This window comes from Oncorhynchus keta, chromosome 1 (assembly GCF_023373465.1).
Source record: "Oncorhynchus keta strain PuntledgeMale-10-30-2019 chromosome 1, Oket_V2, whole genome shotgun sequence".
In the NCBI taxonomy this organism is placed as follows: domain Eukaryota; kingdom Metazoa; phylum Chordata; class Actinopteri; order Salmoniformes; family Salmonidae; genus Oncorhynchus; species Oncorhynchus keta.
This window is the reverse complement of record NC_068421.1, coordinates 87,311,595-87,446,076: the sequence shown is the minus strand read 5'-3', so window position 1 is coordinate 87,446,076 and position 134,482 is coordinate 87,311,595. Positions and strand designations below refer to the sequence as shown.

The window sequence follows — 134,482 nt, the reverse complement described above, 5'->3', positions numbered from 1 at the left end:
GGACGCTCCGGCAGTGGCGCCGGACAGGCGGGAGCACCTGCAGGGAGGAGACTGAGAGAGACAGCCTGGTGCGTGGGCTGCCACAGAAACCACCAGGCTGGGGAGACCTTCAGGAGGCTTGGTGTTAGGAGGAGCCTGAAAGACCGGGCTGTGGGGAGCACTGGAGCTCTGGTGCGCAACCTTGGCACCACTTCCCCAGGCTGGACAACTACTCTAGCCCGGACCCTCCAGAGTGCAGGCACAGGTTGAACCGGGCTGTGGGTAAGCACGGGAGATCTAGTGCTTACTACACGCACCTCTCCCCTAGGCTCCACTCTCTCACAGTTGCCCGGCACGCAGGCAGAGGACGCAGTGCACCCTCCCAGCGCCCGGAGACACAGCACGCAGAGCCGGAGCAGGATAACCTGGACCAAGACTGCGTACCGGCGACCAGACCCGCTGAGCAGGCACCATACGCTCTGGCTCAATGCCCACACTCGCATGGCACTTTCGGGGGCTGCCCTATAGCGCACCGGGCTATGGACACGCACTGGCGACACTGTGCGCTTAACCGCATAACACGGTGCCTGACCAGTAATGCGCTGCTTATCATAAGCACGAGGAGTGAGCTCAGGTCTGCTACCTGGCTTAGTACTACACCTCGTGTGCCCCCAAATTTTTTGGGGCTGCCTCTCGTACCTGTCGCACTGCCGTGCTGGCTTCGCCAACCTCATTCTCCTGTAACCTTCCTTGCATTGCTCCATCGAATCCCAGGCGGGCTCCGGCACTCTCCCTGGGTCGACCGCCCACCTATCTATCTCCTCCCAAGTTGTGTAGTCCAGATTCTGCTCTGATGCTGGCCGCTGTTGTTGCTGCTGCTGCTGCTGCTGCTGCTGCTGCTGTCGTCGCTGTCCTTTACCACGCCGCTTGTTCCGATTTGGGTGGGTGATTCTGTAATGAATTTCCTCCTCTTCTTCCAAAGAGAGAGGCGAAAACGGATCAGAGGACCAATACGCGGCGTGGTAATTGTCCATGGTTCTTTTTAATGTGTAAAGGTACACATGAACAACTGACTACAAAAAAACAAGAAATGTGAAAACTCAAAACAGTCCTATCTGGTGCAAAGACAGAGACAGGAACAATCACCCACAAACACACAGTGAAACCCAGGCTACCTAAGTATGATTCTCAATCAGAGACAACTAATGACACCTGCCTCTGATTGAGAACCATACTAGGCCGAAACATAGAAATTCCCTAAACCTAGAAAAACAAACAGACTGCCCACCCAACTCATGCCCTGACCATACTAACTAAATACAAAACACAGGAAATAAAGGTCAGAACGTGACATTAGTCTTGGCTACTTTGAGGGATAGGTGTTACGGCAGATGAGTGAGGAGGTGTGGAGTCAGGCGCAGAGAGCAAAAGATGTAGGAAAAAACACGCTTTAATGTCCCGGATAAATAACATGAACAAAAGTAGGAAAACAAATGATCAGAAATATAAACGGACAGCGTGAAACCCAAAATACAAACAAAATACACTCAAACAAAGAACAGACGAACAAGCCCGCACGAAACAGAAGCGGGCTGAACAAACTATATATAACCCTACCCTAACAACCAAACAAGAAACAGGTGATACCAATCAGACAAAACCAAAGGGACACAGAACAACGGATCGGTGATAGCTAGTAGACCGGCGACGACGACCGCCGAGCGCCACCCGAATAAGAAGGGGAGTCACCTTCGGTAATATTCGTGATAATAGGTTGTTATTCTGGCACCACCCGGCAAGGTCTCTGACCTCCTCACTGTAGGCTGTCTCGTCGTTGTCTGTTATCAGGCCTACCACTGTTGTGTTGTGTGCAAACGTAATGATGGTGTTGGAGTCGTGCCTGGCCATGCAGTCGTGGGTGAACAGGGAGTACAGGAGGGGACTGAGCACCCACCCCTGGGGAGCTCCAGTGTTGAGGATCAGCGTGGCAGATGTGTTGCTACCTACCCTCACCACCTGGGGGCGGCCTGTCAGGAAGTCCAGGATCCAGTTGCAGAGGGAGGTGTTTAGTCCCAGGATCCTTCGCTTAGTGATGAACTTTGAGGGTACTATGGTGTTGAATGCTGAGCTGTAGTCAATGAATAGCATTCTCACGTAAGTTTTCCTTTTGTCCAGGTGGGAAAGGGCAGTGTGGAGTGCAATAGAGATTGCATCATCTGTGGATTTGTTTGGGTGGTATGCAAATTGGAGTGGGTCTAGGGTTTCTGGGATAATGTTGTTGATGTGAGCCATGACCAACCTTTCAAAGCACTTCATGGCTACGGACGTGAGTGCTACGGGTCTGTAGTCATTTAGGCAGGTTGCCTTTGTGTTCTTGGGCACAGGGACTATGGTGGTCTGTTTGAAACATGTTGGTATTACAGACTCAATCAGCGACTTGTTGAAAATGTTAGTGAAGACACCTGCCAGTTGGTCAGCACATGCCCGGAGCACACTTCCTGGTAAGCCGTCTGGCCCCGCAGCCTTGTTTATGTTGACCTGTTTAGAGGTCTTACTCACGTCGGCTACGAGAGCGTGATCACACAGTCGTCCGGAACAGCTGATGCTCACATGCATGCCTCAGTGTTGCTTGCCTCGATGCGAGCATAGAAGTGATGTTGCTCGTCTGGTAGGCTCGTGTCGATGGGCAGCTTGGAGCAGTGCTTCCCTTTGTAGTCCGTAATCGTTTGCGAGCCCTGCCACATAAGACGAGTGTCGGAGTCGGTGTAGTATGATTCAAATTTAGCCCTGTATTGACGCTTTGCCTGTTTGATGGTTCGTCGCAGGGCATAGCAGGATTTCTTGTAAGCGTCCGGGTTAGATTCCTTCACCTTGAAAGCTGCAGCTCTACCCTTTAGCTCAGTGCGAATGTTGCCTGTAATCCATGGCTTCTGGTTGGAGGTGTACGTAAATGTGTCTTTGCACAACTTTGCACAGCCATTGAAGAGAAGTGGGACAACATTCCACAGGCCACCATCAACAGCCTGATCAACTTTATGTGAAGGAGATGTGTTGCTCTGCATGAGGCAAATGGTGTCCACATCAGATACTGGCTGGTTTTCTGGTCCACGCCCCTACCTTTTTAAAGGTATCTGTGACTATGACCAACTGATGCATATCTGTATTCCCAGTCATGTGAAATCCATAGGTTCGGTCTATTGAATTTATTTAAATTGACTGATTTCCATATATGAACTGTAAAATCTTGGAAATTGTTGCATGTTGCGTTTACATTTTAGTTCAGTTTAGTAGGCATTAATTAGTGGGCATTTTAAGTATGCTACCATGTTGTTGTCATGTTGTGTTGCTACCATGCTGTGTTGTCATGTGATGCTGCCATGCTATGTTGTTGTCTTAGGTCTCTCTTTATGTAGTGTTGTGTTGTCTCTCTTGTTGTGATGTGTGTTTTGTCCTATATTTTTATTGAATTGATTTTTATTTTTAATCCCAGGCCCCGTCCCCGAAGGAGGCTATCATTGTAAAATAATAATTTGTTCTTAACTGGCTTGCCTATTTAAATAAAGGTTACATTTTTTTTAAAGTAGTCTAAAAAAGTCTCTCCACTGTAGGAAATATACTGTAAGAAGACACATCTGATCTCCGCCATGGACATTCCCAGCTTCCCAGCTTCCTGGCCTGTAAACATAAACATGTACAACTACCCCCTGGTCTTCAAAGCCCACGCACCCACTATATCAATACTTTTCATAGTTTGGTAAACAAGGGAATATCTCCATTCCTGCTCTACCTTAAGTTTAGAGCAGACTTTCGCACAAACCAACCCACACACCATAGTCAAAGGGTCAGCATGAATTAGGCCTACGTTAGCCTAACGTGTCCACAGTACAGAGGCTCAGAAGCAGAGGCGTTTTCGCATAGCATTCACAGGGGCACCCTCAGACTTTTACTGGGGGAAACAATTTGAATGTTTGCTTTTTATTTGTAATACTACTAGCTCCTTAGCAATTGTATGAAATTGGCTTAAGCTAGCCCAGATAGGTTCCCAATCTCCCAACCTCATTACTAGCTACCAAGGTATCAATTTCAGGCTATCAATCAAGTTAGAATAGCTAGCTAAATTTCTTAGCTAGCATGCCTGCTGGCAAGGTTGGCAAGCAATAGCTAAATGGACTGAATAAGACTCAAGTTCCTCTCAATCTTTTACTCATATTTTAGCAGAGATGCAGAGAAGCATATTTTGTTTATTTTAAAAAATAACCTCTAGTCAGTAGGATACTGACAGCTCAAGAGGTATGCCTAGATATGCAGACAAATTTATATATATATTTTTTTTACATATAATTAAGCATAATAATTATGGCTCTAGTTTCCTGGAAATACCTGTTTCAGGTGTTAAAAAAATTATCCAACTTACGGATGGGGGCATAGAATCCCTCTGGATCACCCCCACCAGACACTCCACATGTACTTTGGAGCCCTCAGATTTTGGGGCTGCATGACGCCCCTGCTCAGAAACCAGCATTGGTGAGAGTCAACAACTTGAAAATGTTTATGCAGAAGTACCAAATAACATCATCACTAATTTGTCTTAGTAAACACATCTGGGCAGGATGGCGTCAGAAAGTCCAGATTGGAATGCTACAAAGAGGCACTTTCCATGGCAATGGAAGAAGTGTGAAAGTGGAAAAGGGAGAGTGGAATACTACTTATTGCTTGTGTGGCTTCCATGCGGACTTCCATGTTGTCTGAGCATGAGTAGTCTTGGGAGACGGACGGATTCCAAATTGTCGTTTACAAGACGCGATTAAAAAGCTCATGGACTTTCATCAAATTCTCTCATAAAATGAGGAACTCCTAATGTTTATGTAATGTCACTTTTTAAGATGTCAATAAGGAAGAGGAGAAAGTGGAATGCTTCTCGGCTTGTGTGAGAAAAATAATGATATTCTAAAAACTGCTTATATTACTAAGCCATCCGACTGTTTAACAACCATCACCAGATAATGCACACAAACTGTTTTTGTATAGTTGTTTGAGCTTAAAACTTACATTTAGTGAATTTTGTAAGGGAAAATATTTATTTTGAGAATTTTCCAAATACTTTCAGTATAAATTTCCCTGTCGTCTCTATGCCTGTGTCTGGTGCAAAGGATCCCAATTCCAAACTCTCCCATTAAGTATTTTTTTAATAAAAACTGGCAGTAATGGATATTAACTGAAAAATGATATTATGTAGTATCTTGCTTCTCTCAAAACTGTGATTCCTAAAAGATGTGTCTGGAGATTTGGTGAACTTTTTGTCTAAAATGAATCAAGAATGAGCAGGGTCAGGTTTACCATAAGGACCATTTCTTCGTGTCCTCATTACATGTAGTGCAACAAGGCCACTTATGGTCTGTAGAGTAGCAACAGCGTAAATGAGGGGAGGCAATGAAAATAGTCTGGGTAGCCATTTGATTAGCTGTTCAGGAGTCTTATGGCTGGTGGATAGAAGCTGTTAACTTTTTAGGGCTAGGGGGCAGTATTCGGAAATTCGGATGAATGATGTGCCCAAAGTAAACTGCCTGTTACTCAGGACCAGAAGCTAGGATATGCATATAGTTGGTAGTATTGGATAGAAAACACTCTGAAGTTTCTAAAACTGTTAGAATAATGTCTGTGAGTATAACAGAACTGATGTGGCAGGCGGAAACCCGAGGACAATCCAGAGGAGAAAACCCGAGGAGAATACCTCCCAGATTGCAGTTCCTATGGCTTCCACTAGTCAACTGTCTTTAGAAAGGGTTTCAGGCTTGTTTTTTTTTAAATGACATAGTTATTGTAGTTTTTCAAGGTGGCTCTCATTTGGACTGTAGTCTTGTGGCGCGCGTGGATGAGGGTGTGGATGAGGGCGTGGATGAGGGCGCGCACTTTGTTATTTATCTCCGGTATTGAACATACTGCATTTCGTCTTAAATTGTATTGTTTATTTACATATTAGGGTACCTGAGGATTGATTAGAAACATTGACTTATTATTGACTTGTTTGCATGAAATGTATTGGTAACTTTTGGGATTCCTTTGTATGAATGTTGAACGAGTGGAACGGGTGGATTACTGAATCAAATGCGCCAAATAAACTGACTTTTTTGGTATATAAAGAAGCAGAAGGGCAGAAGCTCTGGACAGAGGGGCAGGGGCTCGGGACAGAGGGACAGGGGCTCTGGCGCCTCTGGGCTGAGGGGCTCTGGCGCCTCTGGGCTGAGGGGCTCTGGCGCCTCTGGGCTGAGGGGCTCCGGCAGCGGCGCCGGACAGGCGGGAGGCTCCGGCAGCGGCGCCGGACAGGCGGGACGCTCCGGCAGTGGCGCCGGACAGGCGGGAGCACCTGCAGGGAGGAGACTGAGAGACAGCCTGGTGCGTGGGGCTGCCACAGAAACCACCAGGCTGGGGAGACCTTCAGGAGGCTTGGTGTTAGGAGGAGCCTGAAAGACCGGGCTGTGGGGGAGCACTGGAGCTCTGGTGCGCAACCTTGGCACCACTTCCCCAGGCTGGACAACTACTCTAGCCCGGACCCTCCAGAGTGCAGGCACAGGTTGAACCGGGCTGTGGGTAAGCACGGGAGATCTAGTGCTTACTACACGCACCTCTCCCCTAGGCTCCACTCTCACAGTTGCCCGGCACGCAGGCAGAGGACGCAGTGCACCCTCCCAGCGCCCCGGAGACACAGCACGCAGAGCCGGAGCAGGATAACCTGGACCAAGACTGCGTACCGGCGACCAGACCCGCTGAGCAGGCACCATACGCTCTGGCTCAATGCCCACACTCGCATGGCACTTTCGGGGGGCTGCCCTATAGCGCACCGGGCTATGGACACGCACTGGCGACACTGTGCGCTTAACCGCATAACACGGTGCCTGACCAGTAATGCGCTGCTTATCATAAGCACGAGGAGTGAGCTCAGGTCTGCTACCTGGCTTAGTACTACACCTCGTGTGCCCCCCCCCAAATTTTTTTTGGGGCTGCCTCTCGTACCTGTCGCACTGCCGTGCTGGCTTCGCCAACCTCATTCTCCTGTAACCTTCCTTGCATTGCTCCATCGAATCCCAGGCGGGCTCCGGCACTCTCCCTGGGTCGACCGCCCACCTATCTATCTCCTCCCAAGTTGTGTAGTCCAGATTCTGCTCTGATGCTGGCCGCTGTTGTTGCTGCTGCTGCTGCTGCTGCTGCTGCTGCTGTCGTCGCTGTCCTTTACCACGCCGCTTGTTCCGATTTGGGTGGGTGATTCTGTAATGAATTTCCTCCTCTTCTTCCAAAGAGGAGAGGCGAAACGGATCAGAGGACCAATACGCGGCGTGGTAATTGTCCATGGTTCTTTTTAATGTGTAAAGGTACACATGAACAACTGACTACAAAAAAACAAGAAATGTGAAAACTCAAAACAGTCCTATCTGGTGCAAAGACAGAGACAGGAACAATCACCCACAAACACACAGTGAAACCCAGGCTACCTAAGTATGATTCTCAATCAGAGACAACTAATGACACCTGCCTCTGATTGAGAACCATACTAGGCCGAAACATAGAAATTCCCTAAACCTAGAAAAACAAACAGACTGCCCACCCAACTCATGCCCTGACCATACTAACTAAATACAAAACACAGGAAATAAAGGTCAGAACGTGACATTAGTCTTGGCTACTTTGAGGGATAGGTGTTACGGCAGATGAGTGAGGAGGTGTGGAGTCAGGCGCAGAGAGCAAAAGATGTAGGAAAAAACACGCTTTAATGTCCCGGATAAATAACATGAACAAAAGTAGGAAAACAAATGATCAGAAATATAAACGGACAGCGTGAAACCCAAAATACAAACAAAATACACTCAAACAAAGAACAGACGAACAAGCCCGCACGAAACAGAAGCGGGCTGAACAAACTATATATAACCCTACCCTAACAACCAAACAAGAAACAGGTGATACCAATCAGACAAAACCAAAGGGACACAGAACAACGGATCGGTGATAGCTAGTAGACCGGCGACGACGACCGCCGAGCGCCACCCGAATAAGAAGGGAGTCACCTTCGGTAATATTCGTGATAATAGGTTGTTATTCTGGCACCACCCGGCAAGGTCTCTGACCTCCTCACTGTAGGCTGTCTCGTCGTTGTCTGTTATCAGGCCTACCACTGTTGTGTTGTGTGCAAACGTAATGATGGTGTTGGAGTCGTGCCTGGCCATGCAGTCGTGGGTGAACAGGGAGTACAGGAGGGGACTGAGCACCCACCCCTGGGGAGCTCCAGTGTTGAGGATCAGCGTGGCAGATGTGTTGCTACCTACCCTCACCACCTGGGGGCGGCCTGTCAGGAAGTCCAGGATCCAGTTGCAGAGGGAGGTGTTTAGTCCCAGGATCCTTCGCTTAGTGATGAACTTTGAGGGTACTATGGTGTTGAATGCTGAGCTGTAGTCAATGAATAGCATTCTCACGTAAGTTTTCCTTTTGTCCAGGTGGGAAAGGGCAGTGTGGAGTGCAATAGAGATTGCATCATCTGTGGATTTGTTTGGGTGGTATGCAAATTGGAGTGGGTCTAGGGTTTCTGGGATAATGTTGTTGATGTGAGCCATGACCAACCTTTCAAAGCACTTCATGGCTACGGACGTGAGTGCTACGGGTCTGTAGTCATTTAGGCAGGTTGCCTTTGTGTTCTTGGGCACAGGGACTATGGTGGTCTGTTTGAAACATGTTGGTATTACAGACTCAATCAGCGACTTGTTGAAAATGTTAGTGAAGACACCTGCCAGTTGGTCAGCACATGCCCGGAGCACACTTCCTGGTAAGCCGTCTGGCCCCGCAGCCTTGTTTATGTTGACCTGTTTAGAGGTCTTACTCACGTCGGCTACGGAGAGCGTGATCACACAGTCGTCCGGAACAGCTGATGCTCACATGCATGCCTCAGTGTTGCTTGCCTCGATGCGAGCATAGAAGTGATGTTGCTCGTCTGGTAGGCTCGTGTCGATGGGCAGCTTGGAGCAGTGCTTCCCTTTGTAGTCCGTAATCGTTTGCGAGCCCTGCCACATAAGACGAGTGTCGGAGTCGGTGTAGTATGATTCAAATTTAGCCCTGTATTGACGCTTTGCCTGTTTGATGGTTCGTCGCAGGGCATAGCAGGATTTCTTGTAAGCGTCCGGGTTAGATTCCTTCACCTTGAAAGCTGCAGCTCTACCCTTTAGCTCAGTGCGAATGTTGCCTGTAATCCATGGCTTCTGGTTGGAGGTGTACGTAAATGTGTCTTTGCACAACTTTGCACAGCCATTGAAGAGAAGTGGGACAACATTCCACAGGCCACCATCAACAGCCTGATCAACTTTATGTGAAGGAGATGTGTTGCTCTGCATGAGGCAAATGGTGTCCACATCAGATACTGGCTGGTTTTCTGGTCCACGCCCCTACCTTTTTTAAAGGTATCTGTGACTATGACCAACTGATGCATATCTGTATTCCCAGTCATGTGAAATCCATAGGTTCGGGTCTATTGAATTTATTTAAATTGACTGATTTCCATATATGAACTGTAAAATCTTGGAAATTGTTGCATGTTGCGTTTACATTTTAGTTCAGTTTAGTAGGCATTAATTAGTGGGCATTTTAAGTATGCTACCATGTTGTTGTCATGTTGTGTTGCTACCATGCTGTGTTGTCATGTGATGCTGCCATGCTATGTTGTTGTCTTAGGTCTCTCTTTATGTAGTGTTGTGTTGTCTCTCTTGTTGTGATGTGTGTTTTGTCCTATATTTTTATTGAATTGATTTTTATTTTTAATCCCAGGCCCCGTCCCCGAAGGAGGCTATCATTGTAAAATAATAATTTGTTCTTAACTGGCTTGCCTATTTAAATAAAGGTTACATTTTTTTTAAAGTAGTCTAAAAAAGTCTCTCCACTGTAGGAAATATACTGTAAGAAGACACATCTGATCTCCGCCATGGACATTCCCAGCTTCCCAGCTTCCTGGCCTGTAAACATAAACATGTACAACTACCCCCTGGTCTTCAAAGCCCACGCACCCACTATATCAATACTTTTCATAGTTTGGTAAACAAGGGAATATCTCCATTCCTGCTCTACCTTAAGTTTAGAGCAGACTTTCGCACAAACCAACCCACACACCATAGTCAAAGGGTCAGCATGAATTAGGCCTACGTTAGCCTAACGTGTCCACAGTACAGAGGCTCAGAAGCAGAGGCGTTTTCGCATAGCATTCACAGGGGCACCCTCAGACTTTTACTGGGGGAAACAATTTGAATGTTTGCTTTTTATTTGTAATACTACTAGCTCCTTAGCAATTGTATGAAATTGGCTTAAGCTAGCCCAGATAGGTTCCCAATCTCCCAACCTCATTACTAGCTACCAAGGTATCAATTTCAGGCTATCAATCAAGTTAGAATAGCTAGCTAAATTTCTTAGCTAGCATGCCTGCTGGCAAGGTTGGCAAGCAATAGCTAAATGGACTGAATAAGACTCAAGTTCCTCTCAATCTTTTACTCATATTTTAGCAGAGATGCAGAGAAGCATATTTTGTTTATTTTAAAAAATAACCTCTAGTCAGTAGGATACTGACAGCTCAAGAGGTATGCCTAGATATGCAGACAAATTTATATATATATTTTTTTTTTACATATAATTAAGCATAATAATTATGGCTCTAGTTTCCTGGAAATACCTGTTTCAGGTGTTAAAAAAATTATCCAACTTACGGATGGGGGGCATAGAATCCCTCTGGATCACCCCCCACCAGACACTCCACATGTACTTTGGAGCCCCTCAGATTTTGGGGCTGCATGACGCCCCTGCTCAGAAACCAGCATTGGTGAGAGTCAACAACTTGAAAATGTTTATGCAGAAGTACCAAATAACATCATCACTAATTTGTCTTAGTAAACACATCTGGGCAGGATGGCGTCAGAAAGTCCAGATTGGAATGCTACAAAGAGGCACTTTCCATGGCAATGGAAGAAGTGTGAAAGTGGAAAAGGGGAGAGTGGAATACTACTTATTGCTTGTGTGGCTTCCATGCGGACTTCCATGTTGTCTGAGCATGAGTAGTCTTGGGAGACGGACGGATTCCAAATTGTCGTTTACAAGACGCGATTAAAAGCTCATGGACTTTCATCAAATTCTCTCATAAAATGAGGAACTCCTAATGTTTATGTAATGTCACTTTTTAAGATGTCAATAAGGAAGAGGAGAAAGTGGAATGCTTCTCGGCTTGTGTGAGAAAAATAATGATATTCTAAAAACTGCTTATATTACTAAGCCATCCGACTGTTTAACAACCATCACCAGATAATGCACACAAACTGTTTTTGTATAGTTGTTTGAGCTTAAAACTTACATTTAGTGAATTTTGTAAGGGAAAATATTTATTTTGAGAATTTTCCAAATACTTTCAGTATAAATTTCCCTGTCGTCTCTATGCCTGTGTCTGGTGCAAAGGATCCCAATTCCAAACTCTCCCATTAAGTATTTTTTTTTAATAAAAACTGGCAGTAATGGATATTAACTGAAAAATGATATTATGTAGTATCTTGCTTCTCTCAAAACTGTGATTCCTAAAAGATGTGTCTGGAGATTTGGTGAACTTTTTGTCTAAAATGAATCAAGAATGAGCAGGGTCAGGTTTACCATAAGGACCATTTCTTCGTGTCCTCATTACATGTAGTGCAACAAGGCCACTTATGGTCTGTAGAGTAGCAACAGCGTAAATGAGGGGAGGCAATGAAAATAGTCTGGGTAGCCATTTGATTAGCTGTTCAGGAGTCTTATGGCTGGTGGATAGAAGCTGTTAACTTTTTAGGGCTAGGGGCAGTATTCGGAAATTCGGATGAATGATGTGCCCAAAGTAAACTGCCTGTTACTCAGGACCAGAAGCTAGGATATGCATATAGTTGGTAGTATTGGATAGAAAACACTTTGAAGTTTCTAAAACTGTTAGAATAATGTCTGTGAGTATAACAGAACTGATGTGGCAGGCGGAAACCCGAGGACAATCCAGAGGAGAAAACCCGAGGAGAATACCTCCCAGATTGCAGTTCCTATGGCTTCCACTAGTCAACTGTCTTTAGAAAGGGTTTCAGGCTTGATTTTTTTTTAAATGACATAGTTATTGTAGTTTTTCAAGGTGGCTCTCATTTGGACTGTAGTCTTGTGGCGCGCGTGGATGAGGGTGTGGATGAGGGCGTGGATGAGGGCGCGCACTTTGTTATTTATCTCCGGTATTGAACATACTGCATTTCGTCTTAAATTGTATTGTTTATTTACATATTAGGGTACCTGAGGATTGATTAGAAACATTGACTTATTATTGACTTGTTTGCATGAAATGTATTGGTAACTTTTGGGATTCCTTTGTATGAATGTTGAACGAGTGGAACGGGTGGATTACTGAATCAAATGCGCCAAATAAACTGACTTTTTTGGTATATAAAGAAGGACTTTATCGAACAAAACAACCATTTGTTGTGTAGCTGGGACCCTTGGGATTGCAAACAGAGGAAGATCTTCGTTTATTTTATCGCTATTTCTGACTTTTGTGACACCTCTGCTGGTTTGGAAAATGTTTTTAATGATTTTGTGTGTGGGGCACAGTCCTCAGATAATCGCATAGTATGCTTTCGCCGTAAAGCCTTTTTGAAATCTGACAATGTGGTTGGATTAACAAGACGTTAACCTTTTAAACGATGTAAAACACTTGTATGTTCATGAATGTTTACTATTATTATTTTTGTATTTTGAATTTCTCGCTCTGCAATTTCACCGGATGTTGTGGAGGTGGGATGCTAGCGCCCCACCTATCCCAAGCCTTTTGGACATAGACTTGGCACTCCGGTACCGCTTGCCATATGGTAGCAGAGAGGACAGTATATGACTAGGGTGGCTGGAATCTTTGACCATTTTTAGGGCCTTCCTCTGACACCATCTGGTATCGAAGTCCTGAATGGCAGGAAGCTTGGCCCCAAATATTAACCATGTATGCTGTCTATATTGCTTGTAATTGATATAAGTCAACATCTAAGTATTAAAACAATGAATGCTCAAGATTTGGCGGGAGACAGCTCACCGCATTCCGGAGAGCTGAGTGCATTCTGGAGACCTGAGTGCATTCTGGAGACCTGAGTGCATTCTGGAGAGAGATAAGCCAATATCTTCACAACGCACCCCATCTCTTTCTTCTTGTCTCAACATTTCAAATTATATTCAAGACACATTATCTTCAAACATATTTTAGATGCTTTTCACTGACAACTGCATCTCAATAATCAGCAAGGCCTATTGCCAAGTGCACTGTCCAAATTGCGGGCTTCCCAAATAGGCATGTAAGCCTTCACACTTGTGATTTGAAACAATCCACAGCTTTCAAAGATGCGTATGATCCTCTGTGGATAAGTAATGCTCTCTGCTGAATGATTGTTTTTATTTCTGTATAGACAGACGTAATTAGGCCAATATACTTTTAGCAATTTATTTAAATTGGCACCTATCAACTACGATCTAATGTTGTGAACACGGATAACAAATAACATATGTTGAGATCATTCTGGTGTCTCCACTGTGTGTACAGATCTGTTACATTTTCTGACATCATTATGACCGTCGCAAGATAGCTCATTATGACATCATGTATGAGAGAATTCCAATGACTGGCTCCGTGTAAATGGCAATGATCCCCTGCTGGACTTTCCTCCAACTATCCCCATGATGCTCTCTCTCTGTGTGCAATCAAAGAATAAACAACGTTGATGAATATGGAACCACACTATGAGTGAGTAGAGTAACCGGTTTTATTCAGCTTTATTCAGAAGTAACCTACAGTAGGTTACACTACCATGTAATTGCTGAGTCAGAGCTGTTTCCTATCTGCTTGCTCTACCCAAACATGAATCAGTTGGCTCTGTTATTGAGCTGTGGTCCCAGTTACGTGCTGAATTCAGACACCAGTTATACTACGGGTAGCTGCATTGTGTAGAACCTGAGCCAATCACAGTGTAGGACAGCCCAGCAGCACTGCCAAATACTTTTCCTCAATTAGCCTGAGCCAGTCCAGCAGCACAGCCAAATATTGTTCCCCATGAAATGTGCTCCCCAGAGCAGTCCAATATAGATACATTATAGACCAAGAACTCTATATCAAAACCACACTTCCAGTCACAGAGAAGGAACACTACTAAGGGAAATCTAGCCAAAATATAACATTTTGTTTTTCTTTGTCATTTCCTGCTGTTTTTGTGGCTTAAATTTGATCAGAACTGAGCAATGATTGCATAGCGATTGAAAGGGAACAGCTTAAATTGGGGCTTGGACCAGGCCTGATGCCACAAGGCAAGTACACCAGCACCTCTCTAAGGTAGGGATTGTGTATCCCTCTGGCCTCTGAAGCCTGGTCCCTGAGACAAACAAGTTGTGCACCTTTGATAAATATTAAATACACTTTTATTTGCCACATGTTTCGTAAACAACAGGTGTAGAGTAGACTAACAGTGAAATGCTTAAACAACAGGTGTAGAGTAGACTAACAGTGAAATGCTTAAACAACAGGTGTAGAGTAGACTAACAGTGAAATGCTTAAACAACAGGTGTAGAGTAGACTAACAGTGAAATGCTTAAACAACAGGTGTAGAGTAGACTAACAGTGAAATGCTTAAACAACAGGTGTAGAGTAGACTAACAGTGAAATGCTTAAACAACAGGTGTAGAGTAGAGTAACAGTGAAATGCTTAAACAACAGGTGTAGAGTAGAGTAACAGTGAAATGCTTAAACAACAGGTGTAGAGTAGACTAACAGTGAAATGCTTAAACAACAGGTGTAGAGTAGACTAACAGTGAAATGCTTAAACAACAGGTGTAGACTAAGGGTGAAATGCTTTACTTTATGGGTTATTTTTGTTGGTTCTTTTCCAACAATGCAGAATTAAAGATACAACACATCTAAATAGAAATAGTGACAAGAGGAATAAATCACAGTGAATAAGGAATAACAATAACAAGTAGACAATAACATGGCTATATACAGGGAGTAGACAATAACATGGCTATATACAGGAAGTAGAAAATAACATGGCTATATACAGGAAATAGACAATAACATGGCTATATATAGGGAGTAGACAATAACATGGCTATATACAGGAAGTAGACAATAACATGGCTATATACAGGAGGTAGAAAATAACATGGCTATATACAGGAAGTAGAAAATAACGTGGTAGAAAATAACATGGCTATATACAGGAAGTAGAAAATAACATGGTAGAAAATAACATGGCTATATACAGGAAGTAGAAAATAACATGGCTATATACAGGAAGTAGAAAATAACATGGCTATATACAGGGAGTAGAAAATAACATGGCTATATACAGGAAGTAGAAAATAACATGGCTATATACAGGAAGTAGAAAATAACATGGCTATATACAGGGAGTAGAAAATAACATGGCTATATACAGGGAGTAGAAAATAACATGGCTATATACAGGGAGTAGAAAATAACATGGCTATATACAGGAAGTAGAAAATAACATGGCTATATACAGGGAGTAGAAAATAACATGGCTATATACAGGGAGTAGAAAATAACATGGCTATATACAGGGAGTAGACAATAACATGGCTATATACAGAGAGTAGACAATAACATGGCTATATACAGGGATTAGACAATAACATGACTATATACAGGGAGTAGACAATAACATGGCTATATACAGGGAGTAGACAATAACATGGCTATATACAGGAAGTAGACAATAACATGACTATATACAGGGAGTAGACAATAACATGGCTATATACAGGGAGTAGACAATAACATGACTATATACAGGAAGGAGACAATAACATGGCTATATACAGGAAGTAGACAATAACATGGCTATATACAGGGAGTAGAAAATAACATGACTATATACAGGGAGTAGAAAATAACATGGTAGAAAATAACATGGCTATATACAGGAAGTAGAAAATAACATGGTAGAAAATAACATGGCTATATACAGGAAGTAGAAAATAACATGGTAGACAATAACATGACTATATACAGGGAGTAGGCAATAACATGGCTATATACAGGGAGTAGACAATAACATGACTATATACAGGGAGTAGACAATAACATGGCTATATGCAGGAAGTAGACAATAACATGACTATATACAGGAAGTAGACAATAACATGACTATATACAGGAAGTAGAAAATAACATGACTATATACAGGGAGTAGACAATAACATGGCTATATACAGGGAGTAGAAAATAACATGGCTATATACAGGGAGTAGAAAATAACATGGCTATATACAGGAAGTAGAAAATAACATGGCTATATACAGGAAGTAGACAATAACATGACTATATACAGGAAGGAGACAATAACATGGCTATATACAGGGAGTAGACAATAACATGGCTATATACAGGAAGTAGACAATAACATGACTATATACAGGGAGTAGACAATAACATGGCTATATACAGGGAGTAGACAATAACATGGCTATATACAGGGAGTAGACAATAACATGGCTATATACAGGGAGTAGACAATAACATGGCTATATACAGGAAGTAGACAATAACATGGCTATATACAGGGAGTAGACAATAACATGGCTATATACAGGGAGTAGACAATAACATGGCTATATACAGGAAGTAGACAATAACATGGCTATATACAGGGAGTAGAAAATAACATGGTAGAAAATAACATGGCTATATACAGGAAGTAGAAAATAACATGGTAGAAAATAACATGGCTATATACAGGAAGTAGAAAATAACATGGTAGACAATAACATGACTATATACAGGGAGTAGGCAATAACATGGCTATATACAGGGAGTAGACAATAACATGACTATATACAGGGAGTAGACAATAACATGGCTATATACAGGAAGTAGACAATAACATGACTATATACAGGAAGTAGACAATAACATGACTATATACAGGAAGTAGACAATAACATGACTATATACAGGGAGTAGACAATAACATGGCTATATACAGGGAGTAGAAAATAACATGGCTATATACAGGGAGTAGAAAATAACATGGCTATATACAGGAAGTAGAAAATAACATGGCTATATACAGGAAGTAGACAATAACATGCCTATATACAGGGAGTAGACAATAACATGGCTATATACAGGGAGTAGAAAATAACATGGCTATATACAGGGAGTAGAAAATAACATGGCTATATACAGGAAGGAGACAATAACATGGCTATATACAGGGAGTAGACAATAACATGGCTATATACAGGAAGTAGACAATAACATGGCTATATACAGGGAGTAGAAAATAACATGACTATATACAGGGAGTAGAAAATAACATGGTAGAAAATAACATGGCTATATACAGGAAGTAGAAAATACCATGGTAGAAAATAACATGGCTATATACAGGGAGTAGACAATAACATGACTATATACAGGGAGTAGACAATAACATGGCTATATACAGGGAGTAGACAATAACATGGCTATATACAGGGAGTAGACAATAATATGGCTATATACAGGGAGTAGACAATAACATGGCTATATACAGGAAGTAGACAATAACATGGCTATATACAGGGAGTAGACAATAACATGGCTATATACAGGGAGTGACAATAACATGGCTATATACAGGAAGTAGACAATAACATGGCTATATACAGGGAGTAGACAATAACATGGCTATATACAGGAAGTAGACAATAACATGGCTATATACAGGGAGTAGACAATAACATGACTATATACAGGAAGTACTAGTACTAGTAGATGTACTAGTGATCACACTCGACACGGTGGACCTACCTTAAGTATACATTCCACAGTTGCAGTAGAATGCACTTGTTAATCTTTTGGGGTTTCGTGATAAGTAATGCAATGTGGTTGTTTTTTATGCTTCTATGGTTAGGAAAATATTAGACTTTATTCATGGTGAGAATAAATTTGTTGGCAGTAATGACTGAACATGTGTACAAATCATAGAAAATGTAGCTATGGGGATATTGCATTGACATGTTTTGTTATCTTAATTAATAATACACAAAGTTAACAATGAAATATGTTAGGCGTACAGTGTTAGGCTATTTATAGCCCCTTTCAAAGTCTAGCTGACTGACTGATATCCCAGGCCTACTCTAACCTCTATAAGAGGCTCTTCAACTGTTACTGCACTTAGGACGGACAACCCAATCATTCCTTTCTGTTTCCTTGTTTGGACTTCTCTGTCACTAAGACATTCGTCTTCCAGGAGGAGTCTAAGTATAGGCCTTGAATGTGCTCATGATGTGTGTATGATAGAAGACTGTTTGAGCACCTGACTTTGAAGCAACCTGTTTGCTTTATGACAATCAAGCAGATGAATTATTGATTGATTGAGAAATTTGTTGGCTTTTCATTACACAATCTGACCTATTTACAAAGTAGGAATACTGGGTAGTCTGAAAGGACAGGCTTCCAGAACTACTTACATGTAGGAGCTCTAGTGAGTAAGATTTCCAATGTCTTTATTATTATTTGGTCAAGTTAACATGAAACCGGAAACTTCCTGTATGTTTATTTCTGGGGGAATTTTCTCCATTGTCACAAGTTGAATATAGTTTGTTCCTCTTCCTTGTCATATGTTCAACCCTCTTTCAACCCTCTTTCTGGTGATTTTTCTGCATCCTCTTACTTCATTCTGTGACCAACTCCAGTGGACTACGTGGTGTCCAGGTATTATTGGAATGGTGAACTTATGGGATGGCTTGTCATCTTATTTCCATGGCAATTTCCAACCATCCACTAGTGGGAACGCGGGTACCTTGTACCATCTAGTAAATCTGCAATCTATGGCTCCGAATATCGCAGGTTCAATCTCAGTGCTAGGCACTAGTTTTCTGTTTTACCCTAAACTTCAACCTTAGCCCTAATATTAACCAGTCACAATGAAAATCTAAATTTAATCCTAATGCCTAAACTTAACCAAAAATATCAGAATTAATTCATACTGTTAACCGTAGAGGTGAGTTACAGTTTTACATTTCCACAGTTTGACTGAGAGCTAACAGACGGCACCACACTCCGTAACCAACAGACGGCAACACACTCCGTAACCAACAGACGGCAACACACTCCGTAACCAACAGACGGCAACACACTCCGTAACCAACAGACGGCAACACACTCCGTAACCAACAGACGGCAACACACTCCGTAACCAACAGACGGCAACACACTCCGTAAACCAACAGACGACAACACACTCCGTAACCAACAGACGGCAACACACTCCGTAACCAACAGGCGGCAACACACTCCGTAAACCAACAGACGACAACACACTCCGTAACCAACAGGCGGCACCACACTCTGTTGCCTACGACAACTCTCTCTCCATTTGCCATAGTGCTTGCTTCTCTATGATGGTTGAGAGATGGTTGTCTCTGATGGTTGAGAGATGGTTGTGTCTCTCAGATGGTTGAGAGATGGTTGTGTCTCTCTGATAGTTGAGAGATGGTTGTCTCTCTCTGATAGTTGAGAGATGGTTGTCTCTGATGGTTGAGAGATGGTTGTGTCTCTCTGATGGTTGAGAGATGGTTGTGTCTCTGATAGTTGAGAGATGGTTGTCTCTCTCTGATAGTTGAGAGATGGTTGTCTCTCTCTGATAGTTGAGAGATGGTTGTCTCTGATGGTTGAGAGATGGTTGTGTCTCTCTGATAGTTGAGAGATGGTTGTGTCTCTCTGATAGTTGAGAGATGGTTGTCTCTCTCTGATAGTTGAGAGATGGTTGTCTCTGATGGTTGAGAGATGGTTGTGTCTCTCTGATAGTTGAGAGATGGTTGTGTCTCTCTGATAGTTGAGAGATGGTTTTTGTTTCTGATGGTTGTCTCTTTCTGATGTTTGAGATATGGTTGTTGATGTGGTTATTTAACTAGGTAAGTCAGGTAGGAACAAATTCTTATTTACAATGATGGCATAGGAACAGTGGGTTAACTGCCTTGTTCAGGAGCAGAACGACAGATTTTTACCTCGTCAGCTCGGGGATTCAATCCAGCAACCTTTCAGTTACTGTCCCAACGCTCTAACCACTGAGCTATCTGCTGTCCGAAAAAAAATTAAGGTCACTAATTAGTAATCTTCTTTTAGCTGTTGATGACTTTGCAAATGCTACAGTGCCTTCAGAAAGTATTCATACCCTTTGACTTATTCCATGTTTTGTTGTGTTACAGCCTGAATTGAAAATGCATTAAAAATAATTAAAAAACACACCTGTTTACACAGCGATATATGTCTGTATGTAACGGTTCTCTTGTGGTGAAGGAGAGTCGGACCAAAATGCAGCGTGTAGATTGCGATCCATGTTTATTCAACTAACGTAACACGAATCTAAATACAAACACTACAAAACAATAAACGTAACGAAAACCAAAACAGCATAATACTGGTGCACATACACACAGAACAAGGACATCAAGACACTAGTGGGAACCACTAAATATGGTTCCCAATCAGAGACAACGATAAACACCTGCCTCTGATTTAGAACCACTTCAGACAGCCATAGACTTAACTAGAAAACACACAGCACCGCTGTTGCTGCCTTTGTTGCTTCTCCTGCGGCTCCTGCCTGTTACCACGCTGCTTGGTCCGGGTGTGGTGGGTGATTCTGTAACGGTTTGTGGTGAAGGAGAGTCGGACCAAAATGCAGCGTGTAGATTCCGATCCATGTTTATTCAACTAACGTAACACGAATCTAAATACAAACACTACAAAACCATAAACGTAACGAAAACCGAAACAGCCTAATACTGGTGCACATACACACAGAACAAGGACATCAAGACACTAAGGACAATCACCCACGAAACACACAAAGAATATGGCTGCCTAAATATGGTTCCCAATCAGAGACAACGATAAACACCTGCCTCTGATTGAGAACCACTTCAGACAGCCATAGATTTAACTAGAATACCCCACTAAGCTACAATCCCAATACATACACACCACATACAAAAACCCATGTCACACCCTGGCCTGACCAAATAAATGAAGATAAACACAAAATACTTTGACCAGGGCGTGACACTGTATCAGCTTCGCACATCTGGATTTGGATTTTCTGAAACCCAACTGTAAGATGGGGATCACGGTGAACAGCAATGTAGAAAATGTATTGAAATTAAATACACTGCTCAAAAAATAAAGGGAATGCTAAAATAACACATCCTAGATCTGAATGAATGAAATATTCTTATTAAATACTTTTTTCTTTACATAGTTGAATGTGCTGACAACAAAATCACACAAAAATTATTAATGGAAATCAAATTTATCAACCCATGGAGGTCTGGATTTGGAGTCACACTCAAAATTAAAGTGAAAACCACACTACAGGCTGATCCAACTTTGATGTAATGTCCTTAAAACAAGTCAAAATGAGGCTCAGTAGTGTGTGTGGCCTCCACGTGCCTGTATGACCTCCCTACAACGCCTGGGCATGCTCCTGATGAGGTGGCGGATGGTCTCCTGAGGGATCTCCTCCCAAACCTGGACTAAAGCATCCGCCAACTCCTGGACAGTTTGTGGTGCAATGTGGCGTTGGTGGATGGAGCGAGACATGATGTCCCAGATGTGCTCAATTGGATTCAGGTTTGGGGAACGGGTGGGCCAGTCCATAGCATCAATCAATGCCTTCCTCTTGCAGGAACTGCTGACACACTCCAGCCACATGAGCATATGGTCTCACAAGGGGTCTGAGGATCTCATCTCATATATAATATAATAATATAATATAATATAATAATATAATAATCTCGGTACCTAATGGCAGTCAGGCTCCTTCTGGCGAGCACATGGAGGGCTGTGCGGCCCCCCAAAGAAATGCCACCCCACACCATGACTGACCCACCGCCAAACCGGTCATGCTGGAGTATGTTGCAGGCAGCAGAACGTTCTCCATGGCGTCTCCAGACTCTGTCACATCTGTCACATGTGCTCAGTGTGAACCTGCTTTCATCTGTGAAGAGCACAGGGCGCCAGTGGCAAATTTGCCAATCTTTGTGTTCACTGGCAAATGCCAAACGTCCTGCACGGTGTTGGGCTGTAAGCACAACCCCCACCTGTGGACGTCGGGCCCTCATACCACCCTCATGGAGTCTGTTTCTGACCGTTTGAGCAGACACATGCACATGTGTGGCCTGCTGGAGGTCATTTTGCAGGGCTCTGGCAGTGCTCCTCCTGCTCCTCCTTGCACAAAGGCGGAGGTAGCGGTCCTGCTGGTGGGTTGTTGCCCTCCTACGGCCTCCTCCACGTCTCCGGATGTACTGGCCTGTCTCCTGGTAGCGCCTCCCATGCTCTGGACACTACGCTGACAGACACAGCAAACCTTCTTGCCATAGCTCGCATTGATGTGTCATGCTGGATGAGCTGCACTACCTGAGCCACTTGTGTGGGTTGTAGACTCCATCTCATGCTACCACTAGAGTGAAAGCACCGGCAGCATTCAAAAGTGACCAAAACATCAGCCAGGAAGCATAGGAACTGAGAAGTGGTCTGTGGTCACCACCTGCAGAACCACTCCTTTATTGGGGGTGTCTTGCTAATTGCCTATAATTTCAACCTGTTGTCTATTCCATTTGCACAACAGCATGTGAAATGTATTGTCAATCAGTGTTGCTTCCTAAGTGGACAGTTTGATTTCACAGAAGTGTGATTGACTTGGAGTTACATTGTGTTGTTTAAGTGTTCCCTTTATTTTTTTGAGCAGTGTACATAAATATCTAATTTAAATAAGTATTCACACCCCTTTGCCATACATGTCACTCCAAATTGGGGCGGCAGGGTAGCCTAGTGGTTAGAGCGTTGGACTAGTAACCGCAAGGTTGTGATTTCAAACCCCCAAGCTGACAAGGTACAAATCTGTCGTTCTGCCCCTGAACTGTTCCCAGGCTGTCATTGAAAATAAGAATGTGTTCTTAACTGACTTGCCTGGTTAAATAAAGGTAAAAAATAAAAAAAATCTAATCAAATAAACAAAATTGGGCTCAGGTGCATCCAATTTCCTTTGATCATTTTTTGGCCTGAACACTATGTCTGAAGAAAACCAGCCCCAGCTCGTCACTCGTCTAACACCATCCCTATTGCGAAGCATGGTGAAGGCAGCATCATGCTATGGGGATGCTTTTCAGTGTCAAGGAATGGGAGACTGGTAAGGATAGAGGGAACAATGAATGAAGCCAAATACAGGAAAATCCTTGATGAGAACCTGCTTCAAAGTGCAATTGACCTTATACTGGGACGAAGATTTACATTCCAACAGGACTATGACCCCATCCCATTGAACATTTGTGGGAAGACTTGAAGATTGCTGTTCACCACCACTACCAATCCAACTTAACAGAGCTTTAGAAAATCTGCAAGGAAGAATGGGAGAAAATCCCCAAATCCAGATGTGCAAAGCTGATACAGACATATATCGTTGACAAAGGTGCTTAACTAAATGAGGTATTTCTGTATTTCATTTTCGATACATTACCAAACATTTACTAAAAACATGTCATTATGGGGTATTGTGTGTAGATGGGTGAGAAAAAAATATTTATTTAATCAGTTTTGAATTCAGGCCGTAACAACAAATTGTGGAATAAGTCAAGGGGTATGAGTACTTTCTGACGGCACTGTATGTAATCTTAAATAGCGTCATTCATAATATATTAATGATAGAGTGTGGTCACATTTAATTTTCCCAGTTAAACCTTCCCTTTGGAATGAAGATAGCAGCAGCATGTCTATTTCATGTTATGTGGGATTGCTAAACGATCAACGACCAGGTTAAAATCCTGGATGGGAGACCAAAGGGAAAGGGGGATACCTAGTCAGTTGTACAACTGAATGCATTCAACTGAAATGTGTCTTCCGCATTTAACCCAACCCCTCTGAATCAGAGAGGTGAGGGGGGCTGCCTTAATCAACATCCACGTCTTCCGCATTTAACCCAACCCCTCTGAATCAGAGAGGTGAGGGGGGCTGCCTTAATCAACATCCACGTCTTCCTCATTTAACCCAACTCCTCTGAATCAGAGAGGTGAGGGGGGCTGCTTTAATCAACATCCATGTCTTCCTCATTTAACCCAACTCCTCTGAATCAGAGAGGTGAGGGGGCTGCCTTAATCAACATCCACGTCTTCCTCATTTAACCCAACTCCTCTGAATCAGAGAGGTGAGGGGGGCCTTAATCAACATCCACGCATTTAACCCAACCCCTCTGAATCAGGTGAGGGGGCTGCCATCCATGTCTTCCTCATTTAACCCAACCCTCTGAATCAGAGAGGTGAGGGGGGTCTTCCTCATTTAACCCAACCCCTCTGAATCAGAGAGGTGCTGCCTAATAATCAACATCCACGTCTTCCTCTAACCCAAGGTGAGGGGGCTGCCTTAATCCATCCTAACCCAACTCCTCTGAATCAGTCTTCCTCATTTAACCCAACTCCTCTGAATCAGAGAGGTGAGGGGGCTGCCTTAATCAACATCCACGTCTTCCTCATTTAACCCTGAACTCCTCTGAATCAGAGAGGTGAGGGGGCTGCCTTAATCAACATCCACATCTTCCTCATTTAACCCCCCCTGAATCAGAGAGGTGAGGGTGCTGCCTTAATCAACATCCAACCCAACAACCCTCTGAATCAGAGAGGTGAGGGGTGCTGCCTTAATCAACATCCACATCTTCCTCATTTAACCCAACCCCTCTGAATCAGAGAGGTGAGGGGGCTGCCTTAATCAACATCCACGTCTTCCTCATTTAACCCAACCCTCTGAATCAGAGAGGTGAGGGGGCTGCCTTAATCAACATCCACGTCTTCCTCATTTAACCCAACCCCTCTGAATCAGAGAGGTGAGGGGGCTGCCTTAATCAACATCCACGTCTTCCTCATTTCCGACATCATCCACGTCTTCCTCATTTAACCCAACCCCTCTTAAGGGTGCTGCCCCAACATTTCCTCTGAATCAGGTGAGCCTTAATCAACATCCACGTCTTCCTCATTTAACCCAACCCCTCTGAATCAGGAGAGGGGGCTGCCTTAATCAACATCCACGTCTTCCCTCATTTAACATCTGAATCACGCCTTAATCAACATCCACGTCTTCCTCATTTAACCCAACCCCTCTGAATCAGAGAGGTGAGGGGTGCTGCCTTAATCAACATCCACATCTTCCTCATTTAACCCAACCCCTCTGAATCAGAGAGGTGAGGGGGCTGCCTTAATCAACATCCACATCTTCCTCATTTAACCCAACCCCTCTGAATCAGAGAGGTGAGGGGTGCTGCCTTAATCAACAGGCCTTAATCAACATCCACATCTTCCGCATTTAACCCAACCCCTCTGAATCAGGCTGACGTCTTCCGCATTTAACCCAACCCCTCTGAATCAGAGAGGTGAGGGGGGCTGTCTTAATCAACATCCACGTCTTCCTCATTTAACCCAACCCCTCTGAATCAGAGAGGTGAGGGGGGCTGCCTTAATCAACATCCACGTCTTCCTCATTTAACCCAACTCCTCTGAATCAGAGAGGTGAGAGGTGCTGCCTTAATCGACATCCACGTCTTCCTCGACATCCACGTCTTCCTCATTTAACCCAACCCCTCTGAATCAGAGAGGTGCGGAGAGGCTGCCTTAAATCGACATCCACCTCTTCGGCATCCGGGGAACAGAGTAGATGTAGATAAATCAATTCTCTAATAGGAAGTGCTGCCCAGCCAATAGTTTTTTTTCTGATAGTGGATTTAACATTGAAGATCTGATGTAGTTTTAAAGGTACAAATTAAACAAGGTTTTTCTATGTTGAAATTTGGTTACCATGACAACAAAATCCTGTGGTCTAAATGTTATCCCGTTGATGACTTTTTTCCAATCCAATGTATTTTCCACGTAGATTCCATGTCACAATACATTGATAAATGACCTTGAAACAACTTTGATTCAACCAAACAACATTCATGACATTAAAGTATGTGAAGATACTTCATATCCCCCCGAACATACATACAGTATGTGAAGATACTCTCATATGAACATTACAGTATGTGAAGATACTCTCATATCCCCCGACATACATACAGTATGTGAAGATACTCTCATATCCCCCGACATACATACAGTATGTGAAGATATGAACATACATACAGTATGTGAAGATACTCTCATATCCCCCGAACCCCAGTAACATACATACATACAGTATGTGAAGATACTCATATCCCCCGACATACATACAGTATGTGAAGATACTCTCATATCCCCGACATACATACAGTATGTGAAGATACTCTCATATCCCCCGACATACATACAGTATGTGAAGATACTCTCATATCCCCCGAACATACATACAGTATGTGAAGTATGAACATACATACAGTATGTGAAGATACTCTCATATCCCCCGAACATACATACAGTATGTGAAGATACTCTCATAGAACATACATACAGTATGTGAAGATACTCTCATATCCCCCGACATACATACAGTATGTGAAGATACTCTCATATCCCCATACAGTATGTGAAGATACTCTCATATCCCCGAACATACATACAGTATGTGAAGATACTCTCATATCCCCGAACATACATACAGTATGTGAAGATACAGTATGTGAAGATACTCTCATATCCCCGAACATACATACAGTATGTGAAGATACTCTCATATCCCCCGAACATACATACAGTATGTGAAGATACTCTCATATCCCCGAACATACATACAGTATGTGAAGATACTCTCATATCCCCGACATACATACAGTATGTGAAGATACTCTCATATCCCCCGACATACATACAGTATGTGAAGATACTCTCATATCCCCCGACATACATACAGTATGTGAAGATACTACTCATATCCCCCGACATACATACAGTATGTGAAGATACTCTCATATCCCCCGACATACATACAGTATGTGAAGTATACAGTGAAGATACTCTCATATCCCCCGACATACATACAGTATGTGAAGATACTCTCATATCCCCGAACATACATACAGTATGTGAAGATACTCTCATATACATACATACAGTATGTGAAGATATCATATCCCCCGACATACATACAGTATGTGAAGATACTCTCATATCCCCCGAACATACATACAGTATGTGAAGATACTCTCATATCCCCCCGACATACATACAGTATGTGAAGATACTCTCATATCCCCCGACATACATACAGTATGTGAAGATACTCTCATATCCCCCGACATACATACAGTATGTGAAGATACTACATCAGTATGTGAAGATCCCCCGACATACATACAGTATGTGAAGATACTCTCATATCCCCGACATACATACAGTATGTGAAGATACTCTCATATCCCCGACATACATACAGTATGTGAAGATACTCTCATATCCCCGAACATACATACAGTATGTGAAGATACTCTCATATCCCCCGACATACATACAGTATGTGAAGATACTCTCATATCCCCCGACATACATACAGTATGTGAAGATACTCTCATATCCCCCGAACATACATACAGTATGTGAAGATACTCTCATATCCCCCGACATACATACAGTATGTGAAGATACTCTCATATCCCCCGACATACATACAGTATGTGAAGATATCCCCGACATACATACAGTATGTGAAGATACTCTCCCCCGACATACATACAGTATGTGAAGATACTCTCATATCCCCGAACATACATACAGTATGTGAAGATACTCTCATATCCCCCGACATACATACAGTATGTGAAGATACTCTCATATCCCCCGACATACATACAGTATGTGAAGATACTCTCATATCCCCCGACATACATACAGTATGTGAAGATACTCTCATATCCCCCGACATACATACAGTATGTGAAGATACTCTCATAGAACATACATACAGTATGTGAAGATACTCTCATATCCCCCGACATACATACAGTATGTGAAGACAGTATGTGAAGATACTCATATACATACATACAGTATGTGAAGATCCCCCGACATACATACAGTATGTGAAGATACTCTCATATCCCCCGACATACATACAGTATGTGAAGATACTCATATCCCCCCATACATACAGTATGTGAAGATACTCATATCCCCCGACATACATACAGTATGTGAAGATACTCATATCCCCGACATACATACAGTATGTGAAGATACTCTCATATCCCCGACATACATACAGTATGTGAAGATACTCTCATATCCCCGACATACATCAGTATATCCCATATCCCCGACATACATACAGTATGTGAAGATACTCTCATATCCCCCGACATACATACAGTATGTGAAGATACTCTCATATCCCCGAACATACATACAGTATGTGAAGATACTCTCATATCCCCCGAACATACATACAGTATGTGAAGATACTCTCATATCCCCCCGACATACATACAGTATGTGAAGATACTCTCATATCCCCGACATACATACAGTATGTGAAGATACTCTCATATCCCCCGACATACATACCTCATATCCCCCGACACATACAGTATGTGAAGATACTCTCATATCCCCCGAACATACATACAGTATGTGAAGATACTCTCATATCCCCCGACATACATACAGTATGTGAAGATACTCTCATATCCCCCGACATACATACAGTATGTGAAGATACTCTCATATACATACAGTATGTGAAGATACTCTCATATCCCCCGACATACATACAGTATGTGAAGATACTCTCATATCCCCGACATACATACAGTATGTGAAGATACTCTCATATCCCCCGACATACATACAGTATGTGAAGATACTCATATCCCCGACATACATACAGTATGTGAAGATACTCTCATATCCCCCCCCAGTATGTGAAGATACATACATACAGTATGTGAAGATACTCTCATATCCCCCGACATACATACAGTATGTGAAGATACTCTCATATCCCCCGACATACATACAGTATGAAGAAGATACATACATACAGTATGAAGATCTCATATCCCCGAACATACATACAGTATGTGAAGATACTCTCATATCCCCCGACATACATACAGTATGTGAAGATACTCTCATATCCCCCGACATACATACAGTATGTGAAGATACTCTCATATCCCCCGACATACATACAGTATGTGAAGATACTCTCATATCCCCCGACATACATACAGTATGTGAAGATACTCTCATATCCCCCGACATACATACAGTATGTGAAGATACTCTCATATCCCCCGACATACATACAGTATGTGAAGATACTCTCATATCCCCCGACATACATACAGTATGTGAAGATACTCTCATATCCCCCGACATACATACAGTATGTGAAGATACTCTCATATCCCCCGACATACATACAGTATGTGAAGATACTCTCATATCCCCCAACATACATACAGTATGTGAAGATACTCTCATATCCCCCGACATACATACAGTATGTGAAGATACTCTCATATCCCCACATACATACAGTATGTGAAGATACTCTCATATCCCCCGAACATACATACAGTATGTGAAGATACTCTCATACATACATACAGTATGTGAAGATACTCTCATATCCCCCGACATACATACAGTATGTGAAGATACTCTCATATCCCCCGAACATACATACAGTATGTGAAGATACTCTCATATCCCCCGACATACATACAGTATGTGAAGATACTCTCATAGAACATACATACAGTATGTGAAGATACTCTCATATCCCCGACATACATACAGTATGTGAAGATACTCTCATATCCCCCGACATACATACAGTATGTGAAGATACTCTCATATCCCCAACATACATACAGTATGTGAAGATACTCTCATATGACATACATACAGTATGTGAAGATACTCTCATATCCCATACATACAGTATGTGAAGATACTCTCATATCCCCGAACATACATACAGTATGTGAAGATACATAGACATACATACAGTATGTGAAGATACTCTCATATCCCCCGACATACATACAGTATGTGAAGATACTCTCATATCCCCCGACATACATACAGTATGTGAAGATACTCTCATATCCCCCGACATACATACAGTATGTGAAGATACTCTCATATCCCCCGACATACATACAGTATGTGAAGATACTCTCATAGAACATACATCTCATATCCCCCGACATACATACAGTATGTGAAGATACTCTCATATCCCCCAACATACATACAGTATGTGAAGATACTCTCATATCCCCCAACATACATACAGTATGTGAAGATACATACAGTATGTGAAGATCATATCCCCCGACATACATACAGTATGTGAAGATACTCTCATATCCCCCGACATACATACAGTATGTGAAGATACTCTCATATCCCCCGACATACATACAGTATGTGAAGATACTCTCATAGAACATACATACAGTATGTGAAGATACTCTCATATCCCCCGACATACATACAGTATGTGAAGATACTCTCATATCCCCCGACATACATACATAGATACAGTATGTGAAGATACTCTCATATCCCCGACATACATACAGTATGTGAAGATACATAGACATACATACAGTATGTGAAGATACTCTCATATCCCCCGACATACATACAGTATGTGAAGATACTCTCATATCCCCCGACATACATACAGTATGTGAAGATACTCTCATATCCCCCGACATACATACAGTATGTGAAGATACTCTCATATCCCCGAACATACATACAGTATGTGAAGATACTCTCATATCCCCGACATACATACAGTATGTGAAGATACTCTCATATCCCCGAACATACATACAGTATGTGAAGATACTCTCATATCCCCCGAACATACATACAGTATATGAAGATACTCTCATATCCCCCGACATACATACAGTATGTGAAGATACTCTCATATCCCCCGACATACATACAGTATGTGAAGATACTCTCATATCCCCCGACATACATACATTCACACATCTAACCACAACATACGGCACAAAAAGCTGTCATTTTAACAATGAACAAAACTGATTTGTCAGCCAGAAACTGTCACCATATCATGTGTGTTTTGCTGGTGCGTTTATGTTTTGCATCATTAACATTTATGCCAATCAGCAGTGCCATCTCCCTGCAAGGGCGTTGTGTGTGCGTGTGCAGGCCATCATTGTAGAAGTCTATGGTGGAGGTGTCCAGTTCCCGGGGCTGCTTCAGGAAGCTACCCACCTCTAGTGGACCAGCACATTACACTTTCCCCAGTGCACGGTATCTGCGGAGGCGGATGTGAAGAGTGGTTGGAGGGAAAACACACAGGTCTATCTCCCTGATACTCTCCCGCACCACCGCTCACGACCCACTCACTCATGCTCATTACACACACACAATGGAAGATGTGTTCCCCCACTCGCTCCTCACGGAGCTCATAGACTGGGCCACATAGGCCCTTTGCAGCAGCCTCACCCCCAGGCCACTCAGAAAGGGGAACACTAATAATTTTGCACGCGCAATCCGGTCATTTTCCTGCCGTGATGGGCCAAGTGAAATGACATATGATAGATCATCCTACGCCCAGCTCTTTGAAGTTTAGGAGGACTATAGATTATGAGTGGGACAGCTTTAGGATGGGATGACAACTGATGTACATGACTCATTCAATCTGATTTGTCTTTGTCTTTGTCTTTGTCTTTGTCTTTGTCTTTGTCTTTGTCTTTGTCTTTGTCTTTGTCTTTGTCTTTGTTTAATCACTGCATTAATCACTGTATTAATCACTGCATTAATCACTGCATTAATCACTGTATTTATCTTCAGCACACGCGTACGCGTACACACACACACACACACACACAAAGGATTAATACAGTGATTAATACAGTTATTAATACAGTGATTAATGCAGTGATTAATGCAGTGATCAATGCAGTGATTAATACAGTTATTAATACAGTTATTAATACAGTTATTAATGCAGTGATTAATGCAGTGATTAATGCAGTGATTAATGCAGTTGTCAAGCCTGTCTTCGGAATAAGTGGACCAAAGCGCAGCGTGGAAAGTGTTCATGATTTTATTTATCAAAGAAACACTCGAACAAAGTAACAAAACAAAAGCGAACAGTTCTGTCAGGTAACAGAGACTAAAGAGAAAATAACTACTGTCACGCCTTGGTCGTAGTGTTTTGTGTTTTCGTTATATATTTGTTCAGGCCAGGGTGAGACATGGGTTTATTGTGTTGTCATATTTGGGTTTTTGTAGGCATTGGGATTGTGGCTGATTAGGGGTTTGTGTAGCATAGGTTTGGCTGCCTGAGGCGGTTCTCAATCAGAGTCAGGTGATTCTCGTTGTCTCTGATTGGGAACCATATTTAGGTAGCCGCGGTTTCACTTTGTATTTCGTGGGTGATTGTTCCTGTCTCTGTGTAGTGTTCACCAGATAGGCTGTATTAGGTTTTCACGTTTCGTTTGTTGTTTTTGTATTTATAAGTTATTTCATGTATCGTCATTTTGTTTAATTAAAGACTTGAGTAACCACCTCGCTGCATTTCGGTCCGACTCTCTTTCGACAAACGAAGAACGCCATTACAGAATCACCCACCACACAAGGACCGAGTGGCGTGGTTACAGGCAACGACAGCAGGAGCAGCGAAGGGAGGACGTTATGGACAGCAGAAGTATGGAGTATACGAAGTGGGATGAAATAGACAGGTGGGCAGTCGACCCAGAGAGAGTGGCGGAGCCCGCCTGGGATTCGCTGGAGCAGTGCGAAAAGGGCTATAGGAGAATGGAGTCGAAGAGAAAGACACGGCGGCGCAGAAAGAAACCCGACAGTCAGCCCCAAAAATGTATTAGGGGAGGGCTCAGGGAGAGAGTGGTAGAGTCAGGAGTCAGACCTGAGCCTCTCCCTGTTAATCGTGAGGAGCAGCGATCAAAGGACTTCTGGACTTGGGAGGAGATATTAGACGGAAAAGGACCCTGGGCTCAGCCTGGAGAATATCGCCATCCCAAGGAAGAACTGGAGGCGGAAAAAAGCGGAGAGGCGCTGGTATGAGGAGGCAGCACGGCGACGCGGATGGAAGCCTGAGAGTCAGCCCCAAAAATGTATTGGGGGGGGCTTACAGGGAATATGGCTATGCCAGGTAGGAGACCTGCACAAACTCCCTGTGCTTACCGGGGGGCTAGAGAGACCGGGCAGGCACCGTGTTATGCTATGGAGTGCACGGTGTTTCCAGTGCGGGTGCATAGCCCGGTGCGGTTCATACCAGCCCTTTGTATTGGCCGGGCTAGAGTGGGCATCGAGCCAGGTAAGGATGGGCAGGCTCGGTGCTCAAGAGCTCCAGTGCGCCTGCACGGTACGGTCTATCCAGAGCCACCTCCACACACCAGTCCTCCGGTAGCAGCTCCCCGCACCAGGCTTCCTGTGCGTGTCCTCGGCCCTGTATCACCAGTTCCAGCACCACGCATCAGGCCTTCAGTGCGCCTCGCCTGTTCAGCACAGCCAGAGCCTTCCTTCCCTCCTGCGCTGTCGGAGTCTCCCGCCTGTTCAGCGCTATCAGAGCCTTTCTCCTCTCCAGCGCTGCTGGAGTCTCCCGCCTGTTCAGCGCTTCTAGAGCCTTCCTCCTCTACAGCGCTGCCGGAGCCGCCTGCCTGTTCGGAGCAGCCTGAGCTGTCAGTCTGCATGAAGCAGCCTGAGCTGTCAGTCTGCATGAAGCAGCCAGAGCTGTCAGTCTGCATGAAGCAGCCAGAGCTGTCAGTCTGTATGAAGCAGCCAGAGCTGTCAGTCTGCAAGGAGCTGCCAGTCTGCAAGGAGCTGCCAGTCTGCAAGGAGCTGCCAGTCTGCAAGGAGCTGCCAGTCTGCAAGGTGCTGCCAGCCTGCAGGGAGCAACCAGAGCTGTCAGTCTGCATGATGCAGCCAGAGCTGCCAGTCTGCATGGAGCAGCCAGAGCTGTCAGTCTGCATAGAGCAGCTAGATCCGCCAGTCAGCCATGATCTTCTAGATCTGCCAGTCAACCAGATTCTTCCAGATCTGCAAGTCAACCAGTCTCTTCCAGATCTGCCAGTCAACCAGAATCTTCCAGATCCGCCAGCCAGCCAGGATCTACCGGAGCCTACTACCTGCCTGAGCTTCATCTCAGTACTGGGCTTCCTCTCAGTACTGGGCTTCCTCTCAGTACCGGGCTTTCTCTCAGTACTGGGCTTTCTCTCAGTCCCGGGCTTCCCCTCAGTCCCGGGCTTCCCCTCAGTTCTGGGCTTCCCCTCAAATGATGATTTGAGAGAAATGAGCTGCCCCTCTTTTATTTCAGCCATGAGAACATTTGTTTATACTTTTGTTCCACCAGTTTTATAATTTCCCGAGCTTCCCCTCAGTCCCGAGCTGCCTCAGTCCCGAGCTGCCCCTCAGTCCCGAGCTGCCCCTCAGTCACGAGCTGCCCCTCAGTTCAGTGGGGTTCTGGGTGAGGACTATTAGGCCATGGTCGGCGGCGAGGGTGGATTATCCCAGGACGCGAAGGGGAGGAACTATGACATTTATGGAGTGGGGTCCACGTCCCGAGCCGGAACCGCCACCATGGACAGACGCCCACCCGGACCCTCCCTATGGTTGTGAGGTGCGTCCGGGAGTCCGCACCTTAGGGGTGGGGGGGTTCTGTCACGCCTTGGTCATAGTGTTTTGTGTTTTCGTTATATATTTGTTCAGGCCAGGGTGTGACATGGGTTTATTGTGTTGTCATATTGGGGTTTTTGTAGGCATTGGGATTGTGGCTGATTAGGGGTGTGTGTAGCATAGGTTTGGCTGCCTGAGGCGGTTCTCAATCAGAGTCAGGTGATTCTCGTTGTCTCTGATTGGGAACCATATTTAGGTAGCCGGGGTTTCACTGTGTATTTCGTGGGTGATTGTTCCTGTCTCTGTGTAGTGTTCACCAGATAGGCTGTATTAGGTTTTCACGTTCCGTTTGTTGTTTTTGTATTTATAAGTTATTTCATGTATCGTCATTTTGTTTCATTAAAGACATGAGTAACCACCACGCTGCATTTCGGTCCGACTCTCTTTCGACTAAAAACGAAGAACGCTGCATGGATGATTGTCTCTACACAGTAAGATGTAGTGGCCCTTGCGTCCTGAGAAACCGAAACACTTTCCAGTGGGATTTAATGTATTTACTTTGTCTGCGGGCTTTGATCCATTGTAATGAAGATGCTTGAACAGAGTCTCTCTCCCTTCTCCCACACTCTCTGTAGTTGTCTGGAGCGTACTGTGCCGTTTTCCCAGCTTCGTGGGTAGGACATGTGGAAACACATGGGTTAGAAACAAAAGAGTTAGAATTGGGTTTAGGGTTGTCACGCCTACGCCCGCTCGCACTAACCACCGGCCCTGGCAACCATTATTATACACACCTGCACCCCATCATTATGCACACCTGGACCTAATCAGCACCTTGATTACATTCCCTTTATTTAGCCCTCAGTAGCCTCAGTCATCAGACAGTTTTGTTTTACGTTCTCTTGTTTTGTTCATCTGCATTTATTCATGATTAAAATCTCCTTCTGCACCCACTTCCTGACTCCTGACATATACATAACAAGGGATAGGGTTCGTTTTAGGGTTAGGAGCTAATCTCAGGTTTAGGGTTAGGATATGGGTTAGGTTAAGGGGAAATTGGATTTTGAATGTGTGTCCCCACAATGTTAGTTGTACAAGACTGTGTGTGTGTGTGTGTGTGTGTGTGTGTGTGTGTGTGTGTGTGTGTGTGTGTGTGTGTGTGTGTGTGTGTGTGTGTGTGTGTGTGTGTGTGTGTGTGTGTGTGTGTGTGTGTGTGTGTGTGTGTGTGTGTGTGTGTGTGTGTGTGTGTCCCAATGTAAGATAAACTTCTGCAGCAGATATGGAGGACAAAAATGGAGAGATAATTGCTTGACACATTGAAAATAATTTACCAAAAAACAAGCAAACTGGAATGCTATTTGTCACTAAACAGAGATTACACCGTATAGTGTACACCACAGGAGGTTGGTGGTACCTTAATTGGGGAGGACGGGCTCGTTGTAATGGCTGGAGTGGAATAGTGTCAAATACATCAAACACATGTTTTGATGCCATTCCATTTGCTCCACTCCAGCCATTATTATGTGCTGTCCTCCTCTCACCAGCCTCCACTGCAGTACACAGTGCACAGTGCCCTCTTAAAGAACAATACTTGAGTCAGCAGAGAATATCACAGTAATGCAGCAAGAGGACTGAATCTGAATAGGGCTGCAGGGTCATTACGTAAATGTGGAAAGATGAGGGAGTCATGTTTGTATTTCATTAGATGGTGTTTTATTAAAACAATAAGAAGTCAGCTCAAGTATTTTAACAAAACACTAAGAAAATACTTTAAGGGTTACAGTATCATAGTACAATGACCTGTACCTATTAGCTTTAGGTACAGTATTTTACCTGCTATATTTTCGCTTGCACCGAGGAGCAAACAGTTAGGTGGAATGTAACATTGTAACATGCAGTTAGGGTGGAACGTAACGTATCAGGCTGTAAACTAAATGTGTTAAATTCAAGTATCAGTTTTAAAACAAAGTCAACTTACATACATAAACAATATTGCCAGTGCTATTTTCTGAGGTCAATAACAGAACATAATTTATTAAAGCTGTAATCCTTAATGGTGAAACAGCCACGTCCATTCATAATATTACAACAACAAAGACATTAATGCAAACAACAAACCCTTTTTTCCCCCCACGGACATCCCTGCACACGTGATAGAACAGCCCCTTATGTACAATGCTGGTGCAGCCCAATATGTACCATGCTGCTGCAGTCCAATATGTACCATGCTGATCTGGACCAAAAATCCTGACAATGTGGCAGCCAATGGCGCTGTTCCCCCCCGTGCTGCGGATTCCATCTTTAAATGAGCTCTTAGAATAAATACAACTAAAAGGATTGGTTTTCATTGAACTTACAAAAGTCATGTCAAAACAATCAGAGGCAGAAGAAAACATTTCTCAATAAAGATTCCAGGATGCAATAAATTAAATAAATATTCAAATAAATAAATAAAAAGTTACATTTAAAATACATTTAAAAGTTTAATTCCAGAAACTATTTCAGCTGATGTCTTATCAGAGCTCAGTGGTCCTTTCTTTCAGAAGTACTGTGGGATTGACATCGTTGCTCCCCGACTGTGCTGTACTGGAATTGATGGTATTGGATCTATTGTCTTCTACGTCGGGCACATGAAAGGACGCCACAGGGCACGGGCCCTTGACGTTGCTGCACACTAGCCTCTGCAAGGACGCGGTGTTGATGATGTCAAAGCCAACTCTCCCGCCAAAGGTGCTGGGCTTCCAGTACTCTGGTGAACAAATGGGGTTTCCCATCAGGCCTTTCAGGGAGTAGGGGGCACCCATCTCCACCATGGTCTCCCCAAAGATGGCATTGGTTCTGGGCTTCTCCACCAGCAGACCTGGGTAGAGCTCCACAGCATCCACATGCCCATACATCTCCTCCAGCTCTGCAGCCATCTCCTTTTCTCCTGGGAAACACACAGAGAGGGAAATGTTCTGTTAGTTACTCAACCTGGCTTCTATAGGAAATGTTACGTTACTCTACTCAACCTGGCTTCTAAAGGAAATGTTATGTTAGTTACTCTACTCAACCTGGCTTCTAAAGGAAATGTTACGTTAGTTACTCTACTCAACCTGGCTTCTAAAGGAAATGTTACGTTAGTTACTCTACTCAACCTGGCTTCTAAAGGAAATGTTACATTACTCTACTCAACCTGGCTTCTAAAGGAAATGTTACGTTACTCTACTCAACCTGGCTTCTAAAGGAAATGTTACGTTACTCTACTCAACCTGGCTTCTAAAGGAAATGTTACGTTAGTTACTCTACTCAATCTGGCTTCTAAAGGAAATGTTACATTACTCTACTCAACCTGGCTTCTAAAGGAAATGTTACGTTAGTTACTCTACTCAACCTGGCTTCTAAAGGAAATGTTACGTTAGTTACTCTACTCAACCTGGCTTCTAAAGGAAATGTTACGTTAGTTACTCTACTCAACCTGGCTTCTAAAGGAAATGTTACGTTACTCTACTCAACCTGGCTTCTAAAGGAAATGTTACGTTAGTTACTCTACTCAACCTGGCTTCTAAAGGAAATGTTACGTTAGTTACTCTACTCAACCTGGCTTCTAAAGGAAATGTTACGTTACTCTACTCAACCTGGCTTCTAAAGGAAATGTTACGTTACTCTACTCAACCTGGCTTCTAAAGGAAATGTTACGTTAGTTACTCTACTCAACCTGGCTTCTAAAGGAAATGTTACGTTACTCTACTCAACCTGGCTTCTAAAGGAAATGTTACGTTACTCTACTCAACCTGGCTTCTAAAGGAAATGTTACGTTAGTTACTCTACTCAACCTGGCTTCTAAAGGAAATGTTACGTTACTCTACTCAACCTGGCTTCTAAAGGAAATGTTACGTTACTCTACTCAACCTGGCTTCTAAAGGAAATGTTACGTTACTCTACTCAACCTGGCTTCTAAAGGAAATGTTACGTTACTCTACTCAACCTGGCTTCTAAAGGAAATGTTACGTTACTCTACTCAACCTGGCTTCTAAAGGAAATGTTACGTTACTCTACTCAACCTGGCTTCTAAAGGAAATGTTACTTTACTCTACTCAACCTGGCTTCTAAAGGAAATGTTACGTTAGTTACTCTACTCAACCTGGCTTCTAAAGGAAATGTTACGTTACTCTACTCAACCTGGCTTCTGAGGGAAATGTTACGTTACTCTACTCAACCTGGCTTCTGAGGGAAATGTTACGTTACTCTACTCAACCTGGCTTCTAAAGGAAATGTTACGTTACTCTACTCAACCTGGCTTCTAAAGGAAATGTTACGTTAGTTACTCAACCTGGCTTCTAAAGGAAATGTTACGTTACTCTACTCAACCTGGCTTCTAAAGGAAATGTTACGTTAGTTACTCTACTCAACCTGGCTTCTAAAGGAAATGTTACGTTACTCTACTCAACCTGGCTTCTGAGGGAAATGTTACGTTACTCTACTCAACCTGGCTTCTAAAGGAAATGTTACGTTAGTTACTCAACCTGGCTTCTAAAGGAAATGTTACGTTACTCTACTCAACCTGGCTTCTAAAGGAAATGTTACGTTAGTTACTCAACCTGGCTTCTAAAGGAAATGTTACGTTACTCTACTCAACCTGGCTTCTAAAGGAAATGTTACGTTACTCTACTCAACCTGGCTTCTGAGGGAAATGTTACATTACTCTACTCAACCTGGCTTCTAAAGGAAATGTTACGTTAGTTACTCAACCTGGCTTCTAAAGGAAATGTTACGTTACTCTACTCAACCTGGCTTCTAAAGGAAATGTTACGTTACTCTACTCAACCTGGCTTCTAAAGGAAATGTTACGTTACTCTACTCAACCTGGCTTCTGAGGGAAATGTTACATTACTCTACTCAACCTGGCTTCTGAGGGAAATGTTACGTTACTCTACTCAACCTGGCTTCTGAGGGAAATGTTACATTACTCTACTCAGTTTGAGAGCTGTTTCACAAGGATTTAGAGAGTACATTTGACAGTCTGGATGCAATACAATATACATGGAAACAGATTAAATCTAAAAGTCCTCCAAACATCTCGCTTTTTTACACTGTATCTCTCACACACACAGAAACCCTTCTGGTTAATTCTCACACTTTAAATCTTCCTCTTTCTGTGAGGCAGTGCAGAGCCTGTCAACTCCCCAAACACTCCTCTGTTTAGACCTGACTCTCTGCCATCACTAACCTCTTTCTGGAACGAAAGTGCACATCTGTTTGTCCCACTGTAAGTTTACTCCAATATAGAACTTACCTCCACAGGATCTACTATATCTGCCCAGGCCAGTTTTATTACTATTTCAAAAAGTTTTAAAAAATGTCACATTTAAAATGCAAATTTGAACTATGATATTATATCAGTAGCAACTAGAGGCACCTTTAGTTATTAGAGTTATTTAGTACCAGTCTTAACTGGTTTTAATGATTTCCTGTCCAAACAGGATAGTAGGATGTTACACCTTCTACTTTTAAATGGGAATTACACTAATTCATCACTACATAATAATCTAACTCAATCTCAATGTTTACAGGGTGATCAGTGTTTATGTTATAGCTGTGATGCTAATGGTGGTTCTCTCACCTGTGAGGTCTTCGAAGGAGGTGTATGGCTTCATGGAAAAGCGTTTCCTGTAGGCGTTGAGGGACTGGTAGCGCATCTGTCTACTGTTCTCTATGGACTTCAGAGCCACCATCATCACTGCAGGGGGGACGTTACGACCTCCAGCAACCTGAGGACGGACGAGGGAGAGGAAGTAAGTCGACCAGCCTCAAACAACAATGAGTTTCTCTTTATTTTGAATGACTGACATTCCCTCAGGGTAAACACTGAGGTACAATAGTTGGATTAAGTTTGCTTAAAACACAATAACATGCAAATTCATCCACCCATACTTCAGACACCTTAAGTGGCCACTCAGAGCCCACAACTTAAATCCCACACAGAGAGTCTCTCACCCGTCCAGCGATCTGCTTGGTAAAGGACGCCACCAGGTTGGAGATGCCGTGTGTGGTGACCACGGAGGTGTTGAAGACAAACTGGGGGTAGGAGTAGACCTGCTCCTGTATGTGGAAGGCATCAGGCATCAGTGGGTGCCAGTGGTACAGGGTGTTGAACTCTGACGAGATGCGGTTCTGATACTGGAAACGCTCTTTGAAGAGAAGCTCCGGGTCGAACTTCAGCTTGAAGTTGTAGCCACTCAGGTGCTGCACGTAGTCCTCAATCACAATCTTGATGGTCTCACCTATAAGAAGGAGCAAGGGGAGGGACAATTAGTTAGTCTTTTGTTTCGTTATACTATTTATTTCTTCACCTAGTCTTTTACAAGATAGAGCAGTTAGAAGTTATTAAAAACCTCCATAAAGTCCATTTTAAAATAATGTCTCAGTGTTATTAATTCTCACCTACCCCTATTTGTATGGTACCACTGAACTGCCGACTCATCTGGCATATTAACAATGTGACCGACCGACAACTTTAGGTAGCAGCCATTAACACTTAACTATAGAGAAGTTGATGTGAAGGAGAATACCACTCCCTGTGATCAGACCCATCTTGAGGAAATGGGGTCATACTGCGGTTCATTAGCTCGCAATTTAGTCAAATATTGGATCTAGATGTCTCTATTTTAGAAACAAAGAACAGCTGTTTGCAAATTCAGCTAACCTACAGTATTTGATGGGAACAAGTTACAATACACAATGTTAATCCAGATACTATGTAAGATCTGACCACATGAGTATAACCACATCATATAATAATGAGCAGCAAGTCCTACACCTCTTTTTTCCACATGCTGCCCGCTTAGACAACTCACCAATGAGAATGAGGCGTGATGTCTGGAAGAGCCTATCATCATCCCAGTCCGGATGGACCTCCTTCAGGACATCACAGACGCGGTTGTGTTCCCTCAGCCAGATAGTAGCGTACATCATGAGACCAGGCACCAGGCCGAACGCCTCATGGCCCACAGCGAAGCGGTGAGACTCAGGAACATGGGGAGGGTAGTGCATATCAGCCCCAACCTCTTTCACTGTAGGTGGGTACACCTCTCCATCCAGCACCTAGAGAGAGAAAAGGTGAGAGAAGAGACTGTCAGCTGGAGCTGTGACAAACAGTATAAGTTCAGTGATGTTCAAGGTGGTTTATGGTTGACCAGATCTGTTCAGTACCTGAAACTTCAGCTTGCCATCCTTGAAGAGCCGCAGTTTATGTTGCCTCTCAAGGTTTTCCCCGTAGATGTGACCAAGGTCCACCTGGAACACAAGCATCCAAATCAGTCACATAGGCCTATATACATACGTCTTCTTTCAGTTAACTCCACCTCTCTGGGTGAAACCATGTTGTATTGTTCAGTGCATGTCTGCTGTGTGCTGTGCTGTGTAGTTATATATACATGTATATAGTCTACCCACCCCGTGGCCCTTGGCTTTAGTAAATGCCGGCCCCATCTTCTGGTCAGATTTGAAGAACTGGTGGGTGAAGTGTTGGGCGAAAAAAGCAAACATCAGGCTGGAACCCTGGGGGTCGGGGATAAATGTCCTCCTGATCAGGAGCTTCTCAGCCAGCAGCTTAGCATCAGGTAGCTCTATCTTACCTGCATGGGGGAAATACAATATTTCTGTCAATTTAGAGACACTTTCAATTTGAGCTTATACTTGGAATGAATTACTAATCATTACAATCAATCAATGGCTAAATTATAGTTTGATTGTTTTTCTTTATATGTCTTTCAAATGAACATTTTGCATGGAAACAACCTGATCTTATGTCCACCAAACCAAAAGCAAGCCTCTGTAAGGTAACAGTATCAAAAAGGTGTTGCCCGATATCCGCCATTGCAAAATCTCTGTGTTGAAATCAGTGAAACATCCTTTCTCATTACAATTAGTATGCTACAATCACTGTATGGGAATGCCACAAGAATGACAGTGTCGCTCAGTGAGTATGAATTTGTGCTGTGATTTTGCCTCATAGAAAACCTCAGTGAAGCAGCCAACTCTACGCTACAAGGACTGTCGGGCATGTGCATGATGTAATGGAGGTTAGCCAAGTTTTTTTTTTTATCTGAGAGAACAGGTTTGGAGAGAGAGAGAGAGATTACCTACGACTCCCATAGGGGTTGGGCAATCCTTGGGCAGAGGAGGGAGGGTTCGTGTGTAGTAGGACAGGTTGGAGTAGGCTTCCCAGCTTTTATAATTATAGTCCGCATTGAAGGTCGGTGGACTGTCGATCAGATGAGAGCGGGCTTGAGAGAGAGAGAACAAAATGGATTAATATGAACTCAAAATAAACAGGGATAACTTTATATGTTATTGTAACCCTAATTATCAAATAGTTTTGACAATGCAAAACTTCACATCAATAGTTTTGACATTGTCAAATGGCAAGAGAGAAACGCTAATGAAGACTATGACATTATTGAACTCAACTCACATGTCAGAACATATCTCATGATAGCATCCCTGAGGAATGAAATGCTATTGATGATGTTCCAGACCCCCTTGTAGTTGGTGAGGAGGTAATGCACTGTGTTTGGGGTAGGCTTCAGAGACACTTTAATCCACGTGAAAAATTCAGCTGTCAAATCCAAATGAAAGCATATTAATTAAGTGTCTAGAGAGAAAAGATTGAGTTGTTTTTATGTTGATTTTTATACAGCTATCGGTATATATATATATATATATATATTGGTATATATATATTGGATGTACGTTACGTTGTGTGCAGTTGTGGCCATAGAATCCAGTGCGTGTGCAGTCGCACTCATAGTCTTCTGAGCCCATGGCAGTACACACTCCGCGGTTCAGGCATGGCTGTGAACAGCAAGGGTTGCCTGCATAGACACATTTTTGGTTAGGTTAGACTGAGTGTAATAAATTATGATCACAAAAACATGTCATTATCTGATCATTTCTATGTACATATAGACCTTCATACTGTATCAAATCATTCACATAGATAGGCCTATATATCCAAATATAGCCTAGGCTATCAAATCCAAAATATTATGTTTTTTATATAGCATAAAAAGAAACTCATAATGATTCGATAGCTGATTGAAAAATGGTTAGAAAGGTCAATAAACTGTTTATACACATTTTGTTACTAACACGTTGCGCATATGATATGTTCAAACGAACACATGTAAACTGCATCAAAGTTTAATAACTTATATCGCATCATGTTCTTACCTCCTTCGCAGACAAATATTATGCCCAGAGGCAGAAATAGAAGCGCAGTTATGATTCTGTTCATTCCAATGTTTTTTTATCGACAGCGCAACTCTGGTTTTTGTCTTCCGTTTGAAGTATCCAACTCTGAGGTTGTGAATGAACCTGTGTGCTGCGAGGACACGTTTTATAATACTTGATGTGGGCGTGAGTTTGACATACCGAGCTATGGGCTCAACTTCTGGTCTTTATCGATAGATTACGATTTAGAATTGACCAGTGGAAATATTTGTAATGGGGATTTAGCACCAATGTTGGTAATAATAAACCATCTCAGTCAAACGAATATTAATTCAGCTATAGGAAATAATCAGCAATTACTCACAATAATTCATAGACCTAATGATGGGGAAGAGTGGGGTAAATTGAGACAAAGAGGTAAACTGAGCTAAGAGGGTAAATTAAGATAACCTCGATTCTAGGAAAACATACCCAAAATTAATAATTTGACCAAATATGTAAGAAAAGGTTATGATGTCATAGATTATGTGAAGGAAGAAAACCACATAGAAAAAGTTGTAAACTAGTTAGGTCCAAAAAACAAGTCAAATTAATTGATTGTGTTAGAGGTTTTCTTATGCTTGTTTCTACACCAAAATAGATAATTTTAAGATTGTTCTATACATCATTTGGGGTCTCTTTATATGAGGTCCTAAACCTAGTATGAAAGTTCATCCTTGTCGCTGTGTGGGCTAATCAAAATGTTAGCCTTAGGGAAAGTTGAGCCAATGGCCTTGGGGTAAATTGAGCCAAAGGTTGACCCAATTGAAATGTTTTCATCACAAGCATAATGCAAGGCATTATAGCTGGGATATGAGGGAACAACAAGGTCTGGCCTATGTGAAGAGGGTTATAAAAACAACTAAGTAATAGTCTATACCCGCTAGATGTGCCAACAGACCACTGTAATGTTTACATTCATTCTGATGATTTCCAAGGATACACAACATCCTGAAAGATATAGAGATATATTTGTTAGAAAGAATACTATATTTCTCTTGGCAAGGTAATGCTGAATTTAAATTGAAAAAGCTCAACTTACCTCACTCTCCCCTACATGGAATGATAGTAAAGGACTATTTGATTTAATTGATTTCCTATTGATTTACACATTTTTTGCTATTGAGATTATAGAATAAATATATATATCACAGTAATGTGACTGCTGAATTCCGCCCAATTAATGTTATGTAATTGTTTTATGTATTAGGTTGCTCATGTTAATCTTACTTTCAATGTCTGAATCTCAATTGTAATAATTTTATTTGTCAACGAATAATGGCCACGTTTAATTTATAGGCTCCTCATATTGTCAGACTTTTCAAGTCAATCTTGGTATGGGTGCTTGGGGGGAAATGTAATTCACACTTTGTAGGCCTAATTTCGGCCACAGACTCTAAATACTATTTTGCAGACCACCTGCCAACATCTACATCACAACATCAACTTCACAACATCAACTAGCAAATAACCAGTAAACAACCAGTCTTTGCGCGACCTCGCGTGGAGATATTTTACTTGCAGTGATCATACAAGTGGGTTGGTATCAGAGAGTCTACGGAAACTGTATTACCGTTCTCTTAGCAGCAGGAAATTATGATGGCAGAACCAACGCTGTGTTGCAACCACAGCATTGCAATCACGTTGGAAAAATGTATGCATAATTTAGGTACTTTTATTGTTAATATTTATTTATTTATTTATACCAGCAGTTCTCTTGAAAGAATACACAAATACGGGTATGTTGAAAGCTATTGTGTCTATTTGAAGAAATACACTTTTAATTACACATTCATATATGTTGTTGGAATTACTCAAAAGTCTGTAGAATTGAAATCTGGTCTCTTGTGCTGGGTAATTGTTTTAACACGGAGTGCTGGTGACTCCTTAAAGGCGGGCTTCCCAGCCAAAACAGTGTGATAGATAGAGTTCGTGCATGTATTATAATGACATTTTGGGCCGTTTTTGTTCGTTTAGGAATTCGGCGAGTTTTTTGTTGTTGTTGGCTATTCGGCATGTAGAATTCTGCAAAAAATATAACCAGTCCACAACGTAAAACACCAAATAATGTATGCAGGCCATGTCACGACTTCTACCGAAGTCGAAGCCTCTCCTTGTTCGGGCGGTACTCGGCGCTTGACGTCACCGGTCTTCTAGCCATCATTGATCCATTTTTCATTTTCCATTTGTCTTGTTGTACTACACACCTGGTTTCAAACCCATTCATTACCTGTTGTGTATTTAATCCCCTGTTTCCCCTCATGTCCTTGTCAGAGATGGTTTATTGTTCAGATTTCGTGTTGTTGTATTGGTGCATGACGGGTCCTCGTACCCACTTTGTTTTATTATTTCATAGTTTTGGAGTTGTGTTGTTTTCATTAAACAACTCAATTTCATTAAGTTTGATTCTCCTGCTCCTGACTTCACCGCCACCTATACACACGACTCTGACAGGCCAATACTGGCTAATTATCAAAATCCAGAAAAGAGCTGTTAAAATCTACAACCACCTAAAAGGAAGTGTTTACCTTCCATAACAAAACCAAACACCTACAGAGATTTGAACCCGGAGAAGAGGCTCTGTACACAAACAGACTCCACAGAGCCCCAGGACAGTAACACAATTAGACCCAACCAATTCATGACAAAACAAAAAGAGAATTCCTTGACACATTGGAAATAATTAACAAAAAGAGCAAACTAGAATGCTATTTGGCCCTAAACAGAGAGTACATAGTGGCAGAATACCTGACCACTGTAACTGACCCAAACTTTAGGAAAGCTTTGACTATGTACAGACTCAGCGAGCATTTGCTATTGATATTGATAAATGCCACCGTAGGCAGACCTGGCTCTCAAGAGAAGACAGGCTATGTGCTCACTGCCCACAAAATGAGGTGGAAACTGAACTGCACTTCCCAACCTCCTGCCAGATGTATGACCATATTAGAGACACATATGTCCCTCAGATTACACAGATACACAAAGATTTTGGAAACAAATCCAATGTTGATAAAATCCCATATCTACTGGGTGAAATACCACAGTGTGCCATCACAGCAGCAAGATCTGACCTGTTGACACAAGAAAAAGGCAACCAGTGAAGAACAAACAACGTTGTAAATACAACCCATATTTATTTATTTATTTTCCCTTTTGTACTTTAACTATTTGCACATAATATGACATTGGTAATGTCTTTATTATTTTGGAACTTTTGTGAGTTTAATCTTTTCTGTAAATTTTTATTGTTTATTTCACTTTTCTTTATTATTTAGTTCACTTGCTTTGGCAATGTTAACATTGCTTTGGCAATTGAAGGGCTTTATTAAATTGAGTCGAAACAGCAGGTCCTGGACAAATCAAATCAAATTGTATTTGTCACATACACATGGTTAGCAGATGTTAATGCGAGTGTAGCGAAATGCTTGTGCTTCTAGTTCCGACAATACAGTAATAACCAACACAAGGTAGCACGTCATGTTAAATATGTCAAGGTTCCAGAGCTGCATGCAGAACAGGAGAAATTGATTGGCAGTGGTTAGAAGAGACACTACTGAGTAGACTAGTGTCAAGCCCACTTTTGCCTCAGCCTGAAGAATAGATATTTTACAACTCAATATTGTGAACATACCAACAATCTATTTGATTAATATCGGTCTTAAACAAAATGTAACCATATTTTTCATACATATTTGAAATTGTTTTCATTAATTCTTATCTCCCTCACTAGCTTTAAGCACCAACTGTCAGAGCAGCTCACAGATTACTGCACCTGTACATAGCCCACCTATAATTTAGCCCAAACAACTACCTCTTTCCCTACTGTATTTAATTTATTTATTTTGCTCCTTTGCACCCCATTATTTTTATGTCTACTTTCCACATTCTTCCATTGCAAATCTACCATTCCAGTGTTTTACTTGCTATATTGTATTTACTTTGCCACCATGGCCTTTTTTTTGCCTTTACCTCCCTTATCTCACCTAATTTGCTCACATCGTATATAGACTTGTTTATACTGTATTATTGACTGTATGTTTGTTTTACTCCATGTGTAACTCTGTGTCGTTGTATGTGTCGAACTGCTTTGCTTTGTCTTGGCCAGGTCGCAATTGTAAATGAAAACTTGTTCTCAACTTGCCTACCTGGTTAAATAAAGGTGAAATAAATAAATAAAAATTCCTTCTTGCATTTACTTCTAAGCACAATAAAAAAGACATTGACTAAAATGTAATATATTTGGAATGAGTCATCGACATTGCAATGTTTTGAAATGCGGACTTTTAATCTGAAGGTTTTTGCTATTAACATACAAAGTCACGATATCGTTTGTGCTGCTGGCAGAACCAAGCTGGAAGTAGGGTTGTACTTGTAGAAATGATTGCGTACATACGTCGCATACCAAAAGTTCACATTTCAAATGTTTTTAATCGTATGTACGGGATAGACATGGTATACACCGTCCAACAAAATGCTTACTTGCAGGTTCCCTCTGCACAATGCAACAATAATAAAATATAATAATACGAAGATAAAGTAAATGGCTCAGTAGAAAATAAATTGAAACATCCGCAGGTTGCATCATACTTCTCTCAGGGATTTTCTCAAGTCTTCCAACTCTCATGGGCAGCCTTTGAGGTCAGATAAGTAGCGAACAATGTCTCTGATACAACCCATGCGGCAAATTTCAGTTTTCAATTAGTCTCCCCATAAATTCTGACTTCCTAAATTACCAAAGCTAAACTTGAGTTCCGCTACGAGGTGTGTACGTTTTTCGAGGGGCGGTGTTTAGCACCTCCTCCGGCTCATCCGATACCGTATACAGTGGAGCCATACTTCAGGCGTCGATGACATATTTCCTAGGATTTATGCGCTGATATTGTTCTCAAGGTAGGTGGACACATAACTGTCATTCCTCGGTGTTGCATGTTTGTTACAATACAAACACGTAAAGCCTGTTCTGTATGTTGCTGTTGCCTATTTAACTTTGGACACTGCGCTTTTCGAGATTGCTATGCGCGGTGGTGTCGAGTCAGTGTATTAACTTGATGTTTCCGTAAGCGGCAAGTCAACGGAAGTACATCGCCTTATTAGACCACTATAGAATTCGATTATTATTCGATCCGAACTGGAAATATATTATTCTAATTTTAAAATGATTGTGTTAACTTCAACAAGAATAGACTAGCCTAAATCAACAAGTAAGACATTTTAGTTTTAAAACGTTTTTAAACACTTTCACATGTTAAACTCTCATTTGAAAGATATTATGCAACTCATCATCAACTTATCAATTCCACTGAAGATATTCGGCAAATGTAGGTTATTAATATGGATTGGTTTTTGCTTGCTGTGTTTTGATTGGTTTTGATTGGTTTTCATTGCTGTGTTTTGCCATGTAAAATGCCATGTAAAATGTTATTACTTTCACTTCGCTTTTGTTATTCCATTCATTTGATGCAGTCAGCGTGTCCAGCCATGGTCTATGAGCAGAGGATACCTTTTTGTATAGTAACAACACTAGTGTAACAACATGGCACTTAATTAAGCCTGTTGATTACAGGTATGGCTAAGTCCATGGTCTTGCGTTTAGGAACATCACAATTCAGTCATTGAATTGACTTTTGAATGAATAACCATTATTGTAATTTAATTCTAATTTAATGAGGAGACCAGATAGATAGTTAAGCACATTGGCACAGCTTTCTTGTACCAAAATAACAATAAGCCCACTCAGTGGTCAGGCCAAGCTGTCTGTGTTCCTGTCCAATCCACTCAGCTCTTATTGCTTTGTTGATGGATCGTTCAGAAATGTGGAATACATGCAGGTCACCACGTCACAGCCCAAATAGGCTCATTCAGAACTTGAACCATCCATTCAAACTACGTGACCAGCACTGCGAACACACAACCACACTACGTGCATGAACTCTTCACAGAAATGCTACGCTTTGTTGAACAACTGTGGGGAGCCTTGGAGCCACACTGGGCTTGTGGTCTACTGTAATACACACACACACACACAACACATATACACACACACACAAATTATTAGGCTGCGGTAGCATCTCTCACTTCGCTGAGTCACATAGGCCTCTATCTCTCTCACACACACGCACGCACGCACACACACACACACACACACACACACACACACACACACACACACACACACACACACACACACACACACACACACACACACACACACACACACACACACACACACACACACACACACACACAGGCCTATCTCAGTCTTGTGGCTTCAGTACATCCCCTCTCCCTGGTCCTACACTCACTACAGTAGCTGATAACCAGTTATTTCAGTAGCTGATAACCAGTTATTTCAAGTTATTAGTATTTTATATCATCACTGTTTCAAACTGTTTCACTCACCAGCAACGTGTCACTAGACTTGGACAGTATACAACTGTCAAGCAAAGCTATTGTTTCACTAACTGCCACAAGTTACCATGTGTCATATCTGTCTTTCCACACCATCCCTTTACATATTGATGCTCTGTGTGTCCCCAGTCTGTAGATTCTACCCAGTGTTCCTGGAGGATCTGCTTAAGTTCAAGGACACATTTGGAGACTGGACAGAGACTCTCCTCCTACAGTAGCTGACACCAACTCTCCCACCAGCCAACCATGTCTTCCATAGACCCCTACCAGTACATTATTGTAAGTCCACACATGTCTGGTTACATTCAAATTCTTAGGTATTTACTATACTGCATGTTTTGCATACATTTACTTGGTATTTTGGTAGTGTAACAAACATCTTCTTACAACTTCACCTTAAGTCCAGTGAGTCATGTGCTCCAGTAATAAGAAGGAACCTACTACTCTAGATAAGACTATCTTTGGCCACATAGTGTTTCTGATAAAGCAGTATTACTTCAGTAGAAAACCTTATATTTGTTCCATCTCTATCTATCAACATTAGATTAGTGGGCAGCTCTGTTCTCACTACAGTTCTCATCTCACTCGTTTTTATTTGATTTATTTTACCTTTATTTAACCAGGTAGGCTAGTTGAGAACACCTTTATTTAACCAGGTAGGCCAGTTGAGAACACCTTTATTTAACCAGGTAGGCTAGTTGAGAACACCTTTATTTAACCAGGTAGGCTAGTTGAGAACACCTTTATTTAACCAGGTAGGCTAGTTGAGAACACCTTTATTTAACCAGGTAGGCTAGTTGAGAACACCTTTATTTAACCAGGTAGGCTAGTTGAGAACACCTTTATTTAACCAGGTAGGCCAGTTGAGAACACCTTTATTTAACCAGGTAGGCTAGTTGAGAACACCTTTATTTAACCAGGTAGGCTAGTTGAGAACACCTTTATTTAACCAGGTAGGCTAGTTGAGAACACCTTTATTTAACCAGGTAGGCTAGTTGAGAACACCTTTATTTAACCAGGTAGGCTAGTTGAGAACACCTTTATTTAACCAGGTAGGCTAGTTGAGAACACCTTTATTTAACCAGGTAGGCTAGTTGAGAACACCTTTATTTAACCAGGTAGGCTAGTTGAGAACACCTTTATTTAACCAGGTAGGCTAGTTGAGAACACCTTTATTTAACCAGGTAGGCTAGTTGAGAACACCTTTATTTAACCAGGTAGGCTAGTTGAGAACACCTTTATTTAACCAGGTAGGCTAGTTGAGAACACCTTTATTTAACCAGGTAGGCTAGTTGAGAACACCTTTATTTAACCAGGTAGGCTAGTTGAGAACACCTTTATTTAACCAGGTAGGCTAGTTGAGAACACCTTTATTTAACCAGGTAGGCTAGTTGAGAACACCTTTATTTCACCAGGTAGGCTAGTTGAGAACACCTTTATTTAACCAGGTAGGCTAGTTGAGAACACCTTTATTTAACCAGGTAGGCTAGTTGAGAACACCTTTATTTAACCAGGTAGGCTAGTTGAGAACACCTTTATTTAACCAGGTAGGCTAGTTGAGAACACCTTTATTTAACCAGGTAGGCTAGTTGAGAACACCTTTATTTAACCAGGTAGGCTAGTTGAGAACACCTTTATTTAACCAGGTAGGCTAGTTGAGAACACCTTTATTTAACCAGGTAGGCTAGTTGAGAACACCTTTATTTAACCAGGTAGGCTAGTTGAGAACACCTTTATTTAACCAGGTAGGCTAGTTGAGAACACCTTTATTTAACCAGGTAGGCTAGTTGAGAACACCTTTATTTAACCAGGTAGGCTAGTTGAGAACACCTTTATTTAACCAGGTAGGCTAGTTGAGAACACCTTTATTTAACCAGGTAGGCTAGTTGAGAACACCTTTATTTAACCAGGTAGGCTAGTTGAGAACACCTTTATTTAACCAGGTAGGCTAGTTGAGAACACCTTTATTTAACCAGGTAGGCTAGTTGAGAACACCTTTATTTAACCAGGTAGGCTAGTTGAGAACACCTTTATTTAACCAGGTAGGCTAGTTGAGAACACCTTTATTTAACCAGGTAGGCTAGTTGAGAACACCTTTATTTAACCAGGTAGGCTAGTTGAGAACACCTTTATTTAACCAGGTAGGCTAGTTGAGAACACCTTTATTTAACCAGGTAGGCTAGTTGAGAACACCTTTATTTCACCAGGTAGGCTAGTTGAGAACACCTTTATTTAACCAGGTAGGCTAGTTGAGAACACCTTTATTTAACCAGGTAGGCTAGTTGAGAACACCTTTATTTAACCAGGTAGGCTAGTTGAGAACACCTTTATTTAACCAGGTAGGCTAGTTGAGAACACCTTTATTTAACCAGGTAGGCTAGTTGAGAACACCTTTATTTAACCAGGTAGGCTAGTTGAGAACACCTTTATTTAACCAGGTAGGCTAGTTGAGAACACCTTTATTTAACCAGGTAGGCTAGTTGAGAACACCTTTATTTAACCAGGTAGGCTAGTTGAGAACACCTTTATTTAACCAGGTAGGCTAGTTGAGAACACCTTTATTTAACCAGGTAGGCTAGTTGAGAACACCTTTATTTAACCAGGTAGGCTAGTTGAGAACACCTTTATTTAACCAGGTAGGCTAGTTGAGAACACCTTTATTTAACCAGGTAGGCTTATTTAGGTTGAGAACACCTTTATTTAACCAGGTAGGCTAGTTGAGAACACCTTTATTTAACCAGGTAGGCTAGTTGAGAACACCTTTATTTAACCAGGTAGGCTAGTTGAGAACACCTTTATTTAACCAGGTAGGCTAGTTGAGAACACCTTTATTTAACCAGGTAGGCTAGTTGAGAACACCTTTATTTCACCAGGTAGGCTAGTTGAGAACACCTTTATTTAACCAGGTAGGCTAGTTGAGAACACCTTTATTTAACCAGGTAGGCTAGTTGAGAACACCTTTATTTAACCAGGTAGGCTAGTTGAGAACACCTTTATTTAACCAGGTAGGCTAGTTGAGAACACCTTTATTTAACCAGGTAGGCTAGTTGAGAACACCTTTATTTAACCAGGTAGGCTAGTTGAGAACAAGTTCTCATTCACAACTGCGACCTGGCCAAGATAAAGCATAGCAGTGTGAACAGACAACAACACAGAGTTACACATGGAGTAAACAATAAACAAGTCAATAGCACAGAACACTGGAGTGATAAATGATCAGATAGTCATGTACAGGTAGAGATACTGGTGTGCAAAAGAGCAGAAAAGTAAATAAATATAAACAGTATGGGGATGAGGTAGGTAGATTGGATGGGCTATTTACCGATGGACTATTATGTACAGCTGCAGCGATCGGTTAGCTGCTCAGATAGCAGATGTTTAAAGTTGGTGAGGGAGATAAAAGTCTCCAACTTCAACGATTTTTGCAATTCGTTCCAGTAGTTGGTAACAGAGAACTGGAAGGAAAGGCGGCCAAATGAGGTGTTGGCTTTAGGGATGATCAGTGAGATACACCTGCTGGAGCGCGTGCTACGGGTGGGTGTTGCCATCGTGACCAGTGAACTGAGATAAGGCGGAGCTTTACCTAGCATGGACTTGTAGATGACCTGGGACCAGTGGGTCTGGCGACAAATATGTAGCGAGGGCCAGCCATCTAGAGCATACAGGTCGCAGTGGTGGGTGGTATAAGGTGTTTTAGTAACAATACGGATGGCACTGTGATAAACTGCATCCAGTTTGCTGAGTAGAGTATTGGAAGCTATTTTGTAGATGACATCACCAAAGTCAAGCATCGGTAGGATAGTCAGTTTTACTAGGGTATGTTTGGCGGCGTGAGTGAAGGAGGCTTTGTTGCGAAATAGAAAGCCGACTCTAGATTTGATTTTAGATTGGAGATGTTTGATATGAGTCTGGAAGGATTGTTTACAGTCTAGCCAGACATCTAGGTACTTATAGATGTCCACATATTCTGGGTCGGAACCATCCAGGGTGGTGATGCTAGTCGGGCGTGCTGGTGCAGTCAGCGAACGGTTGAAAAGCATGCATTTGGTTTTACTAGCGTTTAAGAGCAGCTGGAGGCCACGGAAGGAGAGTTGTATGGCATTGAAGCTCGTTTGGAGGTTAGATAGCACAGTGTCCAAGGAGTTCCTGAGTGGTGCAGCAGTCTAAGGCACTGCATCTCAGTGCTTGAGGCATCACTACAGACACCCTGGTTCGAATCCAGACAGTATCACAACCGGCCGTGATTGGGTGTCCCGTAGGGCGACGCACAATTGGCCCAGCGTTGTCTGGGTTTGGCCGCTGTAGGCCATCATTGTAAATTAGTGTTTGTTCTCAATTTACTTGCCAAGTTAAATATATATATATTTTAAACACTACAGCTCTCTTCTCACTACAGCTCTCTTCTCACTACGGCTCCCTTCTCACTACGGCTCCCTTCTCACAACAGCTGTCTTCTCACTACAGATGTCTTCTCACTACAGCTGTCTTTTCACTACAGCTGTCTTCTCACTACAGCTGTCTTCTCACTACAGCTGTCTTCTCACTACAGCTCTCTTCTCACTACAGCTCTCTTCTCACTACAGCTGTCTTCTCACTACAGCTGTCTTCTCACTACAGCTGTCTTCTCACTCCAGCTGTCTTCTCACTACAGCTCTCTTCTCACTACAGCTCTCTTCTCACTACAGCTCTGCTCTCACTACAGCTCTCTTCTCACTCCAGCTGTCTTCTCACTACAGCTCTCTTCTCACTACAGCTGTCTTCTCACTACAGCTGTCTTCTCACTACAGCTCTCTTCTCACTACAGCTGTCTTCTCACTAAAGCTGTCTTCTCACTACAACTGTCTTCTCACTACAGCTGTCTTCTCACTACAGCTCTCTTCTCACTACAGCTCTGCTCTCACTACAGCTCCCTTCTCACTACAGCTGTCTTCTCACTACAGCTCTCTTCTCACTACAGCTCTGCTCTCACTACAGCTGTCTTCTCACTACAGCTGTCTTCTCACTACAGCTCTCTTCTCACTACAGCTCTCTCTCACTACAGCTCTCTTCTCACTACGGCTCTCTTCTCACTACAGCTGTCTTCTCACTACAGCTGTCTTCTCACTAAAGCAGCTCACTACAACTGTCTTCTCACTACAGCTCTCTCTCACTACAGCTGTCTTCTCACTACAGCTGTCTTCTCACTACAGCTCTCTTCTCACTACAGCTTCTCACTACAGCTGTCTTCTCACTACAGCTGTCTTCTCACTACAGCTGTCTTCTCACTACAACTGTCTTCTCACTACAGCTGTCTTCTCACTACAGCTCTCTTCTCACTACAGCTCTGCTCTCACTACAGCTCCCTTTTCACTACAGCTGTCTTCTCACTACAGCTCTCTTCTCACTACAGCTCTGCTCTCACTACAGCTGTCTTCTCACTACAGCTGTCTTCTCACTACAGCTCTGCTCTCACTACAGCTCTCTTCTCACTACAGCTGTCTTCTCACTCCAGCTGTCTTCTCACTACAGCTGTCTTCTCACTACAGCTCTCTTCTCACTACAGCTGTCTTCTCACTACAGCTCTCTTCTCACTACAGCTGTCTTCTCACTACAGTTTTCTTCTCACTACAGCTCTCTTCTCATTACAGATGTCTTCTCAGTACAGCTCTCAGGGCTAGGGGTAGGCCTAGTGTTCATCATGATAGGATAAAGAAGGTGTAGGGTGGCCCAGCCCCCGAAGTGACTCAGATCAACTGTATGCAAGGATTTCCTTTCTGTTGTCTTAGGAATTCAACATTCTATGTGTTATCTCACCAACCCCATCTTGTCACACTTCTGGGTAGCAGAGGTTCAGTTGTCTTTACATCATGTAGGTTTGACATCTGATTGGAAGTTAACTCAACAGTTAACTCAACATGGTATTGGTCAACAACTCAGATTCTTTATCTACACATAATCAGATGTTATAAAGGGTCTTAGATTAATTGCCTCTTTCTCTTTTTGTTGCTGACCTGCATTGGTTAGATACCTACACCGTTTCTTTCTCTCTCCACCCCAGGGTCTCTTGGGGCATGGCCTTTCGGGTCATGACTTCTCTCTCCACCCCAGGGTCTCTCAGGGCATGACCTTTCAGGTCATGACTTCTCTCTCCACCCCAGGGTCTCTTGGGGCATGGCCTTTCGGGTCATGACTTCTCTCTCCACCCCAGGGTCTCTCAGGGCATGGCCTTTCAGGTCATGACTTCTCTCTCCACCCCAGGGTCTTTTGGGGCATGGCCTTTCAGGTCATGACTTCTCTCTCCACCCAAGGGTCTCTTGGGGCATGGCCTTTCAGGTCATGACTTCTCTCTCCACCCCAGGGTCTCTTGGGGCATGGCCTTTCGGGTCATGACTTCTCTCTCCACCCCAGGGTCTCTCGGGGCATGGCCTTTCAGGTCATGACTTCTCTCTCCACCCAAGGGACTCTTGGGGCATGGCCTTTCAGGTCATGACTTCTCTCTCCACCCCAGGGTCTCTTGGGGCATGGCCTTTCGGGTCATGACTTCTCTCTCCACCCCAGGGACTCTTGGGGAATGGCCTTTCAGGTCATGACTTCTCTCTCCACCCCAGGGTCTCTTGGGGCATGGCCTTTCGGGTCATGACTTCTCTCTCCACCCCAGGGACTCTTGGGGAATGGCCTTTCAGGTCATGACTTTTCTCTCACTCTCCCTCTCTGATCATGCTTAGAGTAATGTCTTGTAATGCTTGTTAATGATTTGTAACTTAAGTTTATTCCTTGTATAATGCATCTTTCATTTGAAAAAGTAATTGAATAGACTATTTAGAATTCCATTCTCAGACATTTCTTGATTGCCTATTACTGTAACTCAACTGAATCAAATCAAATGTTATTTGTCACATGAGCAGAATAAAACAGGTGTAGACCTTACTGTGAAATGCTTACTTACAAGCCCTTAACCAACAATGCAGTTTTAAGATAAACAAGAGACAAGAAAATATTTACGAAATAAACTCAAGTTTTAAAAAAGTTACACAATATAATAACAGTAACGAGGCTATGACTGGGGTTGCTGGAGTGTTTGACAATTTTTCGTGGCCTTTCTCTGACACCGCCTAGTATAGAGGTCCTGGTTGGCAGTGATGTACTGGGCTGCACACACTACCCTCTGTAGCACCTTATGGTCAGATGCCGAGCAGTTGTCATACCAGGCAGTGATGCAACCAGTCAGGATGCTCTCGATGGTGCAGCTGTAGAACTTTTGGAGGATCTGGGAACCCATGCCAAATCTTTTCTGTCTCCTGAGGGGGAATAGTCTCTTGCATATTTTAATTATCTTTAAGGAGTCAATTAAACATTTGAATAGGCTAATTGCATAGTCTTATTCTTATCACGGGTCGCATGTGAGGTAAATATAATATACACATATCAAATATTACCCCACTACAAATGTGCCCGGGTAAATAACAATATGGGGATGAGGTAGTCGGGTGTGCTATTTACAGATTGGCTGTGTACAGGTACTGTGAAAGAAAATCAGATCCCGTACTCCTACTATGGGGCAGACAACTGTAGTTTTGTTGCTTCCTTTTTGTTTTTAGGTCATTTGTAAACAGAAGGTATGATGATGTCATTTTGTCTTATCACCATTCCCCTTGAAGTGAACCTGCAGATCTGCTAGTCTCCACTACAGCATAGCAGTGATGAATGAGGCTTCGCAGCAGGCATAGACTTTCAATAGGAACTGAGCAGCCAACGGGGCTACAGTGGAATATCTCCATGTCAAGACAACAGGCCTCTTGCTCTTTTGCACCCCAGTATCTCTACTTGCACATCATCATCTGCACATCTATCTCTCCAGTGTTAATGCTAAATTGTAATTATTTCACCTCTATGGCCTATTTATTGCCTTTCCTCCTTACTCTTCTACATTTGCTCACACTGTATGTAGATCTTTCTATTTTTCTTTTCTTTTGTGTTATTTGGCTGTACGTTTGTTTATGTGTAACTCTATGTTGTTGTTTTTTGTCGCACTGCGTTGCTTTATCTTGGCCAGGTCACAGTTGTAAATGAGAACTTGTTCTCAACTTGCCTACCTGGTTAAATAAAGGTAAAAAAAACAATGTACCTAAGTAGTTCTATGTTGGAGTTCAAGTGTGATAGATTTGTGTTTGTGTGAGGAGTGTGTCCTGGCTCACAGACTCTCTGTTATGTGTTGTGTTGTGTTTCTGTGCAGGTGGAGCAGCAGTTCTCTCACAAGTTCAGAGTGACGGTGGTGCGAGCTGAGAATGTCACCAAGGGAGCACTGGGTGACCTGTGTGAGTCTGACAACACCTGTTATTCTACATGCTCTTAGTTCACATGTTAACGATCACAAATTCGCCAACATAAAAACACACCACAGAGAGTTGTCATTTCTGTAAAAACTAAGATTTTATGTTGTGTCATGAAATGTAATGCCGCCAAGTAATAGCAATATTATTAAAGTCATAACACTATAGTGTCACCTATTTGTTGCTATGCATGTTTCTATCACATTAATATGTTTGCTTGTATGTAAATCAAATCAATCAAATGTAATGTTATTTATCCCATGCTTGGTAAACAACAGGTGTAAACTATCACTGAAATGCGCACTTATGGGCTCTTCCCAACAATGCAGAGAAAACTAACTATACAAGGAATAAATATGTAATGAGTAATTATAACTTGCCTATAGACCGTTGCTCACGAGTGGCACAGCAGTCTGAGGCACTGCATCTCAGTCCAAGAGGTGTCACTACAGTCCCTGGTTCAAATCCAGGCTGTATCACATCTAGCCGTGATTGGGAGTCCCATAGGGTGGTGCACAAATAAAGGTTAAATAAAAAAGAAATATATATGGGGAACCAGTACTGAGTTGATGTGCAGCAGTACGAGGTAATTGAGGTAGAGATGTAAATTTAGGTAGAGATAAAGTGACTAGGCAACAGGACAGTAGCAGCAGTGTATGTGATGAGTCAAAAGAGGGTCAATGTAGATAGTCCGGGTAGCTTTTAGTAAACTATTTAACTAATTGTTTAGCAGTCTTAGAAGTTGGTCAGGGTCCTGTTGGCTCCAGACTGTACCAATGTAGTAGCAGAGAGAACAGTCTATGACTTGGGTGGCTGTAGTCTTTGACAATTTTTAGGCCCTTCCTCTGACACCGCCTGGTATAAAGGTCCTGGATAGCAGGGAGCTTGGCCCCGGGGCTGTACTGGGCCGTACACACTACCCTCTGTAGCGTCTTGCGGTCAGATGCCAAACAGTTGCCATACCAAGGGGTGATGCAGCCAGTCAAGAGGCTCTCAAGGGTGCAGCTGAAGAACTTTTTGAGGATCTGAGGGTCCATGCCAAATCAAATCACAAGAAGCATTGTCGTGCCCTCTTCATGACTGTGTTTGTGTGTGTGGACCATGACAATTCCTTAGTGATGTGGACACTGGGAAACTTGAAGCTCTCGACCTGTCCACTACAGCCCTGTCTATGTGGATGGGGGCGTTCTCGGTCCTTTGTTTCCTGTAGTTCATTTCTCATGTACTGTATGTACTGTAACACATACATTTGTGTGTTTGTGTCTGCAGTGGACACTCCTGACCCCTATGTGGAGCTGTTCATCCCAACTTCCCCCGAGAGCAGGAAACGAACGCGCCACATAGACAATGACATCAACCCTGAATGGAACGAAACCTTTGGCTTCATACTAGACCCAAACCAGGAGAACTTTCTAGAGGTGAACAAAAAGTCTAATAAAATCAAAACAGTCAAATGTAACTCATTTTATGTCAGGCCCAGTCCACTACAGTACAATGGTTACCTGAAGCTTGTCTGTTGGTGCTTTACTATTCAATCAGATAACGTTAATGGATGCCAATTACGTGATGGATGAGAAACTTGGGACTGCGTCGTACAACATCTCCAAAATGTTGAAAACTGGTCAGACGGAGATGGTGCCTTTTCTTATCGGCAAAGTAAGCTCTCTCTTTATATATACTGTATATATATACAGTGCCTTGCGAAAGTATTCGGCCCCCTTGAACTTTGCGACCTTTTGCCACATTTCAGGCTTCAAACATAAAGATATAAAACTGTATTTTTTGTGAAGAATCAACAACAAGTGGGACACAATCATGAAGCTAAATGGCATATACATATACATATACATTTATTGGATATTTCAAACTTTTTTAACAAATCAAAAACTGAAAAATTGGGCGTGCAAAATTATTCAGCCCCTTAATACTTTCAGTGCAGCAACCTTTGCTCCGATTGTGAGGCTGAAGATCAATGTTGACCTAAATGACTAATGATGATAAATACAATCCAGAGACTGAATTTTTTCCCATTCCTTCTGCAAAACAGTGATAGTCTCAGAGGTCCGTTGGATGGAGAGCATCATGAAGAACAGAACACACCAGTTCTTTCCACAGATACTGTTGTGAAGAACTTTGACTTGGCCATTCTAACAAAAAGATATTTTATTTTTGAACCATTCCATTGTAGATTTTGCTTTATGTTTTGGATCATTGTCTTGTTCAGAAGACAAATCTCCAATCCCAGTCTCAGGTCTTTCAGACTCCATCAGGTTTTCTTCCAGAATGGTCCAAGTATTTGGCTCCATCCATCTTCCCATCAACTTTAAGATCTTCCCTGAGGTGGAAGAAAAGTCCAGGACAACAACCATGATGCTGCCACCACCATGCCTTGACAGTGGGGATGGTGTGTTCAAGGTGATGAGCTGTTTGCTTAAAGATATCCAAAAAAGTGTTTTGCATTGTTGCCAAAAAGTTCAATTTTGGTTTCATCTGACCAAACATGTTCTTCCACATGTTTGGTGTGTCTCCAAAGGTGGCTTTTGGCAAACTTTAAACAACACTTTTTATGGATATTTTAAGAAATGGCTTTCTTCTGCCACTCTTCCATAAAGGCCAGTCAAACATTTGTGCAGCATCGACTGATTGTTGTCCTATGGACAGAGTCTCCCACCTCAGCTGGGAAGATGCAGTTCATCCAGGGAAGATGGATGCGCCTACTGGCTGCATTCTGATCAGTCTTTCCTTGTATGAGTCTGCAAAAGTTTGAGGGACTGGGTCTTGGAGATTTGCCTCCATACTCCTTCCATTTCAAAACATTGCAAAGTCTACAATGGGATGTTTAAAAATGGGAAATCAGGTGTTAGAATCCAAGTCCGGCTTTAAATCTTCACAACAGTATCTGTGGAAAGAACTGAACACTGCTGTTCTTCATGATGCTCTCCTCCTTTTAACCCTCTGAGACTATCACAGCTGTTTTACATTTAGGAGGACATTAATTAAACATTTGTATTTATCATCATTAGTCATTTAAACATTGGATCATTCAGAGATCCTCAGCTGAACTTCTGCAGAAAGTTTGCTGCACAAAGTATTAAAAGGGGCTGAATAATTTTGCACGCCCAATTTTTCAGTTTTTGATTTGTTAAAAAGTTTGAAATATCCACTTATAATAAATGTGCCATTTAGCCGCTTTTCATGATTGTGTCCCACTTGTTGTTGATTCTTCACAAAAATATACAGTTTTATATCTTTATGTTTGAAGCCTGAAATGTGGCAAAAGGTCGCAAAGTTCAAGGGGGCCGAATACTTTCGCAAGGCACTGTATATATATCTGTAGTAACTACATTAACCTACAGCGGAAAGTGTGTCTGAAATACATTCGCTCTCACCAGACTGTAGTTGTCTGTTGAGTGATGACTTATCCATGAGAGTTTTTCCTCTCTTATCATCTTCTTTTTCTTCCTGAATATCCCTGTCTTTTCTTTGTTTCCCTCTTTCTATTCACTCCTCCCTCTTCATTACTGTAGCCCACCCACCTGCATCTCTCCCCCTTCTCTCCTCCTCTCATCCCTCCTCCTTCTGCTTGTGGATGTTGTATTCTATCCCAGGGTGTTTTGCAGTTGACATATTAATCCATTTTTTCTATTCTACAATAACCACAGCATCGTTGTGTTGTTTTTACAGGCAACCAATGTGTATTTAGAGATGGCTCTGGAGGTCTGGTAGGTACATTTTCATTATTTCTCCATTCCTCTCCTCGTGTCTGTCTGTCAGGAAGCCTGTCTGGTTTACAGATGCTATCTTAAACACTGTGGCTTCTCTGGTTCACCTGAAGGCCTCTCTCTCTCTCAAATTCAAATTGCTTTTTTGGCATCTATCTCTCTCTCCATGTACAAAAATAAGCACACAGCCAGATAATAACCCTTAAAATTGTAGCACTGGGTGGAACAGTACTTTAGACTCAGCAAAACACAAGAATTCACGTCAAGCTATTTAACCCACACCAGAGTGATAAGTACATTTCTTTCTACTTTTAAAGACTGTAGCTGTTTTCAGTAAACACATGGCTTAGATTTACTGTACTGTTGCATCACAAAGGGCTTTTGCTTCAGATGACGGAGAGGATATGTTTGGCATGTTTTGGAGGTAGGACGTCAGAGGTCGTGGGTGTGTTTGTCTCAGTAGGTCTGTCTCAGACCAGACCATCTTGGAGCGAGGCTTTTATTCAAAGTGACTTACAGTCATGCGTACATAGTAACCCACAATACATAAAATCAATCACCATTGCTGACCAAGAGGTCTACTACGTGTCTGTTTCCATATGGGAACATATTTGATGTTTTAAAGCTGTTGTTCATATGTAATTACACAACTGTATTTGTATTTATTATGGATGCTCCCAAAGCAGCAGCTACTCTTCCTGGGGTCCAGCAAAATTAAGGCAGTTTATACAATTGTAAAAACATTACAACACATTCACAGATTTCACAACACACTGTGTGCCCTCAGGCCCCTACTCCACCACTACCACATATCTACAGTACTAAATCCATGTGTATGTATAGTGCGTATGTTATCGTGTGTGTGTGTGTGTGTGTGTGTGTGTGTGTGTGTGTGTGTGTGTGTGTGTGTGTGTGTGTGTGTGTGTGTGTGTGTGTGTGTGTGTGTGTGTGTGTGTGTGTGTGTGTGTGTGTGTGTGTGTGTGTTTGTCTGTCTGTGTCTGTGTCTGTGTCTGTCTCTGTGTGTGTCGGTCTGTGTATCGTGTGTCTGTGTCCGTGTGTGTCTGTCTGTGTATCCATGTGTCTGTGTCTGTCTGTCTGTGTATCCATGTGTCTGTGTCTGTGTGTCTGTCTGTGTATCTATGTGTCTGTGTATGTGTGTGTCTGTCTGTGTATCCATGTGTCTGTGTCTGTGTGTGTCTGTCTGTGTATCCATGTGTCTGTGTCTGTGTGTGTGTCTGTGTATCCATGTGTCTGTGTATCCATGTGTCTGTGTCTGTGTGTGTCTGTCTGTGTATCCATGTGTCTGTGTCTGTGTGTGTCTGTCTGTGTATCCATGTGTCTGTGTCTGTCTGTGTATCCATGTGTCTGTGTCTCCATGTGTCTGTGTGTGTATCCATGTGTCTGTGTGTGTCTGTCTGTGTATCCATGTGTCTGTGTGTGTGTCTGTCTGTGTATCCATGTGTCTGTGTCTGTGTGTGTCTGTCTGTGTATCCATGTGTCTGTGTCTGTGTGTGTGTCTGTGTATCTATGTGTCTGTGTATCTTTGTGTCTGTGTCTGTGTGTGTCTGTCTGTGTATCCATGTGTCTGTGTCTGTGTGTGTCTGTCTGTGTATCTATGTGTCTGTGTCTGTCTGTGTATCCATGTGTCTGTGTCTCCATGTGTCTGTGTGTGTATCCATGTGTCTGTGTGTGTCTGTCTGTGTATCCATGTGTCTGTGTGTGTGTGTGTCTGTGTATCCATGTGTCTGTGTCTGTGTGTGTCTGTCTGTGTATCCATGTGTCTGTGTCTGTGTATCCATGTGTCTGTGTCTGTGTGTCTGTGTATCCATGTGTCTGTGTGTGTCTGTGTCTGTCTGTGTATCCATGTGTCTGTGTGTGTCTGTCTGTGTATCCATGTGTCTGTGTATCCATGTGTCTGTGTCTCTGTCTGTGTATCCATGTGTCTGTGTATCCATGTGTCTGTGTATCCATGTGTCTGTGTGTCTGTGTCTGTGTATCCATGTGTCTGTGTATCCATGTGTCTGTGTCTCTGTCTGTGTATCCATGTGTCTGTGTCTGTGTATCCATGTGTCTGTGTATCCATGTGTCTGTGTGTCTGTGTCTGTGTATCCATGTGTCTGTGTGTGTGTCTGTGTATCCACGTGTCTGTGTATCCATGTGTCTGTGTGTCTGTGTCTGTGTGTCTGTGTGTGTGTCTGTGTATCCATGTGTCTGTGTGTCTGTGTCTGTGTATCCATGTGTCTGTGTGTGTGTCTGTGTCTGTGTATCCATGTGTCTGTGTGTGTGTCTGTGTATCCATGTGTCTGTGTGTGTGTGTCTGTGTATCCATGTGTCTGTGTGTGTGTCTGTGTCTGTGTATCCATGTGTCTGTGTATCCATGTGTCTGTGTATCCATGTGTCTGTGTATCCATGTGTCTGTGTATCCATGTGTCTGTGTGTGTGTCTGTGTCTGTGTATCCATGTGTCTGTGTGTGTGTCTGTGTATCCATGTGTCTGTGTATCCATGTGTCTGTGTGTCTGTCTGTGTATCCATGTGTCTGTGTGTCTGTGTCTGTGTATCCATGTGTCTGTGTATCCATGTGTCTGTGTGTCTGTGTCTGTGTATCCATGTGTCTGTGTGTGTGTTCTGTGTATCCATGTGTCTGTGTGTCTGTCTGTGTATCCATGTGTCTGTGTGTCTGTCTGTGTATCCATGTGTCTGTGTGTCTGTGTCTGTGTATCCATGTGTCTGTGTATCCATGTGTCTGTGTGTGTATCTGTGTATCCATGTGTCTGTGTATCCATGTGTCTGTGTGTCTGTCTGTGTATCCATGTGTCTGTGTGTCTGTCTGTGTATCCATGTGTCTGTGTGTCTGTGTCTGTGTATCCATGTGTCTGTGTATCCATGTGTCTGTGTGTGTATCTGTGTATCCATGTGTCTGTGTATCCATGTGTCTGTGTGTCTGTCTGTGTATCCATGTGTCTGTGTCTGTGTGTGTCTGTCTGTGTATCCATGTGTCTGTGTCTGTCTGTGTATCCATGTGTCTGTGTCTCCATGTGTCTGTGTGTGTATCCATGTGTCTGTGTGTGTCTGTCTGTGTATCCATGTGTCTGTGTCTGTGTGTGTCTGTCTGTGTATCCATGTGTCTGTGTGTGTGTGTGTCTGTGTATCCATGTGTCTGTGTCTGTGTGTGTCTGTCTGTGTATCCATGTGTCTGTGTCTGTGTATCCATGTGTCTGTGTCTGTGTGTCTGTGTATCCATGTGTCTGTGTGTGTCTGTGTCTGTCTGTGTATCCATGTGTCTGTGTGTGTCTGTCTGTGTATCCATGTGTCTGTGTCTCTGTCTGTGTATCCATGTGTCTGTGTATCCATGTGTCTGTGTATCCATGTGTCTGTGTGTCTGTGTCTGTGTATCCATGTGTCTGTGTATCCATGTGTCTGTGTCTCTGTCTGTGTATCCATGTGTCTGTGTCTGTGTCTGTGTATCCATGTGTCTGTGTATCCATGTGTCTGTGTGTCTGTGTCTGTGTATCCATGTGTCTGTGTGTGTGTCTGTGTATCCATGTGTCAGTGTGTATCCTGTGTCTGTGTATCCATGTGTCTGTGTGTGTGTCTGTGTATCCATGTGTCTGTGTGTCTGTGTCTGTGTATCCATGTGTCTGTGTCTGTGTCTGTGTCTGTGTATCCATGTGTCTGTGTGTGTGTCTGTGTATCCACGTGTCTGTGTATCCATGTGTCTGTGTGTCTGTGTCTGTGTATCCATGTGTCTGTGTGTCTGTCTGTGTATCCATGTGTCTGTGTATCCATGTGTCTGTGTATCCATGTGTCTGTGTATGTGTGTCTGTGTCTGTGTATTCATGTGTCTGTGTGTGTGTCTGTGTATCCATGTGTCTGTGTATCCATGTGTCTGTGTGTCTGTCTGTGTATCCATGTGTCTGTGTGTCTGTGTCTGTGTATCCATGTGTCTGTGTATCCATGTGTCTGTGTGTCTGTGTCTGTGTATCCATGTGTCTGTGTGTGTGTCTGTGTATCCATGTGTCTGTGTGTCTGTCTGTGTATCCATGTGTCTGTGTGTCTGTCTGTGTATCCATGTGTCTGTGTGTCTGTCTGTGTATCCATGTGTCTGTGTGTCTGTCTGTGTATCCATGTGTCTGTGTGTCTGTGTCTGTGTATCCATGTGTCTGTGTATCCATGTGTCTGTGTGTGTATCTGTGTATCCATGTGTCTGTGTATCCATGTGTCTGTGTGTCTGTCTGTGTATCCATGTGTCTGTGTATCCATGTGTCTGTGTGTCTGTGTCTGTGTATCCATGTGTCTGTGTATCCATGTGTCTGTGTGTGTGTCTGTGTATCCATGTGTCTGTGTATCCATGTGTCTGTGTGTCTGTCTGTGTATCCATGTGTCTGTGTATCCATGTGTCTGTGTGTCCATGTGTCTGTGTATCCATGTGTCTGTGTATCCATGTGTCTGTGTGTCTGTCTGTGTATCCATGTGTCTGTGTATCCATGTATCTGTGTATCCATGTGTCTGTGTATCCATGTGTCTGTGTGTCTGTCTGTGTATCCATGTGTCTGTGCCAATGTTTGTGTTGCTTCACAGTCTCCTCTGGTGTTTTATTATCTGTTTTTTAAATCTAATTTTACTGCTTTGCTTCAGTTACTTGATGTGGAATAGAGTTCCATGTCGTCATGGTTCTATGTAGTACTGTGTGCCTCCCATAGTCTGTTCTGGACTTGGGGACTGTGAAGAGACCTCTGGTGGCACGTCTTGTGGGGTATGCATGGGTGTCCGAGCTGTGTGCCAGTAGTTTAGACAGACAGCTCGGTGCATTCAACATGTCAATGCTTCTCATAAATAAAAGTAGTGATGAAGTCAATCTCTCTTCCACTTTCAGCCAGGAGAGATTGACATGAATATTATTAATATTAGCTCTCTGTGTACATCCAAGGGCCAGCCGTGCTGTCCTGTTCTGTAACAATTACAATTTTCCTTAGTCCTTTTTCGTGGCACTTAACCACACGACTGAACAGTAGTCAAGGTGTGACAAAACTAGGGCCTGTAGGACCTGCCTTGTTGATAGTGTTGTTAAGAAGGCAGAGCAACGCTTTATTATAGACAAACTTCTCCCCATCTTAGCTACTACTGCATCAATAGTTTTGACCATGACAGTTTATAATCTAGGGTTACTCCAAGCAGTTTAGTAATTTCCACTTGCTCAATTTCCACATTATTTATTACAAGTTTTAGTTGAGGTTTAACGTTTTGTGAGTGTTTTGATCCAAATACAATGCTTTTAGTTTTAGAAATATTTAGGGCTGACTTATTCCTTGCCACCCACTCTGAAACTAACTGCAGCTCTTTGTTGAGTGTTGCAGTCATTTCAGTTGCTGTAGTAGCTGATGTGTCTAGTGTTGAGTCATCCGCAAACATAGACACTCTGGCTTTATTCAAAGTCAGTGGCATGTCGTTAGTAAAAATAGAAAAAAGCAAGGGGCTTAAACAGCTACACTGGGGAATTCCTCATTTTATCTGGATTATATTTGAGAGGCTTCTATTAAATATCATCCTCTGTGATCTGTTAGACAGGTAACTCTTTATCCACATTATCGCAGGGGGTGTAAAGCCATAACACATACATTTTTCCAGCAGCAGACTATGATCGATAATGTAAAAAGCTGCACTGAAGTCTAACAAGACAGCCCCCACAATCATTGTATCATCAATTTCTCTCAGCCAATCATCAGTCATTTGTGCAAGTGCTGTGCTTGTTGAGTGACCTTCCCCATAAGCATGCTGAAAATCTGTTGTCAGTTTTTTAACTGTGAAATAGTGTTGTATCTGGTCAAACACAATTTTTTTCCAGAAGTTTACTACTTTGGATGTGTAGTGTCAGCGTGTGTTGCTGACATGTCATCCCTAAGTTTGCTTATCTCGTCAATGAAAAAGTAATTAAAGTAGGTTTCAATATCAGTGGGCTTTGTGATGAATGAGCCATCTGATTCAATGAATGAAGGAGCCGAGTTGTCTTTTTTCCCCAAAATTTCATATTAGGTGCCCCAAAGGCTTTTTACTATCATTCTTTATATAATTTATCTTTGTTTCGTAGTGTATTTTTTTATTTTATTTAGTTACATGATTTCTTAATTTCAACCTGATCCAGGTTGCAGGCACTGGTTACAGTTTGAATTTTTTTCCTGAGTGGGCAGCTTGATGATAGCCAGTCAATATTGAAATCACCCAGAAAATATACTTCTCTGTTGATATCACGTACATTATCAAGCATTTCACACACGTTATCCAGATACTGACTGTTAACGCTTGGTGGTCTATGGCAGCTTCCCACAAGAATGGGCTTTAGGTGAGGCAGATGAACCTGTAGTCATATTAATTCAACAGTATTTAACATTAGATCGTCTCTAAGCTTTACAGGAATGTGGTTCTGAATATAGACCTCAACACCGCCTCTGTTGGCATTTCTGTCTTTTCGGTAGATGTTATAACCATGTATTGCTACCACTGTATCCTCAAAGGTATTATCTAAGTGAGTTTCAGAGATAGTCAGAAAATGAATGTCATCTGTTACAAGCAGGTTATTGACTTCATGGACCTTGTTTCTTAGGCTACATATGTTAATATGGGATATTGTTAGCACTTTTCTGGGTTGCTTGTTTTTAATGCTTTACTGGGAAGCTTATCAGATTCAGACTTACTCATGTTATTTACATTGGAGCTGCAGTGTGAGCTGCACACCGCCTCAGTGCCAACAGTGTAACTCTGGTTTATAGGCTCATGATTACTGCTTACAATAGCTGTAGGACAAACATATGTATTTGGTGCAATTAGGGGTACATCAATTAAATTACTTACATTGTGTTTGCCAATGCTCCTAAGATCATGTACATTTGATGCAGCATTATGACAACTCATTGTCACAATGGTAGGGATTAACTGAACTGGTCTTGGATCATTTACCAGTCATTGTTTCAACTGTGAATATGTTTTGTGCGCTTTTGTTTAAGGTTATTACTGTAGGTCTCCTAAACTAATCTTACTGCATTTCACTCAACAGCACACATCTGAAAATCTCTGACCCCATAAACAGGCCTTTTTTTTGTATTTTACCCACTTTTTCTCCCAAATGTCAATCTTGTCTCATCGCTGCAACTCCCTATCGGGCTCAGGAGGCGAAGATTGAGTCATGCGTCCTCTGAAACATAACCCGCCAAACCACTCTTCTTAACACCCGCCTCGATTTTTCTTCAACGAGTCCAACGCAAAGGATATACTGCTTTCTCGGGAACAGGCCCAAATCCCTGACATTTGCGTGAAGAAAAGACAGAGAAAAAAGGGGCAGAGGTCGGGCTTTCTGAGAATTTGTGGGCGAGTGAGTAAACCTCCACTACCATCCATACTATTGGCGAACGTGCAATCATTGGAAAACAAAATGGATGATCTATGATCAAGACTATCCTACCAACGGGAAATAAAATCTTTAATATCTTATGTTTCACCGAGTCGTGGCTGAACGACAAAGCGGATAATATAGAGCTGGCAGGATTTTCCATGCATTGGCAGGACAAAGAAGCTATGTCTGGTAAGACGATGGGCGGGGATGTGTGTCTATTTGTCAATAACAGCTGGTGCTCAATGTCTAATATTAAAGAAATTTCATGGTATTGCTCACCTGAAGTAGAGTTCCTTATGATAAGCTGGAGACCACACTATCTACCAAGAGAGTTCTCATCTATATTATTCCTAGTCATCTATTTACCACCACAAACTGATACTGCCACTAAGACCGCACTCAACGAGCTGTATAAGGCCATAAGCAAACAAGAAAATGCTCATCCGGAAGTGGCGCTCCAAGTGGCCAAGGACTTTCATGCAGGCAAACTTAAATGAGTTTTACCTCATTTCTACCAGTAGGAAACATCCGCATCGAGATAAAGGCTATAGCTGTCTCTTTCAATGAGCAGGACACTAGTCCGGACGCTTATAAGAAATCCCGCTACGCCCTCAGACAAACCATTAAACAGGCAAAGCGTCAATACAGGATTAAGATTGAATCCTACTACACCGGCTCTAACTCTCGTCGGATGTGGCAGGGCTTGAAAATTATTACCGACTACAAAGGGAAACCCAGCCGCGAGCTGCCCAGTGACGCAAGCCTACCAGACCAGCTAAATGCCTTTTATGCTCGCTTCGAGGCAAGCAGCACTGAAGCATGCATGAGAGCACCAGCTGTTCCGAACAACTATGTGATAACGCTCTCGGTAGCCGATGTGAGCAAGACCTTTAAACAGGTCAAAATTCACAAAGCCTAGGGTCAGACGTATTACCAGGACGTGCACTCAAAGCATGCGCGGACCAACTGACAAGTGTCTTCACTGACATTTTCAACCTCTCCCTGACCAAGTCTGTAATACCTACATGTTTCAAGCAGACCCTGTGCCCAAAGGAAGCGAAGGTAACCTGCCTAAATGATTCATGTAGTGCTTTGAAAGGCTGGTCACGGCTCACATCAACAGCATCATCCCGGATACCCTAGACCCACTCCAATTCGGCGGCAGGGTAGCCTAGTGGTTAGAGCGTTGGACTAGTAACCGAAAGGTTGCAAGTTCAAATCCCCGAGCTGACAAGGTACAAATCTGTCGTTCTGCCCCTGAACAGGCAGTTAACCCACTGTTCCTAGGCCGTCATTGAAAATAAGAATTTGTTCTTAACTCACTTGCCTAGTTAAATAAAGGTACAAAATAAAATACCGCCACAACAGATCCACAGATGATGCAATCTCAATCGCACTCCACACTGCCCTTTCCCACCTGGACAAAAGGAACACCTATGTCAGAATACTGTGCATTGACTACAGCTCAGCGTAGTGCCCACACCATAGTGCCTACCCACAAAGCTCATCACTAAGCTAATGAACCTGGCATTAAATACCGCCCTCTGCAACTGGATCCTGTACTTCATGACGGGCCGCACCCAGGTGGTGATGGTAGGTAGCAACACATCTGCCACGCTGATCGCTTGTAAGTGACAAATGAAGTTTGATTTGATTTGACAGTCAACTTTCTCGCTCCTCCCACAACTTCCGGACTTTATAGCATTCCGAGAAAGCATTGATTATTGAGTCATTGTTAGAGTTACACTGAAGACAATATGCTGCCGTTGTGCTGTAGAATTTATGAATTATATCTCTTGTACAATACATTCCATACATTAGTTTATGCTGTATTTCGTGTACATTTTCATTAACTGTCATTTCATTAGTTATGCTCCAACTTTCCCTCCATCTTGTGCCAACATCAGTTATTTTTAAGTCTTGGTTCGAATAGTTTATGTTTATTCTAAGACATTGTCAGTTGGATATGTTCTCTTCCCAATCATATGAATGTCATTTTCTGACTCAAAATAAGATTCCCTCAAGGTTGCTCTGACATTATGTGATATGTAACTTTAAGTTGCAAGTATTTGAAACAACAGTTTCTATGTTGGTCAGTCAAAAAATACTTTTTAATTCCGTCATGTAAATAAATGTATTTCCTGTTACCAAGTCATTTACAGTTTCTATGCCTTTAGTTTTCCATGTGGACTAATTTATTAGTGAATTCTGAAAGCTATCTCAAGTATTTTTCCATAAGGTAGTGTTTTTAGGAAGTAATATTGGTTCTTGTAGAATACGTTTCATTTCCTTCCATATTTGTATAGTGTTCTTGAAGTTGTTCATGTTCTTAGCTCTATCCTTTGAAAACAGATACATCAAAATATTCTGGGGATGAGCATCTTCAATATGTTCCCATGCTTCCACTTTAGTGCATTTAACTAGTCGCAAGTAAAAGCCCTATGTAGCAAGTTGATACAATTCCAAGTCTGGAAGGTTAAAACCACCCTCAGACTTAGGAAGATGCAAAACTTTCCTTCTTTATTCTATGAATTTTATTAATTATACATTACCGCTTTTGTATCTCTCTCGGGAGATTTAGAAAATTATAACTAATTTAGGATGTATTCATTTTGTGAGAGCTGTGAGATATTTACCAGGTTTATTAGCCATTAAGTCATGTGCTTTATTTGAGTTTAACCTGTATTTGTTGGCTCTCTTCAAAAGTTAAAGATCGTATTCCTGCTTAAGTTCAGACATTTTATTTTCTTCTTTACCTTTTTTTAAGATAGTGATTTTTTTTCTTTCATTTCAATTTCTAAATCATATTTAACTTTTGCCGAGTATGAGATTATCATTACCCTAATGTACGACTTAAAGGCATCCCAAATTATATCAGAGGTCAGCTTTTCTCTGTCCTCTATGTCAACATTTGTAATGGTAAAGGTTTTTATTTTTTCAATTATGTATTATAACATTTCAGGTCCAGAAGATGAGCTCTGTTCATCCTCCAAACTCTGTTGCTAAGTTAATTTCCGATTGGTGTAATTATACATGATATCAGAGGAATGAAAGGAATGAATTCAAAGTTTATTTGTCACGTGCGCCGATAGACCTTATAGTGAAATGCTTACTTACAGGCTCTAACCAATGGTGCGAGAAAAAAAATGGTATGTGTGTGTGTGTGTGTGTGTGTGTGTGTGTGTGTGTGTGTGTAGGTAAGTAAAGAAATAAAACAACAGTAAAAAGACATTTGAAAAAAGAGTAGCGAGTCTATATACAGACACCGGTTAGTCAGGCTTATTGAGGTAGTATGTACATGTAGGTATCGTTAAAGTGACTGTGCATATATGATGAACAGAGAGTAGCAGAAAAGCATGAAAAGAGGGGTTGGCGTGTGGTGGGACACAATGCAGATAGCCCGGTTAGCCAATGTGCGGGAGCACTGGTTGGTCGGGCCAATTTAGGTAGTATATACATGAATGTATAGTTAAAGTGACTATGCATATAACATAAACAGAGTAGCAGCAGTGTAAAAGAGGGGTTTGTGGGGTGGCACACAATGCAAATAGTCCGGGTAACCATTTGGTTACCTGTTCAGGAGTCTTATGGCCTGGGGGTAAAAACTGTTGAGATCCTTTTTGTCCTAGACTTGGCACTCTGGTACCGCTTGCCATGTGGTAGTAGAGAGAACAGTCTATGACTGGGGTGGCTGGGGTCTTTGACAATTTTTAGGGCCTTCCTCTGACAACGCCTGGTGTAGAGGTCCTGGATGGCAGGCAGCTTTACCCCAGTGATGCACTGGGCCATACGCACTACCCTCTGAAGTGCCTAGCGGTCGGAGGCTGAGCAATTTCCGTACCAGGCAGTGATGCAACCGGTCAGGATGCTCTCGATGTTGCAGCTGTAGAACCTTTTGAGGATCTCAGGACCCATGCTAAAAATATTTTGTTTCCTGAGGGGGAATAGGCTTTGTCGTGCCCTCTTCACGACTGTCTTGGTGTGTTTGGACCAATCTAGTTTGTTGTTGATGTGGACACCAAGGAATTTGAAGCTCTCAACCTGCTCCACTACAGCCCCGTCGATGAGAATGGGGACGTGCTCGGTGCTCCTTTTCCTGTAGTCCACAATCATCTCCTTAATCTTGGTTACGTTGAGGGATAGGTTGTTATTCTGGCACCACCCGGCCAGGTCTCTGACCTCCTCCCTATAAGGCTGTCTCGTCGTTGTCAGGGATCAGGCCTACCACTGTTGTGTCGTCAGCAAACTTAATGATGGTGTTAGAGTCGTGCCTGGCCATGCAGTCGTGGGTGATCAGGGAGTACAGGAGGGGACTGAGCACGCACCCCTGGGGAGCTCCAGTGTTGAGGATCAGTGTGGCAGATGTGTTGCTATCTACCCTTACCACCTGGGGGTGGCCTGTCAGGAAGTCCAGGATCCAGTTGCAGAGGGAGGTGTTTAGTCCCAGGTTCCTTAGCTTAGTGATGAGCTTTGAGGGTACTGTGGTGTTGAACGCTGAGCTGTAGTCAATGAACAGCATTCTCACATAGGTGTTCCTTTTGTCCAGGTGGGAAAGGGCATTGTGGAGTGCAATAGAGATTGCATCATCTGTGGATCTGTTTGGGTGGTATGCAAATTGGAGTGGGTCTCGGGTTTCTGGGATAGATATCACTAAACATTTTTGAATCCAGTAAATTGTTGAAAATTGTTGAATGCATTTTTTTGAAATATAAATTTAGTCAATTCTTGAATATCTTTTCTTGCTTTGAGAGAAAAATGAATAATCTTTTGTACTCGGGATAATAATCTCCAGGTGTCCTGTAAATAATGTCCTAGTGACACATGTTCAACTGAGCACTCGAAATTGAACAACAATTGAAATTGATAATACATTATTCCATTTGTCAGATATGATTCTTCAAAAATATTTATTTGATAAACATGTCTTATGATACCAATATGCAGGGTTAAGGCAAATATTATTTTTTTATAACCAAAGCAAGATAGACCACAGCCTGTCATTTCCAATGGGAACAGATGCGTCATAGTGGGCAGAACAAGCAAGGAGGTGGGCAGAGCCAAGCATGAGCTACTTAGTTCCTATTGGCCCATTCCATCTTTATATAATAACTAGGCAAGTCAGTTAAGAACAAATTCTTATTTACAATGATGGCATAAGAACAGTGGGTTAACTGCCTTTTTACAGGGGGAGAACAACAGATTTTTACCTTGTCAGCTCAGGGATTCAATCTAGCAACCTTTCGGTTACTAGCCCAACACTCTAACCACAAGGCTACCTGCCGCCCCAACATCTCCATATTTCCGTTAGGGAACGCCTACTCTGTAAAATGCGCATGTGCAATAACTCAATTCACCTTTGCTCTCCTTAACAACGCAATTTTAATATTCCTACATCCAGTGAAATATCTCTGTCATTGTTTTATCTGTTGTGCGTCTTTGTCTACAGTACTAACTTGGACCTGCGGTTCAGCCTGGCCCTGTGTGACAAGGAGAAACTGTTCAGACAGGCCCGCAGAGAGAAGGTGACGTTGGGCATCAAGAAGCTGCTAGACATGGAGAAGCCTCGCTTCCTCCCCAGCACCCCTCAGGAGGTGGGCATGCCCGAGTACTGTGGGCCCAGGCTCCAAGAGCGGCCTACGTCCAGCCACAGTGTCATTTCATTTTAAATTTTTTATAATTTTGGTCTTAGATTCAAATGCAGTGTTTGACATGTAACACCTCATTTATTAGGGTGCATTGTGGGTTTAATGCATCATAGAATGGTAACCACTCCAAAATGGCATGGCAATATAATAGACATGGCTAAATAAACATATATTGCCATAGAAAGTGGGCTTACCCTGCAGTATTGCTTAGCATAGTTTTCAAGGTCATAGACAAGATCTGATATTAGCAAACAACACCCTTTTTTATATGCTGTATATACACATGCACCACATTCACACATTTAGATCTGTTAGTATTGTGATCACTCTGTCGCCGCTGACTTCCTCTTAGACCGAGAGCTCTCAGGGCCTGTTCAGCTTCTGAGTTCTGCATTCCTCCCCTGGTTGGACTGGGCTGTGTTTCTGGGACTGGTTTTGGCCTTGTGTTCCTGGTTGTAGTGTGTACCCTCACCTCTGGCCAGCTACTGTAGGCCCTTCCTGCCTGCCTTTGTCCTCACATGGTCCGGAAGCTACCAGCCATGATGAGATAATAACCCACCACATAACAGTAGTGTTGCAGAGCTGTTGAGCTGCCACACTGCATTCCCACTGGGGCTAGTAAATACTACTGTCTAGAACAGAGGAGGCCATTCAATCTGGCCTGCGGGAGGTTTGAGTGAAAAAAAAACAACGTTTTAAAAAAACACTCCAGGCTCCAGAACGTCTAAAACTATGTATACTGAGCAAAAATATAAATGCAACATGCAGCAATTTCATTTTTTTTTACTGTGTTATAGTTCATATGAGGAAATCAGTCAATTGAAATGTATTAATTTGGCCCTAATCGATAGATTTCACATGACTGGGTAGGGGCACAGCCATGACTGGGTAGGGGCACAGCCATGACTGGGTAGGGGCACAGCCATGACTGGGTAGGGGCACAGCCAGGGTGAGAGGGCATAGGCCAACAACTCACACTGTCTCACACACACCATACACTGCCTTTAAAACACATGCTGTGGTACATTACAGACTCAATCAGTCAATACACTGTCTCACACACACCACCAGGAATCCTGTGCAGTTGTTGTGTCAGCGTGGTCTGAATATTTGTTGGAATTGTCTACGGATATGACTGTGGCTCCAGATCAGAGAGGCCAGTGCAGAGTTGGAAAGATACACAGGAAAGTAGAGTGATACAATAACAATCATAAGACAGAATGAGGGAAGTAACATAAGGAAGTAGGAGTTTCTGACCGTTCTGCTATGAATCTCAAAGAGTCATGTTATGACAGGGTATACATTTTATTGTAAAATCCATTCCTATCTCTTCCTGCATGTGTCTGTCTGTGCAGGTGCCGGTGATAGCCATAGTGGGTTCAGGGGGAGGCTTCAGGGCCATGGTGGGGTTCTCTGGGGTGATGAAGGCCCTGTATGAGTCTGGGGTCCTGGACTGTGCCACCTACATCGCTGGCCTCTCTGGATCCACATGGTCAGTCATCTTTTCATCTGTTTATACCATGCTCTCTTTCACAAACCCTCCCTCCCTATCTCTGTCCCTCTATCTCTCTATCTCCCTCGCTCTGTCTCCCTCCCTATCTCTGTCCCTCTATCTCTGTCCCTCTATCTCTCTATCTCCCTCCCTCTGTCTCCCTCCCTATCTCTGTCCCTCTATCTCTGTCCCTCTATCTCTCTATCTCCCTCCCTCTGTCTCCCTCCCTATCTCGTCCCTTTATCTCTCTCCCTCTATCTCTCTATCTCCCTCCCTCTGTCTGCCTCCCTATCTCGTCCCTTTATCTCTGTCCTCTATCTCTCTATCTCCCCCTGTCTCCCTCCCTATCTCGTTCCTTTATCTCTGTCCTCTATCTCTCTGTCTCCCTCCCTCTGTCTCCCTCCCTATCTCGTCCCTTTATCATGTTCCCTCTATCTCTCCCTCCCTCTGTCTCCCTGCCTCTGTCTCCCTCCCCATATCTCCCTCACTCCCTCCCACCTTCACTCACTCTCTCCCTCCCTCTTCCTCCTCTACCTCTCCCTCCCTCTTCTTCCTCTACCTCTCCCTCCCTCTACCTCTCCCTCTTCCTCTCCCTCTCTCTCTCTCCCTCCCTCTACCTCTCCCTCCCTCTTCCTCTTCTACCTCTCCCTCCCTCTACCTCTACCTCTCCCTCCCTCTACCTCTTTCTCCCTCTATCTCTCCCTCCCTCTATCTCTCCCTCTCCATCTCCCTCCATCTCTCTCTCACTCCCTCCCTCTTCCTCCTCTACCTCTCCCTTTCTCTACCTCTCCCTCCCTCTATCTCTCTCCCTCTATCTCTCTATCTCCCTCCCTCTGTCTCCCTCCCTATCTCCTCCCTTTATCTCTGTCCTCTATCTCTCTATCTCCCTCCCTCTGTCTCACTCCCTATCTCGTCCCTTTATCTCTGTCCCTCTATCTCTCTATCTCCCTCCCTCTGTCTCCCTCCCCCTATCTCCCTCACTCCCTCCCACCTTCACTCACTCTCTCCCTCCCTCTTCCTCCTCTACTTCTACCTCCCTCTACCTCTTCCTCTCCCTCTCTCTCCCTCCCTCTATCTCTCCCTCCCTCTACCTCCCTCTATCTCTCCCTCTTCCTCTATCTCTCCCTCCCTCTCTCCCTCCCTCTTCCTCTTCTACCTCTTCCTCCCTCTATCTCTCCCTCTCTATCTCCCTCCATCTCTCTCTCCCTCCCTCCCTCTTCCTCCTCTACTTCTCCCTTCCTCTACCTCTCCCTCCCTCTATCTCTCTCCCTCTCTCTCTCCCTCTATCTCTCTCCCTCCCTCTCTCTTGCTCCCTCTCTCTCCTCCTTCTCTATCTTTCCCTCCCTCTACACCTCCCTCCTCTATCTCTCCCTCACTATCTTCCTCCTCCCTCACTCACTTTCTCCCTCCCTCCCTATCTCTCCCCCAGGTACATGTCAACCCTGTTCTCCCACCCAGAGTTCCCCTCTAAGGGGCCCAAGGAGATCAATGCAGAGCTGATGAAGAGTGTGAGCAGTAACCCTCTGAGACTGCTGCTGCCCCAGCACATCACCAACTACATCCAGGCTCTGTGGAGCAAGAAGGCCAACGGACAACCCGTCACCTTCACAGACATCTTCGGCATGCTCATCGGAGAGACACTCATTCCTGCGGTGAGAGGACCGCATACATCTGTTTTCATTGTTTCTTTCTCTCCGTCTTCAAGAGGCCCTGACTCCAAAAGTGTTTATCTGTTTTCATCAGAGAATGGACACAAAGCTGAGTGAGTTGCATGAGAAGGTAAACGAGGCCCAGTGTCCCCTCCCTCTTTTCACCTGTCTGCACGTCAAACCGGACGTATCCGAGCTCATGTTTGCAGGTCAGTGAGTGTGTATGCGCTGTGTGTGTGTATTACAGTAGACCACAAGCCCAGTGTGGCTCCAAGGCTCCCCACAGTTGTTCAACAAAGCGTAGCATTTCTGTGAAGAGTTCATGCACGTAGTGTGGTTGTGTGTTCGCAGTGCTGGTCACGTAGTTTGAATGGATGGTTCAAGTTCTGAATGAGCCTATTTGGGCTGTGACGTGGTGACCTGCATGTATTCCACATTTCTGAACGATCCATCCACAAAGCAATAAGAGCTGAGTGGATTGGACAGGAACACAGACAGCTTGGCCTGACCACTGAGTGGGCTTATTGTTATTTTGGTACAAGAAAGTGTGTGTGTGTGTGTGTGTGTGTGTGTGTGTGTGTGTGTGTGTGTGTGTGTGTGTGTGTGTGTGTGTGTGTGTGTGTGTGTGTGTGTGTGTGTGTGTGTGTGTGTGTGTGTGTGTGTGTGTGTGTGTGTGTGTGTGTGTGGCTCTAATAGAATGAGTATGTGTATTCAGTTTTGCATAATATGTCACCAGAGATCCTATCTCCCACATTCAAATTTCCGTACACTGCATTTCCTTGTAGCATCACTACTTTACCACAGTTGTATATATATAGAGAGTTGGGCCAATGCGGTTTCAGTCTGAACGTTCCGATAGCGCCACTTTCTCCTCTGTAGCCGTTGCTAAGTGATAATTGACGCTTCCACACTGCGCTGTTTATTTCGGATAGTTTTCTAAAACCAATGAAGATGTCCAGTGTAAGCAGATATGCAATTTGTTGACACCACAACACCGTACAGACTTGGATACACATTATAATCAATTGAATACGTTGTTCTGCTTGTTGACAGCGGGTTAATTTCAGAGGGAACTGTCGGAGGTTCTGTCCTACTGTTACATCACCAGTAGTTGGAGAAGAAAGGCACTAACATGGCGTCCGTTCTAAAAACTGGGCCTACTCTCTCAATGCATGTCTCTGGTTTACCACCAACTGATGTGTCATGGTGGGCTGATATCCATTCTTGTAGTTGTAGTTGTAATACTGGTGTGTGAGAAGGATCGTGTACACAACAATGTGTAGGTTTAGTAGTACAACATGGGAGGGCAATGTTAGGTAGGGGTCAATGTGGTTATGGTATGCCCCCAAGCCCTGATCGAGGATCAGTTCTCGTTCCCAAAACGGACCTCAAAAACAGGTCTTCTGGCCAACCTGTCCCCTGTTAGGTTGACTTATGGGAACTGTGACCCATAACTTGGCCGATAGTGTATTATTTTCAGGACTCAGGCAAAGACCCAGATGCAGACACAGGAGGCGGATAGTATGGGTCTCAGAGTTTATTACAGAACATGGGGCAGGCAATCGGTAGGTCAAGGCAGGCAAAGGGTCAAAATCCAAATCAGAGTCAGGCAGGTGCAGGACGGCAGGCAGGGTCAAGACAGGCAGAAAGGTCAGAACTGGGAAGACTAAGAAAAACAAAAACTAGAGCACAGAAAACACGGGAACACGCTGGTAGGACTTGACGGGACAAGACGAACTGACAAACAGACAAACAGAAAACACGGGAACACGCTGGTAGGACTTGACGGGACAAGACGAACTGGCAACAGACAAACAGAAAACACGGGAACACGCTGGTAGGACTTGACGGGACAAGACGAACTGGCAACAGACAAACAGAAAACACGGGAACACGCTGGTAGGACTTGACGGGACAAGACGAACTGGCAACAGACAAACAGAAAACACGGGAACACGCTGGTAGGACTTGACGGGACAAGACGAACTGACAAACAGACAAACAGAAAACACGGGAACACGCTGGTAGGACTTGACGGGACAAGACGAACTGGCAACAGACAAACAGAAAACACGGGAACACGCTGGTAGGACTTGACGGGACAAGACGAACTGGCAACAGACAAACAGAAAACACGGGAACACGCTGGTAGGACTTGACGGGACAAGACAGAACTGGCAACAGACAAACAGAAAACACGGGAACACGCTGGTAGGACTTGACGGGACAAGACGAACTGGCAACAGACAAACAGAAAACACGGGAACACGCTGGTAGGACTTGACGGGACAAGACGAACTGGCAACAGACAAACAGAAAACACGGGAACACGCTGGTAGGACTTGACGGGACAAGACGAACTGGCAACAGACAAACAGAAAACACGGGAACACGCTGGTAGGACTTGACGGGACAAGAGAACTGGCAACAGACAAACAGAAAACACGGGAACACGCTGGTAGGACTTGACGGGACAAGGAACTGGCAACAGACAAACAGAAAACACGGGAACACGCTGGTAGGACTTGACGGGACAAGACGAACTGGCAACAGACAAACAGAAAACACGGGAACACGCTGGTAGGACTTGACGGGACAAGACGAACTGGCAACAGACAAACAGAAAACACGGGAACACGCTGGTAGGACTTGACGGGACAAGACGAACTGGCAACAGACAAACAGAAAACACGGGAACACGCTGGTAGGACTTGACGGGACAAGACGAACTGGCAACAGACAAACAGAAAACACGGGAACACGCTGGTAGGACTTGACGGGACAAGACGAACTGGCAACAGACAAACAGAAAACACGGGAACACGCTGGTAGGACTTGACGGGACAAGACGAACTGGCAACAGACAAACAGAAAACACGGGAACACGCTGGTAGGACTTGACGGGACAAGACGAACTGGCAACAGACAAACAGAAAACACGGGAACACGCTGGTAGGACTTGACGGGACAAGACAACTGGCAACAGACAAACAGAAAACACGGGAACACGCTGGTAGGACTTGACGGGACAAGGAACTGACAAACAGACAAACAGAAAACACGGGAACACGCTGGTAGGACTTGACGGGACAAGACGAACTGGCAACAGACAAACAGAAAACACGGGAACACGCTGGTAGGACTTGACGGGACAAGACGAACTGGCAACAGACAAACAGAAAACACGGGAACACGCTGGTAGGACTTGACGGGACAAGACGAACTGGCAACAGACAAACAGAAAACACGGGAACACGCTGGTAGGACTTGACGGGACAAGACGAACTGACAAACAGACAAACAGACGAACTGGCAACAGACAAACAGAAAACACGGGAACACGCTGGTAGGACTTGACGGGACAAGACGAACTGGCAACAGACAAACAGAAAACACGGGAACACGCTGGTAGGACTTGACGGGACAAGACGAACTGACAACAGACAAACAGAAAACACGGGAACACGCTGGTAGGACTTGACGGGACAAGACGAACTGGCAACAGACAAACAGAAAACACGGGAACACGCTGGTAGGACTTGACGGGACAAGACGAACTGGCAACAGACAAACAGAAAACACGGGAACACGCTGGTAGGACTTGACGGGACAAGACGAACTGGCAACAGACAAACAGAAAACACGGGAACACGCTGGTAGGACTTGACGGGACAAGACGAACTGGCAACAGACAAACAGAAAACACGGGAACACGCTGGTAGGACTTGACGGGACAAGACGAACTGGCAACAGACAAACAGAAAACACGGGAACACGCTGGTAGGACTTGACGGGACAAGACGAACTGACAAACAGACAAACAGACGAACTGGCAACAGACAAACAGAAAACACAGGTATAAACATACAGGAGATAATGGAGATAAATGCGAGACACCTAGTGGGTGGTGGAGACAAGCACAAGATGGGTGAAACAGATCAGGGTGTGACAATTTTGCATATGAACTGGAATAGAATTTTGCTTCAGTTAGTCAGGTACTCCTTTTATCTGTAAATCCCCCACCTCTTAACACTGGTGTGGCAAGGAAATACCTTTACACCCATTCTAGAGAAAGGCTGAAATAATGCCACCTAACACACAGTGGTAACCTTATCCTCCCTACTCCAGTTCCAAGTATAGGCTGAAAGGGGATTGTTGTTCTGAGGAACTTTAACACATCATATGTGAAACAGTGTGTTGTGCCTAATAGTGTTGTATGTCAAGTCAAATTGTAATGGTCACATGCACATATTTAGCAGATGTTATTGCGGGTGTAATGAAATGCTTGTTTTCCCAGCTCCAACAGTGCAGTAGTATCTAACAATTCACAACAATACACAAATCTAAATGTAAAATAATGGAATTAAAAAATATATCAATATTAGGACGGCAATGTCGGAGTGGCATAGACTATAATCCAGTAGAATAGAATACAGTATATACATATGAGATGAGTAAAGCAGTATGTAAACATTGTTAATGTATGTGTGGGTGTTGTTGTGTCACTAAAGTAGTCATGTAGGATATGCCTGGCTTGTACTGTTACTGTAAACCCGGGTTACCCTCTTTCCATAACATACGTAGACATATAAATTCATATTTACTGCAGACTTGTGAAAAGCCGTACACATTTTCCCAATGACATTGTACTTAGCGTGTGCTCTCCTAATGAAAGCGTTAGTTAGTGACATACATACACTGTTTGGATTTTGATGAATGGATGCTGTTGTTTTTTTCACAGACTGGGTGGAGTTCAGCCCATATGAGATTGGAATGGCAAAGTACGGAACGTTCATGACCCCTGACCTTTTTGGAAGCAAATTCTTCATGGGAACCGCTGTGAAGCGGTATGAGGAGAACCCACTACATTTCCTTATGGGTAGGAAAACACAGAATATCCCTGGCACTTCCTCATGGCACTTACTCAAGAGATGAATTAAATGATAAATGGTCAAACATGACATTCATGATTCATTACATTATATTGATGTTGTGGCTTCTCTCTCTAGGGGTGTGGGGCAGTGCCTTCTCCATTCTCTTCAACAGAGTTCTGGGGGTGAAAGACACAGTCGGGGGGAGCACCATGGAGGAAGAGCTTGGTAAGAAACCACACACACTTCCCTTTTAACTCCAATCCTAACCCCTCTTGTCTGAACCCTGACCCCAATGAAGTCATGCATCCCGTGTAGATATAGTACCAAATCCTGGTCTCCTCCACAGCTAATACAACACGTACACCCAGGGCTGTAAGTGGGACCAATACAATGAATTAATGCCACATGGGGCCTCATTCTGGAGTACTTGGAGATTCTAGGATTTGCGTGTGTAAATGATTGGGAATTATCAAACTGTCGCACACAACATATATATGTAAACATGTTTTCATTGATAAATCAGAGCCATACTATATTTCTGCTCTCGTAAACAAGCGTTACAATCCCGCCTGAAAAACACCCTCCATTCACCTTTTATAATAACAAGAACACCCTCATTTTCTCTATGATGTGGAGATGTTGGAACTGGGCCGTGACAGTTTCTAAGACAGCACAAGGGCAGCAAATATGATCACATTTCTGCAGAATGTTTCAATCTTTTGTAGTGACTATAGCCTACAGTGTGCCAAACACTGGTCGTGCGTTCTGCAAGATTGATTGTCTATGAAACAATTTAAAAGTGAATCCTACCTACAGCCTAATATTTGTTGTGTAAACCAGTCACATCAGAAAAGGAGAGACATGCCCGTTTAATATGATTATAATTTAGGCATTTATAATAAAAGTAAAATAAATATATTTGACAACATGCTGCTATGCGATCTTCTTACGAACGGCAAGTGGATCTGTTTTATCAATAGGCCTACCTTTTAATGTTTTTATTAGCCTCAGTTGGTAGAGCATGACGCTTAAAACGCCAGGGTCATGGGATTCGATTCACACGGGGGACCAGTATGAAAAATGGATGCACTCACTACTGCAAGGTGCTCTGGATAAAAGCGTCTGCTAAATGACTCAAATGTAATATAATATAAACACCTACATTTTCCCCAAAATGCAATGCAGTAGATCAACCACTGGAAGTTCTTCATACTCATGGTCTGAGATTTGCGTGGAGATACGCACACTTTCCCGTGAAGTTTAGAAATACCAACCTTTTTGGGGGAAACTGTCTTCTTTTGTGTGCGATACGCACCTTTGATAAATGAGGCCCCTGGAGTTGAGATTTGATGTGTTTAATAATTGTTGTCATGATAAGGCTTTGCTGTGCCGTTGTTTTCCGAGCGACAGATTCGTTAGCGTCATGCTTGCACCATTAATACAGCGAACACTACTTGTTTCTAGCCCAAACAGTTCAAAAGATCCGACCCATATTATCGGCACAACTTTTTTCTCTTCCTGTCACAGTTTTTGGGGTTGGGCGCATTTTACATTCATAAATCATGTCGTGGGCCGTTCTATAAAACTACGTGCGCCATCGACGTCGTTTACACTTTGTTCAGTCATGTTACCTCATTGGCTAGCTAGCTAACAACCTGGTAACTTTACCTTCATATCCTAACATTTGGGGGCACAGAAAGGAAGGGACAGGAGCATAGCAATTAATGAATGACAGATGACTTGCACTTGACGCTCTTAAAAAGATTCAATGTAATGCATCTCAATAGGAAAATAGTGCTTTTACATGATGTAGAAACATAACATTCCACAAATAACATTTTAAGTTCAATTACAGGTATTTGTATCAGCACTTTTTATAATAAACATGTATTTACATGGTTACATACTGTATTAGTTTATTGTGCACAACATACACTATACAACAGTACAGTATGTGGACACCCCTTCAAATGAGTGGATTCGGCTATTTCAGCCACACCCTTCGCTGACAGGTGTATAAAATCGAGCACACAGCCATGCAATCTCCATAGGCCAACGTTGGCAGTAGAATGGCCTTTCTGAAGAGCTCATTGACTTTCAACGTGGCATCATCATTGGATTCCACCTTTCCAACAAGTCAGTTCATTTACATTACATTTAAGTCATTTAGCAGACGCTCTTATCCAGAGCGACTTACAAATTGGTGCATACACCTTATGACATCCAGTGGAACAGCCACTTACAATAGTGCATCTAAATCTTTTAGGGGGGGGGGGGTGAGAAGGATTACTTACCCTATCCTAGGTATTCCTTGAAGAGGTGGGGTTTCAGGTGTCTCCGGAAGGTGGTGATTGACTCCGCTGTCCTGGCGTCGTGAGGGAGTTTGTTCCACCATTGGGGGGCCAGAGCAGCGAACAGTTTTGACTGGGCTGAGCGGGAACTGTACTTCCTCAGTGGTAGGGAGGCGAGCAGGCCAGAGGTGGATGAACGCAGTGCCCTTGTTTGGGTGTAGGGCCTGATCAGAGCCTGGAGGTACTGAGGTGCCGTTCCCCTCACAGCTCCGTAGGCAAGCACCATGGTCTTGTAGCGGATGCAAGCTTCAACTGGAAGCCAGAGTTCGTCAAATTTCTGCGCTGCTACAGCTGCACCGGTCAACTGTAAGTGCTGTTATTGGGAAGTAGAAACGTCTCGGAGCATCAACAGCTCAGCCGTGACGTGGTAGGTCACACACGCTCACAGAACGGGACCACCAAGTTCTGAAGTGCGTTGCCCTTAAAAATCGTCTGTCCTCGGTTGCAACACTCACTACCAAGTCAAACTTCCTCTGGAAGCAACGTCAGCGCATGAACTGTTCATTGGGAGCTTCATGAAATGGGTTTCCATGGCCGAGCAGCTGCGCACAAGCCTATATCATCAAATGTGTCGGCTGTAGTGGTGTAAAGCTCGCCGCCATTGGACTCTGGAGCAGTGGAAAAACGTTCTCCGGAGTGATGAATCACGCTTCACCATCTGTCAGTCCGACGGACGACTAATCTGGGTTTTGCGGATGCCAGGAGAAAGCTACCTGCCCCAATGCATAGTGTCAACTGTAAAGTTTGGTGGAGAAGGAATAATCATCTGGGGCTGTTGTTCACAGTTCGGGCTCGACCCCTTAGTTCCATTGAAGGGAGATCGTAACACAACAGCATAAAATCAATCAATCAATCAAATGTATTTATAAAGCCCTTTTTACATCAGCCGATGTCACAAAGTGCTATACAGAAACCCAACCTAAAACCCCAAACAGCAAGCAATGCATATGTAGAAGCACGGTGGCTAGGAAAAACTCCCTAGAAAGCCAGGAACCTAGGAAGAAACCAGGCTCTGAGGGGTGGCCAGTCCTCTTCCGGCAGTGCCGGGTTGAGATTATAACAGTACATGGCTAAGATGTTCAAACGTTCATAGATGACCAGCAGAGTCAAATAATAATAATAATCACAGGGGTTGTAGAGTGTGCAACAGGTCAGCACCTCAGGAGTAAATGTCAGTTGGCTCTTCATAGCCGAGCATTCAGAGTTAAGAGACAGCAGGTGCGGTAGAGAGAGTCGAAAACAGCAGGTCCGGGACAGGTAGCATGTCCGCTGAACAGGTCAGGGTTCCATAGCCGCAGGCAAAACAATTGAAACTGGAGCAGCAGCACACCTGGGGGGGACAAAAAGGAGTCATCAGGCCAGGTATTCCCAAGGCAAGGTCCCAGGGCCTAGGTCCTCCGGTAGGAGAGGGAGAGAGAGAGAATTAGAGGGAGCATACTTAAATTCACACAGGACACCAGATAAGACAGGAGAAATACTCCAGATATAACAGACTGACCCTAGCCCCCCGACACATAAACTATTGCAGTATAAATACTGGAGGCTGAGACGGGAGGGGTCGGGAGACATTGTGGCCCCGTCCAAATATACCCCCGGACAGGGCCAACCAGGCAGGATATAACCCCATCCACTTTGCCAAAGCACAGACCTCACACCACTAGAGGGATTTCTTCAAACCACCAACTTACTACCCTGAGACTAGGCTGAGTATAGCCCACTAAGATCTCCCCCGCATCACGAACCCAGGGGGCGTCAAACAGGAAGATCACATCAGTGACTCAACCCACTCAAATGACACCACCCTCCTAGGGACGGCATGGAAGAACACCAGTAAGCCAGTGGGTCAGCCCCCGTAATAGGGTTAGAGGCAGAGAATCCCAATGGAGAGAGGGGAACCGGCCAGGCAGAGACAGCAAGAGTGATTCGTCGCTCCAGTGCCATTCCGTTCACCTTCACACTCCTGGGCCAGACTACACTCAATCATACGACCTCATATGACCTACTGAAGAGATGAGTCTTCAATAAAGACTCGCCCCATCCCAGCATGTCCCGAAACACTTTGTTGATGAAGGTCTGGAAGACTGAAGGAGCATTAGATAGTCCAAAGGGCATTATGAGATACTCGTAAAAAGTGATAGTGGTCTCCCATTCATCGCCTGCACGAATGCGCACCAGATTGTAGGTGCTCCTCAAGTCCAGCTTCGTGATGTATTGCACCCCGTGAATTTGTTCGATGATGGTTGGGATGAGGGGTAAAGGATAGCTGAACTTGACGGTGGCCTTGTTCGATGATGGTTGGGATGAGGGGTAAAGGATAGCTGAACTTGACGGTGGCCTTGCTCAATAATCAATGCAGGGGCGCAGTCTCCCATCTTCTTAACAAAAAAAGAAGCTTGAGGAGGCTGGTGACTTAGAGGGATGGATAAAACTCTTCTGGAGAATCTCCTGTACATAGGTCTCCATGGCCTCGGTCTCCGCATAGGAGAGGGGATAGACATGTCCTCTTGGGAGGGCTGCATCAGACAACAGGTCAATGGCACAGTCCCAGGGGCGATGGGGAGGCAGGCGTGTGGCCTGGGTCTTAGAAAAACCCTGTGCAGATCCTGGTACTCCTCCGGTAAATCCACAGTCTGGACTTTTCACCTCTCCTCTCGGACCAGGAAATAACCGGGTTATGCAAACTCAACCAGGGGAGACCTAAACCGTGCCAAGCCCACCTAGGAGGTTGTCCAATGCTGATGAGCTGGTCAAGTGACAGGTTGTCATCATGGCAGGCTAACTCCAGCTATACCTCCTTCCGCAGTCCGCTGCAGAAAACTGTGACCAGAGTCAACTCGTTCCATCCGGTGGAAGCCACAACGGGACGGTCCTAACTCCCTGGCGTAGTCGAGGTACACCTTCACCCCCCTCTCGGCCCTCCACAGGATGATCAAACACAGAGCGGAAGAGGAGGTTGATGCGCTTGTAGGGTGACCTCGGTTCCGTCTGTCTCCCAGACCGCGGCACCTCAGTCCAGAGTCTCTTCCGGAAACAGCCTTGGCGTAGCGAGCGAGGTACAGGTCGCATTGTAGAAGGAAACCCTTGCATCTTGCTGGCTCGCCGTAGAAGCGCTGCGGGAGGGACAGGGGAATACCGCGGACCGGCTCCGATGGAACGGAGGTAGGTTGGGGAGTGGAAGTTGGTACCAGAATCGGTGCTGGAGACTGCACGTTCCGCTCCAAGTGCAGGATGGTTGCCAACACACTGTCCATGGCGATACCGAGTCTGGAGAGACAGTCCTCGTGGTGCTGTACTGTGCCTACAATGGTCGCCATCTCGGACTTTCCTGCTGTCTCCAATTGTTGGTCGGTTATTCTGTCACGCTGGTATAAAGGATTTGGAGACAGGCGCAAGAATACATAATAAGGGTTTTTTAATACACCCAAAACAAACACGTATACAAAATACTGGGGTGTACCCAAACAAACGAGCGAGGGTAAAGCTCGTAGAATGACACGGAACGAGACCCGTAATACACAATGCACAAAAGACACAGCACAGAAGCTGAAACAACGCAGAGGTACTCATACGACCAAGGGACATGGGAACAATAACCGACACGGACTATGGGGAACGGAGGGTACATATATGACATACTAATCAGGGGAAATGGGAACCAGGTGTGCGTAATCAGACAAGACAGTCCGGGGTTGAGGATAATGTTCCCAGTTCAGTGAAGCCTAGAAGGCCGGTGACGTCGACCTCCGGAACTGGTAAACCGAATGAGCAGCTGTACTGGGGGGATCCGTAACAGATCCTTGGTTGGGGTCTAAGCAGATTGTTTGTTGCAATTGAAAATGTAATAAAATGGTGGTCTGATAGTCCAGGATTATAAGGAAAAAATATTAAGATCCACAATATTTATTCCACGGGACAAAACTAGGTCCAGAGTATGACTGTGGCAGGTCCAGAGATATGTTGGACAAAACCCACTGATGATGGCTCCGAAAGCCTTTTGGAGTGGGTCTGTGGACTTTTCCATGTGAATATTAAAGTCACCCCAAAAATATTAATATTATCTGCCATGACTACAAGATCCGATAGTAACTCAGGAAATTCAGTGAGGAACGCTATGTACAGCCCAGGAGGCCTGTAAACAGTAGCAATAAAAAGTGATTGAGTAGGCTGCATAGATTTCATGACTAGAAGCTCAAAAGATGAAAACGCAGTCATTTTGATTTGGTTAATTGAAATTTGCTGTCGTAAATGTTAGCAACACCTCCGCCTTTCCGGAATGCGCAGGGCATATGGTCACTAGTGTAACCTGGAGGAGAGGCCTCATTTAACACAGTAAATTCATTAGGCTTAAGCCATGTTTCGGTCAGGCCAATCACATCAAGATTATGATCAGTGATTAGTTCATTGCCTTGGAAGTTAGGGATATAACACTAAGTAGTCCTATTTTGAGATGTGAGGTATCACAATCTCTTTCAATAATAACAGGAATGGAGGAGGTCTTTATTCCAGTGTGATTGCTAAGGTGAACACCGCCATGTTTAGTTTTGCCCAACCTAGAACGAGGCACAGACACGGTCTCAATGTGGATACCTGAGCTGACTACACTGACTGTGCTAGTGGCAGACCCCACATCTCATTGTGGAGCTAGTGGAGCTAGAGGAGCCCTGTTTATGTTCATAGGGCTCCTGAGTGGCGCAGTGGGCAAAGGCACTGCATCTCAGTGCTAGAAGTGTCACTACAGACCCTGCTTCAAGTCCAGGCTCTATCACAACCGGCTGTGATTGGGAGTCCAATAGGGCGGTGCACAATTTTTTAATTTTTAATTTATTTTTCTAACCTTTATTTAACTAGGCAAGTCAGTTAAGAACAAATTCTTATTTTCAATGACGGCCTAGGAACAGTGGGTTAACTGCCTGTTCATGTCAGCTCAGGGGTTTGAACTTGCAACCTTCCGTTTACTAGTCCAACGCTTTAACCACTAGGCTACCCTGCCGCCCGGGGTAGGCCATCATTGTAAATAAGAATTTGTTTTTAACTGATTTGCCTAGTTGGAAATCCTCCCCAGATGAGTTGATTCTGTTATAGCAGCAAGGGGGCACCAACCAAATATGAATTCCCATGATTTTGGAATGAGCTGTTTGACGAGCAGGTGTCCACATAGTTTTGGTAATGTAGTGTATGCTTCAGAAGTACCTAGAATTCATATAGGTTATATTTTCTGGTGCTCCTAACTTTTTAAAGTTGGGAGCACTACTGCTACCATTGAACATTTTTAATTAAGAGCCCTGCGTACACCTTTCTAGTATCTACTTACAGTGCAGCTCATACAGCCTTGTCCCAGTGACTGATACCTTGAGGCACTTATTGTGCTAATCTCAAAGGCTTAGTTCCAATTTGATGTGTTAGCCCACAGTCCCCATTCCAATGTGTCGTGTCTGCTCTGCACAACGCAAGCCAACTGCACCTCCCATTGTAGTCTGTTTCCTATTACGCAGCTTTATGTGACACGCGAGTGACAGCTGTACCTGATGCCAACTCACATCACACCCGTCAATCGGTTCCAAAAATAACTTTCTCCTGGGTTTTCTCAGATGAGGGTGTGATTCCCTTCAATGGAAACAAAAATGATGTTCAGCTTCCTGTCACTATTTATAAAGGTTTATGAAGATGTTTGGTTAATGGGCTATTGAGGTTTGATTTGACCTTTTAACACACCAACACACACACACACACACCGGTCATTCACCAACACACACACACATACCGGTAATTCACCAACACCCACACCTACACAACAATACAGTACATACCAGCTTGCAAGTGCAGTGACTACACATATACTCCTACACACATTCCAAGAACTGACTGATGTATGTTATACGCAGATTGTTTTATTGTGTTTGTTATGTAAGCCATTAGTTTATAGAAAGGTAGGGCCTAAACAATGGAAAGTGAATTGGACTGCAGTTAGGCCATGATAAGCTTTGCTTTTTGGAGATGGTGACTGAAGACTTGGATGTGAGTAAAAGTGTGATTGAGGAAGATGTCCTTGTCTCTTCCCACAGAACAGATAAAACCTCAACACATCGTGGGGGAGGAGAGTATGGACAATGATGAGGAGCCTCGGAAAGGTGAGGACTACAATACCCATGAAGCACAACGATTCATAGGAAATGAACAGAATCCTGAACAAGTGTATGGTCTAATGGTTGAAACAAATCTCTGCAATGCATCAGCTTCTGTTTTGACATATTTAAACTGCTTCTGGGAAGTCACCGCCCCGACGCTGCATTTTTCATACGTTACGTCTCTTTCCTTTATTTAATTATAACACATTCTTATGTATGTATGCATCATGCTGGAACAGAAGTTGAGGTGAGTGCATCAGACTTAATTTCACCCCCTGGCAATTAAACCAACCGTGTTGCATCAGGTTCAACTAGCTGTCAGTGGTTGTTCTTAGCAGATGTAGTTAGCGTCGCTGTATCTGTGCCCACATGAAAAAAATACTATAGTATACTTACTATGGTATAAATACTATAGTGAATACTGTTAAGTATTTACAGTTAACTATAGTATAAATACTGTAGTAAAATAAAGCTGTAGTATATAATATAGTAATTCATGTAGTGTTTTTGCAGATTGTAATATAGTATTTACTGTAGTGTTTTTGTTTTATTATCTGTAGTGTTTTTGACATATATAGTATTTATTATTTCTCCTTCAGGAAACCTACTGGAGAAATATTTAGAAGTTTTTGCACATTTTCTACAACTGTAGTGTTTTTGAGTTAATATAGTATTTACTGAACAGATAGTAATCAGAGATTTCTGTGTTTTTGCAGATTGTAATACAACCTGTAGTGGAGTTATCTTTGACTGGGATTATTTCTCCTTGAAAACAGAAATAGTTCAGAGATTCTGCTCATTTTCTACAACCTGTAGGGAGTTAGGACTGGGTTCTGAACAGATAGTTCAGAGATTCTGCTCTTTTCTACAACCTGTAGGGAGTTAGGACTGGGTTCTGAACAGATAGTTCAGAGATTCTGCTCTTTTCTACAACCTGTAGGGAGTTAGGACTGGGTTCTGAACAGATAGTTCAGAGATTCTGCTCTTTTCTACAACCTGTAGGGAACACAATATATGGTCTGGCACAAATTGTGATATGGGAATGGGCTGTTATATTCAAATTAAATACTGTAGTATTTAATATTGTTCAAAAAGTCTAGTGTTTTTGCAGACATTACTGTAGTATTTAATATTGTTCAAAAAGTCTAGTGTTTTTGCAGACATTACTGTGGTATTTTCCGGAGTGCTTTTTTTTGTGGATAATACTATAAAATGTACTATAGTATTCTACAGTATACTACATATTTTATACATTTTAAGTACTACATGTTTGAGGGATACTACAGTGTAGTATAGTATTCTACATTATACTACAGTTTACTAAAGAATTCTATAGTAAGTACTGTAACAGAGAGGGATGGTCAGAGTAAAAAAAGATTATCCCAATGGAGACTGAATATACCTACTTTACAGTATATACTGTATGTGATAGTATTATAGAAAGATTATATGGAGAGAGGTTTACATCCACCTTAGAGCAGTTTTAACCAATTCCTGACATTTAATCCTGGTAGAGAAAGATTATATGTGGTCAGAGAGAGAGTGGGTCAGAAGTTTACATACACTCAATTGATAGCCTTTAAAGTTTAATTTGGGAAGGTGCTTGGTCATGTGTAAGTAAAAAGGGCACAGGTGCACAACTCTAGTCCCAACTCCAGTCCTTGTACTATCAGACTGAATATACCTACTTTACAGTATATACTGTATGTGATAGTATTATACCTGGGTATTCAGGTGTGTGGACTGATTGATTGATCAGTTAGAGTTGAAGTCGGAGGTTTACATACACCGTAGCCAAGTACATTTAAACTCAGTTTTAACCAATTCCTGACATTTAATCCTGGTAAAAAAATTCCCTGTCTTAGGTCAATTAGGACCACCACTTTATTTTAAGAATGTGAAATGTCAGAATAATAGCAGAGAGAATTATTTTTCTTTCATCATATTCCCAGTGCAGGCACAGGTTGAACCGGGTTTACGGGAGATCTACACTCACGCACCTCTTAGGCTCCATTTGGTAGCATTGCCGCAGGATAACCTTAAGATTACGCCCTGGCTCAATTATGGCATTTGGGTCAAACGCACTTTCGTGCGTAGCCGGTGCCTGACCAAGTTTCCCACAATGAAGTCTGCTACCTGGTGAGTTTTGGCCCCCCATTCCTCCTGACAGAGCTGCTGCCAACCTCATTCTAACTGAGTCAGGTCGATAGGCCTCCAAGTTGTGTAGTCCAGATTCTGCGCTGATGCAAGCTGTTGTTTTCAGTTCTGCTTTACCACAAATTTTCAATGGGATTGAGGTCAGTGAAACCCAGGCCACCTAAGTATGATTCTCAATCAGAGACAACTAATGACACCTGCCTCTGATTGAGAACCATACTAGGCCGAAACATAGAAATAACCAAAACTTTGTGATGACCACTGCCCACAAATTTTCAATGGGATTGAGGTCAGGGCTTTGTGATGACCACTCCAATACCTTGACTTTGTTGTCCTTAAGCCATTTTGCCACAACTTTGGAAGTATGCTTAGGGTCATTGTCCATTTGGAAGAACCATTTGCGACCAACCTTTAACTTCCTGACTGATGTCTTGAGTTGATGCTTCAATATATCCACGTAATTTTCCTTCCTGATGAAACCATCTATTTTGTGAAGTGAACCAGTCCCTCCTGCAGCAAAGCACCCCCACAACATGATGCTGCCACCCTGTGCTTCATGGTTGGGGTGGTGTTATTTGGCTTGCAAGTCTCCCCCTTTTTCCTCCAAACATAACGATGGGCATTATGGCCAAACAGTTCTATTTTTGTTTCATCAGACCAGAGGACATTTCTCCAAAAAGTACGATCTATGTCCCCATGTGCAGTTGCAAACCATAGACTGGCTTTGTAGTGGCTTCTTCCTTGCTGAGCGGCCTTTCAGGTTATGTTGATTTTCAACATTTTTTAATGTGGATATAGGTACTTTTGTACCTGTTTCCTCCAGTATCTTCACAAGGTCCTTTGCTGTTGTTCTGGGATTGATTTGCACTTTTCGCACAAAAGTACATTAATCTCTAGGAGACGGAACGCGTCTCCTTCCTGAGCGGTATGACGGCTGCGTGGTCCCATGGTGTTTATACTTGCGTACTATTGTTTGTACAGATGAACGTGGTACCTTCAGGCGTTTGGAAATCACACGGATGACCCAGACTTGTGGAGGCCTCCAATTTTTTTTCTGAGGTCTTGGCTGATTTCTTTTGATTTTCCCATGATGTCAAGAAAAGAGGCACTGAGTTTTTAGGTAGGCCTTGAAATACATCCACAGGTACACCTCCAATTGACTCAAATTATGTCAATTAGCCTATCAGAAGCTTCTAAAGCCATGACATAATTTTGGGGAATTTTCCAAGTAAAGGCACAGTCAACTTATTGTATGTAAACTTCTGACCCACTGGAATTGCGATGCAGTGAATTATAAGTGAAATAATCTGTCTGTAAACAATTGTTGAAAAAATGACTTGTGTCATGCACAAAGTAGATGTCCTAACCGACTTGCCAAAACTATAGTTTGTTAACAAGAAATTTGTGGAGTGGTTGAAAAACCTTGTTTTAATGACTCCAACCCAACCTAAGTGTATGTAAACCTCCGACTTCAACTGTAAGTGCCAGGGAGAAAAGTCAAGATCTACAGGTGTGCACTTCAGATCAAGGACTATCAAGCACCTCTAGCTACCAAATATCCTGTACGCCTACAAGTACATCCCATGTGCCTCTCTTTATCAACATTGTCCCCTTCTCTCTCCCTTGCATCTTTTCTGATTTCAATACCTCTCTCCTTTCCAGGAGGCAGTGAGAACCCGGATGATGAGTACCACCGCACCGCCCAGAACAGCTGGGTCCAGCGAATGATCACCTCCCTCTTCAGCGACTCCTCCCTGTTCAACACACGGGAGGGGCGGGCGGGGAAGGTCCATAACTTCATGCTGGGCCTCAACCTCAACACCAACATGCCCTTCTCCACCTTCGGAGACTTCATGTACCAGAACTCCTGCGCCTCCGTCGAGGATGAGGTGGACGCTGTCACAGGTCAGATGTCAAATCTGCCGATCCAGGAGTTCTGGATGTAACACATTCTAGATTCTATATTCCAGATATACAGTGGGGCAAAAAAGTATATAGTCAGCCACCAATTGTGCAAGTTCTCCCACTTAAAAAGATGAGAGAGGCCTGTAATTTTCATCACAGGTACACTTCAACTATGACAGACAAAATGAGAGAAAAAAAATCCAGAAAATCACATTGCAGGCTTTTTAATGAATTGGTCAATAACAAAAGTTTATCTCAATACTTTGTTATATACCCTTTGTTGGCAATGACAGAGGTCAAACGTTTTCTGTAAGTCTTCACAATGTTTTCACACACTGTTGCTGGTATTTTGGCCCATTCCTCCATGCAGATCTCCTCTAGAGCAGTGATGTTTTGGGGCTGTTGCTGGGCAACACGGACTTTCAACTCCCTCCAAAGATTTTCTATGGGGTTGAGATCTGGAGACTGGCTAGGCCACTCCAGGACCTTGAAATGCTTCTTACGAAGCCACTCCTTCGTTGCCCGGGTGGTGTGTTTGGGAAAGACCCAGCCACGTTTCATCTTCAATGCCCTTGCTGATGGAAGGAGGTTTTCACTCAAAATCTCATGATACATGGCCCCATTCATTCTTTCCTTTCCACGGATCAGTCGTCCTGGTCCCTTTGCAGAAAAACAGCCCCAAAGCATGATGTTTCCACCCCCCACAGTAGGTATGGTGTTATTTGGATGCAACTCAGCATTCTTTGTCCTCCAAACACGACGAGTTGAGTTTTTACCAAAAAGTTATATTTTGGTTTCATCTGACCATATGACATTCTCCCTATCTTCTTCTGGATCATCCAAATGCTCTCTAGCAAACTTCAGACGGGCCTGGACATGCACTGGCTTAAGCAGGGGGACACGTCTGGCACTGCAGGACTTGAGTCCCTGGCGGCATAGTGTGTTACTGATGGTAGGCTTTGTTAGTTTGGTCCCAGCTCTCTGCAGGTCATTCACTAGGTCCCCCCGTGTGGTTCTGGGATTTTTGCTCACCGTTCTTGTGATCATTTTGACCCCACGGGGTGAGATCTTGCGTGGAGCCCCAGATCGAGGGAGATTATCAGTCGTCTTGTATGTCTTCCATTTCCTAATAATTGCTCCCACAGTTGATTTCTTCAAACCAAGCTGCTTACCTATTGCAGATTCAGTCTTCCCAGCCTGGTGCAGGTCTACAATTCTGTTTCTGGTGTCCTTTGACAGCTCTTTGGTCTTGGCCATAGTGGAGTTTAGAGTGTGACTGTTTGAGGTTGTGGACAGGTGTCTTTTATACTAATAACAAGTTCAAACAGGTGCCATTAATACAGGTAACGAGTGGAGGACAGAGGAGCCTCTTAAATAAGAAGTTACAGGTCTGTGAGAGCCAGAAATCTTGCTTGTTTGTAGGTGACCAAATACTTATTTTCCACCATCATTTGCAAATGAATTCATAAAAAATCATACAATGTGATTTTCTGGATTTTCCCCCCTCATTTTGTCTGTCATAGTTGAAGTGTACCTATGATGAAAATTACAGGCCTCTCTCATCTTTTTAAGTGGGAAAATTTGCACAATTGGGGGCTGACTAAATACTTTTTTGCCCCACTGTACCTGTTTGACTGTTGTTAGAGTCTAAATCAAGCAGATTCTAGATCCAGTAGAACTTGGCAATAGAGCTCTTGTTGGAGCTGTGTACTATTCAGTAGAGTTACAGTGGAGTTATTGGAAGGTTATGGTGGTGATTTTATTTAAGTCTGAGTGCATAATAAAACTGCCTCAATTACAGTACAGTTACAGTATAATAGCGTTACTAAATGCCAGACTGTGTACAAATGGAAACCGCTATAGTATGACCATACACACACACACACACACACACACACACACACACACACACACACACACACACACACACACACACACACACACACACACACACACATACCCATCCACACACACAAACATACCCATCCACACAAATTCCCTTACGCATCTCTACCTTAACACATTCTGTATTTATTCTGCATCGTATTCCATAACGTTCTCAGACCCCGATGAGTTTGCTGATATCTACGAGCCCTTGGACGTGAAGAGTAAGAAGATCCATATAGTAGACAGTGGTTTGACCTATAACCTCCCGTACCCCCTCATCCTGCGGCCGCAGCGTGGCGTCGACCTCATCATCTCCTTCGACTTCTCAGCTCGCCCCAGCGACTCCAGCCCGCCCTTCAAGGTCATTGTGATGACAAGCGCCACCTGCCAGTACTTCCTGGTTTTAAAATGTTTATGTGTTTATTTCATTTTATCATTGTCATTTTTTTGTGCGCAATTTCTGCGTGATTATTAATGTGTTAGGATAAAAGTTTTAAGAATTGAACTATGCAATAGTAATCAAGAGGCTAGCTTTTTGACTTGTGTTTGGTATGTAGGAGCTTCTGCTGGCTGAGAAGTGGGCCCGGATGAACAAACTGCCGTTCCCTAAGATCGACCCTAAAGTGTTTGACCGTGAGGGCCTGAAAGAGTGCTACGTCTTCAAGCCAAAAAAGGGGGAACGGAACTGCCCCACTGTCATCCATTTTGTCCTGGTCAACATCAACTTCAGGACATTCAAAGCCCCTGGTAAGTACTGTATGTGTACTGTATACCTGAGGTAGGACCAAGTCACTATTATTCGAGTCCACAACTCTTGTGTATACCATATGCATGTCTGTATAGGTTGTGTATGTGAAATATATTAGATTTCTTTAGTCGAGCAGTAGTCTGGTTTACAAGAGAGAAAAAAAGAACAAAAATCATGGTGTATAAGACACCTGTCTGATTGGTGCCTGGTTGAGTGGACTGATCCATTGTGGAGGCCGTGGGGATGGTACAGTCCATCAGTCTAAGACTTATATTATGTACAATGGTGCAATACAAATACAGTTTTTCATAACAAATGGTCGCTGTCCGCGGTTCTGAAACACATCAGTGCTCTGTTGATTTGGCGCTTGTTGCTATGTGCATAATAGTAAAGTTAATCAGCATGGTGTTGAGAACAATGTGGTGGAGGCAGCAGTTTGAGTTAGGAGATGAGAAAACAGCCCTTGCCTTAATCGTCTAAGAAAAGTGAGGAGAGAGGAAACCCCAACTTAAATAGGTCTATAATCAACAGCCTAACTGTTAAATGTGCCTAGCTTTATTAATCTTCCATATCTACAGAAATAAGACAGATCCTGCTTCTGTTGCCTGTTTTACTGTTTGGTTGGTAGTCTAATGATTCCGTGAGCACCAAGCCTCTTGCTGTTTTTAATCTTTGCTATGCTGTAATAAAGGCTTTACAGGCTTTACACTTATTTTGTTAGACGAGCTTCTCTGGTAATATTTATAATGTGTTTAATGCTCTTCCAAATAATAATTTATAACTATAATAATAACCCTCCTTTTTCCTTGATCTCCTTCTTATTGTTATTATTACTATTATTATGATCATCATTATAATAATAAGTAATATCATTATCATTAGTAGGGTTAGTGTAGCAGCCTTGTATAACCACCATTGAGCTGTAGGCCAAAGAGAGCATCCGGTTTAGTCTTAAAACCGTAACTTAGTTAGGCCTATATTTCAATACTTATATAGGCTACTGTATCAATCAATCATTTATTTGTTCATGTCATCACACAGCTTACAAGTTATTCATGACGTGAAATGCAATCAAGCATTTTAGTTTTAAAATAAAATAACAAATGCAACCATTTAATAATTAGCATAAACAATAAATAGGCCTAAACTGTTCCATTTCGGGAAATTTCATTAACGTATTAATGCGGCTGTTTTTAGACTTTGATGTAATAGAGGCTTTACAAAAAAAAAGAAAAATAAACGTTACGACATACTCTCTCCTACAATTTATTTGGTGTTGTTTACGTTGTTCCAAATGGTCAGAAAAATGGTTGTAATGTAACAACAGCTGTTTGGCACATAATATGTACGCAGTGCTGGCTCCTTACCTTATTTTTCTTGATCTCCAGTATTTTCCACAACTAGTCAAATTAATTCCACACATCTGACTTCCCCTTTACCTCCTGTGCAACCAGTAAACGTTCCCCTGTTTCAAGTTTATTTGTCACGTCGTGTGCATCCATTTTTATGTCATGTGTTACATTGTGAGTTGATTTTTTTTATTGAACCTTTATTTAACTAGGCAAGTCAGTTAAGAACAAAATCTTATTTACAATGACGGCCGACCCCGGCCAAACCCGGACGACGCTGGGCCAATTGTGTGTCGCCCTATGGGACTCCCAATCGCAGCCGGTTGTGATACAGCCTGGATTCAAACCAGGGTGTCTGTAGTGACATAGTGCCTTAGACCACTGCACCACTCGGGAGCCCACGAGTTTATAACCAGTTTATCAAGTTTATAACCAGTTTATCAAGTTTATAACCAGTTTATTGATGTGATAATGATATGCTATATGTCAGGCCCTATTGGTCACGTGCATGTAAAGCATATATGTGTCACATGAAGAGAGCAAAGGTTGAGGGAATAGAGAATGTTTTTCTTAACAAATGATGGATTTCGGTAACAGAACTTTTCAGTCAGAAATGGCTGTGAATATGTTGCAGCTTCAGCAACACGTACAGCGTGATAAACATGTTGATGTTCTGTGGTGGTCGCTGCAGCAGGGAGGAGAGTCTTTTTTTTTAACACAGTGCAGCAAGTCTGAGCCAGGCCCAGCACAATAAAGTCAATTGCGGTCCTCTAGTCATGTGTGTGTCTTAATTATTTCATCAAAAATTTGCTTAAAGCATCAGACAAGCTCAGTGCATATAGTTGATTTGATAAAAACACAGATGTGTCTATATATGGAAAAAATGTAGTCGGAGACAGCCCTAACATACTGTACATTTATTAAAACTTTAATTTAATGTTCTGTTGCTGATGACTGGGGTGAATGCAGAAAAAGATTTCAGGACAAGACACCCTCTTTATGACTAGGCCTATCTGACTTATATTATTGTGATGTCATAATGCTTCATGACAATGTCATAAAGTATATTTACTTAGTCCATTGTGACAGGATGGTCATAATGCTTCATGACAGTGTCATGAAGTCTATTTTCTGCTAGATATTTAACATAATATATACATAATTCATAACAACAACAACAACAAAGGACTTAAGAAACAAACTACCAAACAAAAATAAACTTCTTGGCAGGGAAAAAACACATTTGAATAAATGTGGGTTTTGACACTCATGTAGGTGTCCTAACAAGCAATAACATAATATAATACAGTGCATTCGGAAAGTATTCAGACCCCTTGACCTTTTCAAAAAAAAATTACATTACAGCCTTATTCTGAAATGGATTAAATAGTTTTTTTACTCATCAATCTACACACAATACCCCATAATGACATCACAATACTCCATAATGACATCACAATACCCCATAATGACATCACAATACCCCATAATGACATCACAATACCCCATAATGACATCACAATACCCCATAATGACAAAGCAATAACAGATTTTTCGAAATGTGTGCAAAGTGAAGAGGTGACTCCGGGATGCTGCCCTTCTAGGCAGAGTTGCAAAGAAAAAGCCATATCTCAGACTGGCCATTAAAAAGAAAAGATTAAGATGGGCAAAATAACTCAGACACTGGACAGAGGAACTCTGCCTAGAAGGCCAGCATCCTGGAGTCACCTCTTCACTGTTGACGTTGAGACTGGTGTTTTGCTGGTACTATTTAATGAAGCTGCCAGTTGTGACTTGTGAGGCGCCTGTTTCTCAAACTAGACACTCTAATGTACTTGTCCTCTTGCTCAGTTGTGCACCGGGGCCTCCCACTCCTCTTTCTATTCTGGTTAAAGCCATTTTCCTCTGTTCTGTGATGGGAGTAGTACACAGCGTTATACAAGATCTTCAATTTCTTGGCAATTTCTCACATGGAATAGCCTTGTAATCAAACCCACAAATGCTGATGCTCCAGATACTCAACTAGTCTAAAGAAGGCCCCGTTTTATTGCTTCTTTAATGAGCACAACAGTTTTCAGCTGTGCAAACATAATTGCAAAAGGGTTTTCTAATGATCAATTAACCTTTTAAAATTATAAACTTGGATTAGCTAACACAACGTGCTTTTGGAACACAGGAGTGACGGTTGCTGATAATGGGCCTCTGTACTCTTATGTGGATATTCCATTCAAAATCATTTCCAGCGACAATAGTTATTTACAACATTAACAATGTCTACACTGTATTTCTGATCAATTTGATGTTATTTTAATGGACAAAAAAATGTGCTTTTCTTTCAAAAACAAGGACATTTCTAACTTTTGATCGGTAGTGTATTCCATACATAAGAGTACGCTCATAGGGAATATGCTCCTAAGGAAGTTGAAGGTTTATGCTAGAAAAGATGGTTGTGTGTGGGATTGGTATTTTACAAGATGCCTGGGGGGGTGAGTCATAAGGAGAAGATCTATGATCAGGTGCTATGTTGGGAATCTCTTGCTATGCTGGGAGTGAAGTGTGTGTAAACAGGGTATACATCATTTGCCATAGGAAGACAGGGACACACAGACACAGGCCAGGCCTCTCTCCTCTGCTCACACACTGAGTTATAGTGTTTTAGGGCCTCACGAATGAGGAACACACACATGTACACATCCTCTGCTGTATTTGTGTTGTGTAGGAGAGAGAGTAGGTCACATCACTGGTCTGGTATTCCCCTGTAGAGTCGGTGGGTGACAAGTGTGCCATCATTTAGTGATCATTCATTCATGGAATTAGGAAATACATGAGAAGACATGTTTTAACAACCCAACCCAACCTTGTAAGGCAGACGGAAATAGTTGCCGTACCTGCAGGCAACAGATTACGTAGTGTGTGGCCGTTTTGTCTAGTCCACGTCCTCAGTCAGAGCCCTGCATGGGCATGAATTTTAAGCCCTACCCATGCCCGATTGCTTCTGGCAAATTTAAAGGCCCGACCCTGCCCGAAACCCAAAATCAGAAATAACTCCCTCTGTTAATAAATCCATTAGCTGCTCCTCTCTGTGTCTGTCACTCGCTCCCTGCACGCTGCTCATGGTGGTTCTGGGTCTGTGAGTATCCAAAACAACGGCTCTGTCACTCGCTCCCTGCACGCTACTCATGGTGGCTCTGGGTCTGTGAGTATCCAAAACAACGGCTCTGTCACTCGCTCCCTGCACGCTGCTCATGGTGGCTCTGGGTCTGTGAGTATCCAAAACAACGGCTCTGTCACTCGCTCCCTGCACGCTGCTCACGGTGGTTCTGGGTCTGTGAGTATCCAAAACAACGGCTCTGTCACTCGCTCCCTGCACGCTGCTCATGGTGGTTCTGGGTCTGTGAGTATCCAAAACAACGGCTCTGTCACTCGCTCCCTGCACGCTGCTCATGGTGGTTCTGGGTCTGTGAGTATCCAAAACAACGGCTCTGTCACTCGCTCCCTGCACGCTGCTCATGGTGGTTCTGGGTCTGTGAGTATCCAAAACAACGGCTCTGTCACTCGCTCCCTGCACGCTGCTCATGGTGGTTCTGGGTCTGTGAGTATCCAAAACAACGGCTCTGTCACTCGCTCCCTGCACGCTACTCATGGTGGCTCTGGGTCTGTGAGTATCCAAAGCAACGGCTCTGTCACTCGCTCCCTGCACCCTGCTCATGGTGGCTCTGGGTCTGTGAGTATCCAAAACAACGGCTCTGTCACTCGCTCCCTGCACGCTACTCATGGTGGCTCTGGGTCTGTGAGTATCCAAAACAACGGCTCTGTCACTCGCTCCCTGCACGCTGCTCATGGTGGCTCTGGGTCTGTGAGTATCCAAAACAACGGCTCTGTCACTCGCTCCCTGCACGCTGCTCACGGTGGTTCTGGGTCTGTGAGTATCCAAAACAACGGCTCTGTCACTCGCTCCCTGCACGCTGCTCATGGTGGCTCTGGGTCTGTGAGTATCCAAAGCAACGGCTCCACTTGGGCTGCTCTGCTCAATGATGAGACATGAGAAAGCAGTTAGTGGTTAGCTACTTTTTACCACTAAACTCTGACAGAACTCGAGGAACATTATTATTTTCTGTGAAATATATCTGAGATTGAAGAACTTCTGACAGACACCATGTTATGATCTTTGTTCAATATGTCAGATATGGCTGTATTGCGCAGCAGAGCACAAGCAAATGTCTCAGCTTAAAAATGTTAGTGATCGATTTAGGGATACTCGAGCCTTGCCCGTACCCTAGTTATTGATGGAAAAACAGGCCATACCCGGCCCTGATGTATAATGTCGGGGCCCGTCGGGCTCGGGTCGGGTATCTAAGCTCTACCGTCAGTCAAACTGCTCAGTGCTCAACATGGAGCTGGGCGACAAAAACCCATATCTTTATAAATTGCCTGAATATATGTTATAACGATAAGTAGAACGATACATTTATAACATTAATGTGCACCACAGTTTTGTTTATTTTTATAACCTTTAAAGTACTAAAGTACTAAATACTATGGTTGTAAAGTGCTATGGTTATAGCCATCAATTGTCCAATTAACAATCACCCGTATTAGCAAACTTATTTCATTTCAAACTTCACATTTCTCATGTACAGGCTACTTATCACAATGAACAATATCAGCAAAATGCCTGCGATAAGTGATTGGTATGGTCGGTGTCGATCATTTGCAGTTTATCGTTCCAGCTCTAACTCAACAGTCAAACCGAAGCTAACCTCAAGGGTTAAGTTAAGGCATTCATTCCGAGTTGTTAGAAGGAAAGAGTCAACCATTTTGTATCTTATATTGTTTTTTGTGCATCTCTTAGGAATGTTCTATGGATTCCCGGAGTCATATTTTCATGTGTATCTGAGCTATTGCCATTCAAGCAGGCAGAATAGATACATGATGCAAACCTCTCCATACTAGCTGTATTTCTGCCTGCTTGAATTGATAGAACATGTCTCAAAAACTATATAACATTAAAACTAAGTGAATGATTCCTTTAAGGTTTGGATTAGGGTTAAAAAAAGACAAATTTTTTTTTTTTTTTTTAACTAACAAGTGCCCAGCACTGGGATTGAACCCACGACATTCAGAGCCATAACTCACGGTTTAAGAGATACTGTTATAGTTATAAGATGTTAACAGGCACTCGTATTGCCCCGAGTGGAGGAGAAATTGCCATGTAAATAAAATGACTAGCCATCGTTTGTTAAAACGGGTTGACAGCTCACCATCACCCTGGAGCTTGGGCTGAAACATCCATAGTTCTGAATGAGTCATATGATACAGGCTAGTATTAGCTATCACTGTCACACAAGGAGAGAATGGTATATGACCAATTATTAGTTAGTCATAGTCACTATCATCCTGAAGGACATATAGTGCCTTCAGAAAGTATTCACACCTCTTGACTTTTTCAACAAAATAAAAAGTGTTACAAGATGGGATTCAAATGGATTTAATAGGTTGTTGTTTTTTTGTCAACGATCTACACAAATAATAATATTTGGGTCTGTAATATCAAAATGGAAGAAAAATTCTAACATTTGTAAAATAATATATAAAAAATAAAACACTACTATATCTTGATTACATAAGTATTTAACCTCTTGAGTCAATACATGACAGTGTCACCTTTGACAGTGATTCTTGGGAAGTCTCTAAAAGCTTTGTACACCTCGATTATACAATATTTGCACATTATTCTTTTAAATTTAAATTCTCCAAGCTCTGTCAAGTTGGTTGTTGATTGTGCTAGACAGCAAGTCTTGCCATAGATTTTCGAGACGATTTAAGTCAAAACTGGAACTAAGCCACTCAGGAACAATCAATGTCGTCTTGATAAGCAACTCCAGTGTTTTAGGCTATTGTCGTGCTGAAAAGTGAATTCGTCCCCCAGTGTCTGTTAGAAAGTACACAGAACCAGGTTTTCCTCAATTATTTTGCCAGTGCTTAGCTCTATTCTGTTTCTTTTTATCCTAAAAAATGTATGTCTTTGCCGATGACCCATAACATTATGCAGCCACCACCATGCTTGAAAATATGAAGCGTAGTACTCAGTGATGTGTTGTTGGGTTTGCCCCAAACACAACGCTTTGTATTCAGGACATGAAGTTAATTTATTTTCCACATTTTTTGTAGTTTAACTTTAGTGCCTTATTGCAAACAGGATGCATGTTTTGGAATATTTTTATTCTGTACATGCTTTCTTCATTTCACTCTGTCATTTAACTTATTATTGGAGAGTAACTACAATGTTGTTGCTCCATCCTCAGTTTTCTCCTATCACGGCCATTCAATTCTGTAACTGTTTTAAAGTCACCATTGGCCTCATGATGAAATCCCTGAGTGGTTTCCTTCCTCTCCGGCTACTGAGTTATGAAGGACACCTGTGTCTTTGTAGTGACTGGCTGTATTGATACACCATCCAAAGTGTAATGAATAACTTCACCAGGCTCAGAGGGATTTTGAAAGTCTCCTTTTGTTTACCCATCTACCAATACGTGCCCTTCTTTGTGAGTCCTTGGAAAAACCATCCTGGTCTTTGTGGTTGAACATGTGTTTGAAATTCACTGCTCGACTGAGGGACCTTACAGATCATTTTATGTGTGGAGTACAAAGATGAGGTAGTCATAAAAAAATAATGTTAAAAACACTTATCTGTGAGTCCATGACTTTTTAAGCACATTTTTACTCCTTAACTTATTTAGGTTTGCCATAACAAAGGGATTGAATACTTATTGACTAAAGACATTTCAGCTTTACATTTTTTATTAATTTGTAAAAAAAAATGCCTAATTCCACTTTGACATTATTGGGTGTTATGTGGAGGACAGTGACACAACATCTCAATTTAATCCATTTTAAATGCAGGCTGTAACACAATAAAATGTGGAAAAGGTCAAGGGGTGTTGATACTTTCTGAAGTACATATCATCCTGTTGCTGTGTGTTTGAAGGGGTTCCTCGGGAGACGGAAAAGGAGAAGGAGATGGCTGACTTTGACATATTCGACGACCCTGAGAGTCCGTACTCCACGTTCAACTTCCAGTACTCCAACCAGGCCTTCACACAGCTCCACGACCTCATGGAGTTCAACACGCTCAACAACATCGAGGTACGTTCAACCTTCAACTGCATCACCACTGGCTCCTCCTGTACATCCATTTCTAAATGTGTTAGAAGGTCGGACAGTCTTTGGAAGAGTTACATCGATTAGGAGCTCTAAAAAGGGGTATGTCGATATGCAATGCTCAAACATCAAGGTCCATTTGAATGCTGGAGCCATACTAGTTTTCTCTGGGGTTGGTGTGTTTTACAACATCAAGGTCCATTTGAATGCTGGAGCCATACTAGTTTTCTCTGGGGTTGGTGTGTTTTACAACATCAAGGTCCATTTGAATGCTGGAGCCATACTAGTTTTCTCTGGGGTTGGTGTGTTTTACAACATCAAGGTCCATTTGAATGCTGGAGCCATACTAGTTTTCTCTGGGGTTGGTGTGTTTTACAACATCAAGGTCCATTTGAATGCTGGAGCCATACTAGTTTTCTATGGGGTTGGTGTGTTTTACAACATCAAGGTCCATTTGAATGCTGGAGCCATACTAGTTTTCTATGGGGTTGGTGTGTTTTACAACATCAAGGTCCATTTGAATGCTGGAGCCATACTAGTTTTCTATGGGGTTGGTGTGTTTTACAACATTAAGGTCCGTTTGAATGCTGGAGCCATACTAGTTTTCTCTGGGGTTGGTGTGTTTTACAACATCAAGGTCCATTTGAATGCTGGAGCCATACTAGTTTTCTATGGGGTTGGTGTGTTTTACAACATCAAGGTCCATTTGAATGCTGGAGCCATACTAGTTTTCTATGGGGTTGGTGTGTTTTACAACATCAAGGTCCATTTGAATGCTGGAGCCATACTAGTTTTCTATGGGGTTGGTGTGTTTTACAACATCAAGGTCCATTTGAATGCTGGAGCCATACTAGTTTTCTATGGGGTTGGTGTGTTTTACAACATCAAGGTCCATTTGAATGCTGGAGCCATACTAGTTTTCTATGGGGTTGGTGTGTTTTACAACATCAAGGTCCATTTGAATGCTGGAGCCATACTAGTTTTCTATGGGGTTGGTGTGTTTTACAACATCAAGGTCCATTTGAATGCTGGAGCCATACTAGTTTTCTATGGGGTTGGTGTGTTTTACAACATCAAGGTCCATTTGAATGCTGGAGCCATACTAGTTTTCTATGGGGTTGGTGTGTTTTACAACATCAAGGTCCATTTGAATGCTGGAGCCATACTAGTTTTCTATGGGGTTGGTGTGTTTTACAACATCAAGGTCCATTTGAATGCTGGAGCCATACTAGTTTTCTATGGGGTTGGTGTGTTTTACAACATCAAGGTCAATTTGACATTCAGTTGTTCTGGCTCTTATGCACTGTCTAAAAAAAGATCCCACGAATCAAAAGGTCAGTTCAGTCGGTCAGAACTAATATGCCAATGACTAAAGGGGTTTCTCAATATGACAGATGTACTGTATGTAGGTAGATACTGATTCCTGCTCCTGATTCCTGCTCAAACCACCCTCAACAAAGAGGTCAGTTCGGTTAGCCAGAACTAATGTATGTAAAACAACGTTCCAACAACGTAAATGTCAGTTCAGCCAGGCAGATGTAATGTATGTAAAACATTCCAGAAACATCAATGTTTGCTCAATTATCCGTCAGTAACTAGGGGTCCCCCGGGCATGGAACTTCCAACATCTGTGTAGGCCTATGCTGATTGATATGTATCTAACCTCTAACCACATTTCAATGAATTATGATTTCTTGTTAACGGTCAATTGACTAACCACTTGTGTAGGTTAATACAGTGTTTTATCCATTTCACCTCCTCCATCCACCTCTCTCTTGACCAGGTGATAAAAGAGGCCATTAAGGAGAGCATCGTGTACAGGAAGGAGAATCCATCCCGCTGCTCCGTGTCCCTCTCACTCAACGAGATCCAGAACAAAATGTTCCTGAAGCGGGAGAAACCCCGGAAGTGAGAGCCGGAATGCCGGGAAGAGCAAGGTCAAGCTATCAGACGAAACTGGCATTGGAGAGTGGAGATTTTCCTATATTTTTACATTTTTCATTAGGGAAACTTTGTTGGTTTGTTTTGTCCATCTAATGTGAATGAAGAGGGTTTGGTGTAAACCATGGAAACCTGTGGTGGATATCACTGAACAACATGACAAAGACTTGTTATGGACCCTAAAGTTGAGTGATATAAAGTCTGAAGAGATGTTAAAATAGCAGTAAACTAAACTCAAGGCTCCTTAATTTACTTTCCATTTTTATAAGTGCTACTCATGTATGTATTATGTGTTTTTAATGTAGCAGGGTTTTCCTACAGTATAGTTGTAAACAGTTGTTACTGATCTAAACAAGTGATCTCACAGGAAACCATGGAAACCATAGAAGAAGAGGCGTCCTTAAACCATCAGGTTGTGTTCGATGCCAACTACTAAAACACCGCCAAGTGCAACCGTCTGGATTCCTCAAACATCTCAATTATGTTTATTCAACGCAGGGAGTGGCTCCAACAACAAACAACACTCAACACCATAGAAACGGCCATTCTGTCTGCCTCCTTTATAGTCCTCTCTCACGTTAGTGTGTTTATTTTCCTGACTGTGTTATTTCAGGCTTCCCCTTACATACTCGGACCAAGTTTTTTGTTTGGGGCAGAGTAGTTTCCTCCCACTGTGACCCCTCCTCACCCCCACCATCTTCCCATACTCTACCCCGCAGATATGGTCTGTGCTGAGGTGGGGTGAGAGGGGTGGGGTGTAACCCTGGAGAGGGTGTGGTGTGATGGCTTCACGGCTCTTGTCGGCACACAATGGAATTTCAAACACTACACCTACACCTGCAGCAGAGTCTGAAGAGAAGTATCTGACATACTACACCTACACTTGCAGGGGTCAAAGGGTATCCAGTGTGCTGTGGAATTTTACACAGAACAGAAAACCCTGTCTGCTGACCATGGTCTGCCTGAGCTCACATTTCAGCCTAGTTTTTAAAACAATGTTATGTAAAACAAACAGGTGATTTTCTTCAATTATTTCTAGCTTGTTGCTTTGTGTGTTTTTACTGTGTATTTTCTTTTGTGCAAATTAATATTTCTGCATTCTTTGACGCTTTAACCTTATTGTTTATTACTTTTAGGTCACAGGAGGTTGGTGGCACCTTAATTGGGGAGGACAGGCTCGTGATAATGGCTGGAGTGGAACGATATCAAATACATCAAACACATGGTTTCCATGGTTTCCATGTGTTTGATGCCATTCCATTTGCTTGGTTCTATCCATTATTAAGAGCCGTCCTCCCCTCAGCAGCCACCACTGCTTTAGGTCTCCCAGAGATTGTCATATTGTTGTTGGCTATTTTCAGACTGAATTGCATTTCATACTGGACTTTGTGCAACGTCGCACAAGCAATGACAGTCATACCGCTTGATCTTTTCAGGACACCTGTGTGGCATCTTTTTATTCAATGCATTTTATTCTCTTAGGTAGAAGGAGTACATGGAGAGTAGGACATATGTGTCTGTTCCATGTAAAGCTGTCAAGGACTACAGTAAATAGTCTTATTGTTTTGTTTTTTGTTTTTTTTTGTGCAATTTTTACAATTATGGGAAATAAAGTGTTAAAAGGATTTCAAACTGAGAGGACCCAAGTAGTGTAGTCATACACTTCTGCTTTTCTTACCTTGTCCTTTTTATTATTTTACCCAATAACATACACCATGTTTATGTACAACATACATGTAATTTAATAAAAGTCCAGGTTGTCTTCTTTCTCAGTAATCCAACACCCACTATAGGTGTTATTGTGGCTAGGAAAGGGGAACAACTTCAGGTTGTACAAGTACTTGCCAACACTATTCATCTCATGCAACGTTACCACTATAGAAATGGCAATTTGATGCTTGAATTCAAGACCATGTAGACCCCGGAAATCAGAGGTTTAACACACACTGTAACTTTCACTGGACTGGAAAACATATTTTAGCCTTACGAAAGGAAATGCCTTGGCCAGGCCTATATTACCTAGATCTGGCTGTGATCTTTTTCATAGGTCTGCTACTATGAGAAACCCCATCACAACAAGGACAATGTGGCCACAGTGAAATAATCCACCTGAAACCTTCATAACATGAAGCCCATGCAGTTTCTTAGCAGAATCTTCCTCCAGCTACAGAACATAACCGTCGCCACCCACAGGCTGGTTAGAGACCTGTTGAAGCACATCGCACAGTAAATCATTACATTTTCCAATTAAATCATCATGCAAAAGTAATATTCCCATCATGTGAGAGTACTAATTATGTGCTTAGGATAGTTTGCTGCGGTGCGCGTCTGAGGGTGCCTCCTCTCTGGCATGAAAACCATTCGCCTAACGCCCTCTGGATCGACTTTAACGTGCTCCGTTTACTGTAGTCTAGTTGCTCAGCACAGCCATGCCTGGCAGACAGACAGACATTCAGAAACCTTCAAGGCCTTTGAAGGCTACACTCAAAAGCCTTGTTGCCCTAGAGTGCTGTCTGCCTGTCTTTCTTAATGTATGTGAGGTGAGAATGATTTCCATGTTGGCGTGTTATTATGTTATTCTCACACACCACACGTAAGGGTCATGTATGTGCCTGCATGTTTTCTTCTTGATGTGCTGAGTCACTCTCACCGCACACAGACAGACAGGCTGTGGTGCACCACAGTAACCAAGACGGGGCTGCTCTGGAGGAACGCACGCAACCAGACTCACACGGGCCTCTACCATCATACAGTGTGCTGTGTATCAACTATAGAACAAATATCATTATGGAGAACAATTTACTATAACCTATGTTAGATTTACTATGAAATAAATATACACTATAACCTATGCACACTTGCTGGCATCAAACGGTGTGGTACATATCAGGTCAATCAGACTGTCTGGTACATATCAGGTCAATCAGACTGTGTGTGGTACATAACAGGTCAATCGTAATGTGTGGTACATATCAGGTCAATCACTGTATATGGTACATATCAGGTAAATCAGACTGTGTGGTGCATATCAGGTCAATCAGAATGTGTGGTGCATATCAGGTCAATCAGACTGTATGTGGTACATATCAGATCAATCAGACTGTTTGGTACATATCAGGTAAATCAGACTGCGTGTGATACATATCAGGTAAATCAGACTGTGTGTGGATACATAACAGGTAAATCAGACTATGTGTGGTACATGTCAGACCAGTCAGATGATGTGGTACATAACAGGTCAGCCAGACTATGTGGTACATATCAGGTCAATCAGACTGTGGTGCATATCAGGTCAATCAGACTGTATGTAGTACATATCAGATCAATCAGACTGGTACATAACAGGTCAATCAGACAGCATGTGGTACATATCAGGTAAATCAGACTATGTGTGGTACATGTCAGACCAGTCAGATTATGTGGTACATAACAGGTAAATCAGAGTGTGTGGTACATATCAGGTAAATCAGACTGTATGTGGTACATATCATGTCAGTCAGACGGTATGGTTCACATCAGGTCAATCAGACTGTGTGCAGTACATATCAGGTAAATCAGACTGTGTGGTACACATCAGGTCAATCAGACTGTGTGTGGTACATATCAGGTCAGTCAGACTGTGTGGTACATGTCAGATCATTCAGACTGTGTGTGGTACATGTCAGATCATTCAGACTGTGTGTGGTACATGTCAGATCATTCAGAATGTGTGGTACATAACTGGTCAATCTGGGTGTATGTGGTACATAACATGCCAGTCAGAATGTGTGGTACATATCAGGCCAGTCAGGCTGTGTGGTACATAGCAGGTCAGTCAGACGGTGTGGTACATAACATGCCAGTCAGAATGTGTGGTACATATCAGGCCAGTCAGACTGTATGTGGTACATATCATGTCAGTCAGACGGTATGGTTCACATCAGGTCAATCAGACTGTGTGCGGTACATATCAGATAAATCAGACTGTGTGGTACACATCAGGTCAATCAGACTGTGTGTGGTACATATCAGGTCAGTCAGACTGTGTGGTACATGTCAGATCATTCAGACTGTGTGTGGTACATGTCAGATCATTCAGAATGTGTGGTACATAACTGGTCAATCCGGGCGTATGTGGTACATAACATGCCAGTCAGAATGTGTGGTACATATCAGGCCAGTCAGACTGTGTGGTACATAGCAGGTCAGTCAGACGGTGTGGTACATAACATGCCAGTCTGAATGTGTGGTACATATCAGGCCAGTCAGACTGTGTGGTACATAGCAGGTCAGTCAGACTGTGTGGTACATAGCAGGTCAGTCAGACGGTGTGGTACATAACAGGTCAGTCAGAATGTGTGGTACATAACAGGTCAGTCAGACTGTGTGGTACATAACAGGTCAGTCAGACTGTGTGGTACATACCAGGTCAGTCAGACTGCACTGTACATAACAGGTCAGTCAGACTGTGTGGTACATAGCATGCCAGTCAGACTGTGCGGTACATACCAGGTCAGTCAGACTGCGCTGTACATAACAGGTCAGTCAGACTGTGTGGTACATACCAGGTCAGTCAGACTGTGCGGTACATACCAGGTCAGTCAGACTGTGTGGTACATACCAGGTCAGTCAGACTGTGTGGTGCATACCAGGTCAGTCAGACTGTGTGGTACATAACAGGTCAGTCAGACTGTGTGGTACATAACAGGTCAGTCAGACTGTGTGGTACATAACAGGTTAGTCAGGTCCGTCCTGTCTCTTTATTATACTCACACTTTCTCCTACACCACACAGTACTATTCTAGTCCAGTTTGTCAGATTCCATTTTCTTCCACCACACACTCCCAACACAGTCACACACACACACACACACACACACACACACACACACACACACACACACACACACACACACACACACACACACACACACACACACACACACACACACACACACACACACACACACACACAGGGCAGTCACACACATACACCCAACAGAGTCACACACCCAACACACTCACACACCCAACACAGTCACACACACACACACACAACACAGTCACACACACACCCACACACACACCCAACACAGTCACATGCACCCAACACAGTCACACACACACACCCAACACAGTCAGACACACACACCCAAAACAGTGAGTAATCCTACAGTGGTGAGGTCCATCATGTCTGACCCAGTGGTGAGGTCCATCATGTCTGACCCAGTGGTGAGGTCCATCATGTCTGACCCAGTGGTGAGGTCCATCATGTCTGACCCAGTGGGAAATAATGTTTGCGTTATCTTTTCTCTTCAACAAGAGATAAAAGGCCAACAGTCTAGACACGGCCCATTAGAAATGTTACTCTTAATTCCCACTAATATTAGGGTGTGTCCATTCTAGATGAGTGCCACACCAAGGGGTGTAGTATTTTGATATCCAGGCTCTACTAGTAAGTGAAGTTTATTATGAGTCAGGAATCTTTTTAATGTGCAATTTTTGGGAATATGTACCCTTTGTTCTTTTAACAAAGACCATCTGTGGGGTTCATGATGACAAAGATTTTAAAAATCAGCTGGAAATGGGAAACTTTGTCTCTTTATTTCCTGCAAAACATCTGACGCTGTCCTGACATCATGGAGTGTATGCTGCACAGAGTTGCTCTGTTATCCTATATGGGGGACCACCATAGTCGACTTGCAGGCAGTCACCACCCCGTGACCAGCAAAGCATGTTCGGTAAAGTAAATACTTCCGCCATAGCCTTTTACGAGTAGTGAGTGTGGTGAGTCACACAGCAAACAGCTGTACTATGTAATCTGTTTAGATCCTCAGCTTCCTGAAGTAAACCATGCTCTCTATCAATGGAGGAAGTACATGTATCTTGTATTCAACTCTAATCCATTAAAGTGAACATATGATAGCAGTTCATTTGTTCTAAAAGAAAACACTACAGTGGTTTAGAAATACATGGTCTCATTACCAAACATATGTTTCAGTAGATGCACTGCACATACATTCATTTTTTTATTTTACCAGGCAGGTCAATCAATTATTATTTACAATGAAGGCCTATTCAGTGGGGGAAAAATAAGGCAAAAGTCATACTGTAGTAAAAGTAAATATACCTTAATAGAAAATGACTTGTGAGCAAAATTGTAAAATTATTTGGTTTTAAATATACTTAAGTATCACAGGTAAATGTAATTGCTAAAATGTACTTAAGTATCAAAAGTAAAAGTATTAATAACTTCAAATTCCTTATATTATGCAAACCAGACAGCACAATTTTCTTGTTTCTATTTTACGGATAGCCAGCAGTACACTATAACACTCTGACATTAATTTACAAACAGTATCAGGGAAAATGTATGGAGTAAAAAGTACATCATTTTCTTTAGGAATGTAGTGAAGTAAAAGTTGTCAAAAATGTTAAAAATAAATTAAAGTACAGATACCCCAAAAAACTACTTAATTAGTACTTAAGTACTTTACACACTGGGTCTGTTTAACTCGTATAAACCTTTGCTATACTGCTTTCGATACTACCTAACTAATCTATTCCTATGCTCTGGTGCCACCTGCTGAGTTAAATAGGCAGGTAGTTAAACATAGAGTTTTATTTTTTATTTTACCTTTAATTAACCAGGCAAGTCAGTTAAGAACATATTCTTATTTTCAATGACAGCCTGGGAACAGTGGATTAACTGCCTGTTCAGGGGCAGAATGACAGATTTGTACCTTGTCAGCTCGGGGGTTTGAACTCACAACCTTCCAGTTACTAGTCCAACGCTCTAACCACTAGGCTACGCTGCCGCTGGGCTACGCTGCCGTTAGAGAGAGAGAGGTATAGAGAGAGAGATCATGAGCATTTTTCAGCATGTTCTTAAAAAATATATAGATTTAGAGTTAGATAAACGTGGATTTTTTTGTTCAGGGACATATACAGGATGCTGCCCTGTACAACATAACCTTCACTCCAAATCAAAACTCAAAACCTACAACCTGATTTTGGATGGAATTACGGAATTATTATTATTCCAAAACTATACAGCAAATTCTCTGAAAAACACAAACCTGAAAACAACTGAGTGAGTCATGTTTAGTCTGAAGCTATATTTTATTTCCAAAAGCCAAGAAGAAAAATATATTACGTTACTTTTAAGGCCTGAATGCCAAATAAGTTAAGGCTGCCAAGCTTGATACAACTTCAATTAGCACTGACGTGTCAAGTGAGTGGTGTCAAAGCCTTTTAGCCCAACAATAGCAGGAGAGTCGCACAGTGTACTCCAACCAGAAGGAGAGGCCTAAAAAGCTGCCTCCCGCTGTTCAGAGGTAATTAAAATACAGTACCCTGTGTATGTAAAGAATGATAAGACACGAAAAGATCACAAAATTAAGTTCCTTATGAAAAACCAAATGACACTTTTTGCTAACTATTATAAAAATGGGAACATCAGCAACCTCATCTTCCACACAGACCATCCCCTGGCAGGGCACAGTGCTATATTAGCACACTACCCCTCTGTTAAGAAGGGGGGTTACCGAGGGGTGGAAACTCAGGATACTAGACAACGAGGAATATGAGTCAGCTAATATAAAACTATATAAGTCTGGAAAAGTATTGGTACAGGGCAACCCAAAGACTTTCAGCTGGACTTTCACCTAATCAAAGAATTAGCTCTGCAAGAGAAGCTCTTGATTGAAAAATCTTCTTCTACTTTTGTCACGACCGTTGTATGAATAATTAGACCAAGGCGCAGCGTGAAACACGTAGCACACATAGGCACTCATACGAAACAATATCCCACATCGCAGGTGGGAAAAAGGACACTAAGTATGATCCCCAATTAGAGGTAACGATCATCAGCTGTCAGTCTATTTTTGTTCTGAGAAATGAAGGCTATTCCATGCAAGAAATTGCCAAGAAACTGAAGATCTCGTGTACTACTCCCTTCACAGAACAGCGCAAACTAGCTCTAACCAGAATAGAAGGAGGAATGAGAGGCCCCTACAGAATATCCATTGGCAAGATTTTGAGTGATGAAATAAATATACATATATTCTATATAAAAATATTTTGAGTGGCAAAGACTCCAGTGGTCATACATAGAGAATGGGATGGTGCAATATTGAATGAGTCATATTTTGATAAGGTGCATGCATGGGGATGTCCACGTCACCCAGAGATATGTCCATGCTGTGGAGATACACCTAGCGGACTGAAACTTCACTGCTGTAGACTTAATACAGCTCGTGCTATCTAGACTTAATAGAGACTTTTTGAAAACCTGCAGGATATCTCTTCACGGTATCCCTGACTTCAGTTTTCTTTAATACTGTGTTATGCTTATTCGGGTAGCGCTCCTCACAGGCCGTTTGGTGTACATATTTATTTTGGTGAGATGATACTGTCAAAACTCTGAAAGGTATTATTGTATGTCAGAATTGCGACACAAGATTTGTTCAAGCCGAAAATGTTAGTCCGTAATCCTAACATGGTCTTTGTATGTTCACAGATGTAATTTCACATTAACGTTCATGCTTCACTTTGGGCTTTTCTTATGATTCTAACAATTCACCTATGGATTTTCTAACGATACATACGTTCAACCTTTTGGCAGGTATCTGGCTCCATATCATGGCAGCAACACTAGCTGGATCCAATCAAAGATTATGAATAAGCTGACAAGATACATGTCTCTCCGTGAATCACTGTCCACAAAGCGGCATGGCGGCCTGTCTAGCTCCTGCCTATCCTTTCTTTGGTTTGGTGGATATATAATATTGGATGACGGTTGTTTACGTTAACCGCCTGTATCCAATGGAGAGAGATGCTATGCTACTAGCCTCATGTCGTGAATCAAATCAAATTTGATCTGACACACACATATTTAGCAGATGTTATTGCAGGTGTAGCGAAATGCTTGTTTTCCCAGCTCCAACAGTGCAGTAGTATCTAACAATTTACAACAATACACACAAATCTAAAAGTAAAATAATGGAATTGAGAAATATATCAATATTAGGATGAGCAATGTCAGAGTGGCATAGACTAAAATACAGTAGAATATAATACAGTATATATATATGAGATGAGTAATGCAGTATGTAAACATTATTAAAGTGACTAGTGTTCCATTATCAAAGTAGCCAGTGATTCCATGTCTATGTATATAGGGCAGCAGCCTTGAAGGTGCAGAGTGGCGTAACCGGCTGGTAGCCGGTTAGTGATGGGTGTTTAACACTCTGATGGCTGTTTAACACTCTGATGGCCTTGAAATAAAAGCTGCTTTTCAGTCTCTCGGTCCCAGCTTTGATACACCTGTACTGACCTCGCCTTCTGGATGGTAGTGGGGTGAATAGGCAGTTAGCTTGGGTTGTTGTGCCACCAGAGATTCTGGGTTCGAGCCCAGGCTCTGTCACAGCCGGCCATGCCTGGGGGGACCATGGGGTGACACACAACTGGCCCAGAGTCATCCGGGTAAGGGAGAGTTTAGCCGGCAGAGATATCCTTGTCTCATCGCGCACTAGCGACTCCTGTGGTGGGCCGGGCGCAGTGCACGCTGACCAGGTTGCCAGGTGTACGGTGTTTCCTCCGACACATTGGTGCAGCTGGCTTCCAGGTTGGATGTGCGTTGTGTCAAGAAGCAGTGCGGCTAGTTTGGGTTGTGTTTCAGAGGACGCATGGCTCTCAACCTTCGCCTCTCCCAAGTCCGTACAGGAGTTGCAGCGATGAGACAAGACTGTAACTACTACCATGGATACCATGAAAATTGGGGAGAGAAAAGGTGGTAGCCTCTTGAGGTTGAAGAGTCGCTGTTGCGCCGTCTTCACCACACTGTCTGTGTGGGTGGACCATTTCAGATTGTCAGCGATGTCTATGCCAAGGTGCTTGAAGTTTTCCACCTTCTCCACTGCGGTCCCGTCGATGGGGATAGAGGCGTGCTCCCTCAGGAGATGTTTCCTGAAGTCCACGATCAGCTCCTTCATTTTGTTGATGTTTAGGGAGAGGATATTTTCCTGGCGCCACTCTGCCAGGGCCCTTACCTCCTCCCTGTAGGCTGTGTCGTCATTGTTGGTCAGCTCAAGCCATCTCTGGCGAACATACGCCCAGATTAGCAGCAGGGAACTAAAATGGAGACCATAAAAACACAGACACTAGTAGGACAAAATGTCTTACTATTAGTTAAACATGAATTGTTAACCATTAATATCAAATAAATCAGGTAAATATGTTATTTTTCTCTCACAGACTATAACCAAAGAGAATTCTCTTGGGAGGTAATATGGTCGGTATTTGATTGTGAGGTATTCTAGGTCGGGTGAACAAAATGACTTCCTGTACGTTATCACAATCACACCATTAGTAGTTAATCATGAGTGGTTAATCATGAAACATACACCATGCCTTTCTTCTTCCCAGAGAGTTTTTTATTCCTATCTCCGCGATGTGCTAAGAACCCAGCTGGCTGTGTGGACGGGGACAATATATCCGGAGAGAGCCATGATTCCGTGAAGCAGAGTATGCTACAGTCCCTGATGTCTCTCTGGAAGGAGATCCTCTCCCTGAGTTCGTCTACTTTATTGTCCAGAGATATACTCAGAAGCGGTGGATGGAGCGTCGGACTAGAAGTCCACTCCGAATACCTCTTCTCCGCCGGTGGTAGAGAGCTGCCATGTCTGTCGGCGCCATCCTGTGTATGCATAGCCATCCTATATAAAGTATTTTTCTCAAAGTTGCCGGGATGTCACCTGCCCTACTTATATCAGTACACTCATAATTTAACCCTCCTGTTGTGTTTGTTTCATATTAATAGATTCTGTGTTCCCGGTCCAAAATGACCGCCCCATTATTGCTGATTATAAATCCATATTAATACATATATTATCACCTAATGTTGTGTTAGCTCTTTTTATCAACTTAAGTTCTTGTGAACATGACAAGTTTTGAACTTCTATTTGCTTTTTATGGCCTGTGGGCCTCATTGACCTGAGCTCATACAACTCGTTTTTGAGTTTTAAAAAACAATGTATGGATTATTTTGACTATAACAAATACTCAGATGAAACATATTGTGCTATTTATCACAGACTACTTTGTGTCAAAGTTAAACAAGGACTGTCTCCTCCTCATCAGTGTCATGATCAAAGATATGATCAAGAGCCTCACATACACTATAGCGTTTGGTCATTGTGCTGCCACAGAATGAATTGTGAGCATGGCCTCAAAAAAGCTTTATATACCAGAGATGCTAGAAAAGTTCTATATATTATTGAAACAATGTTGCAATTGTTTGTGAGAATGCCAACAGGTGTGGTGGTTCCTGTGGGGGAAAGATTCAATTGGGGAAAGGGATTGCCATGGAAGCCAAGAAGGGGAGTGGTGTGTGTGTGTTGTGTGCTCAAACACACACATGTGGGGGGGGGGGGGGTCTGGGAGAAGAAGTGTGTCCATCTGATGAATGGGCATGTGCCTGAACTCAATTTTATTCACTAATTGTAGTCTCACCCATTCATTTCTAATGACCGGTCATTTTTGACTGGGAAGACCACAGGTGTACAAAAGATAAATAAAACACCCAAAATGTAATGAAAATCATCTAAATGTATTTTGTGTGTTCAGATGCCCTGTGTGGACAAAGTCATGGAACCTTATGACAGAACCTTTTTCAGAGAGAAAACTTGTAAATCGGTCCAATTCAACCGGAACACAGCAAGAGGGTTAAGGATTACGAAAACTTCTATTCGATCAAATAAACTTCACGTAGCAAATAAGACATAATTTTTGTTGTTGACCAAATTCCACGCTCTCATTGACCTACATACAAAAACTGCTTGCTTGGTGGGCGAAACAACACAAAACGCCACCTGCTGGAGCGAGACAGATTTTCTGCCGAGTTGGTCCTCTCTCTTCCTCCCTTTTCTCTCTGATCCCATCCACATTAAGACTTCCGGTTTTCTGATTTTGCCTTTAAAATAAAAGTCCACGTTAAAACGTGAATATGTGTATGTGTATTTATTTGACGTTAGAACATGTTTTAAAAACCAAATGTCACTTAAATATGAACAAATATGAATCATTGTTAATGTTTGGACAATTATTTTTCATATATCATGAATAAATACAGGATATTGATACTTTTATTTAGAATATTGTCGTTTTTGTTGTTGCTGTCGAGACGCTGGTGAGAGGCAAGGAGAAGGAAAGAAGCCTCTCAAACTAGAGCTGTAAACGGCAGATTGTATCACTAAATGTCATTATTTTGTATCTGAAGAAGGGACGAAAACTTAGCACAATGTCGAAGAATACAATGTCTAATCGATTCAGGACAGTAGACGTTGACGAATACGACGAGAACAAATTTGTTGACGAGGAGGATGGAGGTGAAAATCAGCTGGGTCCTGACGAGGCAGAAGTGGACTCGCTAATCAGACAATATCCTTTTATCTAGCTAGCAAAGCAATGCTTTTTTTTGCTCATTTGGCCAGTGTATCTGCCGGTTCGTTTGCATGCATTTCTGCTGCTGTAATTATGGTGCCAAGCTAAGTGCCATCATGTCTCAACTGGCGAGGTGTGGTAATTAGGGTTGGTAGCTGGCTCGCGTGTTAGCTGTCGGACTCACTGAGATATAATAAGAACGGTCTGAATATATCAGGACTGCTTGATTGCTAGATGCTGAAAACTGGGATGACATTGTTGAGAATGGTTCTGCCTGTTTTGGAAACGATACGAATGACAAGTGCATGCTATTTCAAATGCACCAATTGATGTCAAACGTTATACTCGCCTTGGTTCAATTTGCCGGGAAGTGTGAATGTGCACAAGTCAGTAAACTCGCCGTTTCGTATGATTGAGGCTACTTATCTACAAGCATTGATAAGAATGATTACTGTGGTCAATATCAATTGAATTTCAGCTCAAGATAACCTAAGTACCCCAATGAAGAACCCCCACCCTGTCTGGTAGTCACATTCCAGGGATTGTTTTACAACTCCTCAGAAAAGGGATATAACTAGCCGTCGGTTCCTTTAGATTCCCTCATATACCCTTCAGAGTAAGTTTTACGCCATCTGAGGCGTGTGATAAACTTTGAATGGGGAAGTGGAGTTCAATGCCTTATAAGTCCGTAGCAGCCGGACGAATCTCTCTTGCAGAACTTCCTGTGTGAGTGTTGAGGACCCGGGTCCACAATGGGGCAAAAGGTCCCTCAGTTCAAACGTCCCTATCGTTACATAAAAAATAAATAAGTTAAAATGATTGAGTGATAGGTTGGGGCAAAACAAATGCCTCTGTGCTGTCAAATCATGCAGAATACAACAGGAGTAGACTTGTTATAATGAAATGCTTTACTTACGAGCCTATTCTCAACAGTGCAGAGTTAAAAAGTAAGACGCGTATTTGCTAAATAAATAGGAAATAGTAACAATAATGCTCTCAATGGTGCAGTTGTAGAACTTTTTGAGGATCTGAGTGCCCATGCACTTTTCAGCCACCTGAGGGGGAATAAGCATTGTTGTGACCTCTTCTCGACTGTGTTGGTGTGTTTGAACCACGATAGGTCCTTAGTGATGTGGACACCGAGGAACTTGAAACTCTCGACCTGCGCTATTACAGCCCCGTTGATGTGAATGGGGGTGTGTTTGGATCTCTGTTTCCTGTAGTTCACCATCAGCTCCTTTTTCTGCTGATGTTGAGGAATAGTTTTTTAAATATATTTTTTGCCCTTTTTTTTTTCTCCTCAATTTTGTGATATCCAATAGGTAGTTACAGTCTTGTACCATCGCTGCAACTTCCGTACGGACTCGGGAGAGGTTAAGGTCGAGAGCCATGAGTCCCCCGAAACACGACCCTGCCAAGCCGCACTGCTTCTTGACACACTTCACGCTTAACCCGGAAGCCAGCCGCACCAATGTGTTGGGTTGGAGGAATCACCGTACTACTGGCGACTAAAGTCAGCGTGCAGGCACCCGGCCCGACTAAGGAGTCACTGGAGCGAGATGGGACAAGGAAATCCCTGCCGGCCAAACCCTCCCCTAAGCCAGACAACACTGGGCCAATTGTGCGCCGCCTCATGTGTCTCCCGGACACGGACGGCTGTGTCACTACCCGGGTCTGTAGTGACACCTCAAGCACTGCGATGCATTGCCTTAGTCCGCTGCGCCACTCGGGAGGCCCGAGGGAGAGTTGTTGTGGATCTTTTGGAGTGGTATGCGCATTGGAGTAGGTCCAGTGTTTCTGGGATGTTGATGTGAGCCATGACCAGACTTTCAAAGCCTTTTATGGAAACAGATGTGAGTGCTATGGGGCTATAGTCATTTAGACTGGTTACCTTGGTGTTCTCAGGTGGTTTGCTTGAAACATGTAGGTATTACAGACTGGGTCTTTAGACAGGTTGAAAATGTCAGTGAAGACACTTGTCAGCGCATGCTCTGAGTACCCGTTCTGGTAATCTGTCTGGCCCTGCGACTTTGTGAATGTTAACCTGTTTAAAGGTCTTACAAACATCTGCTGTGGAGGGCGTTATCAAACATTCATCCGGAACAGCTGGTGCTCTCATGCCACGGTTCAGTGTTGCTTGCCTCAACGCGAGCATAGAAGGCGTTTAGCTCGTCTGGTAGGCTTGCGTCACTGGGCAGCTCTCAGCTGGGATTCCCTTTGTAATCCGTGATAGTTTGCAAACCCTGACACATCCGAGCCAGTCAAAACAAGAGGGGGGAAAAATGTCTCTCCGGTATTCATTCAGCTGGTAGTTTAAATTAAACAGGTCATTACAAAAATTTGAAGCCAAAAAAGGAGCAGAAGGATGAATCTTCACAGTGCATGGAACCTTTCAATTCAATATGTGGCCCTTAACATGCATCTCTACCCGGTCCAGCTCAACTAACAACAATATTCACATATTGTCATAATTGTGTAAATATAATGAGTTCAGGTATCATAACACGTGGGGGCTCCACAACTAGGGTTGGACTACAACTACAACTCGGGTAACTTTCATCAATCAAGAAGGGAATCAGAAGGAAATCTGAGAATCCTCCAACCTGAAATTTCTGGAAATCAGGTGAATTTTGGGAAATAATTTAGCAAAACATAGGCCCACAACTACCTCTAGGTCACGAGCCCAGTCCGCTTGTATTGATGCCTTGCCTGTTTGTCAGATGGCGTAGCGGGATTTCTTCTAAGCGTCCGGATTAGTATCCTTCTTGAAAGCGGCAGCTCTAACCTTTAGCTCAGTGCGGATGTTGCCTGTAATCTATGGTTTCTATTAATGAAACCGGTGACTGATGTGGTAAACTCTTCAATGCCATCAGATGAATTCTGTGTAACGAGGATCTTCTCATATTGATCTTGTCAGCACAATGGGCAGAGCAAGCCATGGTGTGTGTAGGGGGTTATGGAAAGCCACTGAGCGGATAGGTGTGTGTAGGGGGTTATGGAAAGCCACTGAGCGGATAGGTGTGTGTAGGGGGTTATGGAAAGCCACTGAGCGGATAGGTGTGTGTAGGGGGTTATGGAAAGCCACTGAGCGGATAGGTGTGTGTAGGGGGTTATGGAAAGCCACTGAGCGGATAGGTGTGTGTAGGGGGTTATGGAAAGCCACTGAGCGGATAGGTGTGTGTAGGGGGTTATGGAAAGCCACTGAGCGGATAGGTGTGATTCCTTTGGGTTTCCATAAAAAGCGGGGAAAACGCTTCTCATGTCTGTGGTAGGCTAAGTTAATAACGTCATACACCTCCACCTGTAATATTTGCTTTTGATTTATAAGTGCTGGCTCAAGTTCGGGAGAGAATGCTCTAGTCTGGGACGATATACCGGGGCATTTCAAAATATCAACTGTATGATTTTCAATACTATGCCACTGCTTATAACTATACGTTAAGTATAACTATAAGACATTTAAGATGTGTAAAATAAATGATGTCCAGTTCAGGGGTCCAGCTTTGTATTTAGTTCGCCCTATGGGCGCGTCTCTCCCCCCTGTGGGCGCGTCTCTCCCCCTGTGGGCACTCTCTCCCCTGTGGGCGCGTCTCTCCCCCTGTGGGCGCGTCTCTCTGTCGGCGCGTCTCTCCCCCTGTGGGCACGTCTCTCCCCCTGTCTCTCCCCTGTGGGCGCGTCTCTCCCCCCTGTGGGCGCGTCTCTCCCCCCTGTGGGCGCGTCTCTCCCCCTGTGGGCGCGTCTCTCCCCCCTGTGGGCGCGTCTCTCCCCCCTGTGGGCGCGTCTCTCCCCCCTGTGGGCGCGTCCCTCCCCCCTAGTGGGCGCGTCTCTCCCCCCCTGTGGGCGCGTCACCCTCCCCTGTGGGCGCGTCACTCTGCCCTGTGGGCGCGTCTCTCCCCCCTAGTGGGCGCGTCACTCTCCCCTGTGGGCACGTCTCTCCCCCCCTGTGGGCGCGTCTCTCTCCCCTGTGGGCGCGTCTCTCTCCCCTGTGGGCGCGTCTCTCCCCCCTGTGGGCGCGTCTCTCCCCCTGTGGGCTCGTCTCTCCCCCTGTGGGCGCGTCTCTCCCCCCTGTGGCTGCGTCTCTCCCCCCTGTGGGCGCGTCTCTCTCCCCTGTGGGCGCATCTCTCTCTGCAACGACTGTCTGCCGCGAGTTCTTGCGCAATATTTGTTTCATTGTGTCAATTGTTCGTCAGGTTTTATCAATTCCCCGTGAAATGTATATACATCAGTCAAGTCACTGTTAATCTCAACATATTCCCCCATTCATTTACAATGTTTGGTTATAGACATCATTCATTAAATATAATATACATTCATACCATTCTTATTCTCCAGGTGGAAACGTTTTTTTTGGAGAGCTCACAAACAGCGCAACACTTTAGGTTTATTTAATTGCATTTACCAGTTTACTGTCAATTTCTTTGTTTGGAGAGCATGTGTCTGGTTTCTCTGTCATGTTTAATGTTGTGTGAACGCGCACACTGCAGCGTGCATAGATATACCTGGCCTGCACGCCAAGAATAGGTGTGGCCAAATTGGTCTTTTGAATGCTGACAAGTCCAAACATTTTATATACACTACATGACCAAAAGTAAGAACAAATTCTTATTTACAATGACGGCCTACCCTGCCAAACCCGGACGACGCTGGGCCATTTATGCACCGCCCTATGGAACTCCCAATCACGGCCGGATGTGATACAGCCTGGATTCGAACCAGGGACTGTAGTAGCGCCTCGTGCCTTAGACCTCTGCATCCGTGTGTGTGTGTTAACTATTTAACTATTAGAATGCTTAAACGGCCGCTAAAATGTTAAATATCTGTATTGCTTTTTTTTGTCACGGAAAATATCGGTATCGGCCAAAAATGTCATATTGGTGCATCCCTAACCCTTATATTTCTACAATTACATAATTTAGCAGACACTGTTATCCAGCGAGTCTTACAGGAGCAATTAGGGGTAATTTCCTTGCTCAAGGGCACATCAACAGATCTTTCACATGTCGGCTCGGGATTCAAACCAGCAACCTTTCGGTTACTGGTCCAATGCGGTTAACCGCTAGGCTTCCTAAGCATTGTGAGACTTCTGTTAGATCAAATAACCCTCACGATTAAAAATAGCATTTTTTTTTTTTGTCTTGACCAAATTCGCCACTCTCTCATTGCCCCCATTCAAAAATCCTCACTTTCCTAATAATTAATGATCTGCTTAACGTGGACAGATTTTGGGCGGAGTAAACTCTCTCGCTTCGCCTCTTCCTCTCTGGTCTAGCCAGGGGTGTCTTCATTCAGACCAAGACCTCAGCAAACAGTTTTAAAACGCTTTGCAGCGGAAAGTGCAGACTCCGTTTACTCCAAACTGAAAAAGTTTTGCAACGAAAACTAGAGTTTCTATTGGACAAATTCATTCTGTTGGCTTCTGTTTGACTCCTTTTGGTTTCTAGTTAAATACACCCCAGATTGCTTGTCTGTTCAGTAGCTACATACACTGAGTTGTCAAGTGTCTGATTGGTAGTAAACTGTGACATTCAATGTATTGATGTGATTTGAATGTCCATGTATTGATATGATGTAATGATTCTATTTTCAAAGACAAGGTTAGGTTTGATTGGACAGACTGTTGTTCTAGGATGGTGTTATAATCCAGACTACCAGATATTGTCCACGTTGCCTCCTTAACCCCTCTCTGCACAGGGAACCTGATGGAGGCCTTGCAGGCAGTCCTGAAGAACCCACCAATCAACACCAAGAACCAGAACGTCAAGGTGAGTCGAGATAACTCAATGGAAAAAGACTTACAATGAGCTGATATGTGTCTGACTTCCATTTAGGCCTACATAAACGTTAGGCCCACCTAATGTATTTAGTAGAGACTTAGTCATAGGAACTATGAATGTAGGCTGTATCGTAGCTTCTTTTAACCTGTTGCTAAGTTGGGTTCCCTGGAGATTTCTTTCTGTAAGTAATAGGGGAACTTTATTGTGTTTTGTCAGGACTGTGCCGAGGGCCTTGTGTTGAAGGTGCTGAGTGCCTTTAAGAGCAGTGACGTAGACAAGGGAGTCCAGTCTCTGGATAAGAACGGAGTGGACCTGCTCATGAAGTACATCTACAAAGGCTTTGAGACGCCATCGGATAACAGCAGTGCCGTCCTGCTGCAGTGGCATGAAAAGGTACTGCCATCAACACACCATAGGTTTTACTGTCCTTGTGGGGACCAAACAATTGATTTCCATTGAAAGTCCTATTTTGCTTAACCTCTAACCCTAACTTCTAACCATAAACCCAACCACTAATCCTAACCTTAATTGTAAACCTAAACCCTAAGCCTAAAATAGCCTTTTTCCTTGTGGATACCAGTGAAGTAGCCCCACTTGTCTGAATGTTCCTTGCTTTACTATCCTTGTGAGGATAACAAAAAACACACACGTACATTGGACTTGATAAAAGTACTGCCATACATATACACACACACACACACACACACACACACACTAATTAGACTTGATAAAAGTACTGCCATAAACACACACACACACACACACACACACACACACACACACACACACACACACACACACACACACACTAATCAGACTTGATAAATGTACTGCCATACATACACACACACACACACACACACACACACTAATTAGACTTGACAAAAGTACTGACACACACACACACACACACACACACACACACACACACACACACACTAATTAGACTTGATAAACACAGTTGCGTATGATAACGTATGTAAGTTACATGATATCCCTTTATTTCCTTCCCCTCTGTCCCAGGCTCTATCTGCAGGTGGCCTGGGATGCATCGTTAGAACACTAACAGCCAGGAAGACTGTCTAACAGAGGAGGAGAGGAGCCATGTTCTACACAGGCTCTATCTGCAGGTGGCCTGGGATGCATCGTTAGAGTACTAACAGCCAGGAAGACTGTCTAACAGAGGAGGAGAGGAGTCATGTTCTTCACAACGACCATCTGGTGCACATTACAACACAAGGATGATATCCAGTAGATCACAGCGTGTCACAGAGTAGATCCCTCCTATCTGTCTCTGCTTGTTTTCAGATCTCACTTCCCTATCTCTCCCTACACAGACACACACACACACACACACTGATACAGCTGTTTCACACATGCACCCAAACACATAACACATGCCAAATTGGCATCGTTTTTAGTATTTTTACTCCATTCCTTTCCTTACCTAAACCCTCAAACACACACCAGCACAATGCTACAGAACTCTTCTTAGGTATGGCTTTGTTTTTCTCAGGAAAAATCTATTTTATAACAGTTATTTGTCTACCCTGCTACTCTTTTTTTGTTAAAGCTCTGATAGGCTGGTGTCTTTGTTAAAAAGCTGATCAGAAAATTCCTGATGGAACAAAAGCTTATAATTCCACAGAAAATCCCTAATTTGTCCTTCTGTGACCCGTGGGGGCAGAGGGAGGGAGGCTCCTGAAAAGCACAGCCACAGATGGAGCGGGGTAGATTAGCCAGCAGGGGTGGTCCAGCCATCATCCTGTCCTGCCTGCCCAAGTTAAGGATTAATACCCACGATGCATTACGGCCCCCTTTTACTACTAGCACCACTGTTATTAATCCTAGACTGTGTTCCTGTAAAAACACTACCCTACCACTTAGCTAATGTAAAGGGCATGCAGTCTAAGTGGTGTCCTAGTATGGGTTTAGTGAGCTCTATGCCTTTTCCACAGTGTTCTCTCACTCACTGAATCATGTACAGGGCATTATCATGTCAGACTTTGTTGTAATATTGTTTAGTAAGGGATGCATTTGTAGTGCTTCCAGGACATAAGAATAGTTTCACGAAGTTGCAAACGTTCAATAAATTCCCTGGTTTTCCACAAATCGTGTTTGAAGGATTACGGATTTATTCCATCTTGATTCCAGGAATCCTCCAACCGGTAAAACTAGGGAATTTATTTAAGTGTTCCAGAATTTTCCAACCCTACACCTATGATTATTAGTATTTTGACGAACAGAATTTGCCTTGGATGTATTCTTTGCTCTGTCGGGCCACATTCCCTCACCAGTATATGGTGCATGCTATATCACTGCTAGTCAATCATGGTGTACCTTTCTTGATGTATTTTTTTATTTAACTAGGCGAGTCAGTTAAACAAATTCTCATTTACAATGACAGCCTAGGAACAGTGGGTTAACTGCCTTGTTCAGGGGCAGAACGACAGATTTTTACAGGCCCAACGCTCTAACCACTAGGCTTCCTGCCACCCCCACATTTAACCTGTGTTTGTTAAAGTGTCATGGTTTTTCTATTGTGATTTGTGAATGGAACTTTGGGTCTCTTCCTGATAATTGATCAGTATTTTTTAAAAGCCATCAGTTTACAAAACATTAAAAACACCTTCCGTGTTGAAAGCGTTGCACAGGGATGCTGGCCCATGTTGACTCTACAGCGTTCCACAGGGATGCTGGCCCAGAACAGCCTCAGGGATGCTGGGCCATGTTGTCAGGTCAGGGACTCTACAACGTGTTGAAAGCGTTCCACAGGGATGCTGGCCCATGTTGCCTACAATGTTCCACAGGGATGCTGGCCCATGTTGACTCAAGGTGTTGAAGGGAGCCATGTTGACTCTACAAGGTGTTGAAAGGGATGCTGGCCCATGTTGACTCTACAAGGTGTTGAAAGCGTTGCACAGGGATGCTGGCCCATGTTGACTCTACAAGGTGTTGTTCCAAGGGAGCCCATGTTCCACAGCGTTGCACAGGGATGCTGGCCCATGTTGACAAGGTGTTCTACAGGGATGGTGTTGAAAGTGTTCCACAGGGATGCTGGCCCATGTTGACTCTACAAGGTGTTGAAAGTGTTCCACAGGGATGCTGGCCCATGTTGACTCTACAAGGTGTTGAAAGCGTTCCACAGGGATGCTGGCCCATGTTGACTCTACAAGGTGTTGAAAGCGTTCCACAGGGATGCTGGCCCATGTTGACTCTACAGGGATGCTGGTGTTGACTCTACAAGGTGTTGCACAGGGATGCTGGCCCATGTTGACTCTACAAGGTGTTGAAAGCGTTCCACAGGGATGCTGGCCCATGTTGACTCTACAAGGTGTTGAAAGTGTTCCACAGGGATGCTGGCCCAGGGATGGTTGACTCTACAAGGTGTTGAAAGCGTTCCACAGGGATGCTGGCCCATGTTGTTGACTCTACTCTACAAGGTGTTGAAAGTGTTCCACAGGGATGCTGGCCCATGTTGACTCTACAAGGTGTTGAAAGCGTTCCACAGGGATGCTGGCCCATGTTGTCTCCAATGCTTCCCACAGTTGTGTCAAGTTGTCTGGATGTCCTTTGGGTGGTGGACTGTTCTTGATGAACACGGGAAACTGTTGTTCATGAAAAACCCAGCAGCGTTGCAGTTCCTGATACAAACCGGTGCGCCTGGCACCTACTACCATACCCTGTTCAAATGCATTTAATATTTTGTTTTGCTCATTCACCCTCTGAATGGCACACATACACAGTCCGTGTCTCAAGGCTTAAAAGTCATTTTAACCTGGCTCCTCCCCTTCACTGATGAGTGAAGGTGATTTAACATGTGACTACATTAAGGGATCATAGCTTTCACCTGGTCAGTCTGTCATGGAAAGAGCAGGTGTTCATAATGTTTTGTACCCTCAGTGCGCTTACATTTATTTTGTATAAGACCCAAGTATTTGGAATATGAACCCAGGAAATGTGTTTGGTTGAAATACAAGCATGCATTAGGTAGGACAGTATTTTGTGGTGCATTAGGTAGGACAGTATTTTGTGGTGCACAACCATGCATTAGGTAGGACAGTATTTTGTGGTGCACAACCATGCATAGCAGTATTTTTTCACCATGGTAGGACAGTAGCACAACCATGCATTGTCAGTATGGAAAGGAGCAGGTGTGCACAACCATGCATTAGGTAGGACAGTATTTTGTTTAGGTGTACAACCATGCATTAGTGCAGTATTTTGTACATTTATTTTTGTGCACAACCATGCATTAAGTAGGACAGTATTTTTGGCACAAATATTGAACCAGTAGTGCACAAAATTAGGTAGGACAGTATTTTTGCACAACCATGCATTAGGTGAAGTATTTTGTGGTGCACAACCATGCATTAGGTAGGACAGTATTTTGTGGTGCACAACCATGCATTAGGTAGGACAGTATTTTGTGGTGCATTAGGTAGGACAGTATTTTGTGGTGCACAACCATGCATTAGGTAGGACAGTATTTTGTGGTGCATTAGGTAGGACAGTATTTTGTGGTGCACAACCATGCATTAGGTAGGACAGTATTTTGTGGTGCACAACCATGCATTAGGTAGGACAGTATTTTGTGGTGCACAACCATGCATTAGGTAGGACAGTATTTTGTGGTGCACAACCATGCATTAGGTAGGACAGTATTTTGTGGTGCACAACCAAACACTTCCCCTGGGTTTTGTGTCATGCATTGTGAGCAGCCCCTGATCTCTGTCTGTCTGCTTTATCTGCCTTTACTGGTAGATCACATCTGTTGCCAAAGTAGCTGATTGCTTTCCTGAAAGTGGTCTGTTTTGAACTGAAACGGCTACTGACATCCATGTTCTGAGCAGCCCTTGGCAGGTGTTTAGATTGTTCAGTTGACATGGGTTATCAGGACTTGCAGATAATGGTGGAATATGTACTATATCATGTTTTTCACGATTGATGACATAAATTAACCCTGTTTTTAATATATTGAGATGAAATTATGGCTTTTGCTCATTCTTGCTCTAAAAAAATGTCAAGTTTCATGGACTAAAACTGTGTAATTGATGAGAAGTAAAAATTGTCCGTACGTTTTTATTTTTGATTTTATGTTCTAATTATTTTTCTATTATTTACGTTGAAATCCGTGTCTTCTGTTCATTCCTCCCAAGGCCTTATTGTTTGAGGATCACTATCTGTTTTATCTCTATATGTGAGTCACAAATGGCAGCCTATTCCTTATAACCATGCACTGCTTTTGATCATAGCCCTATGGGCCCAGGTCAAAGTAGTGCACTATATAGGGAATAGGGTGCCATTTGATGCAACCTGTCTCTGTAAAGTACAAGAAGGTCAAACAATTCATTATTGATCCACAAAGCCTCTTAACATTGGAGAGAACAGGATTCTATTTAAGGTATCTGGCCAATAAATAGATGTTTACTTCCATCCGAGGGGAACATTTACATTTAAGTCATTTAGCAGACGCTCTTGTCCAGAGCGACTTACAAACTCGCTATTCTGCATTCAAGGTCCCCATAATAAATAATTTATGGGGAAACCACATTTTGATTAATAATGACAATTTTTTAAAAATATGTGTGTTTTTTTTCTTGTTTTAATAATCTCATCAGTGGTGATACATTAGTAGCTGTTTTTATAATTATAATATATGATAATAATAATAATAATATATGCCATTTAGCAGACGCTTTTATCCAAAGCGACTTACAGTCATGTGTGCATACATTCTACGTATGGGTGGTCCCGGGGATCGAACCCACTACCCTGGCGTTACAAGCGCCATGCTCTACCAACTGAGCTACAGAAGTTGAAATGTTAAAATGCTCAATTGCAAAAAAAAAATCAAAGGAACATATCAAACTGGTATACAAACTGCCTTACTCCATGTTTGTGATTAAATCATATGAAAACAGAAGTTCGGAGTTATTTACTGGTGAAAAGTCCTCTTGTGGTACAGCAGATAACTAGTCACAGAAACACCTCTTATCATGATTGTATATCTTTTATTTTTTATAAAAATGTAATACAGTAAAATACAGTATAGAAATACATTACAAGAAAAATCCAACACTTCTATACAAATCCTAAAAATAGAATACATCTTGGTAACTGACGAAGGAGGAAGTGGTTAAAAGAATCCTATGAACCTTTAATGTTGTGATTGTATTGACTGTAATGAAGTAATGACCACTACTGTTCCTATCGGACACACAGGTAATGGAGTGTGTTGTGTACTCTGGGGATGAGGAAGAGGGGTGATTACCTGAGGTGGGCAAGAGTTTGACCAAAGAGATGTGATACAATGGTGCAATGTCGATCTAAGTCTGACTGATACACAGTCAAACTCCTCTTGCCAACAAGTCTCTACAGGCACCATTTCAGACCAATCAAATGATTTGCTCTGTTCTCCGGTCTGATGTCACAACATTTTGCGACCAACCAGCCAAAGAGTTACGCAAAGGAGGGAACTGACCCTTTTTTTGGTATTCAAGCACTTCCCAATAAGTTAATAGGTAGATGTAAATAAAGGCTCGCTAATGTTTCTTGTCTCTACCACTTTAAGCCTGAGGAGAGGAGGAGGGGAGGAAGACTACATTCTGGACCAACGGTGGACTCATCATGGGACCTGGAGAAGCAGTCTGGGTCATCTGTAAAGATCACAACACCTTGTGGATGGGAGAGGGCAGTGTAAAGTACAAGAGGGTCAAACAATTCATTATAGTTCCACAAAGCCCCTTAACATTGGAGAGAACAGGATTCTACTTAAGGTATCTGGCCAATAAATAGATGTTTACTTCCATCCGAGGGGAACTCGCTATTCTGTAAACTCTTTGGTGTGCACCAGGGATGAGTGTTGAGTCATCTCTTAATTTGCCTCCTGGGATTGCAGTGCTGTTCTCCTGTCCCACCTTAGTAGTTCTCATATATGAACAGTCTTTTTCTACTAGTTCCCATTTACTTATGTGGCAGCTTTACCAACCAACCACACACACACACACATACATACATCCACACACATGCTTGTTCGCAGTGGTGCTGCATACAGAGGTCGCAACCTTTTCAGTGCCCCACCCTCCCTTTAAAGTGCTCTCAGTAGGGATAGGCGGAGACGGCGATGTAGACGATGAAGGTGGTCTGGTACTCGATGCCTCCGTCAGCGCTGTAGGACAGGGAGCGAACCTTCATCCTGAAGGTGTGGGGCTCTCGGAGGGCCCTGGTTGTGAACAGCACCCCTTTCAGGTTCTCGTCTCGCAGGGCGAAGGGTAACGTCACGTCCTCGTCCACCACCAGGAAGGAG

General features: G+C 43.1%; 5 protein-coding genes and 2 long non-coding RNA genes across 39 annotated transcripts in view; 4 read left to right on the top strand and 3 right to left on the bottom strand.

Annotated features, from left to right (window-relative positions):
- Nucleotides 1–36,310: 36,310 nt before the first annotated feature.
- ptgs2b (prostaglandin-endoperoxide synthase 2b) lies at nt 36,311–43,967 on the bottom strand. Its single transcript, XM_035787277.2, has 10 exons — nt 43,828–43,967; nt 43,353–43,469; nt 43,070–43,213; nt 42,738–42,881; nt 42,049–42,230; nt 41,806–41,889; nt 41,451–41,697; nt 40,591–40,877; nt 40,217–40,364; nt 36,311–37,543 (listed from the first exon to the last, which is right to left on the bottom strand). The coding sequence occupies exons 1-10, from the start codon at nt 43,889–43,891 to the stop codon at nt 37,131–37,133; spliced, it is 1,830 nt and encodes a 609-aa protein (XP_035643170.1). The 5' UTR covers nt 43,892–43,967; the 3' UTR covers nt 36,311–37,130.
- LOC127907635 (uncharacterized) lies at nt 37,557–39,308 on the bottom strand. Its single transcript, XR_008065250.1, has 6 exons — nt 39,195–39,308; nt 39,083–39,157; nt 38,852–39,044; nt 38,696–38,775; nt 37,866–38,657; nt 37,557–37,789 (listed from the first exon to the last, which is right to left on the bottom strand). It is a non-coding gene; the product is annotated as an uncharacterized LOC127907635 (long non-coding RNA).
- Nucleotides 43,968–48,237: 4,270 nt separating the features above from the next.
- On the top strand, nt 48,238–110,602 carry pla2g4ab (phospholipase A2, group IVAb (cytosolic, calcium-dependent)). 2 transcript variants are annotated; one of them, XM_052463820.1, is made up of 18 exons: nt 48,238–48,759; nt 50,407–50,556; nt 58,490–58,571; nt 59,856–60,004; nt 60,126–60,242; nt 62,271–62,308; nt 75,140–75,284; nt 76,694–76,830; nt 78,260–78,482; nt 78,574–78,688; nt 83,221–83,358; nt 83,489–83,578; nt 91,767–91,832; nt 95,649–95,891; nt 97,955–98,139; nt 98,336–98,525; nt 106,864–107,021; nt 108,820–110,602. In XM_052463820.1, exons 2-18 carry the CDS (start codon nt 50,524–50,526, stop codon nt 108,946–108,948), a joined length of 2,238 nt encoding a protein of 745 aa, XP_052319780.1. In that variant the 5' UTR covers nt 48,238–48,759; nt 50,407–50,523; the 3' UTR covers nt 108,949–110,602. The 2 variants fall into 2 exon arrangements, with proteins under 2 accessions (XP_052319780.1, XP_052319782.1); XM_052463822.1 differs by lacking the exon at nt 48,238–48,759 and adding an exon at nt 48,925–49,187.
- On the top strand, nt 107,029–108,813 carry LOC127907633 (uncharacterized). Of its 12 annotated transcripts, none has more exons than XR_008065242.1 (3): nt 107,029–107,232; nt 107,485–107,547; nt 107,674–108,813. XR_008065242.1 is itself a non-coding variant. In XM_052463853.1 (3 exons), exons 1-3 carry the CDS (start codon nt 107,149–107,151, stop codon nt 108,403–108,405), a joined length of 942 nt encoding a protein of 313 aa, XP_052319813.1. In that variant the 5' UTR covers nt 107,029–107,148; the 3' UTR covers nt 108,406–108,813. The 12 variants fall into 12 exon arrangements, 7 of the variants coding, with proteins under 7 accessions (XP_052319813.1, XP_052319803.1, XP_052319796.1 ...); XM_052463853.1 differs by having other exon boundaries at nt 107,611–108,813; XM_052463843.1 differs by having other exon boundaries at nt 107,029–107,295.
- Nucleotides 110,603–121,133: 10,531 nt separating the features above from the next.
- Nucleotides 121,134–129,801, top strand: arpc5b (actin related protein 2/3 complex, subunit 5B). 2 transcript variants are annotated; one of them, XM_052463814.1, is made up of 4 exons: nt 121,134–121,397; nt 127,090–127,161; nt 127,390–127,566; nt 128,291–129,801. In XM_052463814.1, exons 1-4 carry the CDS (start codon nt 121,257–121,259, stop codon nt 128,351–128,353), a joined length of 453 nt encoding a protein of 150 aa, XP_052319774.1. In that variant the 5' UTR covers nt 121,134–121,256; the 3' UTR covers nt 128,354–129,801. The 2 variants fall into 2 exon arrangements, with proteins under 2 accessions (XP_052319774.1, XP_052319768.1); XM_052463808.1 differs by having other exon boundaries at nt 128,197–129,801.
- A 105-nt stretch (nt 129,802–129,906) lies between these two features.
- On the top strand, nt 129,907–132,028 carry LOC118393979 (uncharacterized). 20 transcript variants are annotated; one of them, XR_008065230.1, is made up of 5 exons: nt 129,907–129,928; nt 130,302–130,349; nt 130,460–130,507; nt 130,617–131,227; nt 131,551–132,028. It is a non-coding gene; the product is annotated as an uncharacterized LOC118393979 (long non-coding RNA). The 20 variants fall into 20 exon arrangements; XR_008065229.1 differs by lacking the exon at nt 130,302–130,349 and adding an exon at nt 130,078–130,125; XR_008065232.1 differs by lacking the exon at nt 130,460–130,507 and adding an exon at nt 130,078–130,125.
- A 1,139-nt stretch (nt 132,029–133,167) lies between these two features.
- The window catches only part of hmcn1 (hemicentin 1), a 253,969-nt gene continuing 252,654 nt past the window's right edge, over nt 133,168–134,482 (bottom strand). The window contains exon 105 of the mRNA XM_052523937.1: nt 133,168–134,482. This exon is cut by the window's right edge and continues 159 nt beyond it. Coding sequence (XP_052379897.1) covers nt 134,275–134,482 — 208 coding nt within the window. The 3' untranslated portion in view covers nt 133,168–134,274.

Bases quoted from the DNA above. Each gene is read 5' to 3' on its own strand.
- pla2g4ab (XM_052463820.1), top strand. From the start codon at position 50,524: ATGTCTTCCATAGACCCCTACCAGTACATTATT. The intron at 78,689-83,220 runs GTCAGTGAGTGT...TTTTTTTCACAG, and splicing joins ATCCGAGCTCATGTTTGCAG to ACTGGGTGGAGTTCAGCCCA. The intron at 83,579-91,766 runs GTAAGAAACCAC...CTCTTCCCACAG, and splicing joins CACCATGGAGGAAGAGCTTG to AACAGATAAAACCTCAACAC.
- ptgs2b (XM_035787277.2), bottom strand. From the start codon at position 43,891: ATGAACAGAATCATAACTGCGCTTCTATTTCTGCCTCTGGGCATAATA. The intron at 43,470-43,827 runs GTAAGAACATGA...GTGTCTATGCAG, and splicing joins AATATTTGTCTGCGAAGGAG to GCAACCCTTGCTGTTCACAG. The intron at 40,878-41,450 runs GTGAGTTGTCTA...TCCTTCTTATAG, and splicing joins ATCACGCCTCATTCTCATTG to GTGAGACCATCAAGATTGTG.
- arpc5b (XM_052463814.1), top strand. From the start codon at position 121,257: ATGTCGAAGAATACAATGTCTAATCGATTCAGGACAGTAGACGTTGAC. The intron at 121,398-127,089 runs TATCCTTTTATC...CCTCTCTGCACA, and splicing joins TGGACTCGCTAATCAGACAA to GGGAACCTGATGGAGGCCTT. The intron at 127,567-128,290 runs GTACTGCCATCA...TGTTCTACACAG, and splicing joins TGCTGCAGTGGCATGAAAAG to GCTCTATCTGCAGGTGGCCT.
- LOC127907633 (XM_052463823.1), top strand. From the start codon at position 107,149: ATGCAATGCTCAAACATCAAGGTCCATTTGAATGCTGGAGCCATACTA. The intron at 107,359-107,484 runs GTCCATTTGAAT...TACAACATCAAG, and splicing joins GTGTGTTTTACAACATCAAG to GTCCATTTGAATGCTGGAGC. The intron at 107,548-107,610 runs GTCCATTTGAAT...TACAACATTAAG, and splicing joins GTGTGTTTTACAACATCAAG to GTCCGTTTGAATGCTGGAGC.